Source organism: Saimiri boliviensis, chromosome 1, assembly GCF_048565385.1.
Source record: "Saimiri boliviensis isolate mSaiBol1 chromosome 1, mSaiBol1.pri, whole genome shotgun sequence".
Classification (NCBI taxonomy): Eukaryota; Metazoa; Chordata; class Mammalia; order Primates; family Cebidae; genus Saimiri; species Saimiri boliviensis.
In genome coordinates this window covers 174,915,489-175,059,667 of record NC_133449.1, presented here as the reverse complement: position 1 = coordinate 175,059,667, position 144,179 = coordinate 174,915,489, and the positions used below count along the sequence as shown (strand labels likewise).

The 144,179-nt window shown below is 46.2% G+C and overlaps 2 protein-coding genes across 5 annotated transcripts in view; both read right to left on the bottom strand.

Annotated features, from left to right (window-relative positions):
* Positions 1–29,735: 29,735 nt before the first annotated feature.
* Positions 29,736–101,262, bottom strand: MACROH2A1 (macroH2A.1 histone). Of its 4 annotated transcripts, none has more exons than XM_039473081.2 (9): positions 101,069–101,262; positions 90,300–90,504; positions 71,302–71,408; positions 70,696–70,893; positions 55,220–55,330; positions 47,732–47,831; positions 40,711–40,800; positions 37,922–38,096; positions 29,736–30,353 (listed from the first exon to the last, which is right to left on the bottom strand). In XM_039473081.2, the coding sequence occupies exons 2-9, from the start codon at positions 90,469–90,471 to the stop codon at positions 30,188–30,190; spliced, it is 1,119 nt and encodes a 372-aa protein (XP_039329015.1). In that variant the 5' UTR covers positions 90,472–90,504; positions 101,069–101,262; the 3' UTR covers positions 29,736–30,187. The 4 variants fall into 4 exon arrangements, with proteins under 4 accessions (XP_039329015.1, XP_039329047.1, XP_039329045.1 ...); XM_039473113.2 differs by lacking the exon at positions 47,732–47,831 and adding an exon at positions 45,615–45,705; XM_039473111.2 differs by having other exon boundaries at positions 55,220–55,327.
* A 42,314-nt stretch (positions 101,263–143,576) lies between these two features.
* Positions 143,577–144,179, bottom strand: part of DCANP1 (dendritic cell associated nuclear protein 1) — a 3,422-nt gene continuing 2,819 nt past the window's right edge. The window contains exon 1 of the mRNA XM_074381347.1: positions 143,577–144,179. This exon is cut by the window's right edge and continues 2,819 nt beyond it. The gene's annotated coding sequence lies outside the window, so the exon portion shown is untranslated.

Here is a 144,179-nt window from a genome sequence, read left to right as displayed (position 1 = left end):
TAAATTGTGATCTAACTATGGCCAAGCAGGTAGTCCTCCTTTTATGAGATCTGAAATGCCATCTTGCCTGCGTTTGCCCATGGCAGATGGACTGCATGTTCCCATGGTATACGAGCCACCCAGGACCATGCTAGGGAGCGGGCCACCACCGTATCACCAAGAACAGCAGGCAGCAGGACTTGTCTCTGTAGTTCCTGAGAGTCTGGGCTGATCTGTTTCCCCAATAATTTTGCAGAATGTGTGCCTCCCAAACTCTTGGCCCACCTGGAAGATCCCACAATTTTCTTGTGAAAAGACCAACGAACGGTTCTCAGGGTTTCAGGAGCTTGTGTTACCCCCTCCTCTATCAAGCACATTTTACACTGGATTGAATTTCTGTCTTTATGCAGGAGCTCAGCGCTGTGCACAAAAATACCACCAGAGTCATGAATATTAAGAACACATTTTTCTTTCATTTTTTTTTTTCCTTGTGTCCCAGCATTGGTCTCAGGCAACAAAACCCAGGCAGGTGTGTAATTCTGCATGGATCACTCTGGTTCCGTGGGCTCCCCAGTAGGGCCGGGCGAGCTGGGCTGGGTGGTGCCTGCGTTGCCGAGGCAGAAGAAATGCTTTTGTGCGTGTTTGGAGGCTGGGGGAAGGTTCACGGCCAGGTCACTGCGCCAGCATTCTTTCCTTGGCCACAGCCTCAGCGGCGGGCCCCCAGCAGGAGAAGCTCAGGCAGGCGGGGCACAGGTCTTGGGAGGCAGAGCTGCAGCTGCTGTGTTTGGTTTCTCTTTGGTCCCGGGGATTTAGATAAAAGGGCTGCTTTTATTGATTGGGGAGATTGAGGGAGGGAGGAGGCTCTAAGAAGTCAGCCTTTGCCTTTTTGTTTTTTTTTTTTTAAGCAAACATTTATTGAGCATTTACTGTGTGCCAGGCACCATGCTAAATGCTTTTCATGCATTACTCGGTTCGATCCTCATGACAGCCCTGCTGTTGTAGTCTCTGTTTGACCCAGGAGACCAAAGCTCAGAAAGTTTAAGTAATCTGCCCGAGGTTACCCAGCTTGTAAAAGGTAAAGAGCCTGGAGCCCTCTGTGGCCTGAACTGCTGTGATGCCCCATGACTGCTCTGCTCTTTCTGCCTGCACCCCGCATCCCCCTGATCCTCTGCCTCCAGAGTGGGCTCTGGAGAACGCAGCCGGTTCTGAGTCTTCAGTGGCTTCCCCTTTCCCCCGGTGCACAGTTCACCTGTGATCTCAGCCTGCCATGGCCTTCCCACAGGAGTCCCACCAAGCTGTGCCTGTTCCGCCCTCATATCTCGCCTTCTCCTGGGAGACCTGTGCCCCGCACCTCCTGCCTTTCTCTCAAAGCAGAACCCGGAGGTCCCACTTCTAGGGAACAACCCCCCAAAATTACATCTCAGCTGCCCTCACCGTACTTAGCCTGGGTTGGATGAGGTTCCAGAAGGCAGCAGTTGGATCTTGGCTGTCTCCCCACCCCTCCTGGCCACATGGGAGCTGGCATGCACACTGACTTCCACGGAAACACCTACCTTTGTGTCCCCTTTGTCCTGAGCACCCAGAGTTCCCTCCTGGTCCTGTCCTGCCTGGTATCATGCCAGTGTCAGGACTATCCCAGACCCCTTCCCCAACTGGCATGGTTGTCATCCCTAAGGGAGGGCTGCCTTAGTGGCCATTCCCTGCCTGAAAATAAAGTCAGAGGAAGAAATTGGCCCATTATTTGAGACGAAAGTGTTGCCCTCTGGCCCAGTAGGCAGGTGTCCTCTAAAGTGGGGAGGCTGGCTGCCTGAGGCAGTGGAGAAAAAGACCCAAGGGGCCACAGTCCCAGAGGTAGAATGGGGTCAGGCCCTGGGCTGCGGGTCTACCTGGAGTAAGATACAAGAATGGTTGCAGGGAGGCATGTGGGGGCGGACACAGATCTGCTCAGGGGCACAGTGAGAGGGTGAGGAGGGCGTTGCTGGGGAGTACAGGTGTTACCTGGCCAACGGGAAACCAGAACTGCAGGGATTATCCCAACCTGAGATCACAGGGATAGACATGCCCTGGATGACATTTGCTGAAATGAATTAGGACCCCAGCTGGCTGTTCAGGTTGCAAACGAATCTCAAAGTGGTATTATTGGGGGATCAGTGTTACCCACTCTAGTTAATGAGCTGATAATGCTTCCGTGGAAACCCTTTTGCTGAGACCTAAGGGGAAATCTGTGTTATTTCCTTGATGAAATCACCCTGGACCTCAGTTTCCTCATCTGTGGGATGAGGCCCATGTGCCACAGCCCTCCTGTTAGTGGACGCTGCTTAGCGTTGCAGAGCCACGCAGGTGGTGCCCAAGCAGAGAGGCTTCCCTGGCCCCGTGCTGTGGGCAGTGATGAGGGGCTGCCTGGTACGCAGCATCTTGGGTCAGCACTCCAAGGACAGTCAGATGTGGCTATCCTGCCTTGTTGCTATCAGGCCATTACGTTTCATTAATAAGTTACATCAATTCTGAGTTTTAATACATTTCTGGGCGGGGCCTTCACTCTTAGGGATTTGAGTCTCTTGCCATGGAAAGAGGTTAACTTACATTTAGGGTGCAGGTTGGTTCATTTAATTCCTGTCTACCCTCAGAAAGCAGGGTAGGGGTGAGTGACTAGCATCTCATTTGTAAAATGAAGCTGCTGTGGCTCAGATAGGGTAGGTGACTGTCCCAGGGTTCGACAGGTGACTAGTAGGGGTACATGGAAGTCAGGTGTGGCCCACTTGAGTGCTCCTGCCGTGGACTGCCCTCTGCTGGCCTCACCTGTGCTAGGCATGGGCCAGGCTGTGACTGGTCCGTCCTTCCATCTGTCTGTCTCCTCCTCCCCGCATCCCCTGCTCACAAGCTGTTCCAGAGCACATGGATTACAGAATGTACCAATGGGGCTTCCCTGCAGCCAGCCCGTGTGAGGACCTGCAGATTGTGGCCAGGGTGACGTTTTTATTCTTGACTCGATGGTCCTCATGTGTGACGGTGTCCCTGCCTTCTCTCTGGACATCATACTCTGGAAGGGTCTCAGTGCCGGCAGCTAGGGACAGCCTTGCCTTTGTTTATAAGTTAGTTCCCAATCACGGTGGTTTAGATAAAAACAAAAGAGAATGATGCCCTTTGTCCTTGATGCTGGCTGCCAGGGGTGTGTGGCTTGCAGAGCATTTCCACACCTATGGTTGTGGTGAGGACTGCTTTGCTGACAGATGTCTTAGGGTCATCTGGAACAATGGCCAGGGCCTGTGTCATGCTGACCCCAGTAGTGTGAACACCAAGGGACAGGACATGAGGGTGGGTAAGGGATAAGGCCTCAGCGTCTAACAGGTCAGCGCCAACTGCAAGCTCTATTTTCGCCTTGTGTGACCTTGAGCAAGTTGCTTAGGCTCAGTGCGTTTACCTGTGAAGTAGGGGTGGTGATGACGATGACGATGGTAGGCACTCACAAGGTGGAGCATGTAAGCCCGGCCAGGGACTTGGTCATGCATGGAGAGGAGCCTCTACGTGGTGTGAGTGGTGGTCAGGATTCTAGTATCGCTCTGGTAGCAGTGGGTCCTCCCAGCTCTCTCCCTCCAGCAGCCTGGGAGGCTGATGGTGCTGACCCCGCAGGACAGGTTCCTCCATTAGGCAGGCCCTGCATCTGCCCAGAGCCTCTTCTGCAGGAGAGACACATGGAGATTGTGTTAAAGCCTTGGCGTCCATTGTTCAATCAATCAGGCTAATCTGCCTGCCCCTCGATAAGGGGAGGGATCGGGTTTCAGGGAGATTTTCCCTGGATTACTTCTAGTAGCCACTCAGTCTAGACAGGCCTCTCAGTTACAGGGGTGCAGACAAAGGAGAGGAGAGGGAATGCCTGGCCACGAGGCGGCCCAGAGCCCTGCTGGACGCCTCCTCTCCCTCCCTCCAGCACCCTTCTCTCTCCTGGGGGGCCAGGGCACGGAAGACACCAACCTACTCACCTGTGGCCCTGGTCAATCCAGGTGAAGGTCCCAAGCCCTGATGGTGTGCCCAGGCTGGACACTGAGGAGCCATCATAATGCATTCAGCTGATGTCTAGGGAGCGCTTGCCCTGTGCCTGGCAAGGTGAAGGGACACACGCGGGCTTTACCCTACTCAGTTCCTGTGGCACTCTCATGAGGCAGCCACTTGTGATGTGTGCATTTAAAGATGAGGACAGTTAGGGGCAGGGAACATGGGGTGGGGATTGGCTGGTGAAAGGATTGTCCCAGTGCTGAGGGGACAGGCAGGGAGGTGTTTGCTGACCTCCACCATCTCTGGAATTGAGGTGGAGGCCAAAACATTTCTGATGTGTCACTCTTCAGCCCACCTTTCCTTCCACAAGAGGACCCCGAAGGCTCTGAAGCCTGGGGCCCTGTGGCCTGTGTGGCCTGCCTACATACCTCCGTTCTGGGTTCCCAGCCTGGCTTTGCGACTCTTTTGCCCTGTGATCTGGGCAAGTTACTTCTGGACATCAGCGTGTTCATCTGTAAAATGGGTGTGACATTTACCCTGTCTGGCAGTAGGAGCCCTGTGTGAGTCGCCAGAAAATGTGTGGGAAATAAGTAGTTTTGGAAACCACAAAGTGCTGTACCAGTGCCGCTTACCAGTTCCTAATGTGCGGTCTGCCAGCCGCCAGTTCCTAGCATGCCATCTGCCAGAGCTGGCCATGGCTGAATGAATGAATGTGAATAACCTTCCTTCTAAAATAGGGTTGGTGTATCTCATCTGTTCCTTTCTCCAAATCTACAAGTTTTCCTAACCCTGGGGCAGGTGGGGATCAGCCCTGGAGGCCAGGAGCTCTCAGTGGTCTCACTCCAGGGCCACAGGGCAGAGCTGCCACTCTCCAGGTTTTCTGGAAGATGAGTGGGAGATGCTCCCTGGCCCTCACTGGCCTCTGAGGTCGTGCAGGTACGGCCCTTGCCACTCAGCTATGGCAGTGTCCAGGTGGGCTGTCAGTGCAGGACCAACGTGAATGCAGGGCCTGCCTTCTCAGCCTTTTGGAACAGCCTGGAGGGGGGCCTTGAGAAAACATCCTTTAGGACTGGAATGTGAACTTTGGTCATATATATGTGTGCCTGCAAGAGAGGACGTGGAGACAGAGGAGACAGACATGGGTCTTCATTTTCTGGGTTTTAAACAGGGTCTAGTATAATTGCACATTACTTTCTTGTTCTCTGCATCCTCCTTCGTGCCCTCTACAAAGTGAAACACTTGATTCAAGAGAGTGAGGCATCGTTTAATTAATGGATTAGCTTTTCCCAGAGCAGCAAACCCCAAAACGGTAAGAGAACAAAAAATGATAATAGCAACAGTGAAACTGACAAGTTCAGTGAGACTCTGAGGCATTGTTCTTCTGTACCAGTGTCTTCTACCTCCACGTCTTCTTTGTTTCAAGAGCCTCAAATCAGAAATTAACCTTGTATATGAACCTGGGGTGGGCAGAGGCTGCACAGAGATGGCCTCGGGTGGCTGAAATGGTTCTGCACACCGCTTCCCTTGTATTGCTTATCCAGCCTGTATGCTGTGCTCTTCGGATCAGAGGGGCCTTAGCAAGGAATGGGCAGGAGGAAGGGGTCTTGTTAACAGTGAACAAATGAACATGTGAGCAGCATGAGAAGCTCATAGAATTTTGAGGCCAGGCTCCACCTGCTAGCTGTGTGTCTTAAGCAAGTGAGTTAACCTCTCTGAGTCTCTGCTTCCTCATCTGTGAAATGCGAGAGGGACAGGACTGAATGTCATAAGGCCATTGTGAAGATTTGTCTGAGATGGCGGGCCTGATAGGGCTTTGTGGGAAGAGGCCAGCCCTTTGGAAGGGCTGAGCATGAGAGCTGTTGGCAGGGCTGTGAATCTGCAGGCAAAGCCTTCGCTGTGGGCTCTGTGGATGTTTGACTTGCCTGTTTAATCAGCCTTGGGTGCCTCGACTCATTTCCATTTTTATAAATGCATTAAAAATGCCACTGGGCTCAAATGCAAGTTTAACCTAAGCATAGCTTACTCTTTGTAATGGTGAGTCTTGAATCTTCACCAAGCCAGGCATGGCTGCTTCCAGCAAGAGGAGCGAGATTATAATAAAATCAGTATGTGTTCATGGACATTAAGTGTGTTACTAGCATCTTTGAATTAAATGAAACCTAATCCTTTCCACATTCAGTGAGCAAACATGAATGATGTCAGTGAAAGAGAGGAGGAAACCATGCCCATGGGTGGAAACCAGTGACATTCATTGAAGAGGAGGAAATGGAAGCTGCTCTGCCACCTCCTCGCTGTAAAACCTTGAGGGAATCACTTGGAAACTTTTGTCCTCAATTTTCCTTCATCTGTCAAATGAGAGAATTCTTGGTTTATCCACTGAGCTGATTTAGAGACATTGTGAAAGAATATACGGAAAAGATGTTTAAAAAGTATAAAATCTTATGCAATTTTATAGGGTTGTTATTGATGGAAGGACTTGGTGGTGTATGGATAATCACTGGCGACAGATGACTTGTAAAATTCCATAGCTAGATTTTAGGTGTCTGAAGTCAATGAGTGAGTTGAAAAATATGCCAGTTAAGATAGCTGTTTATATTTCTAGGAACCTATACTCTGTGGTTTTTCCAATTAATTATACATCTTTCTACCTAAATAGAACAGAATATTACAAACTTTAACCTGTTCTTGTTGCTCTTACCATTAAAAACATTGTCAACAGTTGAGAGTTCTTAGAGGCCACACACTATGTACTTTGATTGTATTATTTAATCCTCATCACAAACGTAGGAGGCAGATCCTGTCATTGCCAGTGCTATTTTATAGTGAGGAAACTGAGGCTCACGGAAGTGGGTCAACTTTCCCAGAGTCATACAACTAATAAGAGATGAGTAGGTGTTTGAACCTTTGAAATCTGTCGGCAACAGATATTTGACCTTTCCCCACTTCCTCCCTCTTTCCCTCCTCCTTTCTTTCAGTCATTTAATCACAAAGTCATTGGGTTCTGGTATGGTGGAATGAGAAGCTTGAAAAATCCTCTCCCCCAAAAGCAATGATAAAACTGGATAAAGTCCGTAAAAGCCACCTGAAAGGCTCTAGCAACTGAGCAAGATCATACATTTCATACAAATACAAAATGGTACAACCACTTTGAAAAACAGCGTGGCCGATTCTTAAAAAGTTAAATATAAATTTGCCGTCCAGCTGATCTGCACTTTTAGGTATCTACCTGTATTGGTTTTCTATTGTTGCTGTAACAAATTACCACAAACCTAGTGGTTTAAAACAACGCAAATTTATTATCTTACACTTTTGGAATTAGAGTCCAACAGGATCTCACTGGGCTAAAATCAAGGTGTTGGCAGGGCTACGTTCCTTTCTGTAGGTTTTAGGGAGAATATTGTTTCCTTCCCTTTTCCAGCTTTCAGAGGTTGCCCACAGATCCCCCCCTCATCACCACGTCCTCCGTCTTCAAAGCCAGCAACAGCAAATTGAGTACTTCTCACATCATTTCATCCTGGCGGCCTCTTGTGTCTCTTCCACTTTTAAGGACTCTTGTGATGATACAAGGCCTACCCAGGTAACCCAGGATAATCTTGCTTTCTTAAGGTGATTAGCAAACTTCATTCCATCTGCAAATTTAATTCCGCTTTGCCATGTAACATCACAGATTCTGCAGACTAGAACATGGACATAACATAAAATAATCCAGGATAATATTTCTTAAGATCAGCTGATGAGCAACCTGGACATCTCTGGGAGGCTGTTATTCTTCCTGCAACACTACTCAAGGCGTATGAAAATATGTATCTGCACAAAGAGTTGTACATGAATGTTCATAGTGGCATTATACACTGTAGCCCCAAGCTTGCAGTAATCCAAATCCAGTCTACCAATTGGTTAATGGCTAAACAAAGTGTGATGCCTCCATGAAATGAAATACGTGTTACAACATGGATGAACTTCAAAACCATGCTGAGTGAAGTCATATGCAAAAAAGTCACATAGTTCCCTTTATACAGAATTTCTAGAAGAGGCAGATCAGGGTTGCCTAGGGATAGGAACTGGCTGTAAAAGGACACTGGGAAGTTTGTTGGGGATGATGGAAGTGCCTAAAATTCTATAAATTCACTTAAAAATCTTTGAATCACATACTTAAAAGAGTTAATTTTATGGTAACTTGTAATTTGCTAAAATTATTTGTAAAAAGAAAAGCATTCATGCAAGCCCAACAGGGAGCAGGACCTGGCAGAGGTTGAATGCCATATGAGGAAGGTAACTGAGTAGGTGGCCGCCTGGTGGGTCCAAGAACGTGGTTACATACAGGGGGATTGACCAGATAAGTGAATATACTGAGGATAACAGACCAGTTCTCTCACTTTTAAAAAGCAGAGTTATAGACGTGGAAGGGGGAAAGTGTCAAATGAACCCAGTGTTATTGGAGGTATTGATGTAAACTCACGGTTTTCAACGTAGAGATAGAAATTAGCATAGATATAAATGTATGATATATGTATATACACGTGTATGTGCACACGCAGTCATGTGTTGCTGAACTGCAGGGAAATGTTCTGAGAAATGTGTGAACATCAGAGTGTACTCAGACCAACCCCGATGGTACAGCTTACTACCTAGGCTATATGGTATGGCCTATAGCTCTAGGAACAAACCTGTGCAGCATGTGGCTGCACCGAATACTGTAGACAATTAGAACACAATGGTAAGCATCTGTGTATCTAAACACAGAAAAAGTACGGTAAAAATATGATATTATGGAACCACCTTTGTATATGTGGTCTGTCACTGACTAAAATACCATTATGTGACACACACACACACACACACACACACACACGAGCTTCTGAGCTCTTTCAATGGATTGGGCAGGCCTAGAAACAATGACACTTACATAAGAAATAGCATACTTAGTTACTTAGTTGCTCTGATGGTGGTTTCTAAGACCATTTTCTGCTGAGGAGACCAGGACTGTGGAGAAATGGTTGATTCCAGGGCTGGGACAGGAAAAGTAATAATGAGCAGCTCATTATGCCAGGGAGGAAGGAAGTACTCAAAGAAGGTTGTAGACATGTCAAAAGGACGTGGAAACAGCTTGAAGGGGCTCTCATTGGCCCAGTCTGGGACATTTGAACATCAAGATGTATAATATGGCGATGGAGTAAAACCATTAAGCAGCAATCCATGAGCCCACACTTGTATAAATACGTAGGTGTGGATGAGGAGAAAGCTCCTTTTCATTGTAGAGTACCAACCGATCAATATGGAAGGAACGATGGGGTTAGAAAGATTTCTGACAGTCATTACAATAATCATTAATTCAGGCAAAATTAATTACAGTTGTTTCAAATTAAAAAGTTAAACATATTTGCATGCTATGACGTGCCAGGCCTTGTTGTGTGCTGTAATTCAGAGCTTAGCTACGTTGCACTGTTTGTCCCTGCCCTGAATGCTAGCGGGCCACGTGTCTCAAGTTGCTTTTCATCTGTTCGGATGGCCCTGTGTGCCTTTGCTCCAGGTGGCAGCCCGCGTTCTGCTGGTGTCAGTGTCTACCTGCTGGTGGTCCTGCTCACTTTCTCCTCACTGCTTCTGTCTGCACTGCTTGCTAGGGGCAGCATCGCTGGCTCTCAGGGAGGGGCCCTGTGAGGAAGGGGCACGAGTTTTCAGTGCTCGGAAGTTGTGGCAATTCTTTGGGTCATTCAAAGACCTTGTGGCCTATTTCTCAGCTCCTAAATATCCTGAAGAGGTAAGATTGCCTCAGAGTTGCATTCCATGTTAACGACTTGTAACCACATTTGGTTTGGGGGTACTTTCCATGTCTTGTCTTAGAGAAGCTTCTTCTGCATTAACTTCAGGTTAATGTGAGAATTTGCACCCTCTGGCCAACACGGGAGCCCAGGAGTTGCCAAGTGTGAATGAATGGGCCAAGGCTGTCCACAGAATGAATTGTCCATAGGTAGCCACTTGTGAGGTGATTCCAGGGGTGCCATCCTGCGAAACACTAGCCAGATGATTCTTTCCGTGGTTGTTACTGAGCTGAGTAATGGTTTCAGCTGCACCTCCAGGCCCAGCAGCTTCTGCTCAGGGACAAATGCTGTTCTTCAGTTGCCAGCCCACACATTCCACAGCCTCTTTGTTTGCATCTGGTATCCCACATTGGCTGCGCCATTGTAAAACCTGCAGCTGTCCTTTCCTCTTAGGGCCTGGGAGAAAGGTGGTTGTGGCAGATTCCCGAGACAGCTGTTGTCTATGGAGACCCCATTGCCACCAACACCTCTGGGCCTATGGGACATAACAGATGACCCTGGGCTGTGGGAAGCTGTCCCGGGAAGTTGAATCCACCATGCACAAATAGATGCTCATCTTCCTGAGTTCAGGATTTGGTTGCTGGGCTCATTTTTATGTGCTGTTTCTGTCGGTCACTCTCCTCAGAACAACCCTGGCCAACTGAGGAATAAGAGGGAGATTATGCTGTGTCTGCATCGAGACGGTCATTCCAAGATGGATGAGTGGCTGGCTGGGGACTTTTTGGATAGGGTTAGGCATGTCTTTTCTTGGCAGGGCTTAGTTTTAGTTTGGGCTTTGCACTCTCTTGGGAAGGGTAGAGGGGGTGTGTAGTGCTGGGAGAGACCCCAGACGCCAGCTTGCATCACATCAGTTTCCTCCAAGTGACAGCTGTCATGAGCCAAGAAGGGTCTGCTTAAATAACCTGTGTGTTGGGGTCTTAGAGGGCTCTCCTTGGCTTCTTAGGCGCTGTCACATGGCTTTGAGGAGTACCTGCTCTCTGGCCAGCCCAGGAACATTCAGCCTCTGTGATAGGAAACAGGCTGGGAGGTGGGTGCTGTAGCCTCGAGTCTAATGTCTGCCAAGAAAATGAGACCACAGATGCAGACATCTCCTCTCTCTCTCTTTGAACTCAGTGTCCTCATCTATCATTGAGGGGGCCAGATTAGAGGCCCTCCAAGGTTTCTTCCAGATAACATAACACCCATAAAGCCACCTGCCTGGCAATTCTCCTCAATAAAGGGTGTAGGCGTTTGTCTCTACTTGCAGCCCCTCAGGCAGGGAGCTCATGTAGACAGGAGACATGTCGCGTCCTTCCTGGCAAGGGTTCAGGTCTTCTCTTTGTCTTCAGGACTGTACGGTTTCACTACAGTAGGTCTGAAGTGTGATTTTTTTTAAAAAAACTTTTCCTACTTGGAATTTGTTGGCTTCCAAAACCTGAGGGTTAGCAATTTTTACCAATTCTGGAAAAGTATCTGCCGTCGATCATCTCTTTAAATAATTCTTCATCCTCATTCTACTATCTTTGGGAAATCTGATGAGATATATAATAAACTTTCTCAGTCTACCAGTAAATTTTTTAGAGGAATACAACCAAATACAACAAAAACAGTTACTTTTTGCTCACAGGTTTGTAGATTGGCCCTGGAGGCTCTGTTCTATCCAGAGCCACTTGGTTCAGGTCTGATCCACCTGGCTCCTTCTAGGACCCATGCTGCAGGGGCACATTTACCTGGGTGAATTCTCAGGCCTTGTAGTGCCAAAATGAACCACACAGATACATTTAACCTCAGCACACATCATGGCCACTCACATTCCATTGGCTGAAGGAAGTCACATGGCAAAGCCCCAAATAAGGGGTGTGGGTTGGGGAAGATGATTATTTGCTGAGCAATAATACAATCTAACCCAGCCTGTTGTCTTCATCACAAATATTCACTTCCCTCCCTCAAGCAAAATGCACTTAATTTCTCCCCAAAACAGTTCACAAATCTCCAGTCCAATCACAGCATCAGGCTCAGAGTCTTGTCTCCGTCAGTTCGTATTGACCCAGAGGCCTGTGAACTAAAGAGACAAGTATCTGTCTCTAATCCACCCACCAAAAGACCACAATATGCAATTAAAGAGCTGGGACAAAGTAAACACAACTGTCAGTCCCATTTGAAAGTGGACCAGGCAGGAAGCACAGAGCAAGGGTTCACAGCAGATTCTTCCTTGGGGGAAAACACTGTGAGGTCCTCCTATCCTGGGGTTAGACAATATTTCTGGATTAAGTCCTGCGTCTGCTCTCTGCGAACAGCTCCCAGATGCATTGCTCCTGGTTTTACCCTCTGGGAGTTCCTTCCTTTCCACATTTTCCTTGTCTACTTCCAGGAAAACAAAAACAAACAAAAAAAACCATTAAATATATGCTGTCCCTAGAGTGGCTGAGTGCCCTTCTCAGCCTCCCTTCTGCAGAAAGCTGGAGTTCAAGGCTTCCTTGTGTGAGTCAGTTGTTACTAGTTGCATTTTATAAGGTGCTACAAGAAAGAAATGAACTCAGTAAAGAACTGGCTAGTTTGCAAACAGAATTGACAGTCCTGAAGTTCTTAGACTTTTACAGTTGCAGAATGGAACTGTTCCCTCACCAAATTAAGGATGTAGCCATTAATATAGAGCCATAGGTCAAAGACCAAATTAAAGCACAGCCATTAAGACATTGTCTTAGAACAAAAATCAGATTGCAGATATGGCCATTACACAACTTTGGTAAAACCTTAAAACCTCTGATTAGATTGAGGCCATACCTGGTAGATTGATTTAACAGGGCAAAATGGCTCCTATGGAAGGCTAAAGAGCTCAAAATACCTAGAATTAAGTTGAGTGCATGCAAGAGACTGTGTGCATGCACGATGGATGCCTCCAGAGAATTGTGGGTCTGGCTTCTGGCATACTGAGTTGGGCTTGGCAGATCATGGAGGTGACGCAGTCATGGCTGCAGTGCTCATGCAACTCTGGCCTCAGCTGCAGCTTTTAGCACTGTGGATTTCCACAGCTGTTCCTTTTCCTTTTCTTTTTCAGCTGAGTCTTACATGCAAAGTTATGTTTATTGTGTCTTATCCAGCATTTCTGGCTGTTATGGTGGGAGGGTGGTCTACCACATTGCTAGGAGCAGGTATCTGTTGCACAGCACCCTGACCTTACTCTTCCCTGGAACATAGTAGGCACTGTTTCTCAAGAAGCCTCAAGGGCACAGCCGTGGACTCAGCCCAGGGGCCATTCAGAGGAAGAAAAGACCTAATTTCTCTTTATGAAGGCTATTGTCAGAGGACAGGACATATGGGTACAAAAAGATGCATGAATTACGTCTTGCATTGCAAGAGGGAAGCTCTGATGAAAGAACGTAGTGATTTATGCATTAATAAATGCATCTACTGTGCGCAAGACCCTATGTTAGTGTCTCACCTATTCTTATAATTGTATTTAAACAGTAGCCTTTTGAAGTGTGTTTACAAATGAAGAAACTGAGTCTGAAAAATGGCAAATGCTACAGAAAAGGTCAGCAGGTGGCTGAGCTGGGAAGCCTGGCTTGCCTGGCTCTGAAATCCACCCCGTCTTCACTGCCCTGGGCTGCTTCAGAAAACAAGGCTTGGCAGGGCATAATGGGCTGGGCCAGGCTGCATGGGTGGCAGCACGAACAGAACGACCCCTGCTCAGGCAGACAGCCCTGCACAGCCACGCCTCTGAGTGTGGTGTGTGCAAGCTGACTATGGGAGTCAGCTGGGGTGGGCTTTGAGGAAATTTCCCCTTTTCCCTTTTCATGACAGTAGTAGACATTCAAATGATACAAAAGAGTAAATCTTTTAAAATGAGGGTGTGGGGATGCAATACTCACAGACAAAGGGCTGTGTGGTGTGGTTAGGACTGAAGGGGTGCTGAGGCACTGTCGTCTTTGTCAGGATCTGGAGCCACTGGTCACTAGAGTGTGGATGCTTAGGGTTGTGGGACAGGTGTGTGTGGTGTGGGTATGAGTGGCTGTTTTGTTGAGTGACTCCTAAATGCTCACCAGCAAGATCTTATGGGGCCCTGGGCTCCTCAGCTTTTGTTTTAAATCAGGATTGATTCCCAAGGACAGTGGGTTTATCACATAGTTTGGACTTAAATCTTCTCCCGCACCAGGCATAAGGTACCTGCTTATACCTTTTCCACTGAGAAAGTCCCATTTCCATCTTTTTCCTCAAGCACTACCCGCTGCCCCTATGTAGCCTGTTCTTCTGCTTGGTCACCTCTGTTGATACTAAGATGTCCCCATCACTGGAGGAAAGACTCCAGCAATGTTAGTGGCAGAGGAGAAAAGGAAGCTGATCAGAGCAGCCTGACAACTGGTTTTACTTCCAGCCTCAGGGACAAGAGGGGCCCTTATCCGGTGTCAGCCTCACTTTCCCGGGCTGGCAGGGGCTGAGTGCTCGGTTCGGGCCCTGGAATGGTCTGGTGGTCCAGCTGCTGGATGCAGTGTGCTGAGTTAGGTTCAGAAAGACTCTGAGTGCAGCAGCCTTGAAGCTGGGACCTCTGGATGGAATTCCGTTTCAATAGGGAAGCGCCAGGGCAGGGAGAGGAGCATGGTGATTAGGAAAGTGGATTTCAGAGTTGGATTCAAGCCCTGGTTCTGTCGCTTGCCCATGTAAACTTGGGCAGGTCCCTTAAATCCTCAGAGCCTTGGCTTCCCTACCTGTGAGAATGAGGGTAATGGTTCCTCCCTTGTTGCTGTTGTGGTAGCTGTAGCTCAGTGCTTGACACAGGATAAGCAATTAACAAATGTTCCTGTCGTTGGTGGTGGTGAAAGGCTCCCTAGAGTCCATGGTGCTGGGTTCTGTTGGCTCTGGCTTGAGTGATGGAGGGAAGCTCAGATGAAAGAATTAGTAATTCACACTGCGAGTTACAGTCCGGCCAGACAACAGCCCTCCAGCTTTGGGAGCAGGATGCTTGAAGGGGGCGGGCCCCTTCCTAGGACTTCCTCCTGTCCCTGGCAAATGAGTCCCCTGCTCCCCACTCAGCTGGGGGGTGGGGTCTGCCCTGGCCTGCCCACGTCTGAGTCCTCCTGAAAGGCTGAGGAGCCTGTGCTTATGTGCCTGTGCCTAAATGTGAGTCGGGTTGCCAGGGCCTTTCCTAAATGAAGGCTGTGGAGGAGGCTTACTCTGGGGACAAAAATCTAAAGAGAAGGCAGGCATTCTAGGGCCCCAAAGGAACTTAGGAGAACAGCTCCATGCCTGATGTATGGAAAAGGGGAGAAGTTTATCCTTTGGGCTGCACTGTGCCTAGGATTCTGGTGGTGTTGGGTCTGTGGGCTCAGCAGGGAGGGGTGCTGGCAATCCATCACTGATGCTCCACGTGGCTGATGAAGGCACCTGAGGAACTAAGGAGGTCCCTGATGAGAAGGCTCGGAATGTCCACACCAACTCCATCCCACACGACTTTTGTAGATTGCTGCTTGACCTGCTGGCTGGGAATGACTGTCCTAGTCTGGGCATGTGAAGAGCAGATGGAGAACAGCAGCAAGGCCGTCTGTGGGAGGAATCCCCAGGACAGGTGTGATGGGGGCATCTTGTCCCCTTCAGTGCCCGTGATGGGGCAGAAGCAGGGACCTGGAATTAAGGGGCAGAGGGAGGCCCAATGTATGGACTTCTCTCCATGCTTGCTTTCCAGAAGGCATGGTCAGGCTTCTCAGCTACTCACACCATGGTTCATCCGGGACAGGGTACCTCAAAATCCAAACAGAAAGTGTTTCAAGTCTAATAGCAAATATGTAACGGATGCATTGGGTGCCAAAATCTCAGGATTTAAAAATAAAACAAGAAGTGCCAGCACTCACCATCCTGAGGGCTGACTGTCCGGCCTCTGCTCTGTTTTGCCATCTTCCACCTCCTTGTGTCTTCATGGTAGGCCTGTGGGAGGAGACATGAACAGCCCTGTTTCCCAGACGAGGAAACTGCATCCAGAAAGCCCAGGTGGCCCACTGCCGACAGTGGCACAGCCAAACAGCAGCAGAAGCAGCGGTCGAACCCAGCATGGGGGCTGCAGAGCAGCAGCTCCCAGTGCATGTTGCCAGCCAGCACTGGTGTCCCCTCACTGCCCTGGGGAGAGCCCAGAGTCTGCCCCCACTCCCAGACTGCCTGTGGCTCTGTTGTATTCATGTCACCCCCACCAGGAATTTGCAGTGTCAAGAACAGACTTGAAAAGCAGGAGGCTGGAGCCTGTGTTTGAACTTTGTCAGGTGGGGTCTATGAAAGATTGGAGAGAGGCGTGGCCGCCTGCCGTGGGAAAACCCAGGTTAAGAGATAGAGGGCCTGGGCCCTAATCCCTGCAAGGGAGACGGGCCCAGCTGGCCTTGGGACTAGTCCAGCCAGAGGAGAGGGGCTCTGTGCTCCCTTGGCCAGCAGGCGCCCTCACAGTCCCAGTCACCCTGAGGGGACGGGATGCTCCTTCCAAGGGTAGGCAACGCTGGGAAAATAGGGAAAGTTGAGCCTCATCTGCTGGATTTCCTTCTCTCTGAGAACAGAGCGCATAGATCCCATTACCTTTCCTGATGGTGACACTTCATCCATCTTTCCGGTGGCGTGAGGCACACTTACGTTTCAAGGATCTATGAGGACATCATCATCCCAAAGATGTCCACATCCTAAACCTCAGAACCTGTGCCTATGTTCCCTTCCATGGCAAAGGGGCTTTGCAGATGGGATTAAGTGAAGGACCTTGAAGTGGGAGAGGATCCTGGACTTTCCAGCTGGGTCCAGTGTTCTTCCCTTGACAGGGTGTCAGAGTCAGGAGACACAATGACAGGACTGAGAGAGGGAGATGTCTGAAGATGGGGGAAGGGGCCGTGAGCCAAAGAATGTGAGCAGTCTCCAGCAGCTAGAAGAGGCAAGGAAACAGATTCTCCTAGAGCCTCCAGGAGAGCATGGCACCGACAACCCCCTGGTTTTTAGTAGAGTGGGGCCCATCATGGACTTTGGACCTCCAGAGTGGTGAGATATTTCATGTTATTTGAAGTCACAAATTTTGTGGCAGTTTGTCACAGCAGCAGGAGCAAACTAGTATAGTCACAAAGATCCAAGGGTAGGCTGGAGGAGAAAACCAGCAGAGCCCAGTCCTTGACATCCCAGAGCTGTCTCCCTCCAGGCCCTGCTGCCCTATGCAGCCCGCTGGTCCTAAGGGCTCTTTCTGTGGAGGCCCGGTCCCCACCTTGCTGCCAGCTGGCTGCCCTAGCACCTGCAGCGTCTCAGCATCTCTCTCCTTTGGAATTACACTTGACAGCACATGGAGCAAACAGAGGGATACAGGTCACAGGGACAATGTCCACGTCACTGCTGTGGGAAGGTGCCCCTTCTTTCCCATGGGATCACGATTATGAGCATTGTGACAGTAATTTCTCCCCATCTGGCTGCATTTCTTAACAATTTCTGGCCCTGTGGCCGTGCTCTGGAGAGCCAGGGCTCCCAGAAGGCTGACTGCCAGCCGGAAGATGGCTTCTCAGTGATGTCAGGGAACAGGAAGGAGAATTCACTCCGCTTTTGTCCCTGTGTAGAAAGCCAAAACAGTGGTGGGGTCGGTGAGCTTTTTTCAGAAATACCTTTTGGCTTTGGTGTACTCGGAGCCAAGCACTAAACCAACACCTCCATCTGCAGCTTTAAGAAGAGAGGGTGTGATTGGCAACTGACTTTGTTGAGAGGAACTGTTAGGCTGTGGTGATGGACATGGGGGCGGGCTGGCCGGGACAATCAGCTTTGGTGTTTTGCTTTGTTAAGGGCTAGGGAATCTTCCATGAACAGACCAGCCTTTGCTCACAGTGGGCCTCCTCCCAGAACCCAAGGGATCCAAACATCCCCAGACCTTTGAACAACTTAGAAAAACAAATCAACTCTTTATCCAGAGGAGTTTAGCTCAGACAATTGCCATGGGATTTGGGCATTTCAAGGCTGTTATAAAAGAGGGTGAGGCACAGATAGAAAGCCAGAAAAACGAGACAGTGACACCAGTCTCAGGGCACTGACAGGTGTCGGTGATGGGCGGTTGAGCAAGCCCCTCTGCACCCTGGGCCTCAGTTTCCCTACCTGCTCTCCAGATGTTCTCCATGGATCCATCCATTTCTGACTTGCACAGTTGGCTAATTCCAGGCTGGAATGTCATCCCAGTCCTAGCTGTGTAACATTAACGCTGAGGACTTGTTGATGCATTCAGAAGTAAGGAGAAACTCTTTCTTGAAGAGTTCGAAAGAATTCTACAGAAAGGCTCAGCAGATAGTCCTTAGAATTTGCAAAGAGATCTCAATTTCCCAGAGAATTCCAGATCAGCGTGTGGCAGAGTGATGCCAGCTCTGTGAGGAGTCACTGGGCAGCCTTGACATCCGCCTGCAGTGGCTCCCTCTCCACCTCTCCCTGGGTGCACAGCCAGTCAGAGACCTTCTGGTGGGCCGTCCTCTCGGGAAGCATGTCCAGTTGATCTGCAACAGATAAAAAATTGGCTGCACGCACTAGACTGACTCCTCTAAGTGCTGAAAACATTGTAATACTACTCCTTCCACCCCCACTATTGTCAACCCCAAACAAGAACCAACACTGAGCCGTGACGCTGAAATGAATCACTTTGTAGATGTGATGATCGGAAGTTTATTGACACTCAACTTTTCTTGCCTGTTGAAGGACCTGCGTTGCTTGTTAAGCCTGGAGGGTTTTGCATGACAGCGTTTAAGGTTGCAGACTCTAGAGTCTGAGAGGACTGGGATCCAAGCTCGGTTCTCTCTCTTTTGCATGACCTTGAGTAAGTCATTTAATCTTCGAAACGTCCACTCCTTCATTCTCAAAAAGGGAATAATGGCATTTCCTATTCCTTAATCACAGACTTATTAGAGCACCACATTACCATTCACTGAGTGCTTACCATATGCTGGGCACATATACCATGCCATTTAATCCATGCAATAATCTCATGATGGTTTTGTGTATGTGTGTATGTGGGTGGGGGGCGGTAAGTATTGTTCCTATTGTATAGATAAGTTATAGACTCAGATTATCTATGTGACATCCAAGGTCATAGTAGTAAGTGACAGAGCTGGGACTCAAAACCCAGGAACTGACTTTAACATCCCCTTTCTGAACCACTGAGCCAACATCCACCAAATGCCCAATCAGTGGAGGCTGCTATTAGCATCACTCATTTGTGCCTGGCACACAGGAGGTGCTTAGTACCAATGAATGAATGGAGAGCTGTGTGCAGATGTCTGCAAACCCAACCCTGGAGTGTGTGTTGGTTCTCAGCCATAAGATCCTGGTTCCTTTGACCTTGACAGGACAGCAAGTGGGCAGATGACGTCCTTAGGGACTGTTCCAGGACAGGGCTTGGCAGGAGAATGCCCTCCGGGGTGCCCTGAGCAGTCTCTTCCTCTTCCTCCTGGGCAGCCAGGCACCTCTGGGGTCTGAGTCTGGACCCTGGATCCTGCAAGCGGGCACAGGGTTGCTTAGCTTTAAGGGGTAAGTTCAAAGCAAAAAGGAAGCTCTCTTAAAAATGAAGGGCAGCATGAATGTCGGGGCCAAAGGAGGATGGTTGAGAATTCCTAGTAAAACTTTATAGCTTCCGTGTTTCCCCTCCTCTAAATCTTCCCACGAAAATCATGCGTCTGGGAGGCCGTCTCGGCTGAACAAGGGTGGGAGCCACCCATTAGCCCAGCCGAAGTGGGGACTTTCTGGCTTCATTAGTGCCTGCCCACGGTCCTGGTAGACAGACGGCCTATGAATTGGGGGCCGTGCTCCAGGCCCATGGGCAAGGAGAAGCAGCAACAGGTGCCCACCAGAGCTGGATGGCACTGACAGTGCCCTGGACTGCAAGTGGGCAGCGGAAGCTCAGCTGCTGTCCCTTTTATGCGTATTGACTTAGTGGAGTGCAAACATGTTAAAAGTTCACTTTCTCCTTTATAGGAGTCTATAAACAGTCTCTTAAACTGGAGCCCTAGGGCTTCAGTGAGACAAATGTAGGATCAGGCCTTGTGGGGGTGCATGCTTCCCTTAGCCTTCAGGTGTGAGCCTGTTTAAGATACAACTGCTGCAGACTCATGCCAGTGGGCAGAGGGGTCTAGATGCTGGGACTGTCCTTGAGACCACCAGGCTATATCTGGTGAGTCCCTGTTGGAGGCTGGCTGGCCCATGTGGCCCTCTGGAGTATGAGGGTGAGAGAGTACCCATGCCTGGGAACATTGGGCTGGGCCTGCTGGCATTCTAGGTTTCTAAACAAGCAGATGTCTGTGGGAGAAATGTCCTGTTTGCAGTACTCAGGCCAGGAGAGTCAGCAATCATCCTCCTTGGTGACAGGTCCTGGGGTGGCCTGCAGGGACGAGGGAGGATGACAGGCCTGGGGCAGAGAGGAGGGCACCTGGAGCTGTCCCTCTGGTGAACTTGTGTGGCCTTGGGAGCCATGGAGCCCACAGTGTGTGTGCCTGTGGGACACACCTGAAGAGGACGGCTGAGGGAGAGGTGACGAGCCTCATGGACAAGCGCCAGGAGGCAGTCACAGGCTTTGGAAATGGCATTTGCTCACTAGGCCCGTTTCCACATCTGTCAAGTTGGAGGGTGGTCCCTACTCTGCCTGCGAGTCCCTCGGGGTTGCCATGAGGATATAGTTAGAGAGGGGAGTTTGGGGAAGGCAGGACAGGCATTTTGTGGCCCAGAGCTCTTTAGAAGCTACTGTACGATGGCCAGGTGACCCAAGCAGGTGTGGAGACCAGAGCCTAACACTCATGAGTTCACCTATGAGCTAACAGGCGGCCGAGTGGGTGCAGGTGCACGGTCACTCCGAGGGCCTGACCAGGGCCGCCCTGTCCTGCTCTCCATTCCCTGGTGTGTGCCATGCCATGGCTTTGAGCAGGAGCACCTGGAGCATCGCTGCTCGCAGCCTCGTGCATGTGCATCGGGGCATCCACCTGGCATCTGCGTCTCTCTCAGCTCTGCTGACCTGAGCTGTGCAGGAGGCTGTGTCCCTGAATGGGTTTTGCAAGTACAGCTGGGGCCTCAGTCCATCAGCTCTCACTCCCCAGGGTACCTGGTACCTGGCCTCAGATGGCTGAAGCCAGGCAGTGTGCAGGTCCCTTTGGAAAGCAGGGATGGTTGGTGGGACGAGACTAGCCCCACTGGCCCCTTACAGGCCTGGCTAGGGCATGAAATTCCACACCAGCACCTAAGTGACCTTCAGCCCAGGTTCAAACAAGTCTGAGCTTTCCTGAGAGGAGGAGGTGTTCACAGCTAAATGAAAGCCAGGAAAGGAAACACAAACTTATTAAAAGGACAGTCATCCCTCTGGGTGCACCTCTATTCAAAACACAGGAAGAGGTTAGACAGGTTCTGTGCCTGAGGCAGGCTGGCTTCGAAGTCAGAGCTGGTTTTGTGATGCCGCCTTGCTGGAGTTCCTTAGCTTGTCTGAGTCCATAAGATAGAGATGTGTCACTGATGGCGAAGTATTTTGGAGGGAGTTGAACGTGATATGAATGTCAGGCACCCAGCACTGTGCCGGGTCATAGAAATGTTCGGTCCATGGGTGTTACGGTTTCCACCATCACAGTACCACTGTCGTCATTATTGCTAGCATAGAACCGTTTGCTTAGGGAAATGACTTGGCTGAGGCTTTTGCGCTATACACTGAATCAAATGATATGGAAAGCATGGGGTGTCACCCTGAAGGGCTCCATGGCTCAGTGTTCTCGAACAGAGCCAATCAGTGCAATTCCCTGCAATGCTGGAGATGTCCTATAATCCGTGCTGTCCAGCATGGTAGCCACTAACCACATGTGGCTGCCAAGCATTTGAAACGTAGCTAGTGTGAATGAGGAACTGAATTTTTAATTTTACTTTGGTTTAAAGTTAAATACACATGCGACTAGCATCTACTGTATGGCGAGCCAAGCTCAGAGGCTCAAGGTCACGGGTACAGGTGCACAGGGCTTCCCTCAGCTGGCTCCCTCCCCCTCCCCGGGCCTCCGCAAACGGTGAGATGCCTCTCTGTGTCCTGTCAGTCATCTGTCCTGACAACGCCTCTGGCAGCGGAGTGGCCTGGGCAGTGAGAAGCTTTCCTTGTTACAGCTGTCGGATGGAGGCTCAGAGGGGTGGAGCCCCTGCCCGAGATCCCACAGGGAGGGCCAGCTACCAGGAGGCCGTCACTGAGCCCCGATGCCCCTCCCTCCAGGCAAGTCCTCCACGCCTTATTGGACTTCCTGTCGCACTCCTGGGTGGACGGCCACACCCGGGGCACATCCCCAGATCTGGCTTCCAGGAGCGCGGTCCGCAGAGGCTGGGCAGGCCCGGAGTGGGGTGGTCCTGTTTGGAGGGCGGGGGGCTGACAGGCCTTAATGGGCACATTGTCCCCCGCTGCGAGAGCGCCGTCCCGCCACTTCCTCACACGCGACGTGCTGGATGAGCTCATGTCTGAGGCTGTGGGCGGCACGGGGCAGCGAGGCCCGGCCCGGAGAAGGCTGGGGTGGGGCCGGCCGAGCCGTGAGGCGGAACCGTGTAATGAGCGACGCCGGCTGGATTTATGGGGCTGCGCACGTGCGCTCGGCCTTCCTGCGAGGGCCTCGCACGGGAACGAAAAACAAGTCCTGGCCTGAACGGCGCGACTGAGTCTTAACAAGGGCGCAGTAATTACTGGAAGGCCCGGGCGGCCGGGACCCCAACCTGGGAGGAGCAGAACTTGGGCCCGTTGCTGTGTCTTCCTGTGTCCCTTTGGGCTTTGCTGCGGCCCCTCCTCTTTTCGCCCAGGAGGAAGCGCAGACTCTCAGGGCTGGCCCCAGCTCCTGCTCGCGCCAGCTCTGTGGTCTTGGACAAGGTGCTCATCCTAGCCTCTCCTCCTTTTTTGAGGCCCCTGGGAGGCAGCATATCAGGATGAAAGAGTTGACCGCAGTCACTCGTCACTGGCTGTGAGTCCTGGTTCTGCCAGGTTCCTGCTGTGTGGCCTGGGCAAGTCACTTCACCTCTCTGATCTAAGCTCCCTTTACCTAGAAAGCAGGGCTATGGTGTTCCCTCTGCAGGGCTGTTAGGAGGATTCGATGAAATGAAGCACGCAGATTCCTCAGCCTATGTGCCCACCCACGCTAACTGGCACACAGGCAAGGGCTCTCTGCTGGCATAATCCACAGGCCTCTCCTGCAGTCATGGCCCACTGTTTTCCCTGTTGATTGACACTGGATTTAGCATCTATCCAGAAAGGTCCATGTCCACTCCCTTTTCAAGTCAGGAGCCTGGAAGAGCAGAAGCACTGGATGCCATGAGACCCAGGCTGTGGTTAGCAGTGGCAAGATGGGCCTGAGCTGTGGCCTGGTGCCAGCATCAGACTCCACTCTGAAGCCACCATGCACCTGCTTGAAGTGAGAGGTCCAGCGTGATGGGTAACCCCCACTGTCACCTGGGCTGACTTTCACATGGGCATGAGGGGAGAGAGGGAGCATGGGCATGTTATTCCCGCATTCCTCTCTCTGAATCAGGCCCTCTGCCTGCTGCTTGGCCTTTAAGTCATGTTGTTGATTCACAGAGCCACCAAGAGAGAGCCCCTGCCCTGCCCTGTGCCCATGGGGTGAGGCAGTGAGGGTGCAGCAGGTGTACCGCCCCTGGCTTCTGCCTTCATGGAGGGCAGGTTCTCCTTTGCTCATCCCCAGAGCCTGTTACAGAGCTTGGGCCGGTGGGCTCAGGGAATGTGTGCCTGAGTGGTGCTCAGTGTCTGATGAGGTAGATGACCATGTACCACATGACAGCTGTTCAGAAGGCACAGTGTGTGGTTGGCAGGTGCACGGGGTGTGCTGAGAGAGAACCTCCCTTCAACAGGGTGGTCAGGGAGGGCTTCCTGGAGGAGGCGTAAGGGATGTCTAAGAGCAGAGCCCTGCAGGATTGAGTAGGATTATAAGTAAGTGGAGGCTGTAGTGTATTCTGGTGGGGAACTGGTCTATGCAAAGAAAGGCCTGAAAGTGAGATCTGAGTGGCCATAGGAAGATCTGAGTGGCCATAGGAAGTCCATGCAAAGGCCTGAAAGTGAGATCTGAGTGGAGAGCATGCAAGGTGGGTGGTGTGAGATGTGGCTGAAGAGGAGAACATTCCTTTCTCCATTGCCAGACCTGCCAAGCTGTTAGAAGGCAGCTTCTAAACTTTCATGCACCTCAGATTCCTCAGCTATCAAATGGAGACGCTGCCATCACTATCTGCAGGTGTTGTAGGATTACACGGGCAGGGTGAGTGTGGGTGTTTCGTATGCATAAAGGGCTGAGTGGGGTGTGGTGATGCTTTTGGGGGTGCTGCCCTTTGAGAGGACCTGGGGTGACTGGGGACACACAAGAGGAGGACAGACGAGTTCAGGAGAGGGCGCCCTGGAAAAAGATGCCCCTTGGGTGGAATCTTAGTGGATTTGCCCATAATTAAATCCCAGAGGGGCTGTTAGTGACTGCAAACAAATATATCGTAAGCACCTTGAGCTCAGTGAAAGTTTCATAAGTTAGCCCAGCACTGGCTCTAGAGGTCCTCTAGAGGATGTGGCCTCTGGGCCAAGTGCATTATCTCCAGGGTCCAGAGGCCTCCTCTAGGTGGGAATCCGCAGACAGGCCCTCCATGGGACCTAATGAGGAGTTGCTGGCTTTCAATTACGCACGCGGCCCTGGCTCTGGGCTGTTTGACTGACAGCTCATTACCCCACTGCCATTTCTGGGCAGTGGAATTTAATCTCCCAGATGGGAAGCAAATCAATTTGCCCATCCGCCGCAGCTGAGCCTACTTGAACTCAACTCTAATTTATTCTCTTAAGCTTAGGAAGCCTTGTCGTTTCAAGGTACAGAAATATCAGGTTTCCCAGCCAGTCTGGCCAGGGAGTGCACAGGCAGATGAGCCAAGAGGGTCGTGCCTGGGGCCCGACCCGGGTAAGCAGTGGTGGTCAGCAGGGAACGTGCCATCGCAGTTGGCTCTCATCCAGCAGTCCAGGTTCGTGGATGGCAAGGGCGTGTATGGGAATGGGGGATGGTGTGACACCTGATGTCAGGATCCAGGGTACCTGTCCCAGGGCTCAGGACAGGAAGAGACTCCCCAGCAAGGCTGATCTGACCTGCCTGCTTGTGTTCTGGGGCCATGCTAGTGATCATCACTCAGTGATCACTGCTCTGGTTTCAGGGCTTTGAACGTAAGATTTGGAGGGTGTCTTTCTGGGATTTTGAGCTTTTTAAACTAAAGGAGCAATTACAGACCTCAAGCCAAGGTGACCTTTAACACATGACATTGGGACCGTTTTCTTCTTCTGCCCAGCAGGGCCATCACAGGGTCTCTTTGCCAGGGAGCACATGACCTGCTAGGGGTGCTCTAGGGCACATTCATGCAGACACCAAGTGAGCGCAGGCCGCGGTGGTGCATGGCTGCTGTCCTCTGCTGTGGATGCTGGGTCCCCCATCAGACCCCAGGAAGTCCCAGGCGCCCTGTTCTAAGTGAGCCAAGGGAGTTGTTAGTGGAAGGTCTGCAGACAGTTCTGGTCACTTCACAGGGCAAAATAGGCCAAGGAAGGTCTCTCGAGGAGAACTGTCAGCTATGTTTTGTGGGAGACAGAATCCTGGCTGCTCTCTGCCCAAGTTCAAAGGGTATTTGTCGGTGTATTCCTCATTTCTATACTCGGCCAATACAGAGGGCTCTGGGGCTTCACTATGTGCACGTGAATGTATGTGTGTGTGCGTGTGTGTGTGTGTGTGTGTGTGTGCATGCGCTGGGAATGGGTGAGTGTGGGAGGGTGGGAGTTGCTTAGCGTGGAGAAGGGGAGTGATGAAGAAGTGCTTCCTACAGAGAGTGTTTCTAAGACTCTCTTCTCTGAGTTTGACAAGGTAGCCCAGGCTGGGTTGGTTTCCAGGGTCAGGGAAAGGCCACTCTATTTACACACCTTGCAGAGGTGCATGGAGGGCAGAGCAGGGGCCAGGGATTAATGAGCAGTGTTACTGCCTGCCTGTCAGGAGGCTCATGTGGTGGTGTTTTGATATGGGGGGCCCCCAGAAGCAAACACAACAGGCCAGGTTATAAATGGAAGAAAAGGCGAAGAAAAGGCGGCCTCATCCCCTGCCATTGAGCGTTCCCCTTTCTTCTCAGCTGGGAGTGGGCCCCAGGCCCCTCCTCACCCCGGTGCCTTCAGGTGGATCACTGGAAGGCGGCACCAAGGCCAGCTCCCAAGATAACATCGGTTAGGGGTGCCCGCCAGCAAAAATTAAACATCTAGTTGCTAATGAATAAATTGACCAAGCCATCATTCCAGGACCATTCAGGGCGATGGACAAGGCAGCCTGAGTGACAAATAAAGAAACGAGAGGCTTGCCTGACCCAAGCAGACAGGCCCAGAGTAGACAGGCCCAGTGGGGGCTTCTACCTCCTGAGAAAGGCTGACCACTTGGGACTGGGAAGGGCAGGACGTTGGGTGAGAAAGGGACGTTGCCGCCCACCTCTTCTCCTTTTTTCTGTTTTTGCCTTGGTGTAGGCCAGGTCCTCTGTCAGGACTGACCGCAGCTGTGACCAAACACAGCCCCCTGACCCTGAATGGGAGTAGGAATTCTGCCACAGACAAATTCGTGGGTGGACAACTCCACATGCCGGAGATGGCGTGTAGCAAGCAGAGGCCAGGGCTGAAGTGACTGTCCTAGGTGGGAAGAGGGTGCAGACTGAGATTCTCCACAGAGGGTGCAGGAGCTCCCCACCTGGGGCTGAGGGAACAGCCCCTATGCCAGCCTGCCTTCTGTTACCCATCGCCTTGCTCTCCTGGTCTGGGAGATCCCAACCTTTCCTACCAAATCCAGAACTAGGATTACTGCTCCAAGAAGCCCTTCTTGAGCCTGCTTAGCCAGTGAGCAAAGCTCTCTGCTCTGGGCCCCTGCCTTTTTAGCAGGTACTTCTCTGGGTTAGTGCTTGCTGAACAATGCTTGCTTACCCACCTTTGTAAGAAATCCTTAATCTGAGGCCTCTTTCATAGAAAGCATTCAGTAAGTCTTTGTTGACCATTGGATTGCTTTAAATGCACATTCATCTGTCATCCAACAAGTTCTGTTTATGTTCCCAGGGCCAGGCACACAAAACCTCTCAATAAGTACGCAAGAAGCCCTGCATAACCTGAAGAACAAAATATTGGGATGGATAGGAAAGGCGACTTCAGCTCCAGGGAGTTGGTTGTAGAGTCAGAGCTGGATTCAAAGCCCACCTCTACCGTTCATGGCTGTGTGACCTTGGGGAATAGACTTCACCTCTCTGTGTCATAGTCATAGTTTCCTCATCTGTAAAACGGACAGTATTACTTACCTCATAGGGTTGCCATGAGAAGTCAATGATGTGTGTAGAGGACACACACTCAGTGGTTGTTGTCAGTGTAGTCCCAGTTGGAGCCACAGCATTGCGTTAGATCTCAGGTGTTATTTAAAGGGGCCTATGGAGGAGCACTGAGAAAATCATCTGGATTATTCAGGCAGGGCCCAGCTGTTAAGGGCATGAATTGTTCTTGAGAAATGAATGGGAGCCGGCGTTGTCTGCCTAATACTGCCGCTGGATCACAGGATGGCAGGGCTCTGAGTTTGGGGTAGGCTGGCGGGGTCTCAGCACAGCAACAGTGGATGGGGCAGCTCTGTCAGTGGCACCCACTGCATGCCTGCCTCTGAAGGCTTACAGTGAAGGGAAGGGCTGGGCTGTAACACTTAACCTCTCTAGAACCTGCAGCATTTTACCCCCTCACAAAATACTTTCATTTCTGGCAAGTTTACTAACTGCAAACTTGTCATTTGAATAGAGGCATGTGTGCAATTCAAGACGTTCCTTGCAGTTGTACCAATTTTTTTTAAAAGTAATGAGCTTTTTTCCCCCCTTAAAGCATGAGGCTGACATCAGAGAACAGTTTTTGATCCCAGTTTTGAAAATGAACTGAGTGGCTTAGAAATGGTGGAAACCCCAGGCAGCTTATTGGCTCACTTCCCCTCAGTTTCATTGAAAAGAATTTCTTCAGTGTACACACATCACAGGGCATGATGCACTTTGGATTATTCAAAGTTTAGAAACATTTAGGTGATCATGGTAAATCACTCATGCAAACATGGATACATGCAGTTTCTTTTGTGCAATCACAAGGAGAGCTGAGCCTTTTCTCTAGTTCTCAATCCTTTTAGTGACATCTAGTGGAGGATCTTTGAAAAACACATTGGCTTCTATGGTGTTCCTCTGAAGTTAAGCCCATCCAATTAATCAAGAAGTCATTTAAACCCTGTGTGCATGTAAAAGTCCCTCCATGTTTCAGTGTCTGAGTTAGAAATACCACGAAGGTCGAATGGACTCTCTGACTGCTGATAAGAGCGTGCCACCAGGAACCCTACATCACAGTAGTCAGAAACTCTGCATTTGAATCTGGTTGTCCCTTTTCAGCAGCGTGATCTCCTCCCAGCTATAAAATTTATCTAATAATAGGAACTGCCCTATAGGGTTATTGCAATGACCAAATAAAATGATGCCCATGAAGGACTCAGCACAGTACCTGACATAGAGTAAGTATCAGTCTGATAAGCTAACAGTAGCCACAATTTTCCATTACCCTCCAACCACACTGCAGATCCTACCTGCAGAAATAATGCCCTCGGGTGGAGGGCCGCATGGTATGGTTTGCCTAAGCAGTTTACTGTTATTAAATATGAAGTGGAATCATTTTAAGATGCATCTTCTTAAAAAAATGCAAAGTTTCCCCCTCCCCACTGCTCACTCTTGTTTCAAATGCTAATCAAGAAGTAGGAATACATAATCTAGACCCAGCAAAGATCTTGGAAAATAAATGTAACATAGCCCCTTATGTTCAGATGAAATTTGGAAAAAATCATCTTTCAGGTTTGAGTTGGAAGTCGTTGCCTTTTCATGGAAAAGATTGGTTGTGTGATGGTCTAGGACCTTCTGTTTTGAAGAGTTTGTATTAGGTACAGTTTGGGAAGGAAAAGTGATCCTTGACATTCTTCCATGATCTGAAGTGTACTGCATATTTCTTCCTGTTTAAAATCTGCTTTAGAAGCAGGCATGTTTCTTTCTTTTTCTTTCTTTCTTTTTCAAGAGATGGAAAGAGTCTTCTGTGTATTTTAGGCAAATTTAGGTTAAGATGTAAGTGCCCTTTGGAGCAAAAAGTGTACATGTTTTGCTAACATATTTTAGCTACTCTGGCTTGTTTGAGGTCTTCCTATATAATCAACATCCCTCAATAGCCTGGGGGGTGAGAAGTCATGTGACAGCAGCTAGCAAATCCCAGGAGCCTTGGCCATGGCAGCTTGTCCTTGAAAAGCTCCTGGCACCCTTCTGCCAGGGATCCTGTCCTACATGGATCCTGTCCTACAGGGATGACAGACCCAGCAGCCCCGGCAGAGGGCATGAGGCTCCAACAGCTCCATTAGCAAGTGGCTAGGCCCAGCCCTGAGCCAGAGACTGTCAGAAGGGGACAATGGTAGCAGAGAGCTGGGCTCAGGGTCTGGAGCCCTGGCTCTGCGCCAGCCAGCCACATGCCACCCACACGGCTTTTGATACACTCCCTCCTTCATCTGCGGAATGAGGATAACACCCCAGCCCAAGGGTCACACACAACCAAAAGGAAAGAATTTATAAGAATTCTTTCTGCAAACCACTGGGGCCAGCAGATGGCCCACACCAGCCCAGGCTGCACTGAAACCGTGGAGCATCCAAGGAGTTGTGGGGGCGGGGTGGGGGTTGAGGGTTATGGACCACCCTGCCCCCACATCCTGTGACTGCAGAGGCCAACTTCGGACCCACGACTCATGGGCACAGTAACTGAAACACACCAGTCACAACAACAGTTTAACATTTTACTAAATCAACTCACACAAATTCCAAATTGCAAATATAATTAAGGACAACAGATTCTGCTTTTCCTTTTAAATCTTTCATTTTCAAATCCATCATTAAGACAAAAAGTAACCAAAAATTAGGTTTGTTGCAAATTCATGATTCTTCTGAGGAAAAAAAAAAAATAAAGAACATTAGAGTAAAAAGAACGCCACTGGGTGTACGAGAAAGCACCACAACACACGGTTACAAATGGGGCTTCCTGGGTTCGGCGACAGGTAAAAGACGCTGTTCTCCTCACTGCTGTGCGCCAATCAGGGTTTCGTTAAAATAAAACTAGAAAATCTCCTAGGTTACACTAAGTCAGACACGGTCTGGAACACAGTGCTTAACAGTAATGCCAACTATCAGTGCTAACATAAAAACATTTTAGAAGGTCAAAAACAATTAAACTGGAAACCAAAGCCTTATTTTCCCTAGATGAGCAAAACTGAAAATGAAAGGGCTCCCACCTCCCAGTGGGAGTGAAGGGGATTTGTTTTTCGTTTAAATTGGAGGTGGGGTACATGGTGCAGCTGGTTCTGTCGTTGCTCAGCCTAGTTGGCGTCCAGCTTGGCCATTTCCTGCACATAGATCCCTATACTCTCGCTGTCGAAAAGCACGAAGTACACCGTTTTGATGGAAGAGGACATTGTGGACACAAAGTAACTAGAGATGGCCTTCAGAATCAGCTGAGCTGCTGTCTGCTTCGGAAAACCATTCCTGTAGGAGAGAAGACAAGCACTCAGCAACTGGCACGCAACCGGGGACACAGGACCTGCCCCTCCCTCCGAGGCCACCTCCCTCCGTGCTGCGGCTTGCCTTGGGTTGGGTTGGTGTGTGTTGAACCCCATGTCTGCTTGGACACCAGTGTGGGAAAGCCCAGTGCCCAGAAGACGGGATGGGGGACAGAAAACTAGGCGAAGAGCTGGCACCTGCAGAAGGATGTGCAATATGCTTCTAGAGAATGCAGCAGCCAGCACACAGAATAGTGTTTTGTGGTGTGCATTAAGGCCCTGAAGTGCCGTCTGAGCTCCTGAATTTCTTTTTCCATCATCCCTGCCACAAGCACAGTGCCTGAGCCACAGCCCAGGCTCTCGATGTCAGCTCCAGGGGATGGCTGCAGGTTCTCTAGGAAGGCACTGACCTCTGTCCACCCACACAGAATTACCCCTTCACACCAGGGGCCACTGCCCAGGAATCCACCCTCCAACACACACCAGCAGTACCACCCCAGAGGCCAGAACACAGGGAGCTGTGAGCTGTTCTACTCAGGGCTACCATCCAAGTTTCCAGGCCAAATGTATTTGAATCCACATACATTTCCACTTCAAATCAATGTCATGTGGCAATTTTTGGAGGTAGGTGCTCTGGACTTAAAAATATTCTGGCCAATAGATTTCACCAATAGGTGAAGTCTGGACTGGCAACAGTGGCCCTCACTGTTCTGTGGTGTGCCTGAGGCTGCTCCTGGTCAGCGTGGTGTAGAGTGGGTGACCCACAAGGACAGGGTCAGCTTGTGTAGTCTAGTGAAAACCCGGGTTTAGAGCCAGTGGCCATGGATTCACATCCCTTACTGTTCCCATTTTATAGTTAAGGATACTGAGGGTGAGTATGGGGCCAGCTCTCACGGGTAGCTCTTTGTTCACTGGCAGGTCCATAGTCATCAATCTGCCTGAGCCTGAGGGCATGTTGATGTCCCAAGCACTGGGCCAGCCTGCCTATTTCAGCTGGAGCTCTTCCTCACGTGGGGCACCTGCTGCCAGGTAGAGGAGTTTCCAGATGCGTATTGTGGGCATCTCTGTGGTGTTAGACCTGCACAGCTTCCTCCCCAGGAGACCCTGGTGATTCTTGACCAATAGGTGGGCCAGGATGGAGTGTGGCATGGATAAGGAAGAAAAAGGGCTCCGCTGAGAGTGGGCAGGTCATTCCTCTGGCACCAGTGCCATTTGCAGATGTGAAATCTCAGGCACAGCTGCCTTGACTATATTCACAGTAGTCAAGGAGAACTGAGAACAGGTTGTCTCGAATGAGCTCCGTTGGGAATTGCTTGGAGAGAAAAACTCAGTCTTCCATTTTTCAGGGCATCTTTCCAGCAGCTCATGCTGCTTCCAGCTTGGGCTGGGGTCCTTGGTGCTGTTGTAGCCTGTACTTGGGTCAAGGGAACTACAAGGGCTTCTCTGGAGCAGGCAGAGTCAGTCTGTGGATGTGACCTGGATGAATGGGGGCTGAGAGGAGCTGTGAGAAGTTGCTTTCCCTCATGTGAAGCCCAAGACCATGCTCTTCTAGTTCCAAGCTCCCCACAGTGAGGTGTCCTCCTGCCTGTCTCAGCCTCACATCTGCACAGGGAGCTGGGCTGTGGTGAGGGCCTATGGAACTGCTGCAAATAGCAGCTGTCATGCGGCCCGATGGTCTGCCTAGCTGAGGTAGCCCCAGGGCAGGGCTTCTGTAGCTGCAGCCCGGCTGCCTACCCAGGCAGCTGTCTCTAACACTTGGCTACACAAGCTGGGTGAGATGCAGTTTGATGCAGGCACAGCATGGCCTGGCCCATGCCCGTGCCATGCCGACTGGGAGGTCCCAAGGGGTCTTCATGGAACACCAAAAGTGTGCCAGTCACTCCCACCTGTTACCAGTGCTTTCTGACACAGACTCGTCCTGGGGCTTTCCCTGCCTCTGCTTTGGACCCTTGCAAAAGGGTATGTGACTTTCACTCAGAAAGTGTTCTTTCCTATTCCTCTACGTCATCAGTTCTAAAACTGTAGCCTGCATCAGAATTCTGGAGGGCTTGTCAAAACAGAAGAGTTTGATTCAACAGGTCTAGTGACCACTCTGTGACAACTGCTGTTCTACAAATAGCCAGCATGGACTTTATGATCTAAGCTGGCAGGGTGGACCCAGAAGTTGAGGCTCTGCAAATGTGGGAGAAGGGTCAGTATCAAGTTTTAGACCTGCAGTGTCCCCACCTGCCTACCCTCCTGTAAAGAGAGAGCAGGCAGTTCCACTGGAACTTGCAAGCATTTCAGGGTTGCTGGTGGGTGAACATGAATCTGGATCTGTTTCCAGGAAAAACCTCTGTTGACAAATCCCTCCCTCTGTCGTAGGAAGCCACAGCCTAAGGAAGAAACCATGCCATGGGACTGTGACTGCTCTGGACTGTGCAGGCTGCCAGGAAGGAATGGTGGAGGTAATGGCTTTCCCAACATTTTCTGGTGGGCCTCAAAATTTCTTGCTGCCAGAGAATGCCTGTAGCAAAATGGAATGTGTAGGTGGATGCCCTAGCAAGAGCACTCCACACACAGCCCTGCAGCCTCCCGACACAGGCAGTGGTGGCACATGCAGCTGGGGCAGGTCAGTCCCAGCTCTGCCTCTGAGGCACGGCTAGACTGACAGCCCTACTCCCTTCAGGGTAGAGAGAGTGGTTAAGAGCTCAGGATTTCCTGGGGTCACACAGGATTTGAGTTGTGGTCCCACTTCAGTGCCTTGTTTCCCCATCCAGCAAAATGGAGTCAGAGTATGGGACAAGAAAATGCACAGTAAACATCAGGGTATGGCACAGAGAGTCTTCACTTAAGAGGAGCTGTTTATAAAGGAGGTGGCCTTGAAGGGTCTTTTAAAAGGCTCATGCAGTAGAAAACTGCCTCCTCCAACCTCGTCCCTGGGATAACTCTGACTGGGTGACTGCTGTTGTCCTTGCAGTCTGTGCTAACAATGTTGGCCTCAGACCCCCAGAGAGCTGCTGGCTGTGACTGTGGGCCTGCAACAGCAGGGGCTACACAGAGGCTCCCCGGCAAGTGCTGACCACTTTCAGAGCACTGATGCCCCCTGGTGCCACATCTTTGGCTTCTTCACTTGCTACTTGCATAACCACGGCCACTCTGTATAGCCTTTTCTGCCTGGCCCCTGTGACAGCCACTCTGCCCTCCAGCTGCCACAGAGCAAGACGGGTGAAAGACTTCCACTCCAGAGTCAGAATCAGGCTTGAATCCCAGCTGCTTTGGGCTGGGATGTTAACCCCTCTAAGCATAGTTTTCTCCACTGGAAATGAGGTATTTTGGGGGTCTATGCAATGATGATAATGGTGGTGGTGATAAGGCTGCCAGTGCTGCGGCCACCATCAGCCCCACCTGGGAGATGGGTGCTTTGCATATTGTTTCCACTATCTTCAGCCCCTGACCCGATCTGTGGGTTGTGTTTATGGCATGTTCCTTAAGTGTCTCTGGCATGAAGTGTTTCCTACACAATAGACGTGGGACCTTGAGTAGACTAAAGAGACATCTGAGCTTCCCCTAAAGTCACTCCAGTTGTCTCTGTAAAAGGCGTTGCCTTTCCCAAGAGTCCTGGACCTGTTTCCCAGGGCCAGTGCAAGATGCCCCCTTGGGTCAGCCTGCTTAGTGATAGCTGGGGGCACACACATTGGATGCTTGTCCCACGGTCCCATCTAGACACGCAGAGACTCTAGGTCCACCAAGGACCACATACCAGCTCCTCTCAGCCTTCTCCTTGCGTGGGGCTTCAGCAAGCACCCCTGCTCTCGGCAAGTTCACCCTCTAGTGCTGGGGCCAGGCTAGGAGCTCATGAGGAACCTCAGAGTCAGAGGGACAGCTGTATCTTGGGAGCCCAGGGAGACTTTCTGGAGCAGATAGACTGGGAGCTTGCCCTTGGTGGCTGGGGAGGAGTAGAGGTGGATTCTGGTATTCTTGTGGGTAGGGCTGAGAAAATGTCTGTCACTCAGGATACAGACACTCTTCTGCTAAGACTAGGTTTCCTCGCACTGTGCTGTGGGCTGCTTTTAGGCCTTAACCATTTTTGAGTAATTGCCTGGTTGTCTGAAGTTGCCCCAGCCGTAGGCTACTTTGATGCAAAATACCAAGCCATCAGGATCCTGAGCTGACAGCAATGGTATAGGAGGGAGAACATTCAGAATCAATGGTGATGGGCCCACCACTTCCCTGAGCTGTGCCCCTGCCACCCCAAAGTGGCCTCTCACTCCAGGCCCCCAGGTTTGGGTAAATGAAAAATTATCCCCCATTCAAAAGTCTTTGAGTTTCTATCCTTTTCTCTCTCCCCTGAGGCCAACACTTAGGAGGGGAGAGAGGCTGATGGCTATACCTGGTCAGGGAGTTTCCAGGTAGTGTTTTACGCAGAGTACACAGGCAGGGGGCAGCCCTGTGGTGGGATGAGAGGAGGTGGGAGCTGGGGTCTGGCTGACCAAAGCGGGGTTCCATGAGCCTAACAGTTCTGAAGCCCAGGGCTTCTGATCAAATTCTGGCTCTACCACGTGCAAGTTGAGTGACCTCAGATGAGTTACTTAACCCCCTCTATGCTTGTTTCTTTGCCCTTGAAAGGAATTAGTAATAGTGCTCACCTTGTAGGGCTGCTGTGAGATAATGCAGATAAAGGGTTTAGCAGTGCCTGGGGCTCGACACATACCCATAAATAGATAGCTTGAAAAAAATAAATCAGCTTTTCCTTTTAAGCTCATAAATCTAAGGAAAGTTTAATCAAAGCCCCAAACTAGTATTCTCTATGTATTACCCCTCTGGAGAGGGGTCACCCCTAATGTCAGAGCTGAGGGAGTGGGGTATCCATAACTATCATGACCAGAATGGCTGAGGACATGATATCCAGATGCCAGGGTCTCACCTGCCCCCAGCAAGGCAGACAGGCTGGAGGGAGCCATCACACAGGTGTGGTTGTGGTCATCGTCCACACAGGCTGTGCCTCAGCTAAGAGTGATCCTTTACCAATGGCTGTTTCCCTACATGCTTGCATTTATACTGTTTCAATTCTGACATAACTTTCATGCCAGAGACACTGGATGCAACAAACAAGCTGTTTTATTTCCCCTCCTAAAACCCACTGTGATTTACTGGCTGGCTCTGGTGTAATCCCATTTTTTTACTCATGAAAGAGGGCAGCTGTTTACAGAGCTCTGTGGGTGAGGTCTGCCTGGCAGATGTGGCCTAGGTAGCTGTGCACATGTGCTGCTTTCGGCATTTCCCCCCCTTAAGGCTTTCAATTGATTATTTTTACTCCTCCACTTTACTCCATGAAAAATGTAAATAAGTTTGTAATAACAGATGCTCTTTTATGGGAATTACTTTTATGCTTCAATTAAAAATTTCCCAATACCCATATGAAAGGGTGTGAAATTATTACCTCCAATAAAGTCTCCTATTGCCTCCCTCTTCCGAAGCACCTTTCATCAGAGCAGATCAAAGTGCATCCGAAGCATTAATTAACTGGACCTCAGAACCATCTGTGAGGAAGGGCAGTCCCTACAGCCTCACTTACTGATAAGGCAGACCAGGGCAGAGAGGTTGATTCATTTAACCAAAAGTCACACAGGACAGGAGAGCTGAGGGACCTTACTCACAGAGCCCCAGGACCAGAGCTGTGAGGCCAGGGGAGGCAAGCTTGCCTGTAGCTCACTGACTGGGGAGGGATTGCTGGGAAAATGCTCATTCTGCTGTTTTGCCCTTGATTTGGGGAGGTTTGTGGGGGGTGTAGAGGGCACTGATTAGAGGCTCCAGTTGCTCAGGAGCAACTGGAGATCTTTCCCCAGAGCCAGGTAATGGTGGGGCCTGCCAGTTGCACATGGCCTTGGCCACAGAAAGCCCTGGGGAATGGTGGCAGTGCTTGTCAACCTGTGGACAAGGACTTCTGCTAGGCAGAATGGCAAGTGCCAGGAAGCTCACTCTGTACTAGTTCTGCCACCAGTACTTGAGGTGTGGGACCTCAGTGATGGCAGTATGCAGGAGGCAAAATCACAAGGCCCGCCTAAGCGGAAAATGGCAAAATCCACTCTCTGTCCTCTCAGAAGTTTGGAAGGGAAGTGCTTTGGAAAGAGCAGCTTTCTATCCAGTTCAGGGCATCGTTACCCAGAAGGAAGGGGCAGCCTACAGGGTCACAGGCAGTTGGTGCTGCACAGCCATGCCTTCCTTGGGTGCTGGGGTAGGGCTGATAAGCAGAGACCCTAGAAGGCTCACAAGCTGGGGTGGGAAGCCCCAGGAGCACTGGCAGGTACTCTGTCCAAAGCAACCCCCTGCCAATACAGAACCCCAGGTTATGGCTCCTTTTGTGCCCAAGTTGCTAAGAGCTGCAGCCTCTACAGGCCAGTTTCTCTTTGCTTCAGTGCCCAATGCAGACCTCGAGCCTTCCAGAGACCTTGGACTTAGACTTTGGTAGGGAGGACTATAGTGATGGGCAGTGGGACACAATCTTGGAGGTGGCTCTGCCCTGACGGCTCCTCATTATCTGCATCATGGCACACACTTCTGAAAGCACTTTGCCTTCTAAGAGCTCCCTTAATTTCTAGAGCAATTCTGAGACACTGCATGGGGGGACTATGATGCCAGCTTCTCAGAATGAGGCTTAATTTACATATCATCACTCACCTGGTTAGTGGCCAAGCCAGGATGCAACCCCAGGCCTGACTCCTAAGCCAGAGTGCAGTGCTGCTCCAACAGGCAGGAACCTGATAGGTTATTAGCTGTCATCTGCGGGGTGCACAACCAGGGGGGTGTTGGGGGGCTTACCCTGAGCCCTAGCTGCATCAGCTGTCGAAAAACTAGACTTCTCCAGTGGTGGTACTCTGGGTATGTCTGTGTCTTAGGGGCAATTCTGTTGCTCCTGAAGACCTTGGTGAGTCTACCTGGTGATATTTCTGGGGCAGGAAGTGGGGTAGGGCCCAGCCCTGTTTAAATCTCACATAATTCCCCATTCCATTCCACCAGGTCCCATTACCTCATTAGCAGGCCAGTAGTGTCACCCAGGGCAGTGAGACAGTCGGGTAGAGACAACTGTGTCTCAATGAAAGATGCTTGTGAGTAGAAAGGCAAGGAACAGAGGGCTTTATCCAAAGAATACTGTGGTTTGTGGGACAGACCACAACAGACTATAATAAAGACAATAAGCTATAGACTTATTCTGAGACAGAATGCTGTTCATCTGTACTCCTGCATTCACACCTCAAGATCCTCTCCAGCCATCTAAGTCATTGTGCTCTTCAAAACTTAACTCTCTGAGGTACCATCTCTGTGGTCCCAATACACACAGGGGTCCCCTTCTGTGATGACATCTGCTATCAAAACCAAAGTTTTATATTACCCTTGGGATTGGGTCTTTCTCATTGTCCCTCACCATTGTTTAATGTCTTCATTCTTCCCTATGTTGTGCTTCTGGTCTCCTAGCCTCCGCAGGACTTGCAGAGTGAGAACGCCACAATTATGGGCCATGTGTGCACAGAGAGACATACCCATGACTGATATGTAATAAGCATGTGCTCCTACCTGCCGCTGCCGATGGATGGAAATGCAATGGATTTCAGCTTCTTATCATCAGCCAGGGCCAAGCAGTTTTTCACTGTCTTTTCCAGAAGTTCTTCACACTTGTCTGCACCCCAGACTGGACTATTACAGTGGATCACAAACTTGGCGGGCAGGCCGTGGCCTGCGCTGACAGCAGCTAGTGGTAGGGGGATGCAATAGAAATGGTGAGCTCTGGTTCACTGCAAAGCACAAGACGCCAAACACAGACCCATTCCCCTGCCACGGTACATCTTCCTGGGCCCTCCAATGGTCCGTGTCTGGGGAGTCCCACAGCTGTCTGCTGCACTGTGATTCCAATGTGAGCTCAAGCCAAGAACTGCTCATCATTTAGTCCTTTCACTTAAAGAGGGGAGCCAAGCCAAGCCCCACCCTTGGAAAGTTGGCATTATAATGTGTCACCACCAGGAATTTTTTACCAAGTTCATAGTAAGCCTGTCTCCACTCTCAGAAAGAATACAGGGTTCTCCCAGAGGCAGAGCCTTACCCATTTAATTCAACTGATCATATCAGAACATTTGCAGCCTCAAAATAAACGTTTTGGGTTTCCAACCCCCCTTAAGTCGACTGGTGTGCTAATTATCAACTTGCATAACAGTATGATATATATTTGTCTCTACTATGATGTATCTCTCAATCTCCCAGACCCAATTCAGAACTAAGCTATGAGGAAATCAATTGCTTTAAATGATCTGCTAAGCAACCTGACCAGCATTTCTGCTCCCCTTGTCTTCTCCCTGCTGAGGATGGCTTACCATATGAGTAACTGATCCTGTTTATCTGTGGCAGAATTAGATTAGTTTTTGAGAAGGAACTATTTTCTTTTCCTAAAAGAGGAGCCTCTTTCCAGCTACACATCTCCACCATAGACCTGCCTTTCCCTTGCCAGATCTGAGGACACAAATCCAGGGTAGGGTCTGCCACAGACTGCGAAGTATCATGTCTCCCAGAGCATGTTCCAGGATATATCTTCATAAGATGCTCTGCAAAGATTGTGGGAGCACTGGGTTTACTGGGTGCTGCATACTATACTTCTATACAGGAGCACATGCATCTCCACACCACCACTAAAGTAAAACATCCAAACTTTTTGGTAGGGTTATTTCTGAAACCCATTTTTTAAGGCACATCTGTCCAAGGGGTATGGGTTGTTATGGTCATGTCATAGATACTGGAGAAGGAGTAATCTCTGGGTAGTGTCTGATGGTACAGTAGAAACAGCTGAGTCACAGGGTGTGAATTTGTGTCTTGGCTTGAGAACTCTGGGCTGACCTATAAACACCTGACATGGGGCAGGGGTATTGAATGCAACCAAAGGGTTTGTCCCCATGAGAAGTCACTGCTAAACTGCATAGAAAAGGACTGGAAAGTTAGCAGTGACTATCTTTGGGTAGTGGAACAGGAGTATGTTTTATTTGCCTCTTTATACTTTTAAAAATATTTTAAAGCATTTTCTAAAATAGCTCTTAAAATCAAGAACAGAAGTGTTACTGAAACAAGCAAAAATATCTTGGACCCTGCTGATTATGGGTTTGCATCTACTGTGATTGAGGTTTCCCCAGCAGAGTTTGGTACATGGCAGCACCAGGCTGCCTCCACACCAGCAGTGGTATGGAGACTCTAGTGCCAAGGGTTACCAGAAGGACTCAAGCTGGAACCCCGATGGGAAAAGGACACACAGGCTGGTCAAAGAGGTGTTTTAAAGGGCCTGGGGAAAGGTCAGCTGCCCCTGGCTGGGTAATTAACACTGTGTATGCCTTCCCTTGTACAATGTGGACTTTGGTGGAACTGCCTGGAAGAACTTTATAACTAGTGCACTGTATGTCATATCCCTTGCAGGCAAAACAGAAGTGGCAAAGCAGAGGTTAAAGGCACAGATCAACAAAGGGAATCCCTACTGGACCCTGAGACTAGCCTGGAGGGGGTGTAATTTGTAGTCAATGGGAATAGAGGGGCAAGGCCTAGTGAACCCCCCAAGAGAGAGCTTATTAGAACGTTATGTGGAAATTATCAATGTCCAACTTTAGTTCAGATTCATTTTTACAACAGAGGATTTGAAAGACAGGATAGGCAGTGGGATCAGGTAGTAAGAAGAGAACACCAGAGCCCAAAGTGAGGAAGTGGGTGGCCTGTCCTCAAACAGCTGGTTGGGGAGCCGGGCCTCCCCACTGATTGAACTCTCAGGTCCTCAGGAGGTTCTCTGTCCTGCACATCCCAAATTACCACCTAAAATCCCTAAATTCAGGCCTGAAGCAGCAAGAAGTACGCTGTCTCCAAGTCTTAGCAATAATTCTCTCCACATCAGATGCCAAGTCATTTTCCTCCTGTTATACCAGGGAAGGCATAATTGGCAAATGAGAAATGTGTATTTATATGTTTCCTATTGCAAACACAGATGGCTGAAGATTTTTAATTTGTATTTCTCACTAGCAGTTTTGCAGATGGCTCAGTATCACTCACTTTCAGCTCTTACATGTGCCAAACTCACCTCCTATAATTCCTTAAAATTTGAGATCTAGACATCAAACATATAGGAACTCTTTTAAGCAATAAAAAAAAATGCAAAGGTGATTTTCCCAGACAACGCATGTGATGAAACTCTAAGTTGTAAAGCTACAGGTTGTCCTTGGCCTCCATCTTGAAGATGTGGCTGTAATACCACGTACCTCTGAATTCTAAGCTGTCTCACAAAATGGTTTTCCTAATATTGCATGTGCCACGACAAAATAAGCACAGTGGCTTTCCCAACTCACCTCCAGCTACTTCCAAGGGCCCGTTCTTTTTCCGGAGTTCTAGAACAGCTTCTACAAACTCCTTGCCACCTTTCTTCTCCAGCGTGTTTCCTAGACAAGGACAGGGTGGGGTCAGGTTGCTATTCTGTGTCTCTGGCACACAGAGACACTTAGCATGTCAGGTGATTACATACTTCATATGATCTGACTAGCTAAATTTCCATCAGGCTGCAAAACAGGAACTAAGTCTTGGCTGAGTTAGTAAAGTGAAATTGAGAAGGGCTTTGTCATCACCAGCCTTGCATTGCTGCTTCACCTGGCTGTCTTTGCTGCCCCTTATTTGGGTCTGACTCAGGGTCATGGATGACCTTTAAAAAGTTAAAAACTTTAAAGTAAACACTCTTCACATCATGGATGTGCCAGAGATGTGAAGGAGGCAGGAGACATTTGTTTTTTTTGCAAGCATGCTTGTCCTGGATGCTTTTCATTGGCATGAGATACCAGCTGGTACTGGTTTCCAAGACTAATGCCCACGTTGGGTTTTATTCTCTGTCTCTGGGGAGAACCCTCAAATAGGGAGGTTTCAGCAGCACACAATGCTCCCATCAAGAAGCCAGCTCTCCTCTTGGCAGCAGGCCTAAAAGAAGTGTTCATACTTGGCCACCTTTGGACCAGCATTATTACCAGGCTTAGTTCCTATTTTGCAGCTTTGGTGTCATATGCAAATACAAAATAAAAATGGCCTTAGACAGTATTTTCTTAATTACACTAAGGATTCAGAATAATTTTCAGTAAAGGAGGGCAACATCAGAAGCAGAGCTTAAAGATTAATCTGTATTCTATAAAAAGCTTGGAAACGAGGATGTCTAAGTGCTTAGGACCAGATTTTTTATAAAAGCCAATGGAGGTTGGGCAATGTGTTTTCTTGAATTAGGGCACTTGCGAAGTAATCAATTCCTGCTATGAAAACCAAGTTCCCAAACAAGATCACCAACACCCATGAGAACTCTGGGTTGATGCTCATGTGGAATAGCATGTGGCAATCAAAGTTAGCAACAGTATCAGCCTTTCAAGTTTGGCCAAAATGGGTCTGAGTCTTCCTTAAGCTCTGATTCCTCAGTTTTGCACATTTTAAAGTACTTTTCCTCATAAGAGGACAAAATACTCCCCTTAAGATTCACCATTTGTCTCAGAAAATTCCAGGTGCGCCTGGTACAATTCTGGTACGGGACAGTCAGTACTGGAATGCACCAGCCCAAATTCTCTTTGGAGTCACCCTGCGATGAGTAGGGTTAATTATCTTAGTGAAACTTGCCTCCTTTTGATGTTTGTTCTGCAGGGGTAAACTAACCCCAGGAGGTGTCTTGGAGGAAAAATCAACAGCCTGGGGGTTCCCAAATAAGAACAAGGGCTAATGGCTAGGACTGGGCCTGTACCCACCCACGTAGGAAACCTGGGGTGTGCAGATGAACATGACCAGACACCATCGCCCAGAGGAGCACTCAGTTGTGACTGAGAGGGCAGGGCTTTGGGAGAGGTACAAACTTAGCACCCTTGAGGTGGGATTTTATGTCACTCTTCATGATCTCAGACTGCCCTCCTGCCTGCCTTTACCTGTCCTGAAAAGCAGCACAGGCTTTAAATGGCAGAGTCAGAATGTCACACCTTTTGCTGCTGCATGTTTCTAGTTAAGTCAGCATCAGAGATGGCAGCTGAATGGACCATACACTGGAGGAAGCAAGCTAGGGGCTTAGAGCCCAACTCCACCATCACAAAGTGGATGCAACCCAGGTGAGTGAGATCCCAATACAAGTTCACCTAAACTATTCCTGCAGCTGAGAAAAAGGGAATCTGGAGCATGAAACAGCTGGATTCCACACACTGCTGCCCCTGGGGCCCAGTCTAGCCTTTGCTTTTAAACCCATTCCCTGGCTTGAGGCAGGGCAATGAAAACACCGGAGGCCAGACTAGTTAGGGTTCTCATTATTTACCAAATTAACTATTTGGTGAGAACTGAGAAATCTGAAAGGTAAAATAATGTTTTTACTTTATCTTCATTACCAACTCCTTTCTAAAATATTTAAGAAAATGGGCTGATTTATAATTAAAGGTGTTTTATCTTAGGAAGAGTGTTTACTTTAAAATTTTTACTTATTAATATTGCTTTAATTAAAAGTGAAAATTGCAAGTTAAAAATACACTTAAATGCATTTCCCAAACTTAAAAACTGAGCCCTAGATTGCAGGCAATCAACCCAGTCAGGACTTGACTCCTACACACACATATGTATGCACATGTTCATGTAGACACACGTGTACTTTTTAACAAGAAACAGGCCCATTTTCAACCATATTGTCAACACTCTTATTGTAAGACTTTCTTTTTAGGCTTAACTTCAGGGTTAATCATAAAGCAATTGGCTTATTTGCCCCCAAGCATAAACATGTGTTACTCCCATGAGAACAAGAACATTATTTCATGCTTAGAAAGCAGGCATAAGTATCAGTGTTCAAAACAGCCTAAGCGAAAATTTAGGCTTGGACAAATGTCAGGCTAAGCCTGTGGTCTATTTCACTGTTAGAAAGAACTTTTGATGGGTAAAAGTTAATCACTGGGGCTAAGCATTCCTGCACTCGGATTCCTTCTTCCAGCAGTCTCAGGAATTCACACCAAATATGAGAAATGGGAGTTATTACTAGCTTCCTCTTTTCTCCTCTCACACATCAAAGTGAGAGCTGGAACCAATTGAAGCCGTGTAGGAATCTGGTTTATCACTGGGATCGCAAAAGATATCTGGGGTCAGTACTGGTTTGGGCTGGTCCACTGGGCAGAAAAAGCCCTGGGGGGCTTTGGAAGACTGGGTTCTGACCTGGCAGTCTTTCTGCCTTAGCCAGCTGGGATATCTGAACCTGCTGAGGATTTTTGCAGCTGGGACAATGTCAGTGAGTGATGTGTGCCAGGGTCCTGGGCAAGCTTTTGGGTCCAGGTTGCTCCTGTGGCTTGGAAGCTAATAATCCCCACCCTGTGGCTATCCGTGGGTTGTAGGCGAACACGTCATAGAGGAAAAGCATTAACACTGTCCTTACTCCAAAGAGTACTCCCGTTCCAGTCAGTTCGGGAATGACTGGGCTCTTCTGGGTGGCAGAGTTTGCTCTGCCTGCTACTCCCTCATAGCTTCAGCCTTGTCTCAAAGCTGCAACTCTGCCTCCTGGCATGGCTAATCCTGCTAGGCATGGCCTTCCTCAGGCTGCAGCAGGCAGGCCGACTTTCTCCTCTCCCTGGATTTAGTAAGATACTTTTGCCCAGGAAATTTCATAATTCCCATTTTGCCAAATGTCCTGGATGGCAGGATGAACCCAGGCCTTAGTCATTCCCAGATATGACAAAGACAAGCCCTTAGCTATTCTCATTTTTCTCTGAATAAGTACTTCCCTCCCATTAAATTTTCACTTGGTTAAAAAAGGAAGCATCTTTCCCTTAAGCTGTCTGACTTCGGAGCCCTTTAACTCCCCCAAAGTCTTGAGAAAGGGGCGTTTAATTGCCTATAGCCTGATTTCATTTTGGCCTGGCAGACTTGGCAAATCCTGACTTTCCATCTAGTTTCTTTCCATCCATGTCCAAAATCCAAAATGCCCAGGAGAGTGATTAGTCCAAATTGCAGTGGCTGGGGAAGACTGAATGGCAGTCTTTGCTAGTGATGCCAAGCATGGCTGGGAAGCCAGAGATTGTAAGCTACTGCACATCTAGTATCTGGGACTCTTGTGGAAATCCTGATCTCCTCATCCTGCCAGATGACTTAATTGTGTGCTGACCAGAAATGTAACCATGCTCTTTCGGAGCTGGTATTTGAATCTAGACTCAAAATGCTGCTCTCAGGACCAGCACATCTATAAAAATCCCATATACACACAAGTGATACCTTACAGCAGGCACCAATCATGAGCCAGGCCTTACAAAACAAGGTGCCTTGCTCCCATTTAATGTAATTCCCATCATTACCATTACCTTATAGATAGGGAACCTGAAACACTGAGGAGTTGAACGACTTGCCCAGGCCCCATGATCAGTAAATAGTGAGGCTAGGATTCCAATTCCTTCCACCTAGTTCCAAAGCTGTGCTTTTTTCCTATCACACATGGGTGTCTCCTCCTCAGACAGGCCCCTCAGTGTGCTCTGAAAGCAGGGCACTATCTGATGCTCCTGCCAGGAATCTTCAACCTCGGGATGTGGCATCTCAAGTGCCCTCTGTCTCAGCCACCCTCAGCTGTTGAGCACACCAGGAATCAACCAACAATGCCTTGTCAGCTGCCAGGGAAAAGGAAGGTGCTTTCTGGGTCTAGGATGATGTTTCTCATGAGTAGTCTAAGAATACCATGTCAGATTGACATGATTTTCATGCATGTGAGGTCTGAGAACCCTGAGTGTGGGCAAGCACTTAGAAAGGGTCCTCCTTGTGCACCTGAGGCTTTAAGGGCATTTTCAGAAACCAGTGTGCTTCTGACATGGAAACAGATTGGCGAGGTTGGGGGATGATCTATGCACAGCCATTTGTGTTTGTCTGCTCTTCAGAGTGCAAAGAGGTGGTCTTGGATGCCACTCAGTCCCTGTGACTGTATTGTTCCTGCAGCTGAAATCATCTGTGAACCCAGTCTTCAACAAAGCTGTGCCTTGTGGGGCAGGTGAAGAAATGATCCTGCTGAACCAGTTTTCAAACCAGAAATGCCCATTTGTGACGCATCACATCCTGACTGACAGCTAGCTTTATTTCTAGGTTCACGACCCAGGGACAGGAGACCTTGGGAAGGTCAGGACAGCTGGAAGTGTGAAATGAATGCAGCCTTGCATAGCTGTCAAAGGATCAAGCTGTCTGCGGCGGCCGACTGACCATGCACACACACACTCGGCAGCACCCGGCTAGGCATTACCTACTTCACCACCGATGTAGAAGTCAGTGTTTGTCGGGTGAACGACAGCATCACTGTCGATCGAGGCAATGTCAGCCTGTACAACTTGCAACTATAACAGGTAAACAAATGTATATCAACTGTGTTGGACCGAGACCCACGCACAGGCACATTTACTAATGCCCCAATGGCAGGGCTGGCCTACCTGGTCGATTCCAACATATGAGCCCAAGGGGCAATCAGTCCACGCAGTGTGCGCACATGTGGATGGGGGTGAGGACAGGAGGAGGAGGAATATCAAATGTGACATGTTTAAATTAAACATTTGAATGACAAGTCCAAAAAAAGAGAAACACACATGAGATCATTTCCAAAGGTTAAAAGAAATAAAACGAATGCCCCGTTTCACTTCGCAAAAGCCTACAGAACTGGCATCCCACTGAGAAGGCTACTAAAACATGGCATCTGCTTTAAAAAAAAAAAAGTGGACCGTCAGGCCAACCAAAACAACAAGTTTCTCCATTCTGTCTGCAGCAGTCAACTTGCAGCCTTTGATTTTTTATTCTTGTAACATTTACCATTTTGTCTACCTTCAAGGGATTTCTCTTGAAAACCCAGAAAACAGTATTGATACACATAGAGAATTACCTTTATTTCCCCCTCTCCACATATGGGCTGATCTCTATCAGTATTTTTTCCAGGCCCATTTCTTACTCTAGCCTATCTTATTTTTATGGTTTAATTTTTTTTTCTCTTACAGACAGAGTCTTGCTGTTGCCTAGGCTGCAGTACAGTGATACAATCATAGCTCACTGCAGCTTCAAACTCCTGGGCTTAAGCAATTCTCCTGCCTCAGCCTCCCAAGTAGCTGAGACTACAGGCATATGTCACCAAGCCCAGCTAAGTTTTTTTTATTTTTTGTAGAGATGAGGTCTCACTATCTTGCCTAGGTTGGGCTCCAACTCCTGGCCTCACTCAATCCTCCTGCCTCAGCCTCCCAAAGTGCTGGAGTTACAGGTGTCAGTCACTGCACCTGGCCTTTGTATCTTAGTATAAAATGTGCTTTGGATAGAATCCTTGATTTTTCTAGCTTGTGGCCTTTTTTTTTTTTTTTTAAAGTATCTATATAAGGCAGTTGGAAAACAAGTTCAAGTTGGACACTCTTTGAGTCCAGGCCTGATGTTTTCAGCCCACTGTTGCACCTAGTTTGTGTGGGTGAGGCCTGGGCTCATGGAATGAGTGTATCTCCCAGTAAGGAAGTCTGCCGTCTGACAAAAGCAGCAGAAGCTGAGAGCTAAAGGCATTCAAAATAGACTGCAGTTGAGGATTAGGAAGGAGGCTGCATCTGTGCAGCTTATTTCCCTGGCAAGCCTCTACACTGAAGAGCAGCAGAGGAGCCTTCGTTGTGCCATTGAGCTGACAGTGCCTCATATGCAAAAATAAAGCCACGGAGGCAGGACACTTGAGGGGTACCTCTCAGCCTACCCTGAACCATCTGCCATCTTGAGCAGGGAGACACCATGGTTCTGGGGCAGTTTTCCATAAGAACTTGCTTAGAGATACTGCCCTTCTGTTTAATACCATTCTCTAGCCAAATAATTCATGAAGGTGGCATTCAGTCATATACTGTTTTCAGTTCTAAAAATAAGTTGAAGTGACGGTAGTAAGTTGTGGACTAAAGGCAGCTTAATACCATAGTGATGTGACTTGTGTTCTCTTTCAAGCTTTGTCATTTCTAATTAAGGTTTAAATGGAGAAACTATCATTTTGTAGTTACCTGAGATTTTTCAGTTCTAAAATAAAAACAAAACAAAAACAAAAACAAAAAAACAACACATGTTTAAAAATCCCTCCCCAAGTAACCAGCAGTCAGTTTGATCATTATGGAAGAGAATTTAGACGACAGTATGTTTGCAATTGAGGAGACAGTAGCCAATCACACTTAATGAAACATCAGACCATTTACACTTGGAAGGGCCTGGAGTAAGTCGATGTTCAGTGTCTACACTCAAATATCAATCTTGGATTTGGAAATTTGGCTTCACCATTGTAAAGTCTGGGAAGATGAAACGCCTAAATTCTGGGTTCCATAACTTTTCATCTGACAGCTGGTGGAGCCGAACCCCGTCCCCAATTACCTAGGTCATCTTTAAGGTCAATGTCAGCATTGGTAGGATTGATTATGGCCTCCACCTCAAAGCCGGCTAAATTACTGATTTCACTGTGAATAAGGTTCAGCTGCAAAGAAAAGCATGAGGTGGGAAATAACAGGAGAGCTGGGAAGTCTCAGAGAAGGAGCCTTGGGATACAGGTAAAGGGCAGTGGACACTCCAAGTGCATGAGGCACAAAGGGAAGCAGGGAGTTGCTGGCTCAAATGAACACATTTCCAACATAAGACTCAAATGCTGCTTGGGATGTGGGAGCAAGCAAACTAGGATGAATGTTCAGAGCCTGTGGAAGGTGCTTGGGGCAAAAGGAAGCACAAGCCACACTGGACAAGGAAATCAGCTTTCCTTTAAAGGGACTTGTGGCATGGGGGCCAAAGTAAGACAGCTGTCAGGACCTAGAATAAGTACTCATTGTTGAGTGTGGGGGGCTGGTGTATGTGAGTGTCCTCATCCTTGAGTGCTGGCCTGGTGCAAACATCCTACCTGGCTGGGGCAAACCCCTAGTGGTTCTGCCATTGTCATCCAAGTGACTATGGGTCTTTAAGGCTGTCCCCACCACTGTGACTGCTGGCTGGCTTCCCTGCCCTGACCAGGGTAGCAAGAAATGAGAATAGTCTGTTGCTTAGTAACATCTAATTTACGTGCCCATTACTCATGCAATGCTGAAGTTCCCTGGTGAAACCCAGGGGAGGAAAGTTCTCCAGTAAGACAATGTTATCTTTTAAATGGTTTTCACCTTGTTGGTCAGGTTGCTGTGAGTCTCAATGGGTGATTTATTGAGCATTTTCCTTAAGTTTTATATCTACCCCAATGAATTTGTTATTTCTGAAGAGCCACTGAATGGGTGTCTCCCCAGCCACCGTTATTCTGTTACAATGGCAATCCTGGCATCTGAGTATTCGAGGAATTCTGAATCTGAAATTCTGTCAGAGGGGTAAGGGGAAGTAATGGGCCTAGGACTGCTGTCCTGGGTCCTACTATTCCCCTTGATTTTCTTTAGGTATAAGCGTCTGCAGGAAAGCTCGCTCTTGCACATGCTCTTTCAGTGACACTGCTCACTCTTCAGTGACATAAATTCCTAACGTCTGCAGACAAGTGCAATGCCTGAGTAGCCCAATCAGAGCTGGTGCTCAAGACTATGACCTCGGCTAGAATAGTGGCTGCAGCCTGCAGGGCTGACGAGGGCATGAGGCTTTGTCCAGGAGCTCACCCAGGAGAGGGCTGTGCACAGACACTTGGCAGGGAAGCTCCTGGCAACAGAGCGGCAAGTCACTGCATTTCTAGGGCCAAACATTTTGTTGAAAACAAAACCAAACAAAAAACCTGGCACTCCAGAAGCATCGGAAATATAAACCCACATTTTTGATTCCCAGAAGCAGCCAGATTCTCAAAGACGGGCGTGCTTACACTAAAAGTCATCCTCTGGGAGGAAACAGTTGTGGAATTAAGTATTGTCATACAGCCAATGAAGAATTCTGGCCAGGGCAGTCGACTTCATTTTTGGTTAAAGACTCAGAGAAGAGGACCAAGTTTTATCCATGTGGACTTTCTGGGTTATTGCTCCTAGCACTATAGAGTGATTTAGAGGCCACCCACACCCTTGAAGCTGAAGGAAGCCCATGGGAGTGATCTCGCAAAGCAAAGCTCTCAGCAGCTCAGGGCCTTGGCACCAGGACAGAGGCAAAGAAAAGAGGCATCACAGGGGCCAGGGCCGGACTGCTGCCACCAGGGAGGAGGGGTGTGGGTAGGCACAGAGAGGGGGGCCTTAGGGTAAGGCAAGTGAACTCCCAGGATTTAGAACAAGGCAAAGGAGTTTACTCTATTACTTAGTTCTGCATTTGGCTCCAAGCAAATGCTGTTTATAAAAACTCAAATTAAGCCAAGACTCGCTGCTACATACCACCAAAACACACCCCACACAGTGTGAAGAGGCAGGAGGTTGGTGAGGAAGGCCGGCAAAGGAGAAAAAGACTCAATCTACTCAGTGTAATGTGGATATGTATGCTTTTAAGGCATCTATAAATTCTTTTGTTTAAAATACATGTTCAATCCTTAAAATTCACACAATTTTTTCCAATTGTATAGATGCTTCTGGTGTTATATTTGGAAATGCTTCATTGGAAAAGTAGCTATTTTCACAGGCTTTGATTCAGCTAGCCAGGAAGACCCGTAGTGGCCTGTGTCTGACTCTCTTCTGGGGAGAAACATCCACTCTGCCTAGGTGAATGGGATTCTCTGGGGGAAACTTGGCTTTGCTGAAGCAAGGGAGCAGCTGTGGACAGAACTCAAACTCATGGAGAATTCCCAGCTTCCTCTGGACTCACTGCCTTCACTTCTGACCAGAGGCACACCCATTTTTGGAAGCGCAGACCACAGTACCTCAGGGAGCCACTACAACTCGGCATTGAGAATTCTCAGCCAATCAAGTACTTTCACTCTCTCCACATCTGTGGATGAGGCTAGAGTTGTAATTTTCCAACTATGCTCTGCTATACACTGGGGCTCAGCAGAAGTCTTCAGGTTACGGAGCTGAGCCACAAAAGTTTTGTTGCTATAAAATGTGTACAAATACGTATTTTTAAATAATCCTGACTAGAAAGTATGTGCTTGAGATGTATGCATCAGGGGAAAAGAAGGGGAGGGGAGAAGACAAATTAATTCAAGTACTTTGGAAAGACAAATGGGTAATCAACTTGGCAGGTGGGCCAGTGGGCAGAAGCCAATAGCAAGATGACCATGAACAATGACAGTAGCTCCACTGTGCAGAAGAAAGCCCATGAGCATAGGGTGCAAATGGACCATGTACACCTGTGTCTGGACAGGACCCCACTGTCCAGTCATACATGAATAGGCAAGGTAGAGCTGAGATAGAGGTCCAGTCCTCCCAAGGTTCCCTCCAACCAGCTAGGGTCAGATCCAATGGGGCTTCTTAGCTACAGGGATGTGTATCCATCTGAAGCACATGGCAGAGAAGTGGTCCTTGTGGGTTAGGACATCAGATTTCTGGGAACTGTAAAAATTCCCAAGATTAGTCTGATTTGCTGGGAGATATAAGGATCATTAATGGTTTCAGCATTTGGGTAAGGTGATTGCTTCTTTGTACCATCATCAGGAAATATGGAAAACTAAGTTTTAAACCACAACATGAGGAATTTAAAGCAGCTATGAAGACTGTTAGCCACTGGAGACAGTAACCATAGGGCACTGCCATCTATAAAGCAGGAGGGGGTCCCACGTGGCTATGCAGTTGGCAGAAAGGGTCTTAGCCAAGGAAACTCTGAGATCCCTTCAAGCACTGGGATCCGATGATCCTAATCTCATTGGCTCTGCTGGGTCAGTTTCTGAGACCAGCAGTACCAGAGTCTTCCTTGTGTTGGGGAGGTCCGTGGGAACCCTTATTCCTTACTCATGGTGTGCGCAAATCAGAGTAAGTCTCTTTGAAGGCAAGATCTGGTGTGGCTTCCTAACCCTGAATGCTGCACAATGCCTAAGCCAGTGCTGGGCTTCCCCTGGGCATGTAGAGTTAGAACTGAGTATCAAACATCCTCAGACGTAACTCAGATGAAATTATTGCCCCTCACTGCTTTCCTTTAAGGCAAGGTTAATGGAAATGCCAAAGCTCAGAAATTGAGCCCTGAGCCTAGCTTGGATCTGAGGCAGCCCAGAGCCAAGGTGCCCTTGCCTGGATAAGAGGGGGCCCCTACCATTTAGGGCAGGGCAGGAGGTGGTCTGTCGATGATGACAGGCAAGGAGTGCCTGGATGGACATGTAGACTGCCTGACCTGACCTACTTGGCTACAGGAAATAATACATTCCTTTTTGGTTCTTTTTAAAAAAAAAAAAAAAAGTGCCTGAGTGGTATGTTGAGTCTAACCTGTAACTGTTAGATTTTGGTGTCTCTCATTCTCTCGTAACAAGGAAGAAAGTCTGGCTGGTCTCATTTCCCTGTGCTGGCCACCTAAAATACAGTTATTTTCCTGTCCCCAAAGTTCACTTCAACGAGGGGAATGGGAAGGGCAATGCTCTCCACAGGACCCTTCCCAGACTCCTCCTGAGAGCTGGAGCTGTGTCTTCCCTGGGGCACACTACAAGGCTGGCTCCTGCCCTCGCAGCTGTGCTGTATGGCTCTCCCTGCACGCATGCATGCCCAGCCTGGATTTCTCCAGAGGCCTTGGGACTGGCAGCAAAATCTAGTGTGTCCAGCTATAAAGAGCCCCACAAAGATAAGGACATGGATAGACACTGCTGGATGGCCAGATGGCCTATAGCTGAGCCATTCATTCATGGCTTTGTCAAATTCCTAAACTGTCTCAGAAGTCAGTCCTCAGCCACAGTGGTGGGAAGGGGTGAATGGTTTTTCTCCTTCACTGATGCTTCAAGAGCTCCCTTTCTCCTCACAGTTCTTCCAGTCCCCAGGAGAAGGGTGTGTGGATCAAAGAGAGAAAACCCATGGTACGTTATGCCACCTTGAATGGCCTGTGAGCTGGGGTTGTGATCTTGATCATTTGGGAGGTAAGAAGACTCATCACACCCTCAGACTGCCTTCCCAACTCCTTCAAATAATACTGATTCTACCAAGGAAACTTAAATCATTTACTACCACTGACACATTGGACACATTAGAAATGTTTTGCTGAAAATTTTAAAACCTCTTAAAAAGAGGCTGCAAATCTTGGCTGGGTCACAGAGCAAAAGCATTTAGTTGACTCAGATTCACAGCACTGATTTCTTTTTAAAACATTTCAACAATGTGTGTGAACACTGGGCAAAATCAGAGAGTAATGACTGGGATTACTCGTGAGACTTCAGTATTTGAAATACATCATTAACAACAATTATCAGGCTCCTAAGCCTGGGCCATGCCTCCTGTGAGTAGCTTAGCAACCATGACTTACAGGGCTGTAGCATGCACAGTATCACCTTTCTCCACCCCAGTCTGCTTGCAATATTCAAGCACTGGTTTCAATGTCACAGATGGAAAAAGGAGATTCATAGAACACAGGGTACCATATAGACACCATTCTAAAGTACTTCTTGTGAAACATTTCCTAAAATCCAAGTCAAAATTAATGTCAATAACATTTTAAATGTGCTTTATGTAAAAACTGTATATCAGTTTCATGATTCTTGCCCTTTTTTCACTATATGCCATGATTTTCACCTGACAGTAATAGCCAATAAAAAGCCAGAAAGTAATGCTTCAAAATAATGCTCTAATATATCAACGCTCACTCCATCTCATGCGGCAGGAGTGTAGGGTTCCAGAAGGGCAGCTGGAACCCTAGTTTGTATCACTGATGCTTAGGTTGACTTAAGATGCTGCTTTATTTTGGGAACATGGAGTTTCTTCTGCTAAATAGTGTCTGCCACACTAATTTTCAGGTATCTCTTCCTGGATATGCGTATCTTGGGTCATAAAGTTGCAAGCACATTAAACAGGAAGGGCAGTTTCTTGGTAGCTTGGTGTTTTCTTTTCACCACTAAGAAGTGTGTAATATGGGAAATAAGGCTAGGCTGGGTCTACATTCAGCCCTTCCTGTTATGGCTGACCATTTTATACTGGGTTCCGTCTTAACCGTTCCTTTCAAATTTTCCTTCCAGAAGTCAAGATAAGCACATGAGTTTCACTGTTAGGCTCACTTTCATTCTCCATTTCTTAAGTAACATTAAATGATATGTTTCTAATTTATTATAGAGTATCAATAATCTTCTGTGCCTTCTTGTATCCTCACCCTACCAACTCTGAGTAGGAATCAGTCATTATTAGCCAAAATTTTACTTTACTATATTTTGCTTTTATTCATGTGACACCTGGCCCTGAGACCAGATCTATCTGAAAAGGAAAAGAAGAATTGCTGAGAGCTGACATGTTCCTGGCTCTTGGGAGAAGCCAGCAAGATGTCTGTGGCCTTTGCCCCCTCCCTTCCAGGGCTCGCAGAGCCCAGAGGTGGCTGTGATCCCATTTCTTTCAGAAGATCAGAGCAACAAGAAGGGCATCTGCATCTGTGCATGGACATTTTTACAGCCATGTTTGCTGCTACTTTGGAAATATTTTAGTTCATCCAGCAAGTGAGGTGTGAGGAATTCTGATCTGAGGCTGCCTTTGGAGTGGCTGGCAGGAGGTAGCAAGAACACAGGGATGGGAGAGGCCAGGGTGGGAGTGCCTAAGGGCAGAGTGGGAAGAGGGAGAAGGTGACCCCAGGGGCTGAACTGCTCTATAGTTCAAACAGAAACAATGTGGATGATGGGTCACGTTAACTTTCAATACATTACCCAAGGGAAATGTTACAGGGGTGAAAGTAGACCCAGGCAGTTGCCTTCACTGCTGAGTTGAAGTTTTTTAAAGGAACAAAAAATATTTTAAACAAAAACTTTAAAAGTCCCAGACCTTAAGATGACAACTAGTGCTACTTTTTCTTTTGAAAAATGCATACGAAATACAGAGAATGGTTAAAAATGTAAACAGTAATGGTTATTTTCTGGAACACAGAGTTCACCACAGGAATTGCATCATGAGAGAGAGTGCAATTAGTGACAGAAAGAGGGAAAGGGGTAGGAGGAGAACTTGCAATGACGTGAGCGAGGGAACCGTGTCACTGTGATGCAAAAGAAATTGACAGTGAGGGTTTAAAAATGATGCAGCTTCAGATCCAAGTTTGTTACCACATTCAAACTAAACACAGATTAACTTGGAAAGTCAAATTCATTCCTTTAACTTTTTAAGTATAGGATTAAAAAATTAAGAAGAGCTTAATTCTTTCTTCCCACCCCTTTTTTGGTGTCAAGAAATATTAGTTAACTCTCATTCTCAGTTCTTAAAAGCCTTTGCATCATTTTTATTTTCATTAAAAGTGAATCATCTTTTTACAAAACCATGGCGTCCTGGCAAAGTTGCATCACTGGGGCGGCTGAAAATACATTGCCCATGGTTAAAACAAACAATTAGCTGGAAGAGTCATCTGGTGGTTCAGTGAAGAAGCCCGATGCAACCATCAGTACTGTCAAAACAATCCCCTGTACAGGCCTGGGTCAGACCTGAGGCTCTACCTTTAGTGCCCCCAGAACAAGCAGGCTGCCGGCTAGATTGTTCACTTCCCGCCACCAGGGCTTGACTTCTGCCTACTTTCCTGGCCGGTGCTATCTGCTGACCAGTTTATCCCACAGATGCAGCTCCTCCTCCAGACTAACCAAGGGTCCCCATCTCCCACAGAAGCCTCCTGCCCTCTTCTTTTTTACTACTTTCTTCCTTCCCCAGCTGCCAGGGTCCCCCTCCCCCCAGCATTGTGGCCTTCTCAGCACTTGGCCCTCCCTGAGGCCACTCCCAAAGCTCATGTCCCACTCTCTCTACCCGCGAGGCTGAGAGTGGCCCCCGAGACCCCCCAGCCTTCCAGTGGAAATGGCCTGTGCCCATCTGTCCCGGGGGCCCTCCCGTACACTGAGGCTGCGCATCTGCCTACCTTCTGGCCGAGGAAGAGGCTCTTGGTGGAGAGGACTGTGAAGCCGTCGGCAGGCGTGCCCTCAGTCGTGCTGTCAGCGCTGGCTGCCTTACTGACTTCACCCTGCTTCTTCTTGCACAGACAGAAGAGTCAGAATGTGGGCCACACAGGCACAGGCATCCTAACAGAGAGGCAGCTCCCAAGCCTTGCCCATAATGCCCGAGGGGAAAAGGAAACTAAACCACAACCAGTTCTCAGCATTTCTCCAAGTGGGAGGCTCAGACTCATTTTAAGGTACAAGAGTTCTATGGAGTATGTTAAATTATATTTTAATCACTTTTTGATCTAAAACAAACAAAAAACAAAAACAGCTACCTAAAGGTAAAACTTCACTTTACAGTGATCATTTAGAATAGAACCATTTTCATAAATTCAGACCAAGTAAATGTCTCTTAAGGATCTTCAAGTGTCTTTCCTTTCTAGATGTCTGTAATAGTATTCGAGCTTAAGCAAAGCTGCTCAGGTCGCTGGTTCTCAAAAAGCAGACTAAGGACCATACCCTCCAACCTTCTCGACTCCAGAAGGTAAGGCTCACTTCCACCCTCCTTCATTGAAGCCAGCCTTAGAGAAAGATGCATGTGGTGACTGTAGTGAACCATCCTCACCCTGGGGACCCCCTGACCCCGGTAGTAAGTATGGTTCTTGGCCTGCTCTTCAGCTTCTTTCTCAGTGTCATTAAGGCTGAAATATGTATGCCCTGGAGTTCCCAAAGATCTTCTGAGAGAAGTACATGACAACAAGAGTTTAAGACACCATCTTTCCAATCCCCTACTTGCTAACATTTCCCTACAACTGATCTGCCCTAAGAAGGATCGATACCTGTGGCCAAGGTTCCACACCAGAGCTCCTTCCCTAACTAGCCTCCTCCTACTTCCCAGAGTAAATACTAATATGGCACACCACTGTGGGAGTAGGGATGCATGTTTCTGGCATATTTCTATTAAGGACAAAGCCTGTATTAGAAATGGGTACTTTGGCTAATTTGGAGATTTTCTGCATTCAAATAAATTGTAGAGTAAGGACAGTGACAACAATGTTGGTTTTCATTTCCCTTCCCCAAATAAAAAGTACTTCACTCCTGAGGGAGGGTCTAGTGGGAGGAAATCTAGAAAGAAGGGGTGAGAAATATTACAGATGGCCGTGCCTTCCTGAAGGATATATCTGAATAAACTCAGGGCAAGTCCTGTGTCCTATCCATTTGCCTATTTAGGATTCAAATTCATTAACATAAACATATTAACGCTTTTTACTTACGATGAAAAGTAACGTCTAATTTTGCTAACGGCTTTAACAACAAGGGCTGCTTTAGCAATTATGTTATATGGCAAGCATTTTTCATAAATTTAATGAGCTAAAGGTTATACTATAAACAGTAGAAAAAGCATTTTATCTAGAAATATGGTACTGGCAAAGATGCAGTTATCACTGTTTTGGTTTTCCTAATACTTTGAGTGTTTAACATTTGAAGAGTGAAAGAGAAACAAGTATAACAATTACATGGTAAATCTTAGTGAAGCCCTTTTTGATATACTTTTCAGGAGCCAAGAATAGGAAAGGCTGCATAACAGACTTTCACAAGTCAGGTGTTTTTAATGCAGTGCTTCAACAAAACTGAAGAAATACCTAATTGAGTTAACAGCTGATCAGAAAACAGACTGGTGGAGTTAACAGTAATGGACCAGTGTACCACGGTTATGTGAGGTGATAATTATGGGGACACTGGGTGAGGGATGTTCAGGAACACTCTGTACTATCTTTGTAACCCTTCTGTAAATCTAACACTATTCAAAAATAAAATGTTTATTAAAACAAATTGATGAGATTACACTATGTACTGTTGGTATATATCAGAGTTCAGAGGACTGAATGATGTTGCTATAACAAAATCCCTTCAATTTCCATTTTTTTAAGTAAACATTTTCCAGAAATGTATATCTAGAAATATATAAAAATAGGATACTGAACTGTGTTTCATTTCAGCAATAAGTAATATTCATCTGAGGATACTTGAACTAGTTAGTGGGGAAAAATCCAGCCAGCCCATCACAAGATGCTTTTCCAATAAAATTTTACCTTCTCCTTAACAGTTATTAGAATTTGTAATGCATTTGTCAGTTGGATCAATTGTATATTAAATGGGCTAATTATCCAATCTTGTAGAATCTACCATTGAGCGCGTTTATAAAAATCAAAAGAAAATTTTTCAAAATTGAAATTTATATACATTTTTGTTGAATTCAAAAATATTTAAGAATAGAAATGTGTTAAGGTGAAAGTTTATGGGACAAGTGAAAGAGAAATGAGGAGAAAAAGTAAATTTTCCAATTGTTAAAAAAAGAGCTTGTTTGTACATTTTAAATAGATGTATCAAATCTGTTTAGTATTTAGATTTCATTGGATACATTTAAACGAGAAAATTTCTTTTCAAATGTCCATGTTTACAGTATACGAAAAATACCCTTTGCAGCGATTTAAATTTATGAGAATTTTAGCTGTCATATTTTAAAAATTCTTTGAGAAGGTATGCAAGCCAAAAGTTTGAAAACCACTGCTCTACCCTAGCCAGTGCAATACCACATATACAGGAGGTGCTCAGTAAATGCTTGGAAATGAGGTAAAGGTGCTTACACGGAAGGATAAGTAGATAAGGATTTAGTGTTTCCTGACAAGGATACTTGGATTTTAAGAAGTGAGAAAGAACTAGCTGATAGGATTTCAGGCATTTGGGAGTTGCAGCTGGTTTTACTGGGAGAAGGGAGGCCCTTGAGCTTCCCTGTGCTCCTAATACAAATTAGTAGCCACCTTTGCAGCCAGGTTCTAAGGCTTAGCTGCAATAGTACTGGTAATTTTCAGCAATGATTCGTTAAGGCTGTCGCCCCCAACTCACCCTGCAGTGGCTAGCTTTGCAGCCCTCCACCATCAGAACAGAGGGGCCTTTTTTTCTGCCAGGGGAAGTGGTCCATGGTCACAGGACATAAAAGTGATACTATGTTTGAACTCTGAAGTTCTGTATTTGGGTCCTGGCTCCCTTAACTGTGTGACCTTGGGAAAACTGCTCCCTTTCCCTAAGGCTTAGATTCCTTATTTGGAAAATAACACTGGATCCAGGAGTGCTGGCTCATGCCTGTAATCCCAACACTTTGGGGGGCCAACGTGGAAGGATACCAGCCTGGGCAACACAGCAAAACCCCGTTGCTACCAAAAATACAAGACAGAAAATTAGACCAACACTGGAGAGTTCCTAATTAAGCGATTAACCTTAGAAAGCAGTAAAGGGCTATAGAGACAAGCCATCACTGCCTGGTTCTATATAGCCCACCCACTGGCAGAGGACTTCTGCCTTTTTCCTTCAAGGTTCCCACGTGACAGGACAACAGAGTAGGTGCTTAAGATCTGCACTGTTGTCTTATGAGATGTTTATGCATTCAAATCATAGCAACTGTGCCCAAGTTTTTTATAAAATCTATTGTCTGAAATTATGTCTCTTCCTAGTGTTTTGGTATTAAAATGCCTTTTCTTCTATGAAATAGTGATACTACGGTAGATTCTTTTTATATCTCAGTTTAGGGGAAGTAAAAGTTAACAAGCAATCCTGTCTGTCAGCTCCAAAATGACTGTTATAATTTTATGTTGTCCCACAAACTCATAAATTCCCATGTACTGGACACTCACTCAGCTTTGTGTTGAGCAGTAGAAAACGTGTTAGGTCAGAATCAGCTGGGAGACATTTAAGAAGCTGTAGAACTGTGCATCCAGAAAGACTTATGTAAAATCATCACCCAACATTTACCTATGTTTAGTCTCTTTTATTCTGTTTGAATAGCCTAAAATTTCATTAGAAGGCAAGCAAAATTTTGTAATAGTAGCTTCTCAAATGAACCAATTCCTTTCTCTGGCTTCCCTTACCAGAACACTAATCATGGAATTTGCAGTTTAAATATTCCTCAACAAGAGAAAGAGACATTCTACCAAAATCACCTTGGGCTTTTGCTGGGTAGTGAGGAGCAAGCCTAGATTTATGCTCTAGGAGAGTAGCTTTCACATGGGGATAGGGTGAGGTTTGTTGATGATCTGTGTTGAAAAAATCCCTGGTGAGATCATTATTTATCCAAAAATTTGGCAAAAACTGGCTTCTTAGAGATCCCCTAGAAGTTACCTTGTGATTCTTAGCATACACTGTGATAGATCTTAACCTGAGGGACAAAATTAGGCATAGTATTGTTTGAATTTTTTTTTTTTTTTTTGACGGAGTTTCGCTCTTGTTGCCCAGGCTGGAGTACAATGGTGCGATCTCAGCTCACCGCAACCTCCATCTCCCAGGTTAAAGAGATTCTCCTGCCTCAGTCACCCTAGTAGTTGGGATTATAGGCACATGCCACCATGCCTGGCTAATTTTGTATTTTTAGTAGAGATGGGGTTTCTCCACGTTGGCCAGGCTGGTCTTGAACTCCTGACCTCAGGTGATCCGCTCCCCTCGGCCTCCCAGCGTACTAGGATTACAGGTGTGAGCCACCATGCCTGGCCCAGTTTCCTTTGAATTTTAGGTATTTTACCTTATGTATTTGGAATCTTTATCTTGAGTAAGGTCCCCAGGCTTCTCCCACTGCCAAAAGTATCCATGTTAGAAAGACATTAGGGAGCCTGCAGGCAAGTCCTGTCACACGTTCTCTCTAGAGGGGCCAGGCATGCTCCCACCTCAGGCCTACTTGCCATTCCTCTGCCAGGAGCTCTCTGCTCCCAGTCACTCGAATGGCCAAATACCTTTCTCTGCCGGGGCTCTGCTCCAGTGTCATGACAGTAAAACCTCACCTTCTGCCTATGTAAAATAACCCTGGCTCTGCCATCACAATATTTTTGTCATAGCAGCTACTCCTTCCCACTTTCTGTAATGAATCTGCATCTCCTCCCTGAACACTAAGGGAGGGCAGGGACTTTGTTCTCTGCCACATCTCCACTACTGAGAATAGTAACTAGTGTATACAGAGTAGATACAAACTGGTCTAATGAATATTCATTTTTTAAAAACTCAGTATTAAATGTTGAGGATGAGGTGGTTTTTGAGATTTCTTAATGCAGTTAAAATGCCTTGTAAGTAATAGCGAAAGTTAAAAATACACTCATTCTTGAGGAGGAATGCTGGGAAGATGGCCACCTAAGAACAGCTCAGGACTTCAGCTCCCAGTGAAAGTGCAGAGGGTGAGTGGACGTCTCATTTCCAGACGAATTTTCATTGCTCACAGACCAGGAGATACCCAGGCAGAGGGGTCGCCAGCGTCGCAGTCCCGGCCGGTGCAGCTGTTTTGGCCCCGGCGGGGCTGATTGGCCCGCGAGGCTGCTGTGACCACGCCCTATTGCTGCGGTTCTCCGTACAAAAGCCACTGGTCTGGGAGCCCTCTTAGCTGGCGAGCAGAGCCCTGAAACGGCAGAGTTGCCCATTCATCTGAAATAGCGAGTCAGGCCAGGAGATTCCTAGGCAAAAAATCCGCCTGGAGCCGGCTCCGCTGTTTGAGCCGACTCAGTGAGTCGCAGAATGGGAGATCCCCGCGCCTTTTCAACAAGCGACTGGAAAGAGGGGTCGTTCAGCTTAAAAAGACTCTGAGTGAGGGAGCCAGGCTCGGTTGGTCCCAGCCCCCCACCCCCAATAACAACGAAAACAAAAACAGTAATTGGAAACCCTCTGGGTTGAGCCCTTCAAACCAAGCACAGCTGAACCCGGGAGGGTCTGGCTCAGTCGGGGAGGGGCGTCCGCCATTACTGAGACTCTCCACCACTACGGAGGCAGGCCGCCGTCACCGAGGCAATCCGCCGTTGCCGAGGCAACCTGCCACAACAGACAGAGTCCACCATAACAGAGGCGGGGCCACCGTTGCCGAGACAGTTCTAACTACGCCCATATAAACAGGACTGCAGGGAAGAGCGCAGGGCAGCTGGGCAGAGCCCACAGCAGCTCAGCAAAGCCTCTACGGGCAGGCAGTGGCTAGACGTGCTGCTAGCTCAGCGGGGCAGACCTGAAAGAAAAATAAAAAAAGGCAGTAGTGCAACGGAAACTCATAAAGCCCCAACTCCCCAGGACAGAGCACCTGGGAACAAAGTGCTTTATGAGTTTAGCTGCAGCAGACCTAAACGTACCTGCCCAGCAGCTCTGAACGAACAACGGAGCTCACAGCTCAGGACTTAAGCCCCAATAAAAGATAAGACTGTCTCCTCAAGTAGCTCCCTGATCCCCATAGATCCAAAGACTCGCCTCATAAAGGAGAGGACGGACTGACAGTAGGCGAGCATCCTTCTGGGACAAAGATAGCAGAAGAGGAAACTGGCAGCAACCCTTACTGTTCTGCAACTGCTGCAGGTGACCCCCAGGAAAGCAGGGCCTGGAGAGGACCTCAGCAGTCCTACAGCAGAGGGGCCAGACTGTTAGAAGGAAAACTTAAAAAAAAAAAAAAAAAAAAAAAAAGAAGAAGTAACTTCAGCATCCATGAACTAGAAGCTCACTCAGAGACCCAATCTGAAAGACAGTAACTACAAAGACAACAGGTGGATAAACCCACAAAAATGGGAAGAAACCAGCGCAAAAAGGATGAGAACTCCCGAAACCAGAACACCTCTCCTCCTAAAAGGGATCACAACTCCTCACCAGCAAGGGAATCAGACCGGATGGAGAAGGAGGGTGATGAAATGACAGAATCGGACTTCAGAAGGTGGGTAGTAAGAAACTACAGTGAGCTAAAAGAACATGTTCTAACCCAACGCAAAGAAACTAGGAACCTTGAAAAAAGATTGGACGAAATGCTAACGAGAATGGATAGCATAGAGGGGAATGTAAGTGAATTGATGGAGCTGAAAAACACGAGAACTTCATGAAGCATGCACAAGCTTCAACAGCCGAATTGACCAAGCAGAAGAAAGGATATCAGAAGTCGAAGATCAACTCAATGAAATAAAAAGAGAAGGCAAGAACAGAGAAAGAAGCACAAAAAGGAAGGAACAAAATCTTCAAGAAATGTGGGACTATGTGAAAAGACCTAATCTACGTTTGATAGGTGTACCTGAATGTGATGAAGAGAATGAATCCAAGCTGGAAAATACTCTTCAGGATATTATCCAGGAAAACTTCCCCAACCTAGCAAGGCAGACCAATATTCAAATCCAGGAAATACAGAGAACACCACAAAGATATTCCTCAAGAAGAGCAACCCCAAGGCACATAATCGTCAGATTCACCAAGGTTGAAATGAAAGAGAAAATGCTAAGGGCAGCCAGAGAGAAAGGTCAGGTTACCCACAAAGGGAAGCCCATTAGACTCACAGCAGATCTCTCAGCAGAAACCCTACAAGCCAGAAGAGATTGGGGGCCAATATTCAACATCCTTAAAGAAAAGAACTTTCAACCCAGAATCTCCTATCCAGCCAAACTAAGCTTCATAAGTGAAGGAAAAATAAAATCCTTTGTGAACAAGCAAGCACTCAGAGATTTCATCACCACCAAACCTGCTCTACAAGAACTCCTGAAAGAGGCTCTACACATATAAAGGAACAACCAGTACCAGCCATTCCAAAAACACACCAAATGGTAAAAGAGCATCAACACAATCAAGAATCTGCATCAACTAACCAACAAAACAGCCAGGTAGCATCAAAATGACAGCATCAAATTCACACATAACAATACTATCCCTAAATGTAAATGGACTAAATGCCCCAATCAAAAGACACAGACTGGCAAATTGGATAAAAAGCCAAAACCCATCAGTGTGCTGTATCCAGGAAACCCATCTTATATGCAAGGATACACAAAGGCTCAAAATAAAGGGATGGAGGAAGATCTACCAAGCAAGTGGAGAGCAAAAAAAAGCAGGAGTTTCAATTCTCATCTCTGATAAAATGGACTTTAAGGCAAGAAAGATCAAAAGAGACAAAGAAGGACATTACATAATGGTAAAAGGATCACTGCAACAAGAAGAGCTAACGATCCTAAATTTATATGCACCCAATACAGGAGCACCCAGATACATAAGGCAAGTTCTTAATGACTTACAAAGAGACTTAGACTCCCACACAATAATAGTGGGAGACTTTAACACCCCATTGTCAATATTAGACAGATCAACCAGACAGAAAATCAACACGGATATCCAGGACCTGAACTCAGACCTGGAACAAGCAAACCTAATAGACATTTACAGAACTCTCCACCCCAAATCCACAGAATATACATTCTTCTCAGCACCACATCACATCTACTCTAAAATTGACCACATAATTGGCAATAAATCACTCCTCAGCAAATGCAAAAGAACAGAAATCATAACAGTCTCTCAGACCACAGTGCAATCGAGTTAGAACTCAAAATGCAGAAACTAACTCAGAACCGCACAGCTTCATGGAAACTGAACAACTTGCTCTTGAATGTTGACTGGATAAACAATGAAATGAAGGCAGAAATAAAGATGTTCTTCGAAACCAACGAGAACGAAGACACAACATACCAGAATCTCTGGGACACTTTTAAAGCAGTCTCTAGAGGAAAATATATAGCAATGAGTGACCACATGAGAAGAAAGGAGAGATCTAAAATTGACACCCTATCATCAAAATTGAAAGAGCTAGAGGAGCAAGATCAAAAAAACTCAAACCTAGCAGAAGACAGGAAATAACTAAGATCAGAGCAGAACTGAAGGAAACAGAGACACAAAAAACTCTTCAAAAAAAATCAATAAATCCAGGAGCTGGTTTTTCGAAAAGATCAACAAAATAGACCACTAGCCAGATTAATTAAAAAGAAAAGCGAGAATAACCAAATTGATGCAATAAAAAAAAGATAAAGGGGATATCACCACAGATTCCACAGAAATCCAAACCATCATCAGAGATTATTACAAACAACTCTATGCACATAAACTAGTAAACCTGGAAGAAATGGATAAATTCCTGGACATCTGCATCCTCCCAAGCCTAAACCCAGAAGAAGCTGAAACCCTGAATAGACCAATAACAAGGTCTGAAGTTGAGGCAGCAATTAAGAGCCTACCACCCAAAAAAAGCCCAGGTCCAGATGGGTTCACAGCCGAATTCTACCAGACATACAAAGAGGAGCTGATACCATTCCTTCTGAAACTATTCCAGACAATCCAAAAAGAGGGAATCCTTCCCAAATCATTTTATGAGACAAACATCATCGTGATACCAAAACCCGGCAGAGACTCAACAAGAAAAGAAAATTTCAGGCCCATATCCATGATGAACATAGATGCAAAAATCTTCAATAAAATACTGGCAAACCGACTACAACAGCATATCAAAAAGCTCATCCACCATGATCAAGTAGGATTCATCCCGGGGATGCAAGGCTGGTTCAACATACGCAAGTCCATAAACGTAATTCACCACATAAACAGAACCAAAGACAAAAACCACATGATTATCTCAATTGATGCAGAGAAGGCCTTTGACAAAATTCAACAGCCCTTTATGCTAAAAACCCTCAGTAAACTAGGTATTGATGGAACGTATCTCAAAACAATAAAAGCTATTTACGACAAACCAACAGCCAATATCATACTGAATGGGCAAAAACTGGAAGCATTCCCTTTGAAATCTGGCACTAGAAAAGGATGCCCTCTCTCACTACTCCTATTCAATATAGTACTGGAAGTTCTAGCTAGAGCAATCAGGCAAGAAAAAGAAATAAAGGGTATTCAAATTGGAAAGGAGGAAATCAAATTGTCTCTATTTGCAGACGACATTATTGTATATCTAGAAGACCCCATCATCTCAGCCCAAAATCTCCTGAAATTGATAAACAACTTCAGCAAAGTCTCAGGATACAAAATCAACGTGCAAAAATCACAAGCATTCCTATACACCAGTAACAGACTTAAAGAGAGCCAAATCAAGAACAAACTGCCATTCACAATTGCTACAAAGAGAATAAAATACCTAGGAATACAACTAACAAGGAACATAAAAGACCTCTTCAAGGAGAACTACAAGCCACTGCTCAACGAAATAAGAAAGGACACAAACAGATGGAGAAACATTCCATGTTCATGGTTAGGAAGAATCAACATCATGAAAATGGCCATACTGCCCAAAGTAATTTACAGATTCAACACTATTCCCATCAAGCTACCAATGACCTTCTTCACAGAACTGGAAAAAAAACACCTTAAACTTCATATGGAACCAAAAGAGAGCCCGCATAGCCAAGCCAATTCTAAGAAAAAAGAACAAAGCAGGAGGCATCACACTACCAAACTTCAAATTATACTACAAGGCTACAGTAATCAAAACAGCATGGTACTGGTACCAAAACAGAGATATAGACCAATGGAACAGAACAGAGACCTCAGAGGAAAAACAGCATACCCACAACCATCTGATCTTCGACAAACCTGACAAAAACAAGCAATGGGGAAAGGATTCCCCGTTTAATAAATGGTGTTGGGAAAATTGGCTAGCCATGTGCAGAAAGCAGAAACAGGACCCCTTCCTGACACCTTACACCAAAATTAACTCCAGATGGATTAAAGACTTAAACATCAGACCTAACACCATAAAAACCCTAGAAGAAAATCTAGGCAAAACCATTCAGGACATAGGCGTAGGCAAGGACTTCATGACCAAAACGCCAAAAGCAATGGCAATGAAAGCCAAAATAGACAAATGGGACCTAATCAAACTCCACAGCTTCTGCACGGCAAAAGAAACAGTCAGTAGAGTGAATCGGCAACCAACAGAATGGGAAAAAATTTTTGCAGTCTACCCATCTGACAAAGGGCTGATATCCAGAATTTACAAAGAACTAAAATAGATCTACAAGAAAAAAACAAACAAGCACATTCAAAAACGGGCGAAGGATATGAACAGATACTTTACAAAAGAAGACATACAGGAGGCCAACAAACATATGAAAAAATGCTCATCATCACTGGTCATTAGAGAAATGCAAATCAAAACCACATTGAGATACCATCTCACACCAGTTAGAATGGCAATCATTAAAAATCTGGAAACAATCTGGAAACAACAGATGCTGGAGAGGATGTGGAGAAATAGGAACACTTTTACACTGTTGGTGGGAATGTAAATTAATTCAACCATTGTGGAAGACAGTGTGGCAATTCCTCAAGGACCTAAAAATAGAAATCCCATTTGACCCAGCAATCCCATTACTGGGTATATATCCAAAGGATTATAAATCATTCTACTATAAGGACACATGCACACGAATGTTCATTGCAGCACTGTTTACAATAGCAAAGACCTGGAACCAACCCAAATGCCCAACGATGATAGACTGGATAGGGAAAACGTGGTACATATACACCATGGAATATTATGCAGCCATCAAAAATGATGAGTTCACGTCCTTTGTAGGGACATGGATGAACCTGGAAACCATCATTCTCAGCAAACTGACACAAGAGCATAAAATCAAACACCGCATATTCTCACTCATAGGCGGGTGTTGAACAATGAGAACACATGGACACAGGGAGGGGAACACTACACACTGGGGTCTGTTGGGGGGGAAATGGGGGAGGGACGGGGGGGTGGGGAAGTGGGAAGAGATAGCATGGGGAGAAATTACAGATAGAGGCGAGGGGACGGAAGGCAGAAAACCACACTGCCATGTGTGTACCTATGCAACAATCTTGCATGTTCTTCACATGTACCCCAAAACCTAAAATGCAATAAAAATATATATATATATATATATCTATTTAAAAAAAAAATACACTCATTCTTTGCCTCGGTAAGTTCACTTTGAAGACTTTATCCTATACATTTACTTGCGCGTGAGGACAGAGATGCGCAAACAGTGACAGTTACTGTTTGTCAGAATGAATGCTAGGACAATCTTAAAGTCCACTTGTAGAAGGCCGGTGAAATGGTTTGGCTCTGTGCCCCCACCCAAATCTCACCTCAAATTTTAATCCCTGTAATGCCATGTCTCAAGGGTGGACCAGATGGAGGTAACCGGATCATGGCGGGTGGTTTCTCCCATGCTGTTCCCTTGATAGTGAATGGGTTCTCATGAGATTTGATGGTTTTATAAACGCCTGGCATTTCCCCTGCCTGCTCCTTTCTCTCCTGCTGCCCTGTAAGGAGGTGCCTTTTGCCATGATTGTTAAGTTTCCTGAGGCTTTCCTAGCCATGTGGAACTGTGAGTCAATTAAACTCCTTTTCTTTATAAGTGACTCAGTCTCAGGCCATTCTTTACAGCAGTATAAAAATGGACTAACTCAGCTGGCTGCACAGGTTTTATATATCTTTTAAGTGACCCCACGCAACACTAAAGCAGCTCCACATGCAGAGATACGGGAGGACTGGCCAGAGAATGAGAGTGGCAGTGAACACAAGTGCCAGACACTGTTCTACAAACTTCCATGAACTCCGTTAAGCCTCAAAACCACCTTGTGTTACATCTCCTTTTTAAAGATGAGGAAACTGAACACCAGAGATGTTCTGTAATTTGCCAAGATCATGCAGCTAGGAAATGGCTGACCCCTGAGCCTGCACCCTTGACCACTAAGCCACACTGCTAAAATAAGAGGTCATATGATATTTAAAAAAAGAAGAGCAAGTAGGATGGGGAGGGAGTTACATCTCTGTATGCTTTTATATGCATAGACTTTCTGAAAGGAGACATAAAAACTCATTGAGAGTACCCTGGGAAGAAGTAGGGGGAGGGACTACAGTGGGAACAAGCCTTTTTTTTTTTTTTTTAAACTGCATACTCTTTTGTCCAAACTCATACGCATATGCTCTACTCAAAAATACTATGCAATATGCATATCGTTACTCAACTGTAAGGCTGGAATGGAACCAATCATTTTATGGGTGGAGGTAAATTGAGGCACAGAGAGGGAACAGACTTGCCTGAAGCCACCCAAGTAGAGAGGAGGAGCCCTAGTATACAGCCAGGGTTCTGGACACCCAGCCCCTGGTGCAGTCTGTTGCCTTCTGCAACCATTTCCACTATAGCTGACTCAGCTGTCACAACTGGAGATTTTCAAAACCTCCAAATTACACAGAATTGTGGGAAAAAATATGATTTGGAATTCAAGTGTTGACACTTGAAAAATACCAACTCTCACTACAAGTGCTTTAGCATGTTACTAAAGCTTTCTCTGGATGTCCCTGGAAAGGTTATTTTCAGAATGTTTCACTTAAACCTAGAGATGCAGGGTTCTCTGCTGTTTCTGGGAGCTGACACCACAATTTACATTAAACAAATGTTTTGAAAATTAGCTGTTCACGGTTCCAATTTCAGCTTCCCCCAGGGTTTAATGTTAGCCAAATACTGGTACAGTAAGCAGACAATGTGTTTTATTGTGTGGAAGAAAAACAGACCACCATAACAGACTTCCTGCTTTTGTAATCAAGGGAAAAGTTGAGTGGTTGAGTGATTATTGGCACATGGTTATTAGAAACACTAAATTCCAAATATAGCTACTAGGCGCTAAAGACACCACCCCCTAATATTTCAAGTCCAAAAAGAAAGATGAATTCCTAGTGTCTAGTAAATCGGAAAGTTCAGGAGGTCATAGAACAAAAACTACTAGGGGAAGACTAGGGTAACGAGAACAAGATTCAACCCAGGTTTGCCAGCAGACACTGGCATCTGAGAGACCCACTGAAATATCAGCAGTGAATGCATGAAAGAGGGCAATGGCTCAGGACACAGCCAGAGCAAAGGCTAACCTGAGGACATGGTCCTGCCCCTGCTGGTCCTCAGCACCAAGGGCCCTGCTCTGTAGGCAGCCAGGTCTCCGGGGCTCATTATCAAAAGATGATGGATTCAGTATCTTCGTTGCCTTTCTAACACTTAAAAAGGGTTACATACGCACGTTCCCCCTGTTTACCCTTCCCTGCCCTCCTCCCAACTGCAAACGTTGAAAGGGAAAACTAAACCATCCAATCTGCTCATTTTACAGTTAGCAGGAACGAGCAGTGGAGCATTCTGTAAAATCTCTGCCTGGCCTCAAGCCTCCTCTAGGACTTGTGAGCTAGGTGGAATGCAAGTGTCTGGAAATAACTTACAGGACACTCCTCAATACTGGATTTCTCTCTGAAAGAGCTGGGAGTGACTCTGGGCCTAGGGGTGGTTGGCATGTTGGCAAGAGAACTTTGGCTTTTGTGCACGCAAGGAAATACAGCCTTTTCCACCTCAACTGAAGAAAGTCCCACAGTGTGGATGCGAGAAGGTTGGGGTCACAGAAGATGCCCCTACATACGGGGGCAGCGAGGGGTCAGTCTGAGGCACAGGCAGGCTCAAAGGAGAGGATGTGCTGACAGGACAGAAGGAGCTCTGTTCACCTGGCCACAGCTCCTTGAGCCCGTCCTGGGAAGGTGTCCTCACGGTCTCAGGTGAGAGAGGATTTGGTCTCATGTAGAAGAACTTCCTGACATTGCATCATTAGATTCCACAGGGCATTTCCAGGGACTTCTAATTGAGAGAAGTCACCTCCTGCCAGGGGTAATTTCCTCCTGATCTGGCTGGAGGCCAGAAGGAGGACTCCTTAAGGGGTACTTCAGAGCAGGGCGGCCTCAAGATTCCATTTTCTTAGAGACCAAACTTTGGTTGGTACAACCAAGTGGGTTGGTACAAGAAAATGGAAACTTGTTGGTCTCTAAGAAAATGGAATCTTGTTTGTTGGCTCTGGAGTCAGTGACAACAGCTGACAGGTAGGACTCAGCAAGGAAGGAACAAAGAAAATGCATCCCAGTTGCCTTGTAGTCTCTGGCTCATGCTCAGACAGGTGAGCACAGCAGTCACAGGCCTGGACCTCCGGAGGGTGCTCCTCCACACTAAGGATCATGCCCTGGAGTCTGCTGGCCTTCCCCACCCAAGACGACAGTAGATGATGCTAATTAGAGGGTTTCCAGCACCTAGGACCCGGCCAATCCAAGTTAGGTCCAGGAGGACGCACCTGAGTAATACATCCATTTTCCTCCTTGTCAGAGGCAACTGTTCTAGAGCGAACTGTCTGGAGTGCCCTGGCAGAAGATATGCAGCCACAACAACACAACGAGAGTTCTGCAACTGAGCATCCGAGCATGCAGGCAGCTGGCCACAGGACTAGACAGTGGCTGTCCCCTAGCACAGGGAAGCCCCCTTCCCATCGGTGTGTGCATCTTCCTGGAAGGGACAGCTTGGGAGTCCTTCCAGCTTGGCACTATCCCTGAAAGCTCACTGTCCATCCCCCTTGCCTGCAAGGGTTCTGTCCTCCACCCGGGTCCAGACTCTGGAAGAGCCTCCTGACTCTGGCGACTTTATGTACTAGCCCCTCTGGAGTGTAATCAGCTCCTACATCTTCTTCCTTTAGTCCCTCATGAATGCAATGAGCCCACAGAAGGAAGCGGAGCCCTGGTAACCCTGTTTATCTGTACCCCATCCTATGCCACTTCATACATCCCTGCCAAATCACGTACCTTGGATTTCCGGGCCCCTTTCTTGCCTCCTGCTTTTTTAGACACAGGCTTCTTCTGGGATGGAGACTTGGCCTTTTTGGCTGGGGGTGGTGTGATGATGGCTTCCAACTTTCCTTTGGATCCCCGCTTCTTCGCTAGCAACTCGGGGTGGATGTTGGGTAACACCCCCCCACTGGCTATGGTGACTCCTTTTAGCAGCTTTCGGGAAAATCAGAATAGCAGATAGTGAGCCAGATACCCTGCTTCTGACCGTCAAGAAGCCAGCCCTGCCCAGGACAGTCTTGCTTTGGTTGGTGCAGCTTGTTCCTCCATGGCATTTTCTATGAGGATGCTCTCAGGACTCAGGCTCATGGCTCAGGAATCCAGTCCCCTAGAGTCCCTTACTTGAATGGAATTCAGATAATCTCTCTCCTTCAGGGAGAGCCAAACACCCTGTTTTATCCTACTTCCCCCAACACTCCCAATAAGGCCTTGGGGGAAAAACTGCCATGGGAGGAAGGGAATGTGCTAATTAATCCAAAATACAGTCCACATTCAGCTGTGTTTCTTGGGCAGTATGACTACCTCCTCAAGCATCAGTGGGGGATGGGTGGGAGAGCCCCATACCTGATTCAGCTCTTCATCATTGGCCACAGCCAGCAGGATGTGCCGGGGCGTGACCCGTCCCTTCTTGTTGTCTCTCGCTGCATTGCCAGCCAGCTCCAGAATCTCCGCTGTGAGGAACAGAGATGAGCATATGGTCATGTTAGAGGACCATGTGCCCCCACCCCGGTCCCCCCATTCACAGTGCCAGGAATGGGCACAGGCAGCTGCTTCAGGAAGCAGCTACCCTGAGATGAGAATCTGTGGGCAGTCACAGAGGTGCTGAACGGCAAAGCTGAGTGGGACCTAGGAGGCACCAGATCCAATGCCCTTGTTTGGGAGATGAAGGAACTGAAGCTGAGGGAGAAGGGACCAGATAAAGATCACTCACTGAGTGAGTGGGAGGGCTGAGATCCGACTCCCATTTCCCAGAAAGGTGCTTGAAATTAGCACTGCAGATGTCACCAGGCCAAACCCAAAGTCTTCAGTGTGGTGACAGTGTACCATGCCTGCTTAAAGAGTTTTGAAGACAGGATGGCTTACCGAGGAAGCCTGTTAAATCTTCATTGATTACATCAATGCTGAATGCCTACGCAACTGGATACAAAACTAGAAGGATGTGACTGGATTATTTACAAAGTCAATGTCATAAATGCATTTTTAAAAGTGGGAGGTGGGTGTTGTAGATTTAAAACGGCTAAAAAGACATAACAGTCAAAAATAATGTCACTCCTTGATGAAATCCTGATTCTTTTAACAAGAGCTATGAAAATCATTTTGGAGACAACTGAAGAGATCTGAATGTGGACTGGGCATCAGACACTAGGGAATTATTAATTTTCTTAAGTGTGATAATGGCATTGCCACTTCTGTAGACAGCATCCTTGTTCTTAGGAGATACATGCTGAGGTATTTAAGGGTGAAGCATCTTGATGCCTACAACTTGCCCTCCATTCTGAAAAAGCTCTAGGGAGTAAAGCAAGTATGGCAAAATGTTAAGAGTTGTTAAATCTAGGTATATAAGAATGTTCCTCTTTCAAGGAAATTCTGTCATTTGTAACAACACAGATAAACCTGGAGGACATTATGTTAAGTGAAATAAGCCAGGCACAGAAGGACATATATAACATGAGCTCATTTCTATGTGGAACCAGGGACTAGCGGTAGGGTCGGGGTGAATGTTAGTCAAAAGACAAAGTTTCAGTTAGGAGAAGTTTTAATGATCTACTGTGTAGAATGGTACCTATAGTTAACAATCATGTATATTTGAAAATTGCTAAAACAATAGATTTTAAAAGTTGTAATAAGAGGAAATAAGTATGTAAGGTGATGAAGTAAGAGTATTCTTGACATTCTGTATGTTTGAAATTTTTCAAAATAAAAAGCATGAGAGAAAAGAAGAACTAGAAGGGCTATGAGTGTAACCCATAGTTAGTAATAAGTTAGAGTTGATTTACCCGCCATCTGGGCACAGTCTCACAAGACAAGACAGGTTTTCCACAGCACCAAAGATGGTGGGAATTAGGAAGTGCCCTTTGGCAATGCCTGGTTTTCTCCTTGGCAGTAGTGCTCTTGGTAACCTGTCAACATCATCACTGTCTCCTTGTTTTCTTAGTGAGACATACGGACAGACCCAGAATGGATGTTATACTCTCCAATTCTGCATTCACGGCACCTGGGGACCGCGGTCACACAGGCATCACAGGCACCTTTTTCACTTAGCCAAGATGGGCCCATCACTGCTGGGTGTTGGGACAGTACCAGGATCAATGATAGGGAAGCTTCAGTGAAACTGCTGGGTGGCCAGCAGGGAATAGCCCTGTGGAGACAGATGGGTGAAAGGAGGAAATGTGAGCTCCTCCACCAGATTCTGCCCAATTCTGCCCATGTGGGATGTCATTCTAGGCTACCCTTTTGGGCCCGATTCAAGTCTGACCTCTTCCCAGTACCAAAGAATTTCCAATATTTAGTTATGTTGTAAACACTAGATTTCTCCAGCAACATCAGCACTCAGAATCATTATGAAATAACTAGGAACAAATTCTAGCTGTATAAAAATCATGTGTTAAAAATTTACAGTATGACACAAGCTGTATATGATACACTATGACAAAAGAGGTACTAGAGCTCAACCCAATGCAAAAAACCTGCTCTATGTGTATAAAGCTGAAAAGCTGCTTGGCTATTCAAGGAAAGTCTCATATTAGCTTTGTGGAGGGCAGGAGTAGAAGGAGATCAGTCACACTTGAAACAGCAGGTTTCCCCCTAAATCCAAGGCAGAATTCATTTGCTCGATGATTACCACACTGATGACATACAACTCTGTGCCTGGCGGGAAGGACCCCAGGCACCATGAGGCCCCTGTCTTCTCAGTGTTCCCAGACCTGCAGGGCTGCACATGCCAGTGATAGAGAGAGTGATAAAGGGTGCCACAGGGTCCCTTACCTGGGCTTTATACATGTGAGAGCCACAAAAGCAAGGCAGGGTAGAAAGCAAGATAGCAGTACTTACATGGAATCTGGTAGAGGGGGCTCACATTTCCCACTTGCACCTATCTATCTCCACAGGGCTATTCCCTTCCCTGTACCAGTATCAGTGCAGTTTAGTTTACCAGTTGTGTAGGGAGATGGCCAACCAGCAGTTTCACTGAAGATTCCCTATCATTGAGTATGGTAGTGTCCCAATGCCCAGCAGTAATAGGCCCATCTTGGCCAAGTGAAAAAGGTGCCTGTGATGCCTATGTGACCTTGGGCCCCAGGTGCCATGAATGCAGAAACGCCTGCCGGGCCAGCCCAGCTAGGCCTTCATTCTCCTGTGTTCATGGAGGGGGAAGCACATCTGCAATGCCACTGTCCTGCCCAGAGCCCAAGAAGAAGCCAAACCAAAAGTCTAAGCCTAACAAGAACACAGAACCTGAGAGCACTGGAACAGGAAGGAGAGTCAGCCACGATGGGCCCTGGGCAGAATCTTCACAGCAGGAAGGCCTGAGAGGCATATCAGGTACCATGGAGCTACAACCTGCTTTGCTGGCTTCCCCTCCCTTCCTCAACCTTCCCCTTTCAGAGGCCACAGCAAAGTCTTGGGCCATCCATATTGGCAGAGCCAGAGTATACAGGAGGAGGCTGATGGATTACAATCTTCTGAACATAATGTGCTAGAATGCTTTATCTGCCTCCTCATTAAAAACAAAGAGGAAGGGAGGGAGGATGAGAATGCCCACAGTGGTGACCTGTTTTGCTAAGTCCTAAGCCCAACCCTTTGGCAAGAAAATCGTTTGAAGGTACAGTTTTTCAGGAAAGTAGAGATGGCCTGTTTCTTCTTCCTGCCCAAAACATTAGAGGAAGGCCCTCCCTGAGAGAAGGCTCAGTGGCCGTTGGTGGTGGGGGAGGAGGGAGGGATGTGGTCTTTATTTTCTGCAGTGCTGCCTTCATTTTTTGTGTGTGCAGGGAAAATTAGAACGACGGGTAAAAAGACCTAGAAGAGTGTGGTTGGGCCCCTGACTTGGGTGAGGGCAGGCAGTATGTAAACAAGAAAAGAAAGCAATGGAGTAGCCCAGAAGTATGCTCACAGGGCTGAGAAACCTGAAGATGCATTCTTCAAGAACTAAAGGATATTCTCCCTGGCTTTGCAAGCTTTACCCCTTTATGCTCTTACTTTGTGACTGAAAGTTCAGTAGCTTCAGTTTCTCCACTAGGGAAACGTCAAGGACTATGCTCATGTTTTGCTAATTCAACTGGGAATCAGGGATGCCACACTGGACCAACTAAAAGTGACAGAGAGTAGCAAGATGGATGAGGAGGAGCAGAAGAAGGAACATCTCAGCTCCCTGGAAAGAGCTGGGTAGGGATGTCATTCTGCTGCTTTCTTTACCAAGGAGCCCCAACATCCAAGACTCTTCCTTTTTGCAAAACCCCAGTTCATCTTTGATTTGTGCAAGCCAAAATTACTGCCTCCTCATACTCCTACCGCCATAGAGTGGGCCTTCAACACTATAGGTAGGTAGGAGGGAGCTTTGTCAAGTAGGGATAATAAAGAGGGGCATAGACCCACCCTCAAGCTATTTGAGCAAGAGCTTTATCTTCTGTTTACTCTTGCATTTTTTTTTTCAGATGGATAGTTACCATAGTTAAGGGACACACAAGGCAGAGCACCTCAGAAACACACCTTTTATGAGAAGTGTGTTCAGTGCCCCACCCTCCCCTGTGCTGCAGCAGCAGAGGGTCTGGGCATTTCACCACGGCCAGTGAAGACAGAGGATGCCCAACTTAACAAAAGCAGTAACCCAGAGCACACACTCATCCCTTGCCAAGCATCAGTAATATCCACCTTCTCATCCTTAGTCCAGGTTTAGAAAAAGTCATTGTAAAGGGCTTTCCTGACTAAGAAAGAGGGGCCTGCTGCAGACAGAAAGTAGAAGGGCAGAATGCCAGCAATGCAACAAGATGGAATAGGTCCTTTCTGCTCTCTAGGGCATGTTTGTGTTTGGAGGAGGAGGAGGAAAGGGAGAGAGGGTGACTGACTGCTGAGGAATTACGGCGGGGCACATATCACCAAAGATGTCCTGATGCAGTTTTCTTCCGCGAAGTGATCCTCTGCTTTGCAATAACATGGAGGGCAAAGTCATGGAGGCCCCAGACTCAGGGGTATACAGCAATTCCTGCCTGCCCCCCACCTTCCACAGTGGGATGGCCCTCATCCCCACCAGCAAGGAGGGCTTCCGCCTAGGCTAGAACAGAGCCAACTTCAGCCTCTGCCTCAACCTGAATGGAGCCTATGCTATCCTACAAGGTGGAGGGAAGCGGGGTGGAGATTCTTGCACTCAATTCATTTCATATTTTGGAAGTTTTTGTGTGTCTCTAAAAGTTTTGCCTACGGCTGGTCTAAAAGAAAAGGGATTCTGAGAAAAAGAACCAGGAAAACACCAAATCTATGGACATAAATCCCTTTCTCCAGTTTCCAGAGCTCAGCCCTTGCATCCTCCATTGGAAGGAATTTTCAGGAGCCACAGCCTGGACGCTGTAACCAAAATAAATGGAATCCATAAGAAACCATAGGAGTAAACTGGGAAAATAACAATCAGGAGAAGAAACAGAACCCCTTACCAGGTTTTTCGCCCCATCAAGCCAAGTCTTCTCAGCCAGTGACAGTCTAAGCTTTGTTACCAAGGTCCAATAGTAGACTGATTTGGGGGCCCAAGGCACTTGGAGTCCACTCTGAAGAAGACTGTAAGTGCCGTAAAGTTCCCCAATTATATAAATGGTGCAAAGGGAACAAGTTGAATGACTCTTCTAAGATTTTTGTTTTTCACAACACCTAAGCCTCTGGCTCTCACTCCTGGCCAGGGCCAATCTCTGGCAACTAGTGAGTAGCTGGCCCCATCATCTGTAGTGGCCTAGATGATACAACCATATTCCCTCTCCTCAGAGCTGCAAGCCCTGCCGGGGCACCCTGGGCCAAACATTCCCAGCTTCATTGAACATGACTGTTTTAAGGCTGCTTGACAAAATTCCCACATCCTTGGATAACAGCATGGTTTGGCAGCCTTTCTGACTACAGACCAGCCGTCTCAACGTGAATACCTTTGACAGGTCTACTTTCCAAGTTCACCCAGAGACCAAAGGCTTGGGGTCCTTTTTCTTTTTTACAAATGTCTTGAACTAAACCATATCTGTTGTATTGAAGCATTCTGTCTACCTTCCTTCAGCGAGATGAAGTCATGGTTTGCAGAATAAGACTCCTAACAGCTAACAGGTGATGTGTTGAGGCTGAGCCAAACTCTAAACACAGCCCTTGCAAATAGGAAAGAGCCAGTGGCTTCAACAGAGCTGTTTGAAGTTCTGTAAAACAGAGCTATCTAACAAAAGAAATACTGGAAATAACAACCAGAAATCAAAGAAAAACAAGTGTTCATGTAATACCAAGGAGAAAACATGTTTGCTACAAAGCCAACATGACAAGGAATCTGTTTACTGTATTTCTTTTAATTCATCATCCTTCAATTAGCAGTCCTTTGAGTTCAGAACTGTTTTACACCATTCCGGAAGGCCTTAACCCAATCAACCCCAATCAGAAGGTGATTGCTAAGAGCTTCCTGCATTCTGACTACACTACAGCCTCCTCCAATTCCCTTGGTGGCCCCGAGTGTTTGCAGCCACATCCCAGAATCCATGGCCCCCATCCCACCTTTTCAGAAGTTAAGTGTCAGGGTCTAAAGCCTGCAGAGCCATCAGTTTGGAACTCTGGGCCTCAGCAAAGCTCTTCATCTGCTTGTCCCAGGGGCCTCAGAAGAATCAGAATTCCCTAGAGAAAATAAAATCTACAGCAGTGACGTGAAAGTAGCATTCCAAAGACGGTTCTGAGTCTGACACAAACTCATCTACTGTTGTTAAGCCCACTGCAGACTCCTCCGAAAAGTCCAGGAGCCAGGGGTCCCAGAGACAGCATCTAGTCCAGTCTTCTGCCTTCCCGCAAAATCTCCCAATAAGATAGAAATGCAGCTTAATTTGGGAATCTGTATAAGTTCTACTGACTGGCACTTTCAGCCCTGTTTCAAAGTAAAAAAATTAATTTTACATTATATGTAACAAAAGGGAGCTACGATTCTTAACAAACATTACCTTAATCTAACCCATCAACCCGACTCAATGCTGAATACCTTCCTTGTCAGGAAAGTCTTCCTCTGCCTTCCTCACGTCTGGTACTGTTTCAGCTACCCACTCTGTCTGCAGTGGAGAGCAGCAACCACAAATGGCGCTGTGGTGAGCTCGGGGTCTGCAGTCAGATCTTTGGGGTTTGGATCCCAGCTCCTTCAATTATCTGTAAGACGTGGCCAAGTGCATCTAAGCCTCAGTTTCCTCTTCTACACAGGGGGAGTGATAGCTGAGCTTACCTCTAAGCTTATGAGATTAATGTTACCAGGTAAAATGTTTAGTACACTCAGTAAATGCAAGCTACTACTGTGAAGGCTACAACCGCACTACAAAAAAGTGCAACAAGCTTAACAAGAGAAAACTACTTCCTTTGCCTCGGTTTCCTCTATCTATAACTGGATGATTTGGATGGGGGAATGTGTGCCAAAACGAGGAAAAAAGTGACAGAAAACCTGGTGTTTCCTCTGCCAATAGTTTACTCTTTGCTGTTATGCTTAACAGTTAACATATGTTTGAAAAATGCACTTGAACTTGATTAACCTCAGTGCTGCCAGACCTGTCTTGATGGAACACAGTACCCAGGGCGCCCCCACGGGCATCTCTACCTTGGGATGAAGTCTGGAACTTTTGCCTGACCCCAGCAGAGCATGTAGAGCCAGCGGCTCAGGCAGTAGAAGTCAAGGCCCTGGGAAGGAGAAGGTGCCTGGGGAGGCCCCGAGAAACCTGTTCTACTCCAAGGCCTGGCTGGCAGCTGGGCATGACCCTCTGACCCACCAATTACTTGCTGTCAAGGACTCTCAATTAAGTTACAAGGAAATGGTTAATATGTATGTTTGTTTTGATAGGGAAAACCACAGCCATTTGTTCTTAATTCATCTCAGGAAGGGGTGAACAATCAGCGATGTCTGCTGAAATGAAATGATTTGGAAAGTATCATGTAAAGAGGAAACTCATTTAAGGAGCCCTGTCATGGTACCATTTCCCAGATGGACTCAAAGGGAAAAAGCAAGGGGCCGAAGAGTGAGTTTCATGGGCTGCACTGTGTGCAGGGAGGAGGCGACGTCTGCTATTGATTGGGGTACACATGTTCATCAAGACGGGAGCAGCTTTGCTCAATGGGAGCAGAATCAGGAACTTGGTCAGAGGGGACATTTTGCTCTACTCCCTTTTGTGCTGTTTGAATTTATCTTCTGCATATTCTCCTTTCAAAATGAAAAGAATTATAATGCTGGATAGATGAGAAGCTGCAGACACTTCTGCTACTCACTGCCCCAGCTGACCTTTGGTACCACAGGTCACAAGCACCGTTACCCTCAGATACTCTGTCCCAGCCTGCTGAATCCCCCTTCCCCCCAGAAAAGGTTCTGGGCATGTGAAGACTTTCTAGGTTCTTCATGGCTGTTTTGAGAGCAGTGTGAGTGTGTCATAGAAAGGGAGGCTCCCAAGAGTGACTACGGCTCCTGGGGTCTTTACCAACCCCACCTCTGTGCTGTCTGCCCATGTGGATTCCTGATGCTGAGGACTGCTTGTTTAAGGATTTGCCTAAGCTCTGACACCTAGGATTCCATCTCCCCCTTCACTAAGGGGACAATAAAAGGACACTGGCCAAAAAGCTTCCCACTCTCCAGCCCTCCTCAGTGCCACTGAGTGACACAAGCTCCCCATACCTGACTGGGCACTGTCCTCTCCAAGGCCTGCTGTGGCTCTTTGGGCAGCTCTCTGCCCAGTACCTCACTTGCTCTGCCACTGCTACAGCAGCAGCTCCAACACAGACCAGACCGCCCCTTCCCTACAGGCCAGCACATGTCACTCCAGGGGCCTTCACCTTCCTGTCTGCACGCTCTAGACTTTCCTCATCCCTGTCCAGGACTGCCTGTCCTTCAAAGCCCATCTTGCAGGACCCCTGTTCTCCCTGCCCATAGGAGGCCAAAAGAATGTCTCTGGCAAATCACCCATGACTGTTGCAGGGTCTTCATTGAGCCAGCCTTGGGGACTGGCCATTTACCAGTCTTCTTGAGGTGTCTGCTGGCTGCTTCAAGACAAAGGAAATGGCAAGTGGATGAAGTGCTATGGGGCTCAATTCCCTCTGACTGCTATGGTCTCTGTGCTGGGTGACTTTGGAGAAGTTATTTAAACTCTGAGCCAATTTGCTCCTAAGCAAGACAGCTGGTTTGAGGATTCAACAGTTACCAAATGTAAAGCATTTAATCAGTGCCTAGCATACAGTCACTGTTCAACATACGGCAGATGTTTTAACTGCTTCACCTTTACCTAGAATTCAGAGCACTTCCCCCCATGTCCCTAAAACTAATATTACAAGCTACATTTAGAATATGAACTGGAGACTGCTGGGGCCTGGGATGGGAGTGAAAGGGCAAGAAAAACAATGCCTACTCAAGTCAAGTACCCTCATTTTCCGAATGAATAGCAGATATTGACTTTTAGCAGTCAATATCCAGATTTATAGAGGCAACATAAATGTGAACCAAAAATTACCTCAGCTACCAGTTACCACAAGGAGCATCAATCAGGATATCAACAGCAAGGGAAACCAACACATTAGCCATTTCCAGAGGCCCTGGGTTTGTTTTCACATGGCTCCCACAGCTCTGCAGGGATCACCCCTTCTATAAAAATCCATAGTGTCCCCTGTAGGCAGATGGGGTGATGACAACCCTGTGACAGGCTATCTTAGCACCAGGTACCACTATGGGCTTCTAAAGAGCCCAGCACTGGGTGCCAGGGAACCCACACATTCTGGCCACTAAATGGAAGATGCACCTAAAAAGGAAGGAGGTGTGGTGAGAAGAGGAGGAAGATAAGGGAGGGAGCCAGGGTCAGAGTGGTAGGCTGAGCTGAGCAGCCTGGCAAATCCAAAGAGGGTTTATGTCATCTTCTTGGCAACCAGAACTGGAAGAGGGTGGTGGGAAGAGACAGAGGGAGTCTGACTATGATTAATACCCTTAGGGTTTGTCTTCTTGCTAGAGTTTATTTATAGCTCTGAGGAGTGGCTCTTTGCTTTTAGGAGATTTTACTCTGGGTTGACTTGACTAGACACAGAAGCCCTCGGGCAGGAGAAAGCAAGCAAAAACACCGTAAATATGTTCTATTGGTTGCTGATATTTTAACAGGAAGACAGTGGGAGAGAAGACATTTGTGGAATTCTTACCTACTTCCTTCTCCTTTCAGTGAGATAGTATTAACAGTTCTTTTAGAAGCCCATCCTGATGGTCATCCACAGAGGAACCCTGGACGCTGGGTCCCACTCCTGGGACACTGCTATCTCTAATCAGCTGGGCAGCTCCTGACTTCCTCTGCTTTTCAAGGTATTGCTGAGATCTCCTCCGTGGCTTTTTTTGGTGAACGTGAGGATCAGCCCTCGCTACGCTTCTAATACCTTCCTGTTTGCCAGCAACAGCTGCCCTGCTGCGTGCTTGCCTCACACAGGTGTGGCCCACTCTGCCCTCGTGTTAATCCTAATTATGCTTCATTTAAAAATCCAGGGGTCTCATTTAATTCTCATCCTCATCAATTTCCTGGTAACATCTGATATTACCAATGCTCTCTCCCCCAGAAACTCATCATTCTTCTAACTGGTCTGCTTAGCCTTCAATAAAAAACTATTTACCACGTGGCTGCAGAATATCTGACCTTGTGCTGGGAGCGTATACAAAGGTGAGGGAGGGGTGGGGAAGGCTCAGGCCCAGCCCTGCGGTCACTAATGTGGCTCTGATGTACGACATGCCACCAGCACCCTACAACTCTGTGGAAATCAACCATGATTCTTTTGACCCCAGCACCCAGCTTGGCACTTTGTACCTAACTCTTTCACAAATGGGTAATTCCAAATGAATTACTACACAAGTGAACCAAGCACTGCAGTGGTCAGTGGTGATGAAGGATGGAAATGCAGGGAGGTTCTCTAAGGCCCAGACCTAGTTTCATGTTTTAGAACATACACTTGGGCTCCGTAGCAGGCAGCATGAATAATGAATTAAGCTATCTCTGTAGCAGATAGCTTTATAGCTATCATCCTAAGGAACATAGCCTCAAGCTGGGCTCAGGATCCAGGCAGGCCTTAACTCAACAGTCCCAAGTCAGCCTCAAGGTTAGCTGAGGGGTCTAGAGGTATTGAAGGATTAAGGGCAGATCAAAGATCTTCATATTCTCCCAAGATCTTGGTCCAAATATAAGTAAGTCAGCCTCTGCATGTGCCCATTATCCTTTTGATTTCCTGTATTTGGCATTTTATTTTCTAGATTTATTTTTAAATAAAAAGGGAAAAGATTATCTTTTAAAAGATATGTAACATATATAAGAACTAGTAACATGGATTATCTCCTGGGAAGAGAACCAGATACACAAAAATGCGGGAAAGGCAATGCATGTTGCAGGGTCTATCCTTTCATAGTGTGTGAATTTTACCATTGGTGTTATTACTTACTAGAGAAAGTAAGTTTAACAAAAGTAAAAAGACAAAGACCTACTAGATATGGGAAATATAAAGTATATAACAAGACAAATGGATAAAGCAGAAAATTAAAGTCCAGAAATAGCCCTAATTATATCTAGAAATTTCATGTCTGATAAAACTGGCATCTCAGATCACTGGGAAAAAGATGAAATATTCAATTGTGTTTGGATAACTGGGTAACCTTGTGAAACAAAATTAACCTGATTCCTATCTCCCACCATATAACATGATAAATACAAAATGGGTCAAAGTCTAAATGTGAAAAACCATAAAAATACTGAGCAAAAGCATGAAGAAATGTCTTTATCGCTTTAAAGGAGGCAGGTTTTCCTAACGATGATTCAAAATTCAGCAGAAACAGACGAAAAGACTCCTTATATTAGAGTTATTTAGATAAAGAATATAAAATAACCATGTGAAATATATTTAAATAAAACTGAAAATGAGGAGAAAAAAAGATGATAAAGAATGGCCAAGCATTAACCAGGCACAGTGACATGTACCTGTAGTCTCAGCTACTCAGGAGGCTGAGGTGGGAGGCTCACTTGTACCCAGGAGACTGAGGCTGCAGTGAGCCCTGATCATGCTACTGTACTTCAGCCTGGGCAACAGAGTGAGATCCTATTTCCAAATTAAAAAAAAAAAAAAAAGAAAAGAAAAATGACCAAGCAGATTCCAACAAGAATGAAATAGGACTTCTATAAATGAAAATATCATAACTGAATTTAAAATTCAGTGACTGAATCTGTTTAATAAAGCAGATTAAATACATCTGGAGAAAGATTTAGTAAACATGAAGATAGTTCTAGAAGACAGATGAAAAGGTAATTATCCAGCAAGTAGTCCAGAAAGACATGAATTAAAAACATGACCGAAATTAACAGATATGGAAGACAGTAAAGTATTAACATATGTTTAATTTGTGTTCCATAAGAAGTGACTAGAATAAAGAAACTGTTCGAAGAAAGGATGGCTAAAAACTTTATAGATGTGATAGACATGTTCAAAAATAGAAGTTGAGAACACATATCACCAAAAGACCCTCACTAAATAAGATTCTAAAGGGTATACTTCAATAACAAGTGAACAGATCCCAAATGGAAGGTCTAGATCAGGCGTCCCCAAACTTTTTACACAGGAGGCCAGCTCACTGTCCCTCGGACCGTTGGAGGGCCGCCACATGCTGTGCTCCTCTCACTGACCACCAATGAAAGAGGTGCCCCTTCCTGAAGTGCGGCGGGGGGCCGGATAAATGGCCTCAGGGGGCCACATGTGGCCAGAAGGCCTTAGTTTGGGGACGCCTGGTCTAGATGAAAAGAAGGCACACTTAGTTTTGGTCACACCTTTTTCCTTGCCTGATTTCAGAAATAGGTTTTGTGGTGCTGTGTGCTTGTCTGCTGGCCCAAGCAAAAGCAGAACCCTTCATATGGAACTTGTTTACCCATTTGCAGACCCTGATGGTAGAAGTAACAGTTGCATGTTGCCCTTAAAAGTGGTGTCATGAGACAGCAGTGAGACTCCTTTGACTTTTGAAGATTTACAGGCAGCATGGCTTATCTTCAAGATAGCAATGAGATTTTCAACAAATGGTGCTAGAACAACTGGATATCCACATTAAAAAAAGGCAAGTCTAGATACAGGCTTCACATGCTTTACAAAAATTAACTCAAAATGGATCATAGACCTAAATGTAGAATGCAAACCCCATAAAACTTCTAGAAGATAACACAGGAGAAAATCTAGATGACTTCGGGTTTGGCAGTAACTTTCTCAACACAACACCAAGTGTACAATCTATAAAATAAATAATTACTAACCTGGTCTTTATGAAAATCAAACATCTCTACTCTGTGAAGGGCAGTGTTAGGGGAATGAGAAGACAAGCCATAGAGTGGAAGAAAATATTTGCATGAAGCAGCAATGAGGTCTTTCCCCTCTCAGATACAAGTATTACAGTCTGACTGCTGGCCTTGGGAGAGCAGGGGAAAATGGGGCCATTGCTTCACAAAGTAGGCCCAGATCATGTTTATACTTTCCTGAACAACTTTGTGGACTCTTTAGAAAGACCATGAAGACTAGATAAAACTCAGTTTTTGAGCTCTACAGCTGGATTCACGTGCCCCACGAGAAGCATGCTATCAAGCTATGCTGCACCTTCACATCTTGGGTAAGACAGAGAAGTACTGGTGGAATTCCACTTCCTGGTGGCTTCCAGGCTCTAGCCTCAAACCCCGAGGCCTGACCCACCTGGGTATATTAACTTGCTGGCCATATAACACCACATCATCAGGGAAATGTCAAAGGCACATAGAACTGAACTGATTTTTTTTCAAATGCTCTGTGAATGTTTAACCACCACGGAATTATCTATTCCCCAAGGAGACTGAAGGAAGCTTGGCAACTTAGTGCATGTGGGGAGCACCTCCTCAGGTATACAATTTCTTTGTAAAACTATGTGCTGTGATGTTTCCGTGACTGGTCGTCAGTGAAGACCATCAATAGCATATGTTAATAAAAACAAATAATTAGAATAAAATCTGTCTTTTACACATACACAAAAGGCATTAAGTGTCAGCTGTTCTCTCCGGGTAGTGGGATTATGAATGAGTTTTACTTTCTTAATTTTCAAACAAATTACTCACATAACCAGAAAAGGGAACATACACTTAAATATACTCTGCACACTCTAGTACCCACTGGTGTTTCAACTTCAGTGTTCTTTTCTCTAGTTGTAACCCCACGGCTCCTTAAAATTCTTAATCTTCCCTTGCGCGTGCGCGTGTGTGCGTGTGTGTGTGTTTTAATTTAAGGAAAACAGAGTAAGGGAGGGGCTTTGCAGAACACAGCAAATGCTGTGGCATAAGCCCCAGTGCAGCATGAGTGTCCAAGAAGGTACTAGCAAGCATTAGCTGGGTTCTGGCCTGATGTATCAGATAGTCTAATGGAGGTGCACTCATGCAAACAAGCAAGGACGTGGGGGCTCCTAGGGTCTTGGAGCATCAAAGAGCCAAGCCTGACTGTCCTCTTCTTCCTGCTCAATTTTTAGCTGTTTGAGTCCAGGACACACTGTAGTGTCCTGGATAGGAAGGTGGTAAAGAGGTATGGGACTTATTTTCAAGGTAAGTGACAAAGCCAACTGCAGGCTCTCTCTACCTCAATCTTCCAAGCTTGTAGGATTGCTTCCCACATGAGAAATGCCAAATGAGATGGATGCTGGCTGAAATGACTGTAAGTGTAACAGGATGTGCTGCTGACAGGAGTGGGCTCTCTCTCCACTTCTAGGAGATGGAGGCAGGGATGGGTTGTGGCCCAATGACCAAAACTAAAGGGATATGCAACATCTGACCTGAGTTAGAGACTGGAAGTCAAACAAGCCAAAACTCAGGATGAGGACAATCACATTGTTAGCCAAAACCAGATGGCAAGATATATTTCTAACAACCATCTCTTTTCCTTGGGGTTTTATATCAGGATGTAGTCAAGCCCAAGGGCTGGCCTCATTCAGTCAGTAAAGTGGCTGTAAGATCACTCACGGGACCCTGCTTCTTCCCCAGGTCAGGAGCTGGCTCCATAAACTTCACAAGGATTGGCCAAGTACCTACAGGCAGCTTCAAACTGGTGCAGCTGCTATCAGAGGACGCTGGGTCTCTATTAGAGGAGTATGGAGGCTGTGGTCATTGATAAGAGACAAGAAAAGGAACAGGATTACAGTAGACTCCCTTCCTCTGTCATACTTTAACCCTAAGCTTAGTAATAGTTAACGTCTGGGCACTTATAATGTGCAGGCATGGAATAAGGACTTCACATGTATGCTCTCGTAAGAACCCTGTGAGACAGCTACTGTGATCCTCATTTTACAGAGTATAAAACCGTAGCATGGAGATGTAAGTGACTTGCATAAGCCACAAGTAAGAAGTGGCAGCTCTGGCACCAGTGCCCATACTTTAAACTGCCCAGTTCTAGAACACAGTGGACCCCAAGTGGTCCCCAGAGCTGGTCACCTACAAGATGTCAGCTCCCTGCTTGAGAAGCACCTAGTCTTAGGTTGGCCCTGCAGCTCAGCAGTCCTCTTAGCAATTCCTGAGCATCTAGACCCCTCCCATCTCTCCCACAGGTATCTTTGGAAGGTAGGAGGCCTGGCCCAGCTACTTCAAATGGACATCCATGTGGCACACCCCATCACCATGCCTGCAATTGTTGATGCCACCTGTAAGAATCTGGGCTATGCAGAGAAGAAAACAATCCCTTCTTAGGGACTTCAGGCAACACCTAAACAAGCAGGGCAGCTCTGGTAACTCGTTAAGAAGCATTCTCCAGAAACCCACTTGCGATCCTGTTCCCCGCTTGCAGCATGGGTGGTCCTGCATCACCACAACCTTTCTCTTGCCTATACCCGTGTCTGGACAGGAAGCACTTTGGGAGTGGAGATGAGTCGGTGTGTAGCTATGCCAGGCACATCACAGCTCTCAGCAAGGAGAGCTTGAGTGGCTGGGACTTCCCTCAGACGTCTGCCTTGTGTTGGAGCACAATGTTGGGGTCACATCCTTGACCAGACCTTAAGCTGCCCGAAATCTGGTACTCCAGCTTCTCGAACCTCTCTCTGTAGCTTCCCTATGTTCTGGAAAGGGGCTGACTTGGCACCCAGCAGGCACGTCAAGACAGGTAAGTGGTTGCCAGAGCCCCTCTCCCACTTCTTGCAGGGCTGGCTGGCACCTCTCCAGGTCTCAGCTGATTTCTCCTCCTCAGAGAAGCCTTCCCTGGCCAGCTCATCTCCAAGCCCCCGAGAAGCCTGGGCCCTCCTTTGACCTGCTTTCACTCCTCATAGCACTTTCAGTCTCTAAACTGTCTAGATTGGCTGGCTGTCTCTTTTCCAGACAAGAGTGTGAGCTCCACAGAGCAGAGATCACTCTGCTCTGATTACTCCTGTGCTCTCACACAGAGCCTAGCCTGGTGCCTGGCAGACAGCATGTGGAGTGAATGAGAAGAGGCCTCTAGGGAAACAAAATTGAAGAGCAGAGCAGAAAGAGGGCCTGGACACATTTCCTTCTCACTCAAGGACCAACAAAGTTCTAAGTGGGCAGATACCCAGAATGTCTAACATCCATGTGCTCCCACATCTCCACCCAATAGGCTAAGGGCTGGCCACCTTCTGAGGACAATCAGTGTGGGTGTGTAGACTGTTCTGAGGGGTGGAACAGAGCAGTATTCTCACTAGATAAGGCCACAGAGTTTGGCTCCTCTCCCATCATGAAACAGGACATAAGTGACCAAGCAGTGACTGGGCATGGTACTAACTGCTCAGGACATCCTCCTGAGGTCAGTTGAACCTGACTCCATGTTGGGGCAGGCACGGTCATGCCAATGTCTCAGTGCCACATGCAGGCAGAGGAAATGCCTCAGATTCAGCCAAGAATAGGCCTGCTGGAAGGTCTTCATAAAACCTAAAAATACACATTATTCTTTAAGATACAAGAGCTGATGTGGCTGATGCCAGAGTAAGGATCTGCTCTGAGCTACTTTTCCAGTGATAGTGATGGGCTGTCCTGGCCAGTCTCATGCCCTGCTGTGACCTCTCCCAATACCTACGATAGCTGGGGATATGGATGATAGATATGTGAGCCACTGAGTCAAGGTCTCTAGCCCTCCTAAGAATGGACCGCTGGCATGCACCTCAGGAGCACTGGGCTCAGATTCAAAACTAGCCATGCCCAGACCAGGAAAACACAGATTTATGTGCAGCACAGGTAGTAGTTGCCTGAGATATGACAAAGCAATGGTATTCCCATCATGCACTTCAGAAAAGAAGAGAAAGCTAGATGGAAGAAATGAAACTGAGGTTGTACTTGACTTAATGATAGTGTCTTTGAACACCTCAGGAACAGGCATCATGGCATTTGGGAGCCAGGGGCTGCCTCAGTTTGTGTAGCACATTAGCTTTCCCATTATGCTCAAAGCCCCTTTGGCCCTCACAGCATCCTGGAGTTGGAGTAGGGACAGTTGACTCCATCCGAGTTGTAAGAAAATTGGGGTCCGAAGAAGTTAGGTGTCTCCCTTTAGGTCACACAGCATGTACACTAACCAGGCAAGAACTAGAATGTCTTCTGCTTCCTATCTAGCAACTTCTCCCAGTCTCTCTGGCTGACTGCCAATGTTATACATAGCTTTCCTGTATGTGTCACCTAAGTTCTGGGCTTGTTTCCTCATCTACACTGAAAAATCATGCTTAGCTCACATTAGCAGGCCTGCTACCTATAAAAGTCTTTGCTAAGCAGAAAGTCAAAAGTCCCAAAATATGTACAAATTCTTAAGTCTAACACTATTACTTTTCATGCCCAGATGCTTTCAACAGAACACAAAAACTACCTTCCTGATGACTGTGTTTGCTATGGGAAAACCCTTGACCTTGCCTTACTGAGAGAGCTGGGAGTGCAGGAAACAACCCAGCTCTTGTGCTGCGTGGATGTATCACTTTGGGAGAAGCATCCTGTCTTGCTGAGTCGCCCCTTTCTGGCTGTAGCAAAGGTGGCTGCAAGAATCAGAGTACTCTTTCCTGGCACCTATCGACCCACCTGATCATGTCTCAAGCAATACATAGTAAAAGCATTACGACAGGACAGCAGGATTTGGGTCCCTTCTCAACCCCTTACAGGTTGTACACAAACCCCAGAGAAGTCCTTTATGCTTTGAGGCCTGGTTTTTCCATCACTAAAAATGGGGGTAGTCTCCCTCCCTTCCCAGTTGGCTTCCCAAAAGTGCTATGAAATCACAAATAAGATTGCATTTGTGAACAGGAACAAGGACCCGTTGGAGAGATGGCTGAGTCCAAGACTGGGGCAAGGGAAGTCCAGGGTGAGGCTGGAATACCTTACTGTGTTATAAGGCAAGGAAATATACGGAAATTGATGGAGACATGGCAAAAGGACATCAGAACCAGCTTGAAGATCAAATTTGAGGTAATGTAAGCATTAAAGTTAGTAGTGAAATAACTTACTAAATTTTAAAAAAATCTGTGAACCAACATTTATAGTTCAAAAAACAAAAAACAAAAAAAGGAAGGGCACAGGGAGAGCTTTTATTACAGAAGAATGCCAACTAAGAAATAACAGAAATAAAAGAAATTTTTGAAATCACTATTTTATAACCACCAAGAAATGGGGAAAAAAAAAACCCCACTATTTTATAACCACCACTGTAATAACAGATTCAGGTAAAATCATCAAGGATTGCTGAAGCCATTGGGTGAAATACCGTGGTCTGGGATGTACAGAAATCCAGCAGATACCACCTTAACTCAATGAGCAAGTGGAACATCACCAGTGATGGGACGAACCAAGTTGATGCCTCCAGACGTGACACACAGAGAAGGATGAAGCATCTCTGATACCATTCTCCTAAGAAAATGCTCATCCTATGTCTAATCCTAAGACCAGCCCAGATTGGAGGACATTCTGCCAAACAACTAGCCTGGACTCTTCAAAAGTATCAATGCCATGAAAGATTGTTTTAAAAGCTGGAGAATTGTTCAAAATTAAGTAAGACTAACAAACTGGCAGTGAAATGCAATGTATGATCCTGAAATGGATCCTGGATCAGTAAAGAAAACAAACAAAATTATCAAGGACATTATTGGGACAACTGAGGAAATTTCAAAATGGTCTATACAGCAGCCAAAAATAAATACAGAAGTATCCACCATATCCGCATGTATGCCCGCATGCACACACACAGGTGGGGGAGATAAAGATGAGGCAAGATGTTAACTAGAGAATCTAGGTGAAAATGTTCCTTGTACTCTTCTTGTAACTTTTCTGCAGGTTTGAGATATTTCAAAATAAAAGAAATGAAAGTGGTCTTTGGAGAACTATAAGAAATGTCCAGGTTGACTCAGGCACACTCACCTGTCAGGTATTCCAGGACGGCAGCCATGTACACGGGTGCCCCTACTCCAATTCTGTATTTGGGGTGGCCTTTCTTGATGTACCGCAGCATCCGCCCCACAGGAAAGATGACTCCTGCTTTGGCAGACCGGGACGTCTTGGTGGACTTCTTCTTCCCACCGCGGCTCGACATGACGGTGATCTTGGAGGCGGATCAGTGAGCACACTGTGAAGGCAAGAGGCACACTGGTCAGGGTAGCCGGGGACAGCACGTGTCCCCTTTCCAGATACACGCTGGTCCCCTGGAAGGAATGGGGTCTGCCTGCAGATGCCACTGTCTGCAGCTGTGTGGCCCTCTGAGTCCACATGATGCACTCTGCTGGAACAGTTTGATCTGTGAAGAGAAAGGCTTGGTTGGCTCTGCATAGTTTATACCATGACATTGATTTTATTTGCCACTTCCATTTAAATGTTACACTGACCATGGCTGCTCTTAAGTGCCTTGCCATTATGCCACATGATGAAAAGGAAAATGGGATTTCTTGGCCACATTCTATACACTTGTTTAATAATTGCATTTTCATACAGTTGAGACCAGGGCCGATAAATTTACAGAAGGCTTAATAAAAGAAAAGAGAACTATGATACTTGCCCCTAGAAAGATGATGTAAAGGCAGGTACCTAGATTCTCTGATGACAGCAGTATCTCTATCTTATCATTCTTCTTCCTTTTTTTTTTTTTTTTTTGAGATGGAATCTCACTCTGTTACCAGGCTGGAGTACAGTGGCGTGATCCTGGCTCACTGCAACCTCCACCTCCTGGGTTCATGCTATTCTCCTTTCTCAGCCTCCTGAGTAGCTGGGACTACAGGTGCATGCCACCACATTCGGCTCATTTTTGTATTTTTAGTAGAGACGATGTGTCACCATGTTGGCCAGGATGGTCTTGATCTGTTGACCTTGTGATCCACCTGCCTCGGCCTCCCAAAGTGCTGGGATTACAGGCATGTGCCACTGCACCTGGCCTATCTTATCATTCTTTATCTGTGAGAGGCAAGAACAGCTTACAGGAGTCAGTACAGTATATAGCCAGGTTGCAGTAAGAGGCAACCTGAACACTTCCAGTCTGCCAGATGGGCCAATCTTTAGAGAAGAGAGAGAGGTGTTTTTCCTTCCTTGCTTCCAGTCCCTATCCAAACAGCCACCCAGTCAAGAGGAAAACCCTCCTCTACACCTCTTGTGAGCTCTTTATCTCCACCCCCAGGATGGGATCCTGGTCATCACTATTTTAAGCAAGTGGTCACAAACGTTTCCTGAGAATGTCTCCCTACCACAGCCCCCTCTCCTCTAATCTACCCTCTACCCCATGGGTGGGGCAATCTGGGTACGCACACAACTGAACATGTCCTGGTCCTGGCCTGAAAGCTTTCTGTGGCTGCCACAACTTTCAAGACACAACCAGGACTCTTTGCCTGCTACAAAATGCCCTAAAAATCTAGGCCTGGCACACCTGTCCATTTTTGCCTTGGGCCCCTTGTGGTCTAAACTTGAACACAGGGAGCCACACAAGGTTCCCCCCAAATGCTCTTCCACTTCCTTTCTCCCTGCCTAGGCAGTGGCTATTCCCTTTGTCTGGGACCTCCATTATCCCTCACACTTGCTCTGTCCTCTGCCAGTCCTTCCAAATGTTGGGATCTGGCCGTTCCATCCTCAGGGCCCCATGTGCTGCACACAGCATCGATGTACATGGGCCCATTCTCCCATCAGACTTCAGGCAGGTGAAGGGGTGCCCCTAACTGTATCCCTACTGTAATGCCACCTAAGTTCTCGAATGTTTACTAAGAGCATCCTGTTCCTTTATGCATTCACTTTCAGGGACTCTGCTGGGCAGATGTGGTCCCTGCAGAACTGGTGGGAAAAAAGACAATAAATAACCCCCTAGTCATTTAAAAGACAAATGTGATATATGCTTCAAAGGGCCAGTGTGGGGTGCTGGGAGAGGGTATATGAGGGGACTTGGCCTCTTCTCGAGCCCCCTAAAGTCCTACGAACATGCATGCTCACTGAACCAATTGGGCAGGTCTCCCATGTATTGATAAACTGAGGTCAGGCTCCATGGTATTTGGGGCCTTCTGGCTCCAGCAGTCAATGCTGTGACCACTGGAGGCCACAGGAATAGGAGTCCCTGTTACTCTGATGCTACACCTACACTAGTGACAGTGTCAGGACATGCCATGGTCCACACTTAACACGTCTCTTGACCCCAGGAGCATCTCAAATCATCTGCCTGACAGAGATGGCTGTGAGGGCAGCAGACAGAATTCTGGGCACTCTGGGGCTGCTGTGGTGAAGACCCTGGTTCTGGAGTGATGTTAGAAGAGTAAAGGCCCCTGTCATGAACACCCTGTCAAGGTGACCAAGTCTTAACTGCTCACTGAGGGCTAGAAAGACCCAGAAGGGTCTAGGTTTTTCTGCAACAATCAGTTGGCTCCATTCCTTGCTGTGATGAGCTTCATTTAAAAACATTCCCTGCAAAATGGTGCCTGTGCTCACTCTGGGCAGGAAATGGTATGTGTACATGTGTATGTGCCTGTGTCTTCAGGGAAAGCTGTCATTGCGTTTCTGAACAGTCTTTTGCTTTACTACAAATGTGTTTCACAGACCAACAACCTGATACCTTTGCACTAAGAGCTTTTAAATCAGAATGTCTCCCCTCTTTTAAGCAGGGGAGGCCTGTGGTCAGTGATGATTAAGAGCAGCTCAACCCTTTTTCCTACTAGAGCACAGACTTCAGCTTTGTTTCCCAGCTGACCCACTGGGCATGTCTGGGGCTGCCTGTGCGGGAACTGGACAGTGCTCTCCTCCAAGGAGGAGCCATTAACACTCAGGGACCTGGCAGGTCCTAGACACACTGACTCCTTACAAGTGATGCTCCTTGTCTTTCCCTCCTCTGACTCTACCCAAGTCTTTACATCAACATGCCAGTGACTCCAAGGTCTCCATGCCAGTGCAACACCTGGCTGCTGAGCCTCAGAGCTCTGTTCTGACTACTGATGGCAAGGGCCCACTTAGAAGTCCCACAGGTTCTTTCAACTCTTCTGGGTCTCTCAGCCACATCAGTGGCAATGCCATGTACCAAGCCAGCCAAGCAGCAGTCAACCTGGTCCCAACTTCTTTGCCCACCCACAGCACCCAAGCATTAGCCAAGCTCTGCTAAACTGCATGCAGAACCTCTCAGGCCTCTTCTTTTCACCCTCCCTGTGTTGGTTCAGCCTCTTTACTTCTGACCTATTCTCACTGCACCAGTCTTTATCCATGGACACAAGAGGCAGCTCTGCCCACTGATGATTCCCCATTGGCCTGAGCTCCTACACTAGCCACAAACAGCATCCTTCAGCTACTTCCACGGCACTGCTTCCTGCCACCCCTGCCCTGGCTCATATACCTCAGGCCACCCCTGACTTCCTGAGCCTGTCACACTGTGTTAAGGATGTCTCTGAACATGCAGTTCTTCTGTCTGGAATGCACTTTGTCCTCTTGCCAACTTGCTGAACTGACAGAGCCTCCCTCTGCCACGGAGACTTTGTGGATGTGACCACAGCCTAGAATTGCTCACTGCTCCATGTTCCCATGGTATATATCCCAGCACATGCCTCTCCAACTTGAGTGAACTGCAAGCCACTCGATGTGAGGCACTGTAGTCAACTCATCCCAAGAAAGGCCTGAAATATCACAGCTCCTCTGGTGCTACCCTGCTGGCAGAAGAACTTCACTTCTCATTTTGAGTCAGGCTCCTGTCCAATAAAGCAGCCTCCCCACCAATGGGGTTGTCTTGCAGAGACTCTGTTCTTTACCCCTCCCCATGTTCTTCCTGCACTTCTAACTATAGTTCCCCAAGCTGCAGCCACAGCTATGAAAGAATTCTGACTAAGCCATGAAGACGTATGACATCTAGCAACATGTGGTGGGTTTCCAAATACCCTCTGGAAAATCACCTCATAGTTGTGCAGTCTCAGATAAACCCATGCATGTGCCAGGTCCATCCTGCTCTTCCAAGATCTACACAGGTGTGGGAAGCTCCAGTCAGGCACCCATGATGAGGGGGAGAGTGACTATGAGGCCAATGACAATTGAACATTATGATTAATAACTAGAAGTCCAAAGCCAGACTGACCTGATTATAACCATGGCTCTGCCACTTACTGGCTGTGTGTTTTTGGGCAAGTGATTTAACCTGTCCGAACCTAATTTTCTTATCTTACAAGTGGAGATGATGCTAGTAAGGGCCTCAAAGGGTTGGTGATAGAAGTGAACCAAAGCATCCATGTAAGGGCCTGATACTCACTCACTGACCAAGTGCTCAGTAGTTAACAAAAACAACAATCCGCATAAGATGAAAGAAAGGCCATCCTCTTGCAGAACAGATCTTGGACATTTGCACTGAAGATACTGCTAGCTGCTGTAACAGATAAGTCTCTACAACTTATTTCTTCTACTGAAAAGTCCAAAATGGGTTTCCGTGATTGGCTGCTGCTTCTCCTCCATATAGTGATTCATGATGCCTACCATCTTGTGACTGACATCTTCAGTGCATGATTCCCAGGGTTGCATGGAAAGAAAAAGATCATGGATAGTAGCCTATGAGGGTTTTCAGGGGTCAGGCTTAAGGTGGGGCACATCACTTCTGATCATGATCCATCAACTAGAATTCAGTCATGTGGCCACAGCTAATTGCAAGAGAGTTTGGGAAATGTACTCTGGCTATTTAGTCAGAAGAAAGGAGGAAACAACCAGTCTCTGTCACACAACAAACCAATTTGAACGCTGACCCTAACACCAGAATGAGTGACCAGCCAAAACCTATTGGACCCTGTTTGACCCATGTTCTGCATCCAGCCTGGTCTGAGAAAGACAGCCCTACATCATAGACAAAGCAGCTTCCTAAGCACTCAGCATCTCTGCGGGGCAGTGAAGATGGTCACAGGAGACAGCTATACTACCTGGTCAAACTGACAAAGATGTGTTCTTCCTTCAGTAAAACAGGAGGCTTCACTAATCTTGATGGCTCTGTATGCTTTGAAGACAGTGATAGGTCCTCAGGGAACTGTGTCCATTCATCGTTGCATGCTAGCTTGACTGCCCTTTTGGCTGTTATCAGGGTAGAAAATGAAGGTTCTATGGTTGATCCTGAAGGGATCTCTGTGGTCTTTATTTCTGCAACTCCAATTACAACTCAATCACAATAAACATTAACCTTGTTTTCAGAACCTCAGAGCTACCCAAAGACAAACTTTTGTAGAGGAGCTGTATGGAGAGATGAGTCAGACTAGAATGAGAAGCAAGAGTTTGACCACAGGCCCCTCAGCAATCAAGATGTGACTGGAACAACACAGTCCGTTCTTGTAGCACAGGGCTAATTAGAAGGCTGGCTATGTAGACCCCATAAATAAGGTGAACATGAGAATAATAAGCTGTGTACTACTAGGAGGGGCAGTAGAGGCGAGGAACCAAAGTGCCATGGAGGCCCTGCCACACCCTCCTATCCCTCCCCAGCAGGCATCCTAACAAGCTGCTGCTCCCTGCACTGCAAAACACTCTCATTCCCACTGGCACCTTTAGCACATCCAGCATGCTCAGTCTGGACACAACTCTAGCCCTTTGTCTAGGGTAATCCTGCCTAGTGGTCCCAATGCCTTCTCTGGCAATGATCCATCAAGGTGCTCCTTCCTCTGCATTCCTGCCGTGCCCATGCCTTCTGAGTCAGTCTAGTTTGGGGCAGCTGCATGTCCAGACTCCAACCTTGTGCAAAGGCCCTGCTGAGCTCCAACCCATCTCTATTTGCAGCAACCAGAGATCCACCAGGATGAATCTCTCCCTCTCAGTTCCCTCAATGGATATGTCAGCTGCAGTCCCAGGGCCCAGCTAAAAGTGCCTCACAATCTCTCTCAGCCTGCCCGTATTCTTTAATACACTCAATTATTCTTCTCAGTGTTATGTACAGCACTATGCAAATGCAGTTTCCAGCCCTTCCTTCCATCATGATTGCCAGCCACTCTAGATCCCATTTACACATAAATTCTGAAACCAGCTATCACATTCTTAGCACTCAGTTCACTGTATCGTCCTTGCCTGTGCACCTGTCTGTTTTGATGAAATGAACCAATTTGCTCTGCACATAACTGTATCTCCAAGCACCCACCACCCTGCCTGGCACCTGGTACATTCAAATGCTGGCTACATGGTAGCTGATTCGTTGGCACTGACAGTTCATGGGGTTCCCTTGAGAAAGAAGAGGGCAGCATTTCCAAGGGCCACAGGACTTGGAGCTATGGTTAGCGGGACACCAATCAGGGACCTTCTCTTGGGCCATTCATGTACATACACTTGGCAAAATCCCTATGAGAGCGTAGACACTCAAGATTCAGGGAGCTTGTGGAACTACCTTGGGGATTCTCAGGAAAGGAACACTCCAGATGCCCTGACAGCTGGGCATAGATCGCACAAAGGCCTTATGACTCTGTGACAGTTCTATGGTTCCAGTGACCTCTCTTCCTGCCTCTGGCTCAGTACCCTAGACTGCATGAAAATACTTACCTTCCTCACACCTATAAGAGACTGACTCCTGTTAAAGTTTCAGCACAGGAAACCCTTAAACAATCAGGGCACTCATGAAACCACTGGAATAGTTAATCATGAAGTATTTTATTATCTAAGCAATGAATACATGCATACTGATCCCATGCAATATTGATTAGAACTGCTGGGGAGTTGCTTGTCAAAGAGCCCTATCTTCAGCCCCTGAGAACAGAGGAGCCTGAGCTATCAGTGCTCAAATCACTGTTGATGAGGAAGAACTGCCCCATCTGTTCTGGCAGCTGTAGAAATGCCTGCATATCCACATGCATTTGTCACCTTCCCATCAACTCCAACCACAAAGGCAAACCTGAGACACTTAATTCTGAAGGGCAGGACACTAATCCTGTTTACGGCATTCTTTTCCCTATTGCACCAAATGATTAACGGTGTCACCCGCTGTCATGTCCCCAGAGGCATGTGGATATACTACACAACCATTGCTCACAGAGCTGGGGTTCACAAGCTGCACTCTGATTGGCTTGGATCAGAGACCTGTTCTTGTACTCTAGCCAATCAGGAAAAATATCTCTCTCCATTCATGAAACACTACATCATAAAGTGAGCCAGATGATTAAAGAACCTGCAGTCCACTCTCAGTGAACTAAGGGGATTGCAAACAGAAGAGACAGACCAACTGAGATAGTAAATAAATTGTAAGCCATGTATTTGGTTCCAGCAGACCTGCCTTACTCCTGTGTTAAGATTTTCAGTGGCAGGAAGAAACAAAACACAAACACAAGTGGCATTCACCACAGGCAAGAAACAGTTTTGGGGACGCCAGTCTGGGGTTGAAATTTCACCTCTGCAAACCCATTCCTTGATGTGCTTCCCAGAGATGCACTGAAGGAACTGTGCAGCTTTCTACATTTTAACAGCAAGTCGCTGCCTGCCTACTTTACAAAAACACTTTCCTACATATTCCTCTCTCTCTTAAAGGTTGTGCCAAACTCTAAGATAACCAACCAGTCTAATATAAGGCCATTTAGAGAAAAGTTAAAGTGTGGGCTTCAGAGGGCAGGACTCTGATCAGGCTTAGCATGCAGAATCCACTCAGTATTTATTGAGTAGACGTGTTCCCAATAAGAATAAAAAGAACACCTGAGCCTGTCTCGCTCGGGCTTAGAACTCTTCAGCGGTTCTTTTTGCTCTTAGGATACAGTGTGGGTCTGCCCAGGATCCTTTGTAATTTGTCCTGTTTGTCCCTCCCTGAAGCCTCATCTGACTCCCCACCAGGACTTAGTCATCCCGAGCCTCTGGCAGTTCCCCACATAACCTCTGTCCTTTTCTTCTAAGATGCACACGTGTGGTTCCCCAGGCCTCAAACACTTGTCCCCACCTGCCCTCCTTTGCCCAGCCAACTCCTACTTGAACTTTCCACGTCAGATAAGGGCTCACTCCTGGCTAGGTTAGCCCCCTGCTGGGGGCTACTTGGGGCCTTCTGCATTGATCTCACAACAGCCACTTGCCTGCCTTCTCCCTAACGTCAGCTCCCCCAGGGCAGGGGCTAGGCATTTCTTAATCATGGCTGTGTCCCCAGTGCCTGAACAGGAGCTAATTCCCAGGAAATATTTATGGAAAGACTGTGAGACACTGACCTGACAGGTTTGGTCTAAGCAAACAAGCTATACAACTCTTAGGAATGAAGAGTTGACTCACTCAGGTTCATTTGCAATCGCTGAGGCAGGGTCCAATGGACCTCTAAATCTACAGAATGTGGGAAGAACCCACAGACAGATCTGAGCATCACTCGCTCTGCCCCTTCCTAGCCCACGTTCTGGGAATGGGGCTCTGAAAAGCCTGTCACAAATCCTTGGGGAGACTCAAATAAGAACCAGAGGCTGCTGCAGTTCTGATGAACACCACATATAGAGTCTTGTTGGGTTCTTCGGCTTGAGGTTTTCAGTTTATGCTTTTAAATAAATCTCCTTTAGGTGACTTGGGGCCGCATTAGCTCTGAAGGCAGGTCCCAGAACACATGCACTCTGAGCTTCTCAATGGGGGAAGGAAGGAGAGGCACTCCTCAAGTTCTCCTCTCTCAGGAACCAGAAGAAACAGCAGATGGAGATGAACCACTCCCTGACACTGGCCCATTTGGTAAAAACTAAACCAGTGGCGTGGTTGCGTATTAGAATGCCACATGTGATGTTCCAGACAATTCTCAAAGTTTAATAAAATGTGAGTTATATTGTGCCTCCTTCTAAAGGCCTCACCTCAAACAACTTTCGTTTACACACCCCTCTTAATGCCTTATCCAGGGATCAGCATTAACAATGGTAACAGATCAAAACCAAAGAACAGACTGGAGCGATTTCTCTCTCCTTGTAAAACCAGAAGGGGGAAGAATTTGAAGTCTTTCAAGAGTTTTGTTGTTGTGTTTAAGAAAAAGTAAGTTTAGTCGGGCGCGGTGGCTCAAGCCTGTAATCCCAGCACTTTGGGAGGCCGAGGCGGGTGGATCACGAGGTCAACAGATCGAGACCATCCTGGTCAACATGGTGAAACCCCGTCTCTACTAAAAATACAAAAAATTAGCTGGGCATGGTGGCACGTGCCTGTAATCCCAGCCACTCCGGAGGCTGAGGCAGGAGAATTGCCTGAACCCAGGAGGTGGAGGTTGCGGTGAGCCGAGATCGCGCCATTGCACTCCAGCCTGGGTAACAAGAGCGAAACTCCATCTTAAAAAAATAAAAAAAAGAAAAGAAAAAGTAAGTTTAAAAACATACTCTTCCTCATTGGAGAGTCTCTTGTGCAAGACCGAGATGCTGCTGCCCAACTTTGGTTAAATGTGTACAAAGGGTATTAATTCCAGTTGCAGGCATAAGGTGTCTATTCAGAGTTAACACCTCTGACAGCAGGCTAGAAGCCTAACACTGGCCTGCAGTAGGTGAATTCCACCTAATTTACAACTCGAGACTCCCACTCAAACCTAAGATTGTTAAAAAAATGCCCGACTCCCTGGAGCAAGGAGCTTCGGAACAAAGCACTCCCCCTCACTTTAACGGTAAAACCTCAAACCACAAAGGTGGAAGAAAAGAGGGAAGCTAGCAGGAGTGCCCCCTTTGTCTATTCTTATGTGCTGTTTACTGGGTAATTAAGATCTTACAAGGACTTTATAGTCACTGTAATTGTTAAATTCAACGTTTGTCCCAGTTGTTTGTACAGAAGTCTCTCACTTTCAAACTCAGAAACATTTCTCCTAACATCTTGTCTAAAAGAAGCTTTCAAGCAAGGTACTGACCAGCTCCTTGAGTGATCTGTGGCCCCTGCAGAAGTGGGGGTGGGGAGCGCCATGTCGCACACCTGTTGTCAGGTGACACTGCCAGCAGCATCCTGCGCACTCACCTCCCCACTCCACCCCACCCCCAGCGAGGCTCTTTCCTGCTGGCCTTCTCCACCCAGGGAAGCCTACAGCCTTCCGGAGTTACCTTAAAAAAAACAAAACAAAACAAAACCCTTCCTACCACAAAGCAAACAAAAGGCTGATACCGAGACCATCGGGAGCAGCGGGGGTTCCCGTGGCCCCTTCTCCAGCCCATCCTTGTACCACCTCCCCAAACCCGTCCCCCGTTGCAGCCCGGCTTCAGTCCCATGAGCAGCTCCCGCCCTACTTCCCTGCAGATAGCGAGCCAGACGCCTACCCCTCGGCCCCCCAAGGCTCCGGCCCGACTTATTGTGCCCTGGCCAGCAACTCCTGGGCCGGCGGGAGCTTCACCAAGTACAACTCCGCGCACAGCAGCTCCCGGGCGCCCAGGCCCAGGCCGGCCAGCCAGCCAGCGCAGCGGGGCCTCCTGCGGCTTCGGGCCCGGCCCGTGGGCCCAGCCCGTGCACCCGCCCCAGGAAGGGTCGCCAGGGGAGGCGCCAGCACGGTCTTTTTCCCACAAAAGCGCCCAGGAGCCGGCAGGGGATGTGTTTCGAAGAGAAGTTGGTTTCCGGGTTTGTTTTCTGAACAAAACCAAAGGGAATCCCGCGCGGCCCGGCAGGGCCTAGGAGAGCGTCGTGCGCGCGCGAGAACCCGGCGTGGGCCGCGCGGAGCCCGGCGGCCCGAGCCCGGCCGAGCGACACCCCGGTGTGCGCAGGCCGGGCCGCTCCCGGGCACTCGCGGCCGGACCCGAGCGGCGGGGACAGGGCGTGCGGCAAGGGGCCCCCGCGGCACTTACGCGGCGGCGGCGGCGGCAGCTGCAAGGTGTCTCGGCTGGAGCCCTCTCGGCCGCTCGCGCCTTTTCTCTCTGCGCTCCTCGCTGGCCCGCCCGCCTCTTCGCTTCCCGCCCGCACGGCCCGCGCTCGCCCCCTCCGCCCGGCGCCGCTGCCGAGTGAACTGGAACCAGTCCTCGCGGCCGGCTTCCCACAATGCACAGCGCGCTGCTCGTCACATCCCATCTCGGCCCCGCGCGTCCGGCCGCCGCGCCCGCGCCGCCCGGCGCTCCGGCCTTGACCTCGGGCCCGCGCCCTGCCCACTGACGCCTGCCGCTGTGCGCCCCAGCACCCGCCCGCGCCCCGGACGCGAGGTCCAACCCGTGACCCCGGGGGGGCCCAGAGCCCGGTCCTTGGGAAGGGCCAAGTTCTCCCCTCGAGAGGCGCTTCTCCAGGGTGCGTCCCCGCCTCTGCGTCTCGAGTGAGCGCTTGCTGTGTGCCTGGCCCTGAGCACGGGACTGTCGCCGCCACCCATCCTTAGGAACCTTCCCACTAACCCAGTGGGGAGGCACGACGGCGGTTACCCAGGATCGCGATCCTTCTTCCCTCCCCAGTCAATGCCAACCCTCCCATCCCCCGCCTCAGAGGCCCAGCTGTCTTTAGATACAGGCCACCCCCAAGCCGGTGTCTGTCCCAAGATCAATTACTGCGCACCCGGCTCCCCTGGGGTTCTTCAGTTAACCCCCCATCACCCCGAAATCTGGAACCTGCCTTGCGCCTGGAAGCAGTTTCCTACTTCGCTTCAGCAAAAGTTCGCTTTCGGACCCAAGTTGGGAATTACTAATATAAACAGTGATTCTTTATCATCACACACTTCAAAAAAAAAAAAAAAAAAAAACCCACTGACTGGCAGAAAGAGGAGGGGCCGCCACAAAGCCCGCCAAGCCTTCCTAAATTGGTTTACCGCCTGAAGGCATTAGTGCCCCATCCGGGCTACTTAAATAGTAGTCTTTCCTCTACTCCCCTCCCTCCAAAGTGTGGAGCGGGAAGCCACTTCTCCACCCAGCTGTGAACTAAATTTGATAGTAATACACATCTCTTAGGGTTGATGTGAAGTTTAAAGTGCCGCTGCTGGGGATTATGGAGGTAATTAGAGACCCCCGAGTCCTCAGGCTGCTTGGGAATCGCAGTGGCGGTAACCTCCACCTCACCTGGATGCTTTACGCCTTACTTTAAAAGTTTGCAAAACAATGTCCAATACTTGCCATTCATGCATTCGTTAATTCAATTAAGTACTGAGAACGTATTTTGTGTCATGCATCAATTTGGGTGCTGGGTATGAAGCATCCAAGAGAACAGGCAGAAATATCTATCCTCCTGGAGTTTGCAGTCTAGTGGGGGAAAGAAAAACAAAAGAGAGGATATGTCAGAGGGTCTTGATGCGGTGGAGAAAAATAAGGCCGAGAAGGGGAATAGGAAGTGTGAGGTAAGAGTGTGAGATGAGAGGCTCAAACGTAAGAGAAGCCCTCTCCGAGCAGTCAACATTTTAAAGCAAAGGCCTGAAGAAACTGAGGGAGCAAGGCTTGCGGGATGTCTGGGGAAAAATTACTCCAAGCATGAGGAATGGCAAGTACAAAGGCTAGGAGTAGGAGTGTGTCCAAAACAGTGCAGACACGGGGAGTATCTTGACTATGACTTACGTCTTAACTTTTGACTATGTCTCTAACTATGACTATGTCTTAACTTTTGAATTCAGTTAATAAATTAAAATCCATTGGCCTATTTTATATCTTGACTGGGTCCTGTAGCCATGCATGATTTGGTAAAATCATACATTGGTCATTAGCGAAATATCAGTTCACTGATTTATACGGATTTTCCAAATGTAAACATATTCCATTGTACAATATTAGAAAGTCACGTCTATTAATAGTACCGCTGATCTCATATGAAGGTTTTCAAGTATTGGGAAGTTGTCAAGCTCATGGTAGCAGATACGAGTTTCCCAAATGAGTGAATGGGTGAAGTAGAATGGGTGAAGGGGAAAGTAACAGGAGATGAAGTTGAAAAAATTATGATGCTTATGATGCTTTTGGTCCCAAAACAAAGCATTATGGATGTATGAGGATTTCCTAAGGAAGGGATGTCAGGAAAGGTGCAGAGACCCTCCCCCCATGCCCCACCTTGTGGTTCGATCCTTCTCTAGGTCCTTGGGCAAGGATTTTCAGTTCTTGAGGGACCACCAGGTGAAGTTAAAGTCTACACTCCTCCAAGAGCTGATCTTGGGGCGCCTCCACCTCCATGTCCCTCCACAGCGTGCCATTCTCATAAAACGCACTAGGACCTTCTTCCTCTGGAGCTGTTCAATGCAGCAGCTCTGACCTCATCCTTCTCCAGAAGCCTCCACCTTCTCTCCCCTTCCCCTCCTGCACTTGGTAGTTCCTGTTCTTCCACTTCAGTGACCTGTCCCCTCCCCTAATCTGGCTCAGAGAAGTATGCCAGCTGCTGCTGCTATTGCTGCTGCTTCTTTTAAAGGTTTTTATTTTTCCCAATTACAAAAAAAAAAAAGTATGCTCACTCTGAAAATGTGGAAAATAAAAATGCTTAAAAAATGAAAATCAGTCTACGTTCACTGCCAGGAACAGGCTGCTTCCATTCCAGCCGTTACATCTATTTCATATTAAACATATAGAGTTTCTACTCTGTTTAGTGATTGTCACCTGCATTTTAAACTTAATGGTGCTTTATGAGCATTTTACCGGGTAGTTATTCTACAATAACATTACTGGAACTGTTTGGGTTTCCCTTGACCCTCTTAAAAATTACTGAGAACCCTGAAGAGCTTTTGTTTTACAGGTTACATCTGTCAATATCTGCTTTATTAGAAATAAAAACTGAGAAAATGTGAATATTTATTTTTTTAAAAAATGTTAGCATATAAACAAGTCATAGTACGTAAATAATATATTTTAGGAAAATAATTGTATTTTTCAAACAAAAATAATGGGAAGAGTGGCATTGTTATACAGTTTGGCACACCTCTTTAATGTCGGGTGTAAAAGAAGATAGCTGGTTTCTTGTCGCTTCCTGCATTCAGTCGGTCACTACATGTTGTTTCGTTTGAAATATGTGAAGAAAATTCAGGCTTATGTAGATACGTATATGGGAAAGAATAGAGGATTTCAATCACTTTTTCGGATAATTACAGATGTTCTTCTTTCCCCCTACACCAAAACGCAAGAAGGAGTAGTTTCTTAAAGGTTAAGTGCAATGTAAAACCTGAAAAAAAAAATCAATAAACTTTTTAACTCAGTTAATACATCAAAATCCATTGGCCTATTTCATATTTTGTCTGGGTCCTTTAGCCATGCATGATTTAGTAAAATCATATATTGGCCATTTGGGAGATATCAGTTCACTGATTTATACAGATCTTCCAAATGTAAACACATTTCATTGTACAATATTAGAAAATCGCATCTATTAATAGCACCACTGATCTCATCTGAAGGTTTTCAAGTATTGGGAAGTTGTCAAGCCCATGGTAGCAGATATGAGTTTCCCAAAATTGTAATTTCTGCTTGAAAGCTCAAGTTTATCACTGACAACACACTGTCACAGTGAGTTTCCTAGATGGGACAGGTTCATTTCGTTCATTTTCAAGAAAATGTCTATCACAAACAAAGGAACATGTTATGAACTTTAAAGGGCCATAGGCATTTTTGCCTTCATGGGCGACTTCCTTCACTAAAGAGACAACTGCACTGGTATAAAGACAAATACATTCATATTATATATTAAGACTGTGCCTCGTGGAGCATTCATACATACACCTAATTCTGAATACCCATAGTTTGTCTGTCAGTTGTAGTTTCTCCATTAGAAACAGTACTCAGGCCCCCAGGACTTTACGGGACCACAGAGATATCTAAATTTCTTTTAAAGTCAGAATAAGGCTGGGTGCGGTGGCTCACGCCTGTAATTCCAGCACTTTGGGAGGCCAAGGTGGGCAGATCATGAGATCAAGAGATAGAGAGCATCCTGGCTAACATGGTGAAAACCCCGTCTCTACTAAAAATACAAAAAAAAAAAAAAAAAAAAAAAAAAAAAAAAAAAAAAAAAAAAGCCAGGCATGGCATGTGCCTGTAATCCCAGCTACTTGGGAGGCTGAGGCAGGAGAATCGCTTGAACCCGGGAGGTGGAGGTTGCAGTGAGCCAAGATTGTGCCACTGCACTTCAGCCTGGGTGACAGAGTGAGACTCCATCTCAAAAATAAAAAATAAATAAAATCAGAATAAAATGAAGGTTAGTTCTTTTATATTGAAGAAAATATTTTAATATATATTGTTCATATATTTGCCTTTTTACAAACAGTTGTAAATTTTGTTTCTATCGTTTTATAGAAGAGGGAACTCAGGAAGGTAAAAGTGCCTAGGGCCATGAAAGTGTAACACAGCCCTGCTGTCAGTCCTTGTTTCAAGAAAGACTGGTATTCCATGAGAAAGGCAGCTAGTTTAACTCACAGCTCAATCGCATGCGTGTTTTTCCTCAAGGCGACCATCCTAGCGGAAGTGCTTTATGCATACTTCCCTTTGGGTCACATGGAATATTTTAAATTGTGTTCCAAAGTGTCAGATTTAATAAAATTAATACTTTTTACTATTTCATCAAGGAGATTCTTAAGTTAACTGGCTCTTTTTATTTGTATGTCTGTGAGTGCTTGGTAATAATAAAATAATAATAATGGTAAAATAATGATTATTGATGCCATTGCTAATTTGTGGTAAGTCACCAGCAGTTTTACCCACTATTGTTCTTGCACTATTTGTGCAAAGATCAGCACAGTGAAAAGCCAAATAATGTTTTAATGTTAACATAAAAATAGTTGCGACTTTTGGCACCTCCAGAAAGGGCCTCAGTGACCTTTGGGGGTCTGCAGGCCACATTTTGAGAAGCACTGCTTCACAACATCCACAAGCTGGGCCATTGTTAATTTAACCAACTCCTTATTTTTTCTTCTTTCAGGCTGCCTCCAACTCTATTATGAAGGTGTTATGAATATTCTTAAAGATTGGCCAGGTGCAGTGGCTCACGCCTATTATCCCACCACTTTGGCAGGCCAAGGTGGGCGAATTCTTTGAGGTCAGGAGTTTGAGATCAGCCTGGCCAACATGGTGAAAACCCACCTCTACTAAAAATACAGAAATTAGCTGGGTGTGTTAGTGCAGGACTGTAACTGCAGCTACTCAGGAAGCTGAGGCACGAGAATCGCTTGAACCCAGGAGGCAGAGGTGGCAGTGAGCTGAGATCATGCCACTGCACTCCAGCCTGGGTGACAGTGACACCATCTCCCACCAAAAAAGATACATATTTGTGTACATCTGGTCATCAAGGATACATTCTTAGAGGTGGAATTGCTGAATTAAAGATCCCAGTTTAAAAGTTTTAACACAGGTAGCCAAATGGTGGCAGTGAGCTGTGAGCTGAGATCATGCCACTGCACTCCAGCCTGGGTGACAGAGTGACACTGTCTCCCCCCAAAAAAGATATATATTTGTGTACATCTGGTTATCAAGGACACATTCTTAGAGGTGGAATTGCTGAATTAAAGATCCCAATTTAAAAGCTTTAACACAGGTAGCCAAATGGCTCTCCAGAGAAGCTGAGACAGTGTTTGGGCCAATAGGCAAAGCTGAGCATTCTGGTTTCCCCACAACCTTCTTGCCCTACCCTGAGTGTTCCCCAAGACCTATGATAATTTGAGAGTCAAACGATGGAGGTGTCACCATTTCCCTCAGTTTATCTTGACTTCCTTTGTGAAAGGACAGAGAGTAGGTTTCCTAAACTTTTAATCAACACACTTCAAACCAAGAGGAATGTGTGTGCCTAAGTGGGGTAGCCAGGGAGGGGAGATCCGGAAAGAAAGCCTCAGGCAAACCTTCCATACTTCTCCCTCAATGTCCTCTGCCCCCCACTAACAAACATGTGCTTTATTCCATCGAACAGATTCATCTGACATCTTTGCAGTCTGAAGCCTTTCTTCCTCACTTGATTACTGCAGGGATGGGTTCTTTTTCTTTGATCTGCAATTGGCGGCAACATCTGACACTTTTCCTGGTTTTCAACAACCCGTCTGTCTTTTTTAAGCAGTTAATGCCTTTCTTTAAGATAAGTATAGGTGAATAGCTACCCTTAATGAGGAATAACAAAGGGGCCAGGGGAAACCATCCTAGAGAGTTTGTAGGAAGGAAGAGGGCTGTATAACCTCTTTTCTTGCCTAGAGGCGTCTCTAAATTTAAATGTTTTTTCCCCCTGAGATGAGAGCTGGATTGAAACTACTAGTTGAAGGATTTAGAATACCTACCTATAGAGCAGTGAAACTCAAAGTGTGCTCTCCAGACCATTATGGGATCCCTGAGACCTTTTCGCATGGTTTGCGGCCAAAACTACTTTCAAAATAATGTGCCTTTTTCATTGTGTTGACATTTGCACTGATGACACAAAAGCATTGGTGGGTAAACTGCTGGAGCCTTAGCATGCATGAATCAAGGCAGCGGCCCCAAACTGTACTAGCAGTCATAGAATTCTTCACCTCATCACACACACACACACACACACACACACACACACACACAGCCCACAGAAAGAAAGCATTAGTTTCACTTAAGAATTAAGAATGTCCCTAGTGAAACAAATGTTTAAAAAAATTTAAAAGCTTGTATCTGCTACCATAAACTTGGGAGCTTCCCAATACTTTTCTGATGAGATTGGTGCTAGTATTCACTAATATAACTTTTTATGTTGTATTTTAAAATCTATCTGCATTTGAAAGATCTGCATACGTTAGCAAACCAATATTTTTAAAGCGACCAATGTATGATGCCACAAAATCATGCATAGATAAAAAGATCTATTCAAAGTGCAAGGTAAACCGATGGATTTAATGTCACAGAGTATGAAAAGTTAGCAATGTTTTCAAATTCTACATAACTACTAAACCTTAAGAGCTGACCACCCATTGAGTTTTGGTATAGAATCAGAGAACACATCCACAACTATCTGAAAAGGGTACTGTAATATTCCTTCCTTTAAAAGAAAAACAAAACTTTTACATGGAAAGAAAAACACCATTAAAAAGCCAAATGACAAACTGGAAGAAAATATTGGCAGAATATAACACAAATAAAAACTATTGTCCTTGCTTTAGTCTTCTTGGGCTGCCATAACAAAATACCACAGATTGGGTGGCTTAAACAACAGGAATTAGTTTTCTCAAGGTTGAAAGTCCAAGATCTTTCAACAGCGTTTGGTTCCTGGAAAGGGCTTTCTTTCTGGCTTGTAGACAACTGCTTTGTCCTTACCTAGCCTTTTTTCCATGGATGTGTGTGGGTGGTCTGGGGGGGCTAGATAAAGCATTCTTTGATGTCACTTCTTATAAAGACACTAATTGTATTGGATTAGGGTCCCATCCTTATTATCTCATTTAAACTTAGTTACCTCCTAAAGGCTCTATCTCCAATTACCATCACATTGGAGGTTAGAGCATCAACATGTGAATTTGTGGGAGACAGAATTCAGTTCATAGCACTCCCTAATATCTTCTGGCTGGGCGGGGTGACTTATGCCTGTAATCTCAGCACTTCGGGAGGGCAGATAGCTTGGGCACATAGCTTGAGCCCAGGATTTCAAGATCAGCCCGGACAACGTGGTAAAAACCCATCTCTACAAAAAATACAAAAATTAATTGGGTGTGGTGGCATGTGCCTGTAGTCCCAGCTACTTGGAAGTCTGAGGTGGGAGGATGCTTGACCCAGGGAGGCTGAGGCTGCAGTGAGCTGAGATCATGCCACTGCCCTCCAGCCTGGGCAACAGAGCCAGACGCTGTCTCAAGAAAAACAAAAACAAAAAACAAACAAACAAAAAAACAGTCTGAAAATTAATCAATGTCCCATTGAAAGATACCCAGAAAATATGAATATCTAATAGGAAGAGATAAAAATGGTACTTAAAATATGGAAAGATGTGGAACTTCATTCGTAAGAGAAGTGCAAATAGAAGTACACATAGAAACTCTTTCTTACTTATCAGCCTGGCAAAAGTTCAAAAGCTTGAAATATATTGGCAGGGCTGTAGGAAACAGGATCTTTCTTTAAAGAGACTTGTAGAAATACTGCTTCAATTCTATGGAGGGAAATTTAGCAATATTTAATAAAAGTTATATCTGCCTTTACCCTTAACCAAATAATTATGCTTTTAGAACTTATCCTGAAGCTACATCGCCAATAACACAAAAATTCATATTTACAAGGTGATTCATTGCCTCGTTATTGGTAATTGCAAAATATTGGCAGCTACTTAAATGTACAAACATAGAAAATTAGTTGAATAAATTATGATATAATATACACAAAGAATATTATATGCTGTAAAAAAGAATGATGAAGATCTCTATAAACTAATATGAGGTGAATTCCAGAAGATATTGTTAAGTGAAAAAAGCAAAGTGCAAATGAGAGTATGCCACATTTTGTGTCAGAAAAAAGGGAATTAAGAAAACATACATATTATGCCACATTTTGTGTAAGAAAAAAAAGGAAATTAAGAAAGCATACGTCTATTTGCTTACAGATACAACTAGAACCACAGGAAGGATAAACTATAAAATGATGACAATAGTTACCTATAAGGAGTGAGGGGCCGAAAGAATAAGGAAGAAAGTGACATTTATGAGTATACTTTTGTTAACGTTCTGTATATTCAAAAACTAAAATGACACCTGTAAGAACAGGCAAGGAGAAAATTCCTGAAACATAAAGCAAATTAAAACCAATGAATCGAATTGTGTTTCAAATGAATATCATAATCCCACTAAAAGGGAGAGAAAGAAATAATTCAAGAAATTTATGACCACAGTATTTGATATTCTCAGTCTATGGTGGGGAAGAGAGAAAGGGAGAAATTACAAACACATCCTGAGCTCTTATTTTTTTAGTTTGTTTTTCGTAGTGGCATGGGGAAATCCATTCTAAAATAATTTTTGATGTATTATATAGGCTTTAGCAAATGAGTAAACATGCTGATGTTATCAAGGGCCAAATTTCTCCCTGTGGAAGAAGAGATATAGAACCATGGAATGGAGGAAGACAAGAAAATACCACATAGGGATGTACTGGAATCAGAGGCAAAGATGTGAAGTCATGATTTTAAAAATAAGAATATATAAATATGTATGTGTATATACGCACATGTATATACATACATATGCATGTGTGTGTGTGTATATGTGTATACACATGCATGTATTTCCTAGCTCTGTCTGCTTAAAAGGCCAAGAACGAAAGACATCCCCATAGCAATAAGCACATCTGCTATTCAGATGATCTATTCTTGTGTAAATTTTAGTTAATTGTGTTTTTCTAGGAATTCATTCATTTCACCTGAAGTTTCAAATTTAATGACATTAAATTACTAATAATATTACATAATTCTCTTTTTTCACATCTGTAGGTCTATTGTTATAGGTCTTTCTTAATTTCGGATACTTTTTTGTGTCTTTTCTATTTTTTAAATCAGTTTTGCTATGGTTTATCCACTTCATGAGTCTGTTCAAAGAACCAATTTTGTTGATCATCTTTATTGTGCTTGTTCCTTAATTCATCCATTTCTATTATTTTACTGATTATTTATTACTTATTTCTTTCTACTGGGGGTTTAATTTTTTAAATTTTTACTGAAATATAATGTACATGCAAAAAAGTGCACAAATTCTAAGCATGTGTGGTTTTTCACAAGGTGAATATACCTGTGTAAATAGCACCTAGATCAAGAGACAGAATTTTATCAGCATCCTAGAATCTCCTCCTCTGTACCCTCTTTCAGTTTCCAGCCCCCAAAGTAGATGTTATCCTGATGTTTAACACCATGAATTCGTTTTGCCTGTTTTGAACTTTCCATAAATGGAATCATACAATATGTACTCTTGTATGTCTGGCTTCTTTTGCTTGACCCGTTATCTTTGAGATTCATTCATGTTGTTCTATGGAGCAGTAATTCACTCTTTTTTGTTGTTGTTAAATAATGTTCTATTGTTCTGGTGTCTCTCTTTATTTGCAGTGAGGTCCAATATATCAGGTTTTCCTTTTATGGATCATTCTTTCAGTCATAATAAGAATTATTTGCCTAGCCCTAGATTCCAAAGATTTTTCTTTTTTTCTTTCTTATTTCTATTCTTTCTTTTTCTTTCTCTCTCTTTCTTTGTTTCTTTCTCTCCTTCCTTCCCTCCTTCCTCTCTCCCTCTCTCTCTTTCTTTCTTTCTTCTTTCATTTCGACATTGTCTCTGTCTGTAGCCCAGGCTGGAGTGCAGTGGCACAATCTACTCACTGCAACCTCCGCCTCCCAGGTCCAAGTGATTCTCATGCCTCAACCTCCTGTGTCACTAGGATTACAGGTGTGTGCTACCACATCCACCTAGTTTGTTGTTGTTGTTGTTGTTGTTGTTGTTGTTGTTTGTAGAGACATGGGTTTCCTCAGGTTGGCCAGGCTGGTCTCGAACTCCTGGCCTCAAGTGGTACACCCTCCTCAGCCTCCTAAAGTGCTGGGATGCTGGGATTACAGGAGTAAGCCACGGCACTTGGCCATATGTTTTACATTTAAGTCCAGAATCCATTTTATATTAATTTCTCTATAAAGTGTGAGGCTTAGATCAAGATTTTTTTCTTTCCTATTCTATTTTCTCCTGTGTATGTCTATTTGCTTGAGTACTGTTTGCTGAAAAGGCTATCCTTCCTCCATTGCATTGGTTTTGGACCTTTGTCAAAATGAGTTAGGCATATTGCTGTGCGTCTATTCTGAGTTCCCTATTCTGTTCTGCTGGCTTATATGTCTGTCCTCTGCCAATGTCAGTCCATGTCTTCATTACTGGAACTATATATTAAGCCTTAATACCAGGAGAGTGGTTACTTCTGCTTTGTCCTTTTTTGTCAAGATTGTCATAGCTATTTTAGAACCTATACCTTTCTATATAAATTTTAGAATACGATTGTCTATATCTACTAAAAACCCTTGGAATTTTGCTAGAAATTGTATTAAATTTATAGATCAGTTTTGGAAAAATGGACATCTTTACTATAATAGTATATACCATATACTTATATAATATAGTATATATACTATATTATATATAAAATATGTGGTATATAAAAACTATAACATACATAAAATTTAAAAATAAAAACATTTTTAAAAAGATCAGAAAAGTTTATCTTTCACACTTAAATTTGCAATCCATCTGGAATACAAAAATACAATAAAGATAATTTTTTCTAATGTTTCCAGCACCAATTAATGAATAATTACACTTTCCACACTGCACCATAGTATCATCAATCAAGTGACTGATTGTGGCTTTGTTTCTAGGCTCTCTACTTGTCTTAGTTTGCTTGAACCCTCAAAGCAAAACATAAACTAGGTGGCTTAAACAACAGAAATTTATTTCTCACACTTCTGGAGGCTGAGAAATACAACATCAAGATGTCAGCGTATTCAGTTTCTGATGAGGGCTCTTTTTCTGGCTTGAAGAAAAATTGTTCAGATACTCCTCAATCCTTTTAATACAGCGTTTGTATTGATGTCTTCCTTGTCATTACTGGTACTGATAACCTGGGATTTCTCTCTTTGTTTCAACTGGTATTTCTAAGGGTTTATCAGTTTTTCAAAGAACCTACTTTTGGCTTTATTTAATTTCTCTATTAAAGTTTTTCTGTTTAATTAAATTTCAGCTCCTCTTTCCTTCCTTCTACTTTCATTGGTTTTAACACATTGGTTATTTTAGGTCCTTCACATTTCATATACATTTAAAAGTCAGCCATTAATTTTTATTTTTAAAAACAGCTCAGTATTATGACTAAGATAGTGTTGAAAATATAATTTAAGGAAACTTAATATCTTAACAAAATTGAATTGACCAATCCATAAACGTGGAATATCAATCTATCATATTATTTAGGTCTTTTATTTCTTGGCGCAGTGTTTCGTGGTTTTTCAGAGTAAAGGTTTTGCATGTCTTTTTTTAAGTGTATTTCTATGCATTTTAAGTTTTTGATACTATTTTAATGCAATTGATTTTTATTTTTGTAGTTATTTGTTTCTAATATAAATACAATGGAATATTACATATTAACCTTTTATACTAAAACTTTGCTAAACTTATTTATCATATTTAGGGGTTTTGTTGTTGGTGTTCATTTCTTTGGTTTTTTTCTAGGTTAAAAAACATTGCCTGAGAATAGAAGCAGGTTTACTTCTTTCTTACTAGTGTGAATGCAATTTATTTATTTTGCTTATCTTATTTTATTAACTAGGTCCTCTAGTATAATATTGAATGAAACTGGTGATAGAAGCCCGTTTTACCTTTTCATAATAGAGGAAAAATGTTTAGTATGATGTTAGCTGTAGATTTCTTGAAGATGTCCTTTAACAAATGGAAGAAATTCCATTATCTTTCAATTTTTCTGAGAATTTTCATAATGGCATTGAAATCTGTCATATGCTTTTTCTGCAGTTCTAGCATCATATAATTTTACTTTTTTTTTTTTTTTTTTTTTTTTTTTGAGACGGAGTTTCGCTCTTTTTACCCAGGCTGGAGTGCAATGGCGCGATCTCGGCTCACCGCAACCTCCGCCTCCTGGGTTCAGGCAATTCTCCTGCCTCAGCCTCCTGAGTAGCTGGGATTACAGGCACGTGCCACCATGCCCAGCTAATTTTTTGTATCTTTAGTAGAGACGGGGTTTCACCATGTTGACCAGGATGGTCTCGATCTCTCGACCTTGTGATCCACCCGCCTCAGCCTCCCAAAGTGCTGGGATTACAGGCTTGAGCCACCGCACCCAGATTGGAATTTATTAGCTGATTGTGAAATGTGAAATCAATCTTATATTCCTGGAAGAAACCTTAGTTTGTCATGATATACTACCCATTTTATATGTTGCTCAATTTGATTTACAAATATCATGTTGGGTTTTTTCCATATCAATATTATGAGAGATGTTGGTTTATAATTGTATTTTATTTTTTGATAATATTTTGTTGTGGTTTTGTTATCAAAATTATTCTGGTCTTATGCGTTGGAAAGTGTTTCTCCTTTCTCTATTTTCTGAAGGAGTTTATGTAGAATTTGCATTAAGTCCTCCTAAGTGTTTGATAGAATTCACCAGTGAAATCATCTCATTCTAGAGCGATATGTGTGTTTGTGGAAGGGTTTGATAAGAAATTCAATTTCTTTGACAGATTTAGAGTAGTAAGACCATAAATTTTGTCTTGTGTCAGTTTCTTAAATCATTTTTTAAACTGTAGAAAAATATGTATAACATAAAATTTACCATTTTAATAATTTTAAGTGAAAATTTTAGTGGCCTAAGTACATTTACATTGTTGTGCAACCATAGCTATCATCTTATTGCTAGAACTTTTTCATCTTCCCAAACTGAAACTCTGTACCCATTAAACAATAACTCCTCACTCTCTTCTCCCCTCAACCCTTGGCAACTACGTTCTATTTTTAGTCTCTATGAAAGTTTGGGTACAGGGTGTTTTAAAAAATATATTAATTTCATCTAAGTTATCAAATTTGTTTGCATAAAGTTATTCATACTATTCTCTTTTTTCCCCTTTGAATGACTGTAAGAACTATAGGAATATTCCCCTTTCATTCCTGGTATTGGTAATTGTGCTTTCTCTTCTTGTTTCTTTATTTGTCTTGGTAAAGATTTATCAGTTGTATAAATTTTTTTTTTTCCAAAGATACCACTTTTGGCTTTGTTAATTTTCTCCACTCACTGTTTTCTATTCCACTGATCTTTTGTTCTTATCTTTATCATCTCCTGTCTACATACTTCGGGTTTTATTTGCTTGTCTTTTTTCTAAGTTTTCTAAGGTAGAGACTTAGATCACTTATTTTAAGTTCTTTTTCCTTTTTTTTAATACAAGCCAATAAAAGTGTCCTCTCCTTCTGGGAATTCAATTGCATGTCACAGTTGTGTAAAACCAGTAAACCACTTGATATTTGGCCACAATGTCTCTGAATTTCTGTTCATTTTCTTCGTTCTTTCACCTCTCTTTTATTTAGATTGGATAACTTCTCTTGCTGTGTCTTGAATTTCAATGGCTCTCATTTCCATCATTCTCAATCTGCTGTCAAGCTCATCCAGTGAATTTTTTTCATTTTAGCTATTGTACTATCCATATCCAAAATATTCATTTGGCTTAAAACAATATTTTCCTCTATTGAGATTCTCCATTAATGTGTCCATCATCTCCTTTAAATACTTAAATTTATTTATGATGGTTATTTAAATGCTTTATTATTTGCAACATCTGAGTTTCCATAAACTGATATTCTTCTTCAATGTAAGTCATATTTTTATGTTTCTTCATGGGTCTGTTTATTTTTAATTGAATAGTGGACAACATGAGTAGTGTTTTGTAGAACTGAGTTATGTTCCTCTGAAGAATAATTTTTATTCTAGTAAACAGTTAACTTTGAGTCCATTAAGTTAACTTTTCAAAACTGTTTCTCTCTTATGCTGGACAGCAGCTGGAATCTCTGTTTACTTCTTTCACAATTCCAGCTGTTGCTTTTTTTCTTTGAGTCTTCTAATGATTCCCTGCCCATGTATAGATATCCAGTCAACCAGGACTTTATTTGATTTAGGGCTAATTTTATGTGCAGTCTTTGGGGCCTACTGTCTTCTGTATATTCTTATTTTAAAGATTCTGCTCCTAATTTTCTGGGTATTTTGGCAAAATTCTGTGTAGGATAACTAACTCATCTGGTTTGCGTGGGATTGTGCTTGTTTTAGCTCTGATAGTCCTGGGCAAACAGGGAAGATTGTTCACTCTCGTTCTCTAACAACACAAGCCAGTAAGACTGTGGCTTTCTGCCATGTGCACCACTTATAGTTCAGTAAATTTACTATTCATCTGTTACAGTTCATTTTTCAAGGGGGGGAGCTTACAACTAATTTCTGTTTGGTTCTTTCAATTTTTAATATCCTCAAATAATTATACTTTAAAATCTTTCTGAATTTAAAGATTGTTATCTGCAAAATGGTTAGTCTGACCAGAAGCCAGAACTCCTCATATTTATTTTTCAAGAATATTTTCACTGAATGTAGTATTCTTGGTTGACAATTATTTTCTTTTAAAACTTCATTTTTTTTTAGATGGAGTCTCGCTATATTGACCAGGTTGGCCTTGAACTTCTGGGCTCAAGGCATGGTTCTGCTTCAACCTCCCAAGTAGCTGAAGCTACAGGCACATGCCACCATGCCTAGCTTCTTTTAGCACGTCAAGTAAGCATTATTTCATTGTCTTTGGGTTTTCATTTCTGGTAATAATTTATCTCTCCCTCTTACTGAGATTTTTTGAGGATGGCGTGTCTATTTTCTCTATCTACTTTCATGATTTATCTTGGTCTTTGTTTTCAATGGCTTTGTGGTAAGTGCCTAGGTGAGGTTTTCTTTGTATTTATCTTGTTGGAGATTAGGTTTCTTGGTCTGTGGTTTGATGCCTTTTGTAAGGCTTGTAAAATAATTAGCCATAATTTTTTTCTAATAGTGCTTCTGCCTCATTCTTTCTCTCCTCTTTTGCTAATTTCAGTTACACAAGTTAAGCTTTTGGGCTGTATTCTTTAGGTTTCTTACACTTGGTCCTGGTTCCCCATCCCCCGACCCATATTCTTTTTCTCTCTGTGATTCAGCTTGGATTTTTCTGTTAATCTGTCTTCAAGTTTATTGATTCGGTCTTCTACTTGGTTTCTTTGGGTTCTTTTAGAAGTAGACCCTGATACTGAATTTGAGAACAAGTTGTTCATGTAAAACATGATCCCAGAAAACACTGGTAATGGAATGAGGAAGTGAGACAGGAGAGCAAATACAGTCAACTAAGGGTTCATTATGCAGCAAGTTCTCACTGCGAGTAACTGGAGCTTTCTTTTGCTTGGGAATGTTGAGCATCCATGTAGAATACATGCTAAGAGTTTGCCCATCTGACAGATGAAGGAGTGGAGATATTTACTAACTAGCTCTCATTAGTCATTGATTGAAGTCTACTCCCAGGAGACACTGATTCTCTGGTTCTTCTGTGTGCATGCATAGAATGAGCTTCAGCATCTAGAATAAAGCCATCAAACTGTTGGAAGTTAGGTCACTGTGTGCTACAATGATATGGCCCAAAGAAATCTGATCAGGTCAATAATGGCATTTATTACAATTTACCCATTATAGCACTCAGTTATACCTATGGCACATATTAAGTTCAATGCACTTTACCTCTGATTTGTCCCTGTTCTAGGTTGTGGCTCTCCAGAATTGAGAGACTAATGTGTTTTATATATATATATATGTGTATATATATATATATATATATATATATAGATAGATAGATAGATATATATGTATATTTGGGAAAACTATGTATTTGAGGCTCTCCAACTACCTCAGGCTGGCTTCTCAGTCCTATGGCAGCAGCCTTCTGCTAGGTACCAAAAGTGGATTCTTGGCCTCCAGGTATGGCTAGTGAAGGGAGTGGGAGATTGTCAGTGTCACTTATTATCATTCCTAGGGTTCTCATTGCTCACTCCCCAAGCAGATTTTTATCTACCAAGCATATTAAGACTGTAGAAAATTCTCAGATTTCCAAGAATTTGGATTAATTATTTAGCCTCCTGACATATGAAGTTTGAGATTTCAGCTAAGATCTTGAAAAGGAAACTTGCCATGTGTCTGAAGCCCCTCAAGTCTCCAATTGTATGAGTCTAGTCTCATGTGACTTCCTAAAACTCTGACCCTGAGAGACCCCTGTACAGGTCCCACCCCAGATTCTCAATCTGTGGCCTGTGCCTAGGATCTACAAATACCCCAAGGATAGATCTATTCAGCTTGGCCCTGAAAGGTTCTCCTTTCAATAGAATTTTACTTCCTTATTCCATAATCTTTGTAATTCTGATGCATTTGAATATGTAATTTTTATAAGATCTCTGATTTTTCTAGGTCATTTTAGCAGGAGCATTGCCTTTCCACTGTCTACTTCATCTACTTAAAAAGCAAACTCTTTGAGTTCGATTTGCTGTTATAATTTTAGCTTCCTAGGGATAGACGCTCATTCCTCTTTTCCCTTGTATGAATATCAGGGTATACATTTCTCTCTAAGTCTGGGTTTACTGTATGGCTTTCATCTGTTGTATTTTCATTGTTATTCAGTTAGTTTCTCCTTTCCGCTCTGATTTCTCCTTTGACCCATGATTTACTTAGATGTATATTGCTTAATTTCCAAATATTTGAGGATTTTTCTAGTAATTTTCTTGTTATTTATTTCTAGTTTAATGCTACTGTGGGTAGAGAATATCTTCTGTGTGATTTCAGTTCTTTGAAATCTGTTGAAATTTACTTTGTGGCTCAATGTATGTTCAAATTTGGCAAATTTTCATGTGCAGTTGAAAAGAATGTATATTCTTTCACTGCTCGGAGGTCATACTCTACGTATGTTAATTAGATCAACTTTTTAATCATATGGTTCTTGGCTTATTATTTTCTGCTTGTTTTATCAGTTACTAAGAGAAATGTATTTAAATTGCCCATTTAGCTGTAGATTTGTCTTTTTCCTTTTAGTTTTGTGAATTTTGCTCTTTATATTTTGAACCTATGAAATGCATACAAATTGGGAATTGCTCTATATTTGTGGCAGATTGATCTTTTCAACATATATTACCCCTTTTTACCTCTAGTAATGCTTTTGTTTTAAAGTTCCCTTAACTACATCAACCTTTTAAAAATTAATGTTTGAATTAAATGTTTTTTACCCTATTATTTTTAAGTAATTCTGTATCCTTCTATTTAAGCATGTATTTAAAGCAGCTTTTGGTCGTCACTGCTATTGTATCTAAATCTAATCTAATTACACTTTTATTTAGAGCACTTTCTTCATTTATGTTTAATTTTATAAGGTATTTGGGTTTCAGCATTATAACTTACTGTTTATTTTACTTGTTTCACCTTTTTTATGCTCCATTTCCTTTCTTACTCCCTTTTGTATTATTTTTACTCTTCTAGCTTTCTTCTTTATTAGTTGTTAGTTACATTCTATTGGTGATTAACTCAGAAATTACAGTATGCATTTTTGATTTATTAAAATCTAGTATAAATGACTATTTTTACAATTATCCAGACGATGCAAGGCTATTAGAACATCCTGGTTCAATTAATTCCCTTTTGTTCTGTTATTGTTGCATATGTTAATTATGTCTATAACTTCTGCTTATATTATTAAGATTTAATATGTAATGAATGTAATTATTTATAATTAAATCACATAATAACAGATAATATATTTATTAACATTTGATAAATATATTATCTGTTATTATGTGATTTAATTATAAATAATATCACACATCATATATATAACCCCCCAAGACGTTATTATTGATGTTCTCAACAGTGAAAATTTACTTGGATTTACCTGTTTGTTTTTAAATGAAAGTATTATTTTAAATAGTTTTAAATTTATAGAAAAGTTGAAAAGGTAGTATAGAAAGTTCCACATATATTGGACCCTATTTCCCCCATTGTTAAAAATATACATTATTATAGTACATTTGTAACAACTAAGAAAACAGCACTGGTGCATAACTTTTAACTGAACTCCATACTTCCTTTGGATTTCATTAGTTTTTCCTAATGCTCTTTTTCTGCAACAGGGCACCACATCATATTCGGCTTTCATGTCTCCTTAGCCTTCCTTGGTCTGTGACAGTCTCAGACTTCCTTTGTTTCTCCAGATTCTCAGACATTGAGAGTTTTGAGGAGTACTGGTGTTTTGTAGAATGTCCCTCAATTTTAGCTTATCTGATGTTTTTCTCATGGTTGGGGGAAGAAGACCAGAGGTGAGATGCCCGTCTTTTTTTTTTTTTTTTTTTTGAGACGGAGTTTCGCTCTTGTTACCCAGGCTGGAGTGCAATGGCGAAATCTGGGCTCACCGCAACCTCCGCCTCCTGGGTTCAGGCAATTCTCCTGCCTCAGCCTCCTGAGTAGCTGGGATTACAGGCAGGTGCCACCATGCCCAGCTAACATTTTGTATTTTTAGTAGAGACGGGGTTTCACCATGTTGACCAGGATGGTCTCGATCTCTTGACCTCGTGATCCACCCACCTCGGCCTCCCAAAGTGCTGGGATTACAGGCGTGAGCCACCGCGCCCGGCCTGATGTCAGTCTTATCACATCATATCAAGGGTATGTGCCATCAACATGACTCATCATTGATTACCCCTGGGCTGAGGGAGTGCTGGCCAGGTTTCTCCTCCATAAAGTAATTTTTTTTCCCCTCTTCGTACTCTACTTTTAGGAAGCAATTCACTGAGCATGGCTTATTTGAAAGTGGAGAGGAGAGTGAAGTCCACCTCCTGGAGCAGGGAGTAACCACATTAATTATTTGGAATTCCTTGATTTATTTATTCAATAATTGGTATCAGTATTGCTTCATGGATATGTATTTTACACTTGGGGTTATAATCCAATATTGTAATTTCATGTTGCTGAAATTGTTCCAGATTTAGCTCTTTAGAACTCTTTCAGGTTGACTCTTGAGTCATGTTCCTATGGTTTTACTTTTTTTGAGCACTTCCTTATTTTCTGTTACTACAAGAGGAGCTTCAGGCCCAGCCCTAGAATCAGCCATTTCTCCAAAGATCCCTGGGTGCTTTTAGCAGAAACCAAGATTAGGGCGCTGGGTATCCTCACTGTTGTTAGAACACCATAGCTCCTAGGCCCCCTCAGTAGACAGAGCTAGGAAATATATGTACATATGTATAATAACCCACATATATATTTATATACATACATGCCTGTAATTATTTCTATGTCTCTCCATCTGTATCTATTTTGAGCTATTCATGAGTTCGTACTGCTGCCTGCACTAATCTAAAACCACATGCTTTATTCTAGCCTTCCGCACTTTCCTTTCTACACCCTCTAGCTCTAACAGTGAGAAACCTGGCTCCGACCACCTCTCTCTCTTTCATTTACTCATTTAGTCAGTCCCATCATACAGGTGCAGCAGGTTCAGAATTGTTAACCTAAACCCCTGTGAGGAACAGCTTCACTAAGTAAAGTTCCTTATTTCTGTGCAGTTCCTTTTGTCATTAGTCTTGCAGTTTCCAATCAAAACACCATTTTGATATTTCTTCATCATAAATATTTTGCGTTAATTTTGATTTTTTAAATACCGCAATCGTAGATTATCTATCACAAGTATGACGATTTTTTTTGAGCTGCCTTAAATTTTGCACCCAGTGGGAGTCCCTCACTGGACTTTATCTTAGTCTTGCCTTTCCAGGGGCAGGTCTCCATAATCCAATCAGAGATTGAAATAATTTAATATTGGAAGCTGGATTTGGCTAGTGCTGCTCTAGTTCTGGTCTACTCATTGTGGACCAGATACCCCTTACATTCTTTTTCAGATCCTATGAGTTTCACCTGTCTTTAGGGCTATTGGTTACCGGTTCAGCCCTGGCCAACACAAGGGTTACTGACTCAGAAAAAGGCATTCAAGACACATGAGTCTGCTGTGAAGTGTCTCTGGCTTCCCTTACAGCTTCTATACACAGATATAAAGGGTGTGGAATATGACTGTCTTGAGGCTGTGAAATGGATTGGTGTATAATCTTGAAATATAGGAGTTAACCCTCTACGGAGTGAACTTTTACCCTAGGGGACAGGAGGTGCAAGGCACTGGCAGGAAAATGTTCAACCCACATGCCCTTGGAAGGACTGTTCAAAGACACATAGCATTTCCGGTGAAACACTGCAGTCAGCTGTGCTCGTTGTAAAGCTCAGTGATCCACTTCCTTATATGTGCTCATATTTCTCTGCTTCACTCACCTTTCTTCCTCACTCCAGCTTCCCTGCAATTATATTTCCTAGGAAGCATGCAAGCTTTTGCTTTGGGCTCTGTATTCGAGGAAACCTGGGCCACAATTCTCCTATTTCTATGCTGTACGTATTTGAGATCCCAGCTGAAAACCCGAGCTGCCTATCATAGCCTCTCCTGATTGGCACATCTTTTGCTCTAATTTTTGTACCTGCACCCTGGTGAGAGATGGTCAAAAGTTCTCAGCTTCTCAGCTGCACCTTTCTGATCAGCTTTTCTACCAAAAAGTTCAAATTGGCAAATATCCCAAGGAGAAGGGCTGCTAAAAACTGGGCTTCCTTGACTGGGCGTGGTTGCTCATGCCTGTAATCCCAGCACTTTGAAAGACTGAGGTGGGCAGATCACTTGAGTTCAGAGTTCGAGACCAGCCTGGCCAACATGGTGAAACCCTGCCTCTACTAAAGACACAAAAATTAGCCGGGCATGGTGGCAGGCCCCTGTAATCCCAACTACTTGGGAGGCTGAGGCAGGAGAATTGCTTGAATCCAGGAGAGAGACCTTGCAGTGAGCCGAGATGGTGCCATTGCACTCCAGCCTGGGCAACAAGAGCGAAACTCTGTCCAAAAAAAAAAAAAAAAAAAAAAAAAAAGGAAGAAAAAAGAAAGGAAGGAAGGAAGAAAGAAAACTGGGCTTCTTCCTTATCCTCTAGATCTTGCTTCTCCAGGTCTGTCATTGCTCTTCAATGCCATCACACAGATTAAAGGAAATATTTTTGTCCTTTTCTAGTTATTTTCAGCCAGAGGCTCGGTCTGGAAAAAAGCTAGCTCCCCATTCTAGGAAGCAGAACTTGCAACGTATGGTTTTAACCGGAAACCGCAGGGTAATGCTGGAGAAGCTGCTGTTTTCTTGTAGACTCTTGCAGGCCCCAGGCCCAACAGAGAAAAAAAGGGGCCTGTTCCCTCGTGTGCCTGTCTTCTCCTTTCTTTTTCTTTCTTTTTTTTTTTTTCAGTGTCTTCATTTTCTAACAGTCTGCATGTTTGGATGTTTTGGTAGAAGGTAGCTTGAGCACATTTTGTCCCTTGCCTTATGCAATCAGGTATTTCAGCTGGAGAATTTTTATACATGCAGGAAAAATACAGGCAGAGTTTAGATGTGAGGACAATTGCAAAGGACATGGTAGCGGTGGGGTAAATGTGAAAGGAGATTCCTGTGCTGTCTTCCATCCTATTGCCCAGGAACCTGTCCACAATTTTGGTGTCTGCCTCTGGTCCCTTTCTATAAATGTTGACTCCATTGCTCACTGTCAAAAGGATTCTTCTACTGTGCATCAGCTATTACATAGTATCGCCCTCTGGTGGTACAGAACTGTTAGCCCCTGTATTAAAGGGATCCAGAATGTTGCTGTTACAGGCTCTTTGTCAACAAGGGAGGAGACAGAACAATAGCTTTTTTAAAAAATGACCGCCAAATCTCGCATTTTATAAGAATGAGTCTTCCCCCATTGATTTGCTGCCCGGATGACCTGGGAAACAGGTGAATTGCCCTTGTTAAAACTGTTCCTGATTTATGAGTCAATAGGTAACAGGCAAGAGGCCACTGCAGCTTTTTAGATTTTTAAAAATACTTTGGATCTGACTTTAGGTTGAGAAAATGATTCGCCTAATTTTAAAATGGCTCTTGTATTATTCAGAGTAGGCTAACTGCTGCCAAAACTAAGCTATACACTTCTATGCTTTGCATAATAAAGTTTATGTCTTGCTCATGCACTGACCCATCATAAGTCCTCCTGGTCAGGTAACTCTCCTACGTGGCTCTCCTCCAGCTGGTGTCACAGGGACACAACCTCCTCCCATCTAATGGCACCACCCTCCTTAGGGCCTCAGAGAATTTTCTATTTACTCAGTAGATTGAAAAAGGCAATCAGGGGGCATACAAGGGAGTGTTTATGGGCCAGACTTGGAATGTGCATCCATCACCTTGGGCATTCTATTGGCCAGAATTCAGTCTTTTTTTTTTTAAGACAAAGTCTCTGTCACCAGGCTGGAGTGCAGTGACGTGATCTTGGCTCACTGCAACCTCTGCCTCCCAGGTTCAAGCAATTCTCTTGCCTCAGCCTCCCAAGTAGCTGGGACTACAGGGGTGCGCCACCACACCCAGCTAATTTTTGTATTTTGAGTAGAGATAGGGTTTCACCATGTTAGCCAGGATGGTCTTGATGGCTTGACCTCCTGATCCGCCCTCCTCAACCTCCCAAAGTGCTGGGATTAAAGGCGTGAGCCACTGTGCCCCCACCAGAATTCAGTCTTATGACTGCACCTACCTGCAAGGGAGGCTGGGAAATGTAGTCTAGCTGGTTGACCCGGAGAAAGATGTAAATAGTTTGTAAACAACTATCAAGTCTCTGCCACAGGTATCACTTGTGTGGGTGCATTTCTGCCTTCTGAGGCAAAGTAAAAGGAATGTCTCAGCTTCCATCAGAACTCTCGAACCTGGTTGGTCTTTTCATCTCCAAGTCCACTTAACTCCTGAGTTGACAGCAGCACTGGATACAGTTTTTTCAGCATCTTAAGACTATACCTTTCAATTAAAACACAGGAATATTTTTTGGTCTTGGTAGAGGTGTACAGCCAACATTATCTTTAAGTAAGCTTGCTTTCTTTTTTTTTTCTTTAATTGAAGCATGACATAATACAGAAAAATACAAAAACGAAGTAAGTATCCAGCCCAGTGAATTTTCACCAGTTCAGTATAGCCAAGTAATTCTCACCCAGATCAAGAAATGGAACATTACCACTGTCTTAGAGGCTGCCAGCAAAGAAGGGCAGGTGGAGGAGTTCTCGGCAATGAGAGGAATTCAAGTGGCGTTCAGTGTCTGGCCTGTTATTTGGGGCTATAATGCCTTTTTAAAAAAATGTTAGCACTAAAATTGAAGAGAGGATGAGGAGGCCTGGGGTCTGCCCTCCCCGATCCCAGCCATAGGAATTGTCTTTGGCAGGGGACTTTTTTAGAGTGTCTGCTTCTCCATCTGTGCTATGGGAGGGTTGGATTAGCAAACCATTAAGATTTCTCAACTGGAGCAATGTGGTTTCAGGACTTGCCCCAGGTCTCACAAGACACGGTGCAGTGGGCAACTGCATGATGCATCTGGAAGGAATCCCTGGTGGAGAGAGATGGCCTAGCCCCAGGTGGTTCCCAAGCCTGCTAGAGCCCACTCCCCTGAGTTCTCCAGAATGGAGTCAGTCACTACGGCTCTGCCACAGGCAGTTTCCACCCAACTGGTGGTCAGCCTTTTTGGACTAGTCTAGGTTTTTGTGTGCTCTAAGAGGCTGCCAGAACTCATAAGGTCAGGGAGGTATAGACGTGGCCAAGGGTTAAGAATATGGACTGAAACAGACTCAGGTGCAAACTCTGGCTTTCCCACAGATGGTCTGTATGACATTAGATAAGTCATTCAACCTCTCTGAGACGCAATCTCCTCATCTATGAAATTTGGAGGAGATAGTTACCTACTTCATATGTTGTTGTGTGGATGAAACGCCCTAATCCATGACACCTAAGTGCCAATAAGACTAAGCTGTGAGTGTTGCTTTTCTATGCTTGCCCTTCAACAATGATGCTGTAAAGCTCCCCAGGCTGCCCATGGCTGGGGCTCAAGAACCTGGAGCCTGGAATGGGGATCCAGGGGAAAACAGGTTTGCTCTGAAGCTAAATCCAGACTAGTCCCATTTATTTTCTCTCACCACTACCCTTTTTACCCTCTCTTCCCTCATACTGAGACAATTCATTTCTCACAATGGCCAGAGTCATTATCTCTAAAACTCAGAGTAATCCACTGGGAATTTAATCTGAGATCACATAATAACCATCCAATGTAACTATAATTAAAGGGGATGCTTAAAATATGTAGAATGCTATTTTTCCTAACTTCTCTGTAAAGCAATGGGAAGATCAGGCTGCAGAGTCCTACAAACCTGGGCTCGAGTAACGGCTCTGCTACCAACTGAGTGACCCTGAGCAAATGACTTAACCTCTTTGGACTCAACTGAATTCTCACTTCTACTCTCCTTCCTTGGGCAGTCTTGAAAGCTTCCCAGACTCCCTTGCAGCTAGGGCTCTGGCTAGAAGTAAATTCCACCAGTCATGGTTCTTATGAGAGAAGTCTGGAAGGCAGAGCTGAGGGACACCTTCTTCCTCCCTCTGAGGTTGCTGGTGTGGTTGTGGTGAGTTTAGAGGGAGCCAAGGAAGGTGGTCACCAGCTTCAAGGGTGGGAGAAGTAGTCATGACAGTGGTTCTGGTGGCAGCTACAGCAGCTTCCTGATATTTCAGCTGTGTGATGTGTCCACGTATCCAACTGCTCATCATCACCCCCATGCATGTGCTCCTCCAGACCTAACCACAATCTTAAAAACATTTGATTCCCTCTATGAAAATCCCCTTTTGCTAGAAATACTTAGAGTAACTTCTGTTTCTTACACTGAACTTGACTGACACGGGGTGATAATACTACTGATTTTTCAGGATCATGAGGATTAAGCAAGCTATTAAATGTAAAATACCTGTTGCAGAAGAAGCGCTCAGTTGATGGTAGTCACTAATCATTACAGGACGACTAACAGTTACAGAACCAGTCCTGTAAATTGCATCTTGCTGACCACCAGTGTTAGCAGAATTTTTTTTCCCACTTTGGTTTTTCCAAGCAGTCAGCAGGCATCTATAACAAGAAGAAAATGATCCTCAGCTAATGTTGCTTTCCCTTATGTTCTCACCAACAATTCATGTTGCCTTAAGAGATTAGGCCTTTTTATTGCTTGCTTCACTGCCCCGCTGGCTGTCTGCACTAAAGTTACATCATGGCTGGCTGGGCGTGTCCCTCTGATGGAGTCCAGGCCTGCTGCACAGAGAGCAAAGGGGTTATTTGATCTCTTGGCTGTGGCTCTTACAAGTCCCATTGAGAGTGCTCTTACCCACAGAGTTCTGCTTTGCTAATTGTCCCAGTGTAGCCAAATAAGCACAATCACACCTAAAACAATGAGTGTTTCTTCTGGCAGGATTTGGCATTTGGAAGAAAGCAGCCACTACAGGGCTTACGGGTCAGCTCTGGGTACCACCCAACCCTTCTCAGACCCTCAGAACCCCCACGACTAATGGGAACCTGCTTCTTGGTCAGGCTGATGCAGGGTCTTAAGGAGACATCCCCCTGCTTCCAGAGAGATTTATTACTCAGCCTGGACCAGAGTCCTGGAATACAAGAAAATCCCTCTATTTGATGTCTGTCAAGATGGGCCCGAAGCCTGGTAACTTCCCCTCTGAGTCCCGTTGCACAAACCATTTTGGTGGAAAGGCAGGGAAGTTATTCTCTCACCCCTGCCTCAGATGACTTTATTAAAAAGCCAGTTGGCACTTTTCCTATTGTGCATTCTCATTACAGTGCTTCCAAAAAACCAAAGTTATCCCACAAAGCCGGCTCATAAAATTATTAGACCCTGGAGAGATGCTCGGACTCAGTCCCTTCCACCAGCAAAAGTTTAATGAGCTTGCAGCCCTGCCCGTGGGCTTCCACAGCACCACTGTCACCCGTGCTGGCCTGCTGCCCCGCTCACTCAAGCCTGCCTGCAGCCTCACAACTCTAAATCCAGTCTTTGCAGCCCCCAAACTCTTCAGATTCACTTCAGGACTATGAAGTGCTCGTGATGGGCCACTGAACTCAGCATTAGCAACCAGCATTTGTTAAAAAAAAAAAAAGAAAGAAAGAAAGAAATGAACTCTTTGAAAAGTGGCAAAAATTTACTTCCCTTTACCCTGGGTCCCTCTCTGCTGAATGTTCTCTTTTATTGACAGCAGAGTTCTTCAGCTTCAGAGTGTGTGAGAATGATCTGAAGAAAACCACAGTGAGATTCCACTTCACACCTACTGAGATGGCTACACAGTGGGTCCTCCGATAATGTCCGTTCACCCAGTGTTGCTTTGTTATAACATTGATGAGAAAAAAAAATCAATTCCTTCCTGGGGCCACTGTCTGTGTGCAGTTGGCACATTTTCCACATATCTGTGTGAGTTTTCTCTGGGCACTCGGGTTTCCTCCCACATCCCAAAGCTATGCACATTAGGCAGAAAAAAAAAAAGGGAAAATAATGAGCATTGGTGAGAATGTGAAGAAATTGGAACGCTCATGCACTGTGGGTAGAAATATAAAATAGTTCAGCCACTGTAGAAAACAGTATGGCAGTTCCTCAAAAAATGAAACATAGAGTTACTATATGACCCAGCAATTTCACTTCTAGGTGTATACATACACAAGAAAGGAAGGCAGAGACTCATGTAGATATTTGAACACTAATTCTCATAGCAGGATCATTTGTAATAGCCAAAGGGTTGAAATATCCCAAGTGTCCATAGATGGATAAGTGGATAGACAAAATGTAGCGTGCATATATATAATAAAATATTATTCATCCATAAAAAGAATAAAGTTTTGATACATGATACAACATGGGGAACTTTGAAAGCATCATGAATTTGAAAGCTGAGTGAATTAAACCAGAGACAAAAGAACACACATGGTATGATTCCACTCAGATGAATGTCTAGGCTAGATAAATTCACAGAGACAGAAAGTAGATTAGTGGTTACAAGGGCTGGGGGAAGGGGAAAACATGAAGCTATACTTAACTGGGACAGGGTTTCTGTTTGGGGTGATAAAAATATGTTGTAAACTTGTTAGGTGCAGTGGCTCACAGCTGTAATTCCAACACTTTGGCAGGCTGAGGTGGGCAGATCACCTGAGGTAAGAAGTTCGAGACCAGCCCGAACAACATGGCAAAACCCTTAGCCAGGTATAGCGGTGGGTGGCTGTAATCCCAGCTACTCAGGAGGCTGAGGAAGGAGAATCACTTGAACCCAGGAGGTGGAGGTTGCAGTGAGATTGCCCCATCGCACTCCAGCCTGGGCAACAGGACGAGACATTGTCACACACACACAGGAAAAAAAAATTGGAAATAGTAAAGATGTTTGTGCAACAATGTGAATTGTAATCACAGCGACTTGAATATTTAAAATGGTTAAAATGACATGTTTCATGTTATATGTGTGTGTGTATATATATGTACATATATATATTTATACATATATATATATATAATCACATTTTTTTTAAAAAAAGAATTACCTGAAGAGCTTATTGAGATGCTGATTCCTGGCACTTGCTACCAGATTGGTTGAGTCAGGAAGCCCAGCGTAGGGCCCCAGGATGTGCCTTTTTAACAAGCAGCCCAAGTGTCTCTGATGTAGGTAATCCATGGCCACTTTAGAAATACAGATAGGCTGTGCCAACTGGCTTTTTTGTGTAAAACAAGGAAGCAAAACAGAAGTTCATGCTGCTTTCCTGAGCTTCCCTGAAAGCAGAGCACTTTCCACATTGTGAGGAGGAAGGTGTGCCACTCCATGCAGGGGTCCAGGGGTTCACTGAGTCCCAATGAGTTCGGAGGGCACATTAGTGTATCCAGGCTGAGTCTGATTATGGCAGTCTTGGGGTTAAAGGACTAACAGTGACTGTAAAATCAACCCTGTGGCCCTGAGATTTGGGGCCTTGCAGCAGCATCTACCTATCTCCAGGGCGGCCTCAGAGCCCTGTCCTGGTTCCTTGTCCATCCTGCTTTTTCCAGCCAGCCACCTCTGCTAGGTCCAGCAAAGGCCCGAGGTGGGAGGTGGCTTTAGGTTCCGGCTTTTGTTGGAGATGGTTGTGCCCTAATGAAGAGAGAGAGATGCTTCCCTCTCACTAATATTCCCAGTGCTAGGTGAGGTTTGTACTTCTTCCATCAGTGGTATGTGATCACTCTTCCAATATTCTACTCCCACGAGTCAGCATAATATATTGTATATTTTGAATAAGTCTTTCCTTGCATGTAAGTAAGCAAATTACTAGTAATGAGAATGTCTTGGGCAATTACGAAATATCTGGGCTCATCTTTGAGAATGTGTGCTGGTGTCTTTTTGTTGCCTGGCAACTCAGGTATTCTTTGAGATTGGTTTGCACTTTCACCCTGAGTCCCTTACACACATTTTCAGAAACTATTCTAATATGTCCTGTCCAGTGAAAAGACAGAGAAGAGCCTGGCCTAGAAACTCAAATGTAAGTACAGGTCATCTCACAAGCAAGGGAGGAAGAAGGGAGGGTCGCTCTTTCATCCAACTGACTTTTACTGAACCCAACCTTGTACCAGATTGGACCAGCTCCTTGGGAAATGGAAGTGAAGAAGACACAGTCCTTCCCTGGCCTCTACCTGCTGGATGCTGGTAGTATCCTCTCCCCCAGCCAGAGGTTGTGAAATGCCCTCTGGGGGAGGGGCAAAATCCACTCCAGTTGAGAAACACTAAGTTAAAGCATGATGTGTCCGTGTGGAGGCATAACATACTCATCAGGATAGTTTTTAGAAATTGTTAAAGATATGTACGAAAACCCTCACAATATAGCACACACACAAAAGTTATACCTATAATTTTACATAGAATAATAATACTTAAAAAATATCAGATACATACACACAGTACATGGAAAGAGGTGGGAAGGAAATATAATAAAACTGCAAGAATCAACCTGGATGGTAGGATAAATGACGTGTTTCCAATTTTCTATTGTAAAAACATTTTTTTTCAATAAGGGTCAATGGTTCATATTTATTTTATGCATTTTTTTGCAATTTTAAAAACCAGGTGGATCTTGAATTCCTGGCCTCAAGCAAGCCTCTTTGGTTCAGTCAGGAAGCCCAGTGTAGGGCCCCAGGATGTGCCTTTTTAACAAGCATCCCAAGTGTCTCTGATGTAGGTAATCCATGGCCCCTTCAAATCCCAAAGCTTTGAGATTACAGGCATGAGCCACCGTGTTTAACCCAATATTTTATATTTAGTTATTTGGACATACAATGAGCCTGACCACTTATTTTAAGGAAATTTATTATTGGATATGACAGACATACAGAAAAGTGCACAAGTCGTAAGTATGTGGCTCAGGGGATTTCACTATGTGGACATACCCATGCAGCCAGCAGCAAGATCAGGGAACAACATCCCAGGCGCTCCCCTCTCCAGTGTCAGCTTCCAGTCACCACCCCCCAGGGCTGACCCAGTTCCTGATTTAAACACCATAGATTCTGTTTGCCTATTTTAAGCTTCATATAAATGGAATCACACAGTGTGAACTCATTTCTGTCTGGCTCACTTTGCTCGACATAGTTGGTGAGATTCACCCATGTTTTTACTATATGTACTTGCAGTAGAGCACCAGTGTGTATCCTCTAAAAATCAGAAAGCTATTTTTAAAAGACAGCAGATTTTGAAACCCTGGGACACTTTTTGCTTCCTGGGGAGCGCTACACAGTCCTTCTGCTGGGAAGTCGGTCCACGGCCTCCAGCCCCATCTGCTGCCCTGAAGATCCCAAAGATTCTCTTGTGCTGTTTCTTCTCCAAAACTAGGGAGGATTTGTGCCAATCCTCCTGACGCTGCCGGCTCGCCCACCATCACCAGTGTCACGTGTGTGGGCCCCTTGACAAGGAGGCCAATTAGATAAGATGGAGAAGGGGATGTGTGGGTCTCACCATGGTGTGCTGGACACAAGGCTGGTGAGAAGTGGGCACTGGGTGTCCAGGAGGGGCTCAGATCCTCCTGAAAGGAAGGCCATCTCTTCCTGCCCCCATGGTGACTGTTGCTGATATGCCAGGGGCAGAGAAGCAGAAGCTCCATCTCAAAGATTGATGACCTCTGGCCCCTCACTCATCACATTCCTCAGTGTAAAGCACCCCATGCCCTTCTTCTCCTTGCAGCAACCTTATGAGGGCAGGGGTGGGGAGGGCTACAGTTCTTTCCCATTTTGTGGACCACTAGGCTGAGACTGGGGAAGATTAGCATGCAGAAGGGCACAAGCTGGGCTTTGTGTCCAGGACTCCGCGACTCCCAAGCCCAAGTTCTTAGCCCTGGATATTTGCCTCTAAGGGCCACCTCCCTGCCCCTCCCATATCTGGCTGAGGTTGGGATATGGGGGTCATGACTCAGTCTCCGGTGATGGGCTCAGCCTGGCGACCCACTCCCAGTCAGCCATGTGGTCAGGCAAGTCATTCTCCCAGAAGACGCTTCAGTTGACTATCAAGTGGTCAGCTCAATACTTCCCTTCTTCTCACTCCAAGCCCCTCCTCCCCGGGCCTGTAGGAATCTCTGGAAAAATGTTCTGGAAAAAAAAACGGAGGCATTTTTACGACTCTCTCCTCACCTAAACCTGCTGGGCCAGGACAGAGCCCAGACCCTCGGGCTCTGACCGTTATCCTGCACTCTGGACCCGGGCAGCCCCTGGCTTTGATGTTGTCTTGCTAAATGTCCCCGAGTCACTGGCGGCCTCTGATCTCTCCAGCACCTAATAATTCAAACAGTCTGAAGTAGTGAGCAGCTAATCAGCTGGGCAACCTTGCAGCTGCACAAGGAAGTTGACGGTAAAGGGGGTCCCTTTCATTCTTGGGGTCTCATTCTACAATGATGGCCCAGGCAGACAGCACCATCCGCTGGCCAGGGGGTGGGGTTAATTCCTGCAAGGACCTGGGTGAGGGTCTGCCCAGCTGAGGCAGCCAGTTACACGGTTTGAATCATGGCTGTCCCAGCCGGGCCATCGGGTGGGAATTAAAATTTAATTTAGAAAGTCCTGTCTCTACGGCCCTGGTGGCCGTCGTCTGGGTGATTGACTGGCTGGTTTCTTTCACCTTTGCACGTCTTGGGTTTTTACTGGCAGAGGAAATGAAGGCTGAACTGGGGCAGGAAATTCCATGTACACAGGTGTTTCTGATTAGCCCCGTGCACCTCACCGAGGGGCACAACCGGGGGCTGAGATGCCTGCATGTACCCCGGGCCCCTCTCTGGCCTGGCAATTGTGGCAGCTTTGCATCTAGAGAAAGCTGGGCAGGGCACTCACACTGCTGCAAGGCAGACAGAGGTGCCAACCAGTGGTCCGTTGCCTGGCCCTGGGAACCCGGTGACCTTCTGCCATGGACATGAGATCACACAGCACCCTTGGCCAGAGCCACCCCAGCCTCTGCATCTGCAGTGGGAGGCTGGTGGCACCAGGGCCTGACCTGGAGATTAGCATCGCCCTGAGGTGTGTTTACACATTATAGCCAGCGCTTCATGTGGCTGACCTGCCCCCATTTTCACATCTTCAGAGGGGCTTAGAGATCCAAAAAGCACCTCCTCCTTTACTTAAAGGGTCTCTAGAGGGGTCGGGGAGGGCGGCCCTGGGCTTGGTTCAAGATGGCCATCTGTAGCGGTCGTTTCAGAGGCTAAAGAAGCAGCTTTCTTCATCCCATAATAGCTCTATGCTGCCGTAGAAGCATCCCACCGTTGTCAGTCACTGCGCTGAGTAAAGGAACTCAGGGCTCCCTTTACACTCAGAGTGTACCTGGAGGGAGGGGCATCCCAAGAAATGCTCACAGAGACACGCCGGCTGGCTCTGGGCAAATGTCCACTCCCGCCATGCCCACGTTGGTTTTCCCATCTGTAAAATGGGCATCATAGGAACAAGGTCCCCTGAATCAGCATGTAGATTAATGAGATAGTCTTCAAAACGTCAGCTCAATGAGGATCCACAGAGCATGCAGTTCCTGGGAACGTTCTCAAGGGAATTATTCCAAAGAAAAATTATTTTATGATTATTTTGAAGTATTATATTAACCATTGCAAAAACATTTTAACCAATTAAAATGCTCATTGGTTAATTATAGACTAAGGTGTACTGTGGTGCAATAATGTGTAACCACTAAGATAAGTATGACAAGGATGGAGCCATATGAAATGTCCAAGAAATAACTGAAGAAAATGGGTCTGCATAGCCTCATTACAACTGTGAGAAAGTGTGTACCCTGAGGAAGACTGGAGGGAGATGTAAGTGAATGTTGTTTACTTAAATATATTTCAGTCATTCACATCGTTAAATGCATATTAAAACACAAAAATTAAATAAGAGCAGAGACCGATAGGAATGTGTCTAAGTTATCAAATTCCTGCTTGTTGGAGACCCCATGTCATCAGTCCAGGACAAAATGCATGTGGTCCCAAAGGCCAGAGAAAAACCTGTGGCTGAGCTTTTGCCCCGTGAGGAACAAGGAGGCAGGGTCATCAAATGAGTGTGGCCACCACACGATGCTCCAGGCTCAGACTGAGCATCCTGGGGATCTTGGAGGGTATGGTGCTAAGCCACTGTCATAGTCAGCCCCCTCTAACAGCCTAGGGCTTCATGTGTCCCCTTGCCCTGTCACCTGGAGAGAGGCCTGGGCTCCCAAGGAGGGGCTGGGAGTGGAGCCTCACCAACATCCTCAGGACTCTGAGTGACACTCTGTTGACCCTGTTAGCTGCAGAGTAAGAGAAATGTGTTTTCATTGCTGTTACAAGTTCCCAGGCTGGGCACTGAGCAGCCCCTTTAGAAAGGACCTCTTGTTCTTAGTGAAACACAAATAAATGCCTGCTGTGTGGGGCTATGTGAACTGGGAGGTGGAGGGGGGCTAAACGGAGACCTCAGAGACCTGGCTACCTTTTCCCTGGGCCCCTGCCCAGTGGGCAGCAAGGCATACAGGGGGACTGTCCCTCTCCCTCAGCAGACAACACATCCTTCAACGTATGACTCCATCCCTGCCCCCTCAGAAACCCCTTCTCACCAGTCGAGCCTTTGCCAGGCTGAGCTCTGAGCCCTTCTAGAATCTGGTTGTGGCCCTGGGACCCTGGAGGGCAGGAGCTGGGCCTCACCATTTCTGTGCTGCACCCGCCACAGCCCCCACACCCAAGGCTCTCAGGATGAATTTTGGTACATTCTGACTGAATTGCCATGGATGAAAATAACGGTTGGAATAGCAGCAGTGGCTTGTAAATTTCAATTCCTCTTCTAAAACCACTTGCAGATATTTCTGCTGCTTTCTTCCCCTCTCCCCTCCCACCTCTTCTTCCCCTGAAACAGGAATTGTGACAGTAACGCACACTCCTTTTGCATTTGCTGCCCCTCCTGTGGCCATTGGTGTGGTTACTTCAGGGGCTGAGCCTGGCTCTGACTCACCTTCCAGTCCCTGAGGCCCCAGCAAGCGCCATCATATAGGAGGCTTGTTACCTTGGAGGGAAGGGGACAGAAAGATGATTCTTTTTTTTTTTTTTTTTTTTTTTTGAGACAGAGTTTCGCTCTTGTTACCCAGGCTGGAGTGCAATGGCGCGATCTCGGCTCACCGCAACCTCCGCCTCCTGGGTTCAGGCAATTCTCCTGCCTCAGCCTCCGGAGTAGCTGGGATTACAGGCACGCGCCACCATGCCCAGCTAAGTTTTTGCACCATTAGTAGAGACGGGGTTTCACCATGTTGACCAGGGTGGTCTCGATCTCTTGACCTCGTGATCCACCCGCCTCGGCCTCCCAAAGTGCTGGGATTACAGGCTTGAGCCACCGCGCCCGGCCCAGAAAGATGATTCTTAAACATTGTGGCCTTGGTGTTGCTCAAGCATGGTGCAGGGTCCTTCACAGGCACGCCATTTTATCCTTCCAGATACCATATAAGAACTATGATAGTCCTGCTTCACAGACAGAAGAAACTGAGGCTGGGAGAGGCTGAACTCTTGCCCAAGGTCACAGAGCCAGTAAGCGGTAGAGCCAGGATCCAGACTTTGGCTGGCTGACTCCAAAGTCTAGGCTTTTCTTTGCTCTAAATCCCTCTGCTCAACTTCTCTTTTGTCTGAAGAATTCTAGGAAGTGCTGGTTCTGTTTCTCATCAGTGGGGCCTGATGCTCCCCATGGTCTCTGGGTGTTTGCACGTCATCCCCAGAGGCAAACCTTGGGTATGCAGAGCTTCGTCCCAGGGTCCAGGATGTTCAAGTCCAGCTGGAATCAGAGCCCTTCTGGCCCCTCGCCCTGCCACATGGAAATGCCATTTGTAGTGAGCCGGCTGCGGTTGAAGAGCTGCCTTTAGGTGCAGCGAGTCAAAGGACCACATGGAAATACTTTAGCCGGAGGCGGCACTGGATCAGCCCTGGCTTGTAGCCATGGACGGCGGCAGGTCCAATCACACTGAGTTCCAGGTACGCATGCTGCCAAGAAGGGAGAGGGATCTGGAGACTGACCAGCTCCTCTGGCTCATGCAAAAGCCCCTACACAGTGCTAGGCACGTGGTGCTCAGAAAACATAGATTCCTGTTGTCAGTGAGAGGAGGGCTGTGGCCCTGTGCACTGAGTGTCCAGGTCATGGAATGTTCTATGCTCAGGCTCTCTTGGGTGAGGGACAAACCATGGGCTCCTGAGGTTGTATGTAAGTTGCACATGTTCCTATGTGCAAAAAGAAGCCATAGCTAGCATTTTCTGAGGTGTCCAAGACCCACAAAAAGCTAAAGACTGTGCTACTCGAGAGCCTGCAGCAGGAGTGAGTGGCTTAAGCCATTCAGCATGTCCACACATGAAAATCACCAGGGACAGCTGGCTGAGGGAGACAGGCAAGCTAGCACAAGCAGGTGAGGAACAGGGATGGGCCCTCAGGCCAGGCCGGCTTCTCAGCAGAATGCAGCTCCCTCCTGCTTCTCTTCCCAGCCTGACCACACAGGCTGCAGAGCACAGGGGCCCACGTAAGGACTTCAGGGAAGATGGCCGCCCCTAGCATCATCTGTGAACCTCATCTCCAAGCTCAGAGCTTCCTCCCAGGTGGGGTTGCCCCTTCTCAGCGCTCCAATTTCCCCATCAGCCTTGGGCCGTATATCTTCCCTTTCTTTCTATGGGCTGCTTTATAGCTTGCTGGAAACACCTTCCCTTAGCACTTCGCAATGTATCACTTGAAAGCATCTTAACATTAATCAATGTGATTCTTTTTTAATTTGAAGGGGCTTATTTCTCCAAATGGCTTTCCTGATCTTATAGGAGGGCATGCTCTCTAATATTAAACTTTTTCTTTAAAAAGAGCAAAAAAAAAAAAAAAAAAAAAAAGACTCACATCTGTTTGATATTTAATTCAAATTGAATGGCAGGACAGGAACAAAATTACACTGCAAAAGGCCATAAAGCGTGATGTTTAAAAGAGCCAAGCTCACCAAACCTATATGCCAGAAAATTTGAAATGACAAAGGATTGAGGGGCTGTGGCCTGGGCAATGGGGTGTCTCCTAAGCAGAAGCTGGAGGGGTAGTAGCCAAGCTGGGAGAAGATGGGTGGGGGGAGAAAGGCTCACTTTGTATGGGTGGACTTTGTGAGGGCTGGTTTCCAGCCACATGTGAGTTTGGGGGTCTGGGATCTGAGCCCCAAGCAGAGGTCCTGGAATCCAGTGCTGGCTGCTCCAGGTCAGGGGGCGGGGTAGTCTCCTGTCTGGCTCTCCAAGGGGCTGCTGGGTAATGCCGCACGCAGCCTGGGTGGCCAGCCAGGCACTGCCCTGCTCTCGGTGTCCAGGAGGCCTTGGGGTTTGGCTACAGCTCAGAGAATTGAGTTTAAAGCTCCTCTGCTGCCTTCTGATCAGTTTAGCAGAGACATCAACATCCTGCGTCCCGGGAGGGCAGAGAAAGGGGTGGGGCTCAGAGAGCTGTGTTTCCCTCCAATCTTAGAAGGAAAGCAGCCTCTGAATGCCAGGCAACTTGTCACTGCCTCCGAGCTCTGTGACAGAGGTCCTAGGAAAGAAGTGAGTGTGGCCTTTTACTTCATATTCCTTTAAAGCCAGAGGGCTGAGTTCAGGCCCGGCACAGGCACTCCAGTTTCGAACTGTGTCTGCTGACGCCTGTTAGGTGAGCTTTGACAGCGGTGCGCAGTCAGAGCTTGTGGGCTGGTGTGGGCTGCCCCTCACCAAGCCCACAAAGGGAGAGGTGGAGACAAGAGAGGGATTTAGAGTAAATCAAATGCTGCATCCCCCTGACCAGCTGAGTGAGCTTGGGCTCCCTTTCCCTCTCTGGTCCTGCCTCCTCTTCTATATCATGGAATTCTCAAGGTTATCTTAAACATTTGGTATGATAAATATAAATGAATTCACTTTTAAATAGCAAAATATTGTAGTGTTTCTTAGAATGGTGACTCTGGCCTTTCCAGGGTTTCTGCAGAGGTACCATGCTTATTTCCAAGGCATTCATTTGTTTCTCCAGCCAGCACTTGAGCACAAGTCTCTGGAACTTTCTCCATGCAGTAGTGAGCTGGCGCTGTCTCACACTGTTTCATAAAAGCTGATTGTTAAATGATTAAATTACATGTAATCACTCACTAAACTGTTAAATTTTTAATGTAACTAAGTTATGAACAATTATCTGAACTTACTGTTAAATGATATTAAGTACAAAGTGAATAAATAATCAAAACTCACTGCTTCCTAATTATTTTACTGCACGTTACTATATCTGTGCCCTCGGGGCTATTTACACCGATTGTATCTGCATGGTGGCAATGCCACGAGATGGTGTGCTTCCTGTGCATCTCTTTCCAACTCCACATTCAGTGATGTCATTTTGATACCTTGAAATTGACCATGGTAAGACAATTCACATCACAGACATCAGCAAACACCATAATCAGAGCTCCCCCGCCACTCAGAGAGCTGCTAAACATTTGCCAGCACAATTCTGACTACAGATATCGGCAAAATGAAGTGTGCAGATCTCCTGGTGACTTTCACAGAATCACTTGGCCATGTTAAATGTGCTTTTCAATCCAGTGCTTTCTTCATCAGACTTAGCTGTTCCAGTCTTCCCAGGAACTGGTGGCCAGGTCTTACTGCATGCATCTCTTTATCCAGAACACTTTGGCCTTCTCAGCATGCTTCCCTACCATTCCTCTGGTGGCGTTGCTTCTCTGCTTCTGTTTTCCCTGAGCTGAGCCAAAACATTCACTCTGATTTGTAAAGCAAGCTGAGAATCTCAAGTGGAAGTATTTTCCCATTCTTTGTGGAGCAAAACCCACAGCTCACAATTATCATGTGTTTTTTTTCCTATTTTTTTTTCTTTTAGAGATGGAGTCTCGCTCTGTCACCAGCCTGGAGTGCAGTGGCACTATCTCAGCTCACTGCAACTTCTGCCTCCCAGGTTCAAGTGATTCTCCTGCCTCAGCCTCCTGAATAGCTGGGAAAACAGGCATGTGCCACCACACCCAGCTACGTTTTTGTATTTTTAGTAGAAGATGGGGTTTCACCATGTTGGCCGGGAGGGTCTTAATCTCTTGACTTCATGATCCATCCACCTTGGCCTCCCAAAGTGCTATGATTACACACATGAGCCACCATGCTCAGCCCATCATGTGGTTTTCTAACCATCATGTGGTTTTCTAACCTGGGGTGCTTGACAGAACCCAGAGGCAGGGGTGCGTGTGTATGTCTGTATGTGTGTGTGTGTGTATGCAAGTATGTATGTATGTGTATGTGTGTGGGTGTGTGTGTGTGTTGGGAAATGGGGAGGGGAAGAAGAAGTCAGATCACATGAGGCTTTCTGATGTTTCGACTTGAATTCTGCACAGCAGCCACAGACCCTGTAGGCCCAGGGTAAGAGGAACGTAAAACTGAAAGACAGAGACCCCTGAGGATTAGCTTCCCGGCTTGGCCTCCAAGAGTGTCCACAGGGGACGACCGTGTGTTCCCCAGCAATGAGGCCCAGCGCTAGATCTGGAAGCCTCCAGCATCAAGCTTCCAGCCTGCCTACTTCTAATACTCCCGGGGCAGCTCTCCAAGTTTGGGAGCTCTGGACCTTGTGCGTGTGTTTCTGAGTGGCGAAGGGCTGGGTGGTCGTGTCGCACCGAGGAGGCGAGGCCCATCTGGAAACAGGAAACCCTGTTGGCAGGTAGCAGAGGAACAGGGTGTGGGGCCCTGCTGGAATTTACCATGGGCTTCCGGGCTCAGGGTCCCCTGGATGCTGTGGCTCCATTCACTGAGCAAGACCACTGACTCTCCTCTTCTCACTCAGAGCACTTACTTATTTAAAGCGCATTTTCTCCTTTTTGTCACCAGCTGTACTGCGGTTTGCCTGAGGTTCCTCCCAGAGCTTTGCTCCCTAGGGGTCTGCTTTCACCCCACCGGAATTCTTCCTCTCAACTCTCTGTCTCCTGCCCAGAGACCCCTGACTGAGGACCTACTGTGTGTAGGTGGCTGCTCGTCTACAGACGTGTCCAAGACGGTTTCTGCTGCAGGCTGGGCTCTGCCGGTGGGAGGCTCCGGCCAGCTGGCATGTGAAATGGACCCGACCCTGCACCTGGCACACTTACATTGTGTTTTTCATCTTCACTGAAGTGAGGGAGGTACTAACAGTATTCTCATCAAATAGGTGAGGAAGAAGTGGCTTGGGAGAGGAAGGAAGTTTCCAGAGTCTGTAAGTGGAAGGCAGCGGAGATTCGGGCCTGTTGGCTTCCCGAGGACAGGTGTCTCTGCCCTGCCCCCTGCCTATCTTGGCGGCTGGTGTTCAAAGCATGGCATCTGCTGAGGGGTGTGTGGGTCCAGCCAGGCTGTGCCTGGCTCTTCTCTCTGCCTCACTGTGTGACACTTGCCCTTCTCCCTCCCTCCTTACAGATGCTGAAGGTCACATAGGTTGGGGTGACAGTGATGGTGGGGATCTGTGTTTGCCCCTCAAGGGTCCCTGTGTGGTAAAGTCCTCTGCAGTGTGACCTCCCTTCCCCACTCTCCCTACTTGGTGGCCACTCCAGAGCCCCAGGCGAGGCTGAGGGGCATTGACATGGCATGCTCTCTGTGCTGGCCATGTGGCTGTTTGTCCTCAGCTCCATGCTCTCTCTTTCAGCCTCTGCTCTGTACTGTGGGGAAGTCGGCCCCTGCAGCCTGCATTCTTGGGCTTGCTGGTCAGCTTGCCTCTGGCTGGGTTTAGCCGATGGGGTTTGGGGCAGAGAAGCCAGGGTATTCTTCCTCTGTCAGCCTCTCAGGTGGAGTCACCTCATCAGCTGCTGGCAGCAGCTGCCTCTCCTCTGTGGCTCCCCTCCTGCTAGGTCCCAGCTTCCGTAGGGACCTCCACGGTATTCTAGCCCTGGGCTGGACATTCCCCACTGTGACTCCAGTAACACTCCCTCTCCGTTGCCCTCCAGCCTGGAGCCAGCAGTGGGAGCAATTCTGTTAATCTCTGAATTGCATCCCCTATTTGGCTTCTCAGTGATTCCATACTCAATTCCCTGAATTACATTGCTTGCATACTTAGACTGGTTTTTGTGTTTCTGACTGGATCCTGAATGATGGGCCTCCCTCTAAACAAGGTGACTTAATAGGGTCCATGTTCCCAGCCCATCTGTAGCAGGCTCTCTGAGCAAATGACATCATGACAGCCCCGGAGCCCTCAGAGAAGCAATTATGGAAGCCTCGTGTCTGGCTGCCTGGCTGAGCTCTCACTCCAAAAGCCCTTGCCTCTGCCTTATTCTGAAGACTACCATCTCTATTCCCTGCCTCCACATCCTTAAAGGAAAGTGAGGCAGAAATCGCAGCGGGGCCTCCTTGCAGCAGTTAGAGTGCTTGGCTCAGAGCCTGAGCCCTCCTGCTGGCCTTGCTCGGGACCTGCTGCATGTGAGCTGTGTTGCCACGTAACACACAGGGAAGGTCGGAGAAGCAGCAGAGGTGGAAAGGGAGCCTAGAGCCTCCTCCCGAGCTCCAGTCTCCGCAGGTTTTCTCGTTCCTGGACTGATTTGATTTGGATTCAAATCTGCTTGTTCTCAGACTCCTTCCTGGCCAAATGCCTGGAGCTGGACACTTTTCTGCAAGTACTCCTTAAAGATGTGGGCACGGTTGGGGAATGGGGGCATTTCCTCTGGAAAGAAAAGGCAGAGGAACTTGTAACAGCCCAGGAGTTGTGATATCCTTGCTGGGGTGCACATTTTGGTGAAATGAACCCCCTTGCCAAACGGCACTCTAATACTCCAATTCACATGCCTGGAGAAGAAAATAATCAAACTTTTCTGTCAGGGATCACCCGGCTCCCCACATCCCCTCACTTAGGATGTTTCGTTCCCACTGGAGTGTGTGATTGGAAACAAAGGTAAATGGGAGCAACTGATTCCCGGATCTTTTTACCCTCAGCAGGATTAAAGCTGCCTCAGCCATAAAGCGTTTACAAACTCTAAAGAAAGATAATAACTTCCCTTCTCATGGCCCGGTCATGGGGAGGTAATGCATGTTTCCAATCAGCTGAGAATGTACCTCAAATGGTAGGTTTTATTCCACTTTAATCCGCCTGTGAGTTCACGTGAAAGGTAAGCGGAATCACAGCCCTGCAATTCAAATAGAGTTCATTAAATTCGGCATCTCCTCTGAACCGGGCTGTGGTGTTGACTCCTCCCCCACAGTCTTGGACGGTCATTCCTGGCTGGTGAATGGCAGGAATGCAGGTGAGGCTGCCACCGCGAGGGCAGCTGGAGGGAGGACCTGTTAACCTCATGATACTGTGGCAATATCAGCCACCATTGCATGGCATGGGGTGCCATGGGGCGGATGCTGAGGAAGAGAAAACAAAGCAGAGCTGGAGAAGCTCACACAGTAGATACAGTGGAAGGCAGGTGGCCCAGCTGGCAGCCTGTCGCAGGGGGCGGTGGAGTGGCCATGCGCTGTCCACACCACATGGGGCTACTTGCTTCCACGCACCTTTCTGCTGGCTGCAACCTTGCTGCTCAGTGGGCGGTTGGGGAAAGAATCGGTTCTTGGTTCCCATTCCAGCTCTGCTATTTAGATACCAGGAGACCTGGGAACACCTCCTTGACAAAGTCTTGCTCTACACATTTCTGTAGTGACCGTCCATTTGAAGGGGCAGGAATATATTTCCTCAATGGCCTGCTGTGAAACTGTTAATGCCACTCCTATAAAACTCACTCCTTGGGGTTAAGCATCGCCTTCTCAGTCCTTTTCTGTTGGATGGATTGTTGGCACAGGGAGGTGGGTGTTGCTAGGACGCATGGGGTGTGGTCTGTGTCGTCTGGCCTGCATAGCCCAGGGGTGGAGAGAGGGGTCAGACTACAGCCTACAGAGACTTGGTGGGCAGCAGGCCTGGGCTCCATCCAGCCAGCCCGGCCTCTGATTGCTATCCTCAAAGCGCCTCTGGGGTCTCCTTTGCTGGGGCCGTCCCCTGTGAGTCTCTGCTGGGGACAGGAAGTGCTGAGTGAGAACTGCCTCCCTGTGGCATGCACCCTGTCAAATCCATAAACCTTCCTCAGCAATCACCACACAGAATCCAAAAACTCTGCTTGGGTTTGAGCTATAGAGGTTCAAGGACTCGAAGGAAGCACCAGCCTTGTTCTGCCCCAGCTAGAGGGTCTGCACTGTCCCTGCTACAGGAGGCCCACAGGAGGCAGAGACGTTCACTTTACTTCCTATCTGCCCATGGCTTCGTCGCCTTCTCAACCCAGCTGGCCGACTGACCTCCCACCACTGTGGGCCTTGCCCTGTCCATGCTGGCCTGAGGGGCTTGGCTCAGACTTTAGCATCCAAGGCAGCTGCTGCCTTGACCAGCCAAGCCCTACCTGTCTGTGTGTCTGTCCCTTGCTCAGCTCTGTGAAGGCCACTAGGCACACAACGGCCAACAACCCATGGCCCTTGTCTGCAAGGAGCCTGAAGTCTCACTGGGCAGATAGGCATGGAGCCAGTGCTCCACCACGGAAGGGTCTTCCTTCCTCTTGGCCGCAGCCAGGGCCGTGCTGTCTAGCGTGTCTCCTGTTTCTTCCTCAGGGCAGAGCCCCGCATTATAGCTGTTTATGGAGAATTTGCATGTCTCCCTCGAGGGAAGGCCGTGTCTCTCACGCACAGCTTGAGAAGATTGACATTCTTGCAAAAGCAGAGGAATGCGAGGGTTAAAATGCCTTAAAGGGCAAGGAGATGATTTCCAGATTTCCAGACAGTGTCTCAAAGAATTGTAGTGCTCTGGTATACGCCTGAATGTAACCAGTGCAGCATCTTTCGTGCCTGCGTGCAGTGAGTCCAGGAGTCCACATGCATTCGGCTCGTCCGCCAAACTGCACAGTGATAGCTAACGCTGTTGACCCTTATGTCTGGGTGCCTTAGATGTGGTACCTCACACTGACCTTCACAATGACTCTAAGGAGGTAGGTACTGTGATCTTTCCCAGTTTCTGCAAGAAGAAACTGTGGCACAGGGAGATTTAGTCGCTTGTCCAAGATCACAGAACTAGGAAATGGTGGGGGGCGGGAGTGAAGAATTCTAACCCAGGCAGCAGTCTGACCAGAGGGTCCTAGTTTGGAGCAGTGTTCATGGGCTCTGTATGTTCATGTTTGGTGTATGTC

Bases quoted from the DNA above. Each gene is read 5' to 3' on its own strand.
- MACROH2A1 (XM_039473081.2), bottom strand. From the start codon at position 90,471: ATGTCGAGCCGCGGTGGGAAGAAGAAGTCCACCAAGACGTCCCGGTCT. The intron at 70,894-71,301 runs GTATGGGGCTCT...TTTTCCCGAAAG, and splicing joins ATGATGAAGAGCTGAATCAG to CTGCTAAAAGGAGTCACCAT. The intron at 47,832-55,219 runs GTAGGCAGATGC...TTTTCTTTGCAG, and splicing joins GCCTCTTCCTCGGCCAGAAG to CTGAACCTTATTCACAGTGA.